The sequence below is a fragment of the Leguminivora glycinivorella genome, chromosome 6, assembly GCF_023078275.1.
Source record: "Leguminivora glycinivorella isolate SPB_JAAS2020 chromosome 6, LegGlyc_1.1, whole genome shotgun sequence".
NCBI lineage: Eukaryota > Metazoa > Arthropoda > Insecta > Lepidoptera > Tortricidae > Leguminivora > Leguminivora glycinivorella.
In genome coordinates, this window is record NC_062976.1 from 17,045,624 (window position 1) to 17,167,519 (window position 121,896).

Consider the following 121,896-nt stretch of genomic DNA (forward strand, 5'->3'; position numbering starts at 1 on the left):
ATGCCGAATTGAGCCCCTGCTTATTCTATTGTCATACTCGTAGTATTTTCACTACTAGTCTACCTCTGTTTTACAGCCTAAAGGAATGTCGGTATGCAATATACAGTAGTCCAAATTATTTACAGATAAAGTGTAGGCTAATAAATTCAGTCTACGACTGACTGAAATATCATAAAAAATTGCGTTTCCCTAAAAACACTAGGTATGGTAAAACCGTACTACACCTGTAAACCTGCCTTTAACAATACCTGCCTATAAACCTACTTAAATATACTTGACAATAAATCTAGACGACATTTTTTGTTTCTCTTTGCCCGTATGAATCGAGGGCCCGTAGCAATCGATCGCGCTCCGTGGCGAAGGATAGAAAAACGCTTTTTGTCTCTATCAGTTTTCCATATTAGTGCAACATTGACAGCTTTCTTCTCTAGACTAACTCAAAATAATAAAAATCTGTTCGGGTATCGGAGGTTTTCAGTGGCTGGTGTAAGCAAATCTTGTCACTAAAAAAAGGCGCGAAATTAAAATTTTGCTGAGCGTAAGCGATTGACAATATTAACATATCGGATGCACTACCATTGTCGTCACGCGTATGATATGGATAGGTAGGTAGATAGGTAGGTATGTAACAGTGGCGACTGGTGGAAATTTCTGCTAGGCAACACCAAAGCAAAAAGAAACCTACCTTAACATTAGGTACTTTACTAGTAATCAATTTTAGGCAAGCCGGTGGGAATCGGCTTGTATGGACCAGCCGCTGCTGGTATGTAATGTACATTACAATGCAATAAGGTGAAAAAGTGGATACCTACATCTCTTTGTAGTCGACTGTACATACAATTGTAAATAAGAAGCGCAATTTGAATTCCTAGGTTATACTCATACTGGCAAGTCCTGCAATCGTCAATAAAATAAGTTATAATGACAAGTTGACAACCCAGGGTGGCTAGCCAAATGGCACAATCGCTCACGAAACGAAGCGCTAGTAGATATCTATCTCTATCGCGCTTGCGTATTGGCGTGACAGAGCCAGCGGCGTATCGCTTTCGTTTGGCGTCGGAGAAATGCCATTCGGCTACGGGGCCTGGGTGCGTAGCCGAATGGCACAAACGCTCACGAAACGCTCACGAAACGAAACGCTAGTAGATATCTATCCCTATCGCTCTTGCGTATTGGCGCGACAGAGCCAGACTACGTTTCGTTTTCGTTTGGCGTCGGAGAAATGCCATTCGGCTACGGGGCCTGTACTGACACATTCGAGCCAAGTATTGACGCACGAAGGGCTACGCGCGCTCCGCGTCTCACGCATCGACGTGCATCCTAGCCTCTTGCGAATTTATAGCTCGCGCGTATTATTTACTAGCATTATACGCATAATTTGCGAAGCTGTCGCAAGGGCCGGCTATAATTTCACCATGGCAGCAGATCCATCAATACTCGCCTCGGGCCGCGGCCGCTTTCAATTTGTAGGCCGCCCATCCAGCAATTACCCGCCGGACGGAAGGCCGATCATCATCGATATACGCGCTTAATAATGCCTAATGACAGTTAATATAGACGGAAAATAAAAGTGTGATGATTACTTATTACCTGCCATGTAAATGGTAACGGTTCGACTTACCTAAATACCGGATATATTGCGACGTAAAAACTTGCTATGAGTGATGAGCTACGCTTTGCTAAAAGGGCCATAAAATTCACTGAAATTGCCCATTACATTTATAAATATGAAATGTAGTTTTTTCGTCGCAGCAAGTAAGTAGTCAACTTTTTTACGCTCAGATGAACCGGATAAATTGCAATAACCGTTTATTTATTTCTCATGTGCATATGTCATCATCATCATCAACATCATATCAGACCTTTATCGCCCACTGCTGAGCATAGGCCTCTCTTCTAGTACGCCACTTTTCCCGGTCCTGCATGGGTTAGTGCGTTTTCACATTATCCGATCCGATATCGGATGTCGGACCGATATCCCATACATTACAGGCGTCATCTTGGATTTTTTCCATTGAAATCCTTCCGACATCCGATATTGGATCGGATAATGTGAAAACGGACTTAGTCTCATCCAGTTGTGCATATGCAAACACTTAAAATTCTGCCAAAATCAATGTGTCTATTTTAGATTTAATCAAGCAATTAAGTTCATAAATTAAAATTTTCTCATGTAAGTAAGTGCGTGTTAGGTATTCACTTTGTTACAGATTTTAAGGGTTGTGGGGCTTTGTCTCATCAATGTTCGTATTGTTCGTTTATTTATGCCTAGGTACTTAAACTCAAAAATTAATTAAATATTTAGTTCCAAAGACTATGATTCTTTATAAGTTCATTCTCTTATAAACATTCGATTCCTAGTATTCCAACCGACTTCACTATTTCGGTAGGTACCTACATCTGCACGGGAAGCATGGTCGCGCGATAGACGATAAAATAGCAGGCCGGCCCTATCGCACTATTTGTAAGTGCGATAGGGACGGCCAGATGTTTTATCATTTATCGCGCGACCATGCTTCCCGTGCGGGACCTAGCCAAGATGTCAACCGCATCTACAATAAACTAATGGAAAATAGTACCGGGGTGACAAATCGTCACTACTTTTAAAAAAACTTGTATCTTCGTCTGTTACTGCGTTTTAACTTTGAGGAGAAGCGTGAGATACGAGATTTTTTCAAAGTAGTGACGAAATGTAATGTGAAGCCACGTAACTATTGCCATACCTAAGTACATTATTTAAGCTTTGTTTAACATTTTCTATCGATGATTTTCATCTTGGTTAGGCCCCATCAGGACCTATACGATCTGTTTAAAGCAAGAAAATGCATTCGGTCGAAATTCGTAGTAGATAATGAAGCTCCAGCTTCAACTAGTAGACTCGATCTACCTATAATACTAAACTGATTTTGAAGAACGACACCCACGGGAAGAAAGGGGGTGGTGAAATTCTTAACCCGTCACCACACAGGCAAATATGGGTTAAATTGTGGTGTAGGCGAGAGGCTGGCAACCTGTCACTGAAATGTCACAGTTTCGTTTTCTTTTAACCCCTTATTTGCCAAGATTGGCCCTGAAGCTTTAGTAGTTTCATGTGCTCTGCCTACCCCTTTATGGGATACAGGCGTGATTGTATGTATGTATGTATGATTTTGAAGAAATCAAACTATCTGTTCGGTATTAAAACCTGTTTGATTTCATTTATTATTTTTAAAACATGACATGAAAACGAATGTCACATTTCTGTAATACCGACACCGACTCAATTTTTGGTCCTTCGAACCGGAGTTGTGTTGTGTATGATGTACATACAAACTTTATAATAAGGAAGGCATACCTACACTATACCTACAAATAATATTCATATCTGGATTTGTTATTGCTGTTATTAGCACTGGGTTACGCATTATGAGTTATCTTATTCTAAACTAAGTAGTTTTCTCATTTTAAAACTTACTGTTTTAATTTGCGCTTATAAATCTTTTGTACTGTTTCATCGTCCAGCTTTCATCACCATGAGGTGATATGTACATTATGTACCTATTTACAGGTATTTGTTTGATAAATCCGTACAAAACAGTGTAGAAATCGAACCTTGTACAGTTTATTGAGCTTAACCCTTCGTTTGTATTTGATAAGGATCCTAACATAAGGCAATGGACTATAAAAATTTATATCAAAGCTAATTTTTTTATGACAATTTTTTGACACATCGGGGACCAATTATTTTTGTCGCTAAACTACAAATACTTTGCTTTAACACATATAAAGTTTACAAAAACCTTTCAATACTGAGACAAGCCAACCGACGTTGGCTGAAGGTCCATTATTATTTGCTATCTAAGTTTTCTTGTAGCTTTTTGATAAACTCGTTGAAGTAGTTGACAAATTTATTCTCACCATCCTCCTTTCGTTATCCCGGCATTTGCCACGGCTCATGGGAGCCTGGGGTCCGCTTTGACAACTAATCCCAAGATTTGGCACTAGTTTTTACGAAGCGACTGCCATCTGCCCTTCCAAGTCTTCCAACCCTAAGGGTAACTTAGGCCTTATTGGGATTAGTCCGGTTTCCTCACAATGTTTTCCTTCACCGAAAAGCGACTGGCAAATATCAAATGACATTTCGCACATAAGTTCTGAAAAACTCATTGGTACGAGTTGACAAATTTATTCTATAGTAGGTATAATGAGTAGAGTCTTATCTACTCTTGGCCGTATACTAAGCACGTCTACACAATGAAATAATAAAAAATAAAACAACAATGGAATTAGTTTCAGTTTATTAGCACATAGGGCCGAGCCCTGATATGTCGCTACCTTGCGCGCTCACATTCTCGGCACCTCTCTAGGTGTCGTTTATTATAAACAAAAATTGGTCTTAAGGTTAATTGTCTGTAAAATAACAACTACATATTTATTAGTGATCTGTGGACATAAAATAAGTATTGCTTAAAGCCCTCTTGTACAGAATTAGGGCCCATTTAGACGATACGAGAACTCGCATACGAGTTTTATTACATTGCGGTATTTGATGGCTGTGCAAAATTGTATGTTAACCTCAAAAGCCCGCAATGTAACTAAAATCGTATGCGAGTTCACACGCCGTCTAAATCAGGCCTTACGGTCGGTTGCACGAAACAGTCCAAACAGTACAGACTGTGTGTGCACCGTTCGCTAAAATTTATTGTATGGGAAGTTTCATATTTTACTGCAGTTTGATATATATTTAATATACCAGTCTGTTAAATATGGTTGGTGCAACTGGGCCATAACCCTTTCAGGCGAACAACGATCACATAAGCGTCATAGGTAGGTACACTTTAATTGACATAGCTTGCTAGAAAGTGATTAAAATTTATAAAGCAAATGTGATAATCACGAGTAAACAGATGATCATTTCTGTACCAACATTACCAACATAGTAGCTTGGTGATATGTATTTAAAGGTTCAATAGAGTAGATATTTTTGTACAGCATTAAGTACGTGTTAGATAATTTGACAGGGATATTACTGAGTGACATAATCATTAGGGACTGCATTTACTTAGTGAAATATAAGCATTATACGGTACGATCAACCAATTTGAATCCTAGGCCACTCTATTGTAGAACCCTGTGTTATTGACACCGTGCTTTATATGCCATAGAAGTCCATTTCACGTGTAATATGAAAAAGTCAGTTAGATGTACACAGAAACAGAGAATTCGGCACTTTAAAAGATAGATTTTCAAGTTTACATTGACAAGCATACGATAATTTAGATGCCTAGGCACTTAGTACTTTACATCAAACGTATAAGGCCTAACTACTGATGTGCCGACGGAAAGTTTCCAAAATTCTGAAATTTTCACATAAGAAAACTTCGGAAACTTTCCATACTTTGTATGGACAATTGTATGGATGGAAACTTTCCATTACATAAATTTAAATTCCCTTTATATTTCGTGAAAGTTTCGTGAATTTTTCAAGAAATTTAAGATGTTTTTGGAAAGTTTCCGCAACTTGCACATCACTAGGCCTAACTTTCATTCGCAAATATGTAAAACCATCCATAAAAGCATAGGAAATGCCCCTAAATGTCACATCGACACAAGCTTTACGATATCAGCTTGTGTTCATGGCAACATTGTATTTAATGTGTTTCGCAACACCGATTGTTATGCAGGTTTAGGTTTCCAAGTCTTATGATGCAAATATGTAGGGAAAACCTAGATATTGTTGTTACAAGATTAGTTAGGTAACAAATACTTAACCCATTATTATTAAGTTACTGAACTGATTAGCTAAAATGTGTTGTGTCCTTTTCTGACAAATACATTTTAAGTCAACATGACAGAAAAGGACACTTGACACTTGTTGAACTATTTCAATATTTTTTATTATGAATACGGGGCTGAATCTTTCGATACTCAACTGAAGAGTCAATCTCTGTTTTTGCCCAATAGATATTGACAATTGTTGTCACGTGACCATTGTTTTTGTAAAAGTTTATTTACAACATGTAAAAAATGAAATTCAAAATCAAACCACATTGATCACCTAGTTATCTACATACTACATTTAAAAAAAGTAAGTACATAATTCGTCTATAAGAGGCTTTAATGCAATTTTTACTAACAGGTAAGTAATTTGTGTTGCGTACAAAAAATATCCATTAAAATATTTATTTTTATTTTACACTTCATTTACCAGTCACGGTGAGGGTTTGGTTGTAATTTAGATTTACAATAAGTATCAATCAATGTGGATAATATATATAGCCTAAAAAATCGATGACCTCGTCCTTTTAAATAAACCTACAGAACATATAAAACCGCGATCACTTATTGGAGATTTGGTTAATAATCATTATGCCATAACGTCACTTCCCTTTATCTTGGACAGCGAGAGTTGCAAACAGACAAATATTCTCCGAAACCCCAATATGTGACCGCGGCTTAAAAAATAGTCTAGTGAGGTCTCCACATGCTTGGCCAAACACTAAACACTAACTTGCGAACAAGTAGGTGTTTGATTGTTTTGTTTGGTTTGCCTGTCGGCAGCACCGGTGTCGAGATTTTGCACAAATTAAACTGACACTTTCGGCAGGAAATGCCGTGTTTGTGTTCTATGGTGTTTGGCATGGGTTCGATGTTTGCGCCATAGTGGCCTACAAATTTGCAGTTTACCTGACGATATAGGCCTTTGAGTTACTCGCACAAATTAATAGTGCCGAATAATTGATAGGTCGATATCGCCCGGAGAACTTGTAATATCTGTGTTTATTCAATTGATTTGAAGATAATGTGTTCTCTAAATTACAACCGAATTGCTAAGTTTTGCAGTATTTAGGTATACAGACATACGGTTTGTAAGCACAGTTTGTACAGTCAACCAATTGGAACCCTAGGCCTGCAGTAAGAGATTTCTTACAATTTGATTTATTAACGTCACTGTGACATAGTTCTACAGTCTAGGCCACTGTACGTGATTCCAATTGGTTGACTGTACTTACTGTGATTACAAATCAATGACCATAAATAATATTGAATTACTCTAAAAAGGTGCTCGTACAATGTGAGCGACGCAATCACCACTAAAACGCTTCCATAACTTCTTACAATACAAACATCTAAGTGATCTCCATATGTACAGTGCTTACCCTACAAAAATAATTTAATCAATCGCTATACAATACATACATCTTCATAAGGTACAATACTAGTGGAATATAAATACCTACATATTTCTATATATTACATACGAATACACAATACGGTTATGTGGTGTAAGTGAATTATATTACTTTTGTAAATACATAGTAAGTGTAATATTGCAGTAACAAGTAACATTGTATTAAAATAGTTAATTATTCACGATTGATTGATCAACCGCAACTCAGTAAAATGAAATGTTCACAAAAATAAACATTCAAAATATTACTTTATTAGCTATACCTAGTATTTCTAACCCATATTAAATTAATACTTAGCCAGAAAATACACTAGTTTCAGCAGGTTAAAACTAAGTAAGTTTAGTTTTATACTTATAGCAATATGTATTACATAATATTGATATCTGCCAGTACAGTCAACAAGAAATTGAATACATCAGTAGGTGGCTATGTATACTATGCATAATTCACTTACACCAATATTTTAATGCCGGCTCCACAAGCATGTCAAACACTGCCCAAAAAATATAAACGTGTGGATAGATGTTCCCCAGTTTTGTGTTTGCTAGTGATCGCCGGTAGTGTTGGTGTCGGCCTTTTACACGGATCTTTGGTCTTGGGCTCTTGGTTTCTCAGGTGTTCGACAAACTGACACGTTCGACAAGCCTTGGGAATCGTGTTTGTGTTGGGTGGTGTTTTCAAATGTTTGTGTTTGTAACAAACACAAAGCTTGTGGAGCCAGCATAGAAAATTCATGTCAGTGGTAGTTTCAGGTTATTCACTTGTTGAAACATCCATGCGTTTTTTACTAATTCCATACAGTGAAGTTATCATATTATCATCAATCCCGCTGATTTCTAAATTATATGCTAAATTCTTATTGGAATGTTATAACTTCTTCATAATTTCCATAGATAATAATGAGGAGTCTAGTCGCTAGTTCTACAAATAGTTACTTTATTGTTTACAAAATTGCATTCAAATTATAAAGATCTTTGGTTCAAAGTTTTCGTGATGAGTTTATTTTTAGGTAAGCTCTCGAAGGCCACAGACCTAAATAAAGTCAGCCATAGAACGACCTAGAAGTATGAGTCTCTTTACTGACCCAATACCTATGTATACCTAGTCTGTGGAATTCGAGGGATTAGAAGAAATAACAAAACATAGATAAATCAAAAGACTATCCTCAAGTTAAATAATACGATAATCGGATACCTATCAGGTAACTAACGTTAAAATCTGATCTATATTAACAATACAAGTTAAATCTTTTCCGGTAGGAACCATGTAATTACTTTCTTAGCAATACTCTGACTGATAGTCAACTATAAATCACTATTAAGTAGGTAGGTACTACGTGTAGAGAAATGTTTATACAAGTCCTCACAGCACATTTTCGATAGTCTTTAGTCGCACATAGTCTTTTGGAATGTTTCAGGAACCCTTAACAATTATCCTGGCGACTATGGTGACGTACCACAGTACGACAGTGGTTAGTGGGTAAAGTCAGCACAATATTCACAGAGGATGTCTCGGAGAAGGCGCGTGGTCGGGCCTGACGGAGGGCGCGGCGTGCGCGGGGGGAGGGTAGGGGCAGTAGCGGAGCGGGGCGGGGGGCTTCTGCATCCACAGGTCGGGCGGCAGCGCCAGCGGTTGCGGCCACGCGCCGGGCCAGCCGCGCCCGCCCAGCGCCAGCAGCTGCAGGGCCGGCGGCGTGCGCGCCCACGCCGCGCGCTTCTCCGCCTCCTCGTCGGGCAGCGGGCCGCCCGCGCCGCCGCCGCCGCCCGCGTACAGCCGCAGCGGCGACCGCAGCAGCTGCTGCTCCATCAGCATCAGCTCCATCGGGTCTCTGGGGAAAAACAATTATAAAACATCAGATATTTGGTTACGCACACCCTGAGATGAGTCTTTGGTGTCTCTACAATGATCCCTGACCAGAAATCTGTCAAAATTCAAACATTACTAGGGGAATATTTTAAGACAGAGACGCATATATAGAAGTATGTTAATTTTCTAAGAATGATAAGAGGGAAGCCCTTACATCAGAAATAGCTTCCTCGATAGACCAAGTTCCAGCTTGCGGTTCGTATTCCGCGAACGCACGAGTTGCTTGATCGTTGGCTCTCAGCGGCCCGTGGTCGATAAAACCCACTTCGGGGAAATATTCGACGGGCCACGTGGCTGCCTTTAATATGCTCGTAGTAATAAAACTGCTCATTATAAATACTTCGCAAACAAAAGAACATGTTTTATTTATAGGTAACAATGCTTTTACTGCTTATTATTCTTTCACTTGCCAGATATTCATTTTCTTTTGTTGTTTTCACAGGCACTATGTCAAGTTTTTTTTAATATTAAACTAATGACACTTATTAAGATGATGATGGCTCGTAAGAAATCCTATTTGCAAGGTAAATGATATTTATTCCATTTTTATAATTTTATATCGCTAGAAATTGTTTCGTCGAAGCGATTTATGTGTTGCGGAGCGCGTTAACGAGGCGCGCAGAGCTCGTCAGCCCTTTATGGCGGCGAGAGCGCCCTTTATCGGTTCCCGGACTTGTGCCGCCGCACGCGTTCGCGCGAATTCGCTATTTTCGCCACTCACAGAACTATTCAACTAGCGCACCCATAAGCGTGCAATAATCCATCCTTCACGCCCGCTCAATGGAAATCGAACTCCGTAACTCCTTAAAGATGTACGACGGTATCGTGCGCGCGGTGTCGTGGAGTCATTAATAACAGGAGGTGTTGGGATGCTCTCGAGCGGCAAATGAGCGTGACGACACGCCGGGCTCGAGGTGAGACTCAAAATTGGCATGACATCATGAGATGCCGTGTCGAATTTAATCTATCACCGGTGCGCCGCAGCCTCAGGCGCCGGCCGGGAATTAAAACAGGTAGGTTGCCCACACACGCCAACAGAAATATAGATTTTTTACACGCCACCTAATTTCAAACATAAAAACTAATAGTTCCCTAATAGCACTGGTGTTACCGAAACCGTACATTAACTTTCACGTGGAGCTCCACCGTCCTAATCATTTCACACAGCGGTAACATGCGACATAAAATTTTGATTACAGCACAGAGTTAAGTGTGTAATTTACCAAAATACCGACTAAATTAACAGGTCATTTTGCTGTGCTTATATGGCAATTTGCTCTTGGTCCCGTTTCAATAACTTGAAAAAAATTGCTTAACAGTTAAATAATTTGTAACGGTGTGTTAAAATGTTGGCAGTATTTAAATCAACATTTACAAAGTTCATGAAAGCTGCGTAATGGACATCTCGGCCCGATTACGATCGTGGGCAACAAAAGTGTGATTAATTTTAAGGTGGAATAAATTGGTTAATTTTAACTAACACATAGGAATCACAGTCGTAATGTTTCGAAATTTACACGTTTCTGTGAGGTGATATGGAGAAAGGTCGTAAGTGTGCGGAGTTCCTAAAGCTGTCATGTCGGTGGTTATGTCGTTTCGGGTGCCGTGGGGGCGTTAATGGCGTATTTATTATGATCTCGGTATCAGCAGTAATAGCCAACACTCTCCGGCGGCAAATTACAGGGCGGCGCTCTTAGAGTCCGCCGCTAGGGACGGCCCAGGACTTTATCGATATCTCGTCTCGGACCTCTTATCGATGTATACCTACATTACGACCGCGAATACCAAATGACTATTACTATGAGAATCTTTTTGTATAATTTATAGTAATGTTACATACTTGCGAACTTGCGATTTTCTAAGTTTCCTAATAAACGGTTATGCACTATCTAAGTACCTAACAAAACACTTGACCCACCTACAACATAGTAAGAACGATACAAAAACATAAATATACTCTAAGTGCAAATTATGTTGCCGGTCTTGTCGATGTAATTAAGTTATTTTCTATAGACAGTGCTCTTTGTTATTAGAAGGCTACTTACTGCCCATATTAAGTGCAATGTGGGCGGATCGCCGAAGAAAATAACACAGGTGCTAGCCGCTACTTTGTTTGCAACTATTGCATAGATGCATTATTACTGGTTGGATTGCGCTTGCTGTCGGAGCTATTGTGGCTATAAATAATAATGCAAATACCATATAAATTTCAGTCGTAAATGAGTTCTATCTAACTCATTGTAATATGAAGGAATATGATACTTTGAATTTGTATGATCAAAGCTTACGCTTTGTCTAGAAAAATAAACAATTTTGCTAAAGCGACATGTAGGTAAGTAATTCGATTCGAGAACAGTTTGAGCCCTTTTATAATCCTTGACAGAATTTCAGCATGATAATCATAACGTATAATATTTCCCATAGCTTGACTAGGTTAGAAGCACATCATTAAAGAGAACGCCGACACCTACGTAAGTGAATCGCGCGCAATTAACGAAGAGCTGCGCCAGCGCATAAATATCGACTCGCTCGCTAAATATCGGCCCTGATTGAGCGAGGGGCGTGGCCTATTAATTAATGATCTCGGCCACCTCACGACATCCTCTTTTAAACCTCGTATCTCTCGCACCCAGCGTTCTGTAATTTGAACTTTATTTCTATTCTAAAAAAAGTTGATTTTTCGTTTGTATGAGATGCGAGGTTGCGAGAGTAATATTTAAAAATCCCACACGTTCTCATACAATGGCAATCCATCACACTTATTGTCTGACGATTTCGGACGTCAGCGAAGGAAGTCATTAAGGCTAGGCCAGTTGTTTTAAACATTTGTATTTGTCATTATAATTTGACTGCGGTAGATTTATTGCTGGGAAATGGCGCCTGTGAGCGATTTGCCGATATTCATTTCCATCGTAAGGCGTCAGACATGGGTAGTTATACTCATTAGCAACTTTGCACGGGAAGTGCACGGGAAAACATACCACTTTGTCGATTGCTATAAAGCCGCTTTGTCATTTTATTCATATAAAGATACAAGTAAATCTCGCCTTAATGGTAACCGACAAAGTTGAACGTTTTACTAAACTCGCATATCACCACCCACGCGATATATCCTGCCATAGTTATGTTCTCCCCTGGTAAGGAAATTAGCAGTATCGGTATCTCAAAAGAAAACAAACAATACAAAAAATACGGATAGAAAACTTTAATAACATGTTTTTATTCAAGCTTTACATTCGGGGCATAAAGCAAAATAATGTGCGGAAAGAGGAAGCATACATGAAGATTCATTTTATTGAATATTTGGTGATGATGATTAAACAGATACGTATTAATACTATAACACATATTATCAATGTCAAAAATTTAATTACAGTTTATCGAAAGACTATGAAAAACACAGCGTGTAAGTGCGTTTTCACATTATCCGATCCGATATCGGATGTCGGAAGGATTTCAATGGAAAAAATCCAAGATGGCGCCTGTAATGTATGGGATATCGGTCCGATATCCGATATCGGATCGGATAATGTGAAAACGCACTAAAACGGAAGCAACATCACACAATGCACGATACAAAAAACTCACGTAGACTTTCTAAAAAACGAGAAGAAAGCTAAATTAAGAGTAATCGTTGGCACGATATAATGAGTGCACAGTAGCGCTGGTCGAGCAAGTTCATCTGATACGTGGTTGTAATTATTCGGCTTTCAATCTGCCACTGATCATGTGAGAGCTTTTGTTTACCTCTTCAAAACGTCATGTGAATCGCTGCAGGCTAGCCTGTGTAATCTGACCTCTTATTTAATTTAATTGTTACAAACTTAAGGCTAAAATTTTGTAGGTTTAGAGCCCTGAAATGATTTATTAAATACTATGAATAGATAGGTTTCTATACAATGGAAGTCTGACCGTACTTCTGAAAAACATTTACTTGCATCTTGCTACTAACATCCAGTCTTCAAACTTAAGGCAGCTTATTAATCGTAGACTTCCTAAGCTCCTCAATAACACTGGTGCTTACTATTAGGTCGAAAAACACTACTTAGTCGCCTAAATGATCATAAATTTCATTTTCTTGTTCTTTGAGTTATCCCGGAATTTTGCCACTGGTTTAATTCTTGTAAAAAAAAGAAATTAAGCAAATATCGGGGGAGAGACCATGCTGTAATAGGTATACCTTCAACTATTATTTAAAGGCTATGTTCATTACTCTACAAAACATAATAAAGGTAAGGTATCTTAAGTGTGAAAGCGTGGGTACGGTAGCCGGAGCGAGCGTAATTGCGTGATAACATCTGGAATTAGCCGTCAATCACCGCCGCTCATCGCCGCGCTATCAATTAATACGAATCGGTAGTCGTGTCGAACGATAGATAATGATGCCGGGGCATAGACAAATGGCAGATTGCTTAAGCTCCATGGAGAACGCTATCTCTATCGCTCATCCGTTCTAGTGCGACAAAGAAACAGAAGTAGGTATTGCCAATAGCTTACGCTTAGTAAGCGTTTCGTAGCCAGCTTTCTCTATCGCTCTTCTGTAGCGGAGCGCCAAAGTTAGACTGCGTGTCGATGCAACGTTTGTCACTTTGGCTAGGCCGGTTGTGTCCCTTAAGCATGAAGACAGTCGCTCACGTTTCGTAGCGAACGATAAGATAATCTCCATCTGTCGCTCTTCCGCACTATGTAATACGACAATGAAACATAACTAAGATACGCCACAAAGCGAAAGCGTTTGGCCTCTTCTCTACGCAAGCTGGGTCCGTAAGATGGTCATTCGCTCACGCTCCGGGGCCAAATATACGAGTCTATCGCTCTTCCCTATTGGTGCGACAGAGACAGTTGCTTATTATTCGCCAAGCGTTAGCTATTTGGGACTTGTCTGCGGGCCCTAGTAATTGTAATGCTGACGCTATTGTACACTTGCAACCGCCATTAGTTCGAAGCGAACAATGTTCTCGAATATCTGTAGATGTAGATTGCCAAGGCGTGAGAATATACATTTCAGACAGCAAAGACATTGAAGAAAAAAGTAGGTATCTACAAGAGATTAAAATGTTTTTATTACATAACCCTTCTACTAAACAGAAGATATTGATTATTGTAACATTTCTTAGGCATAGTTTTATGTACCTACCTATAAGCTATAAGTATATAATCACATACATATAATCACGCCTGTATCCCATAAAGGTACCCCTTTAGGCAGATCACATGAACTACTCAAGTTTCAGTGCCACTCTTGGCAAAAAGGGATTGAAATAAATCTAAATTGTGACATTGCAGTGACAGGTTGCCAGCCTCTCGCCTACGCCACAATTTAACCCATATCCCACAGTCGATTTCTACGACACCCACAGGGAATAAAGGGGGTAGTAAGCTATAAGTAATAATTAGATAAGCTTTGACTTTTATTTCAAAGTCACAGAATGTGCATAAATTTAAGTTACTTTTCACGTAGGTAAGCATGATGTATACGAGGATCCGAGCGAAGGGATCGTCATAAAACGAGTAACTGTTATTATTTTGCAAATTGTTAGACATGATGATAAACAATTAACCATAAAATCTCCAGCTGACTAACATTACGGAAAATCATTTACCTTCACAGACAATACATAACGGAGTACTTAGCGAGGACATAACCGTTAAAAGTTTATGTTTTCCAAGACGAGAGAAAATTATACGTTCTTGCGTTTTACTTAAACGACCTTCTATGCTGTTTAAATGTGGAAAGATAATTATTTTTGCATAATTCAGCAGGCTGTTCGCAGGATAACCGGTGTTATGTTATTGCTATTCGCTTTCCCGATGGTATCAACACTATCAACCAGTCTATGCGCGCTCTTCGCTTACACACAATTTGATCCAAGTCCGAGTTGGTTTTTACACTGGATGTGTTGAGCGATCAGTTGTGTGTAGTCCATAATACACGTGGACCGGTTTGTGCACATCACACCGATGGGAGATAATAGAAATGCGCTTTAATTTGTCGTTTAGGGCATAATGAGCCGCGCGCCCTGTGATTACGCGCCGCCGAGTGCCGCGGGCCGCCGTTGACGTGAGCTCTACACGCCGCACGGGCCTACTATTGGATCTCACACTCAATTCGCAAGTCTGCACCTTTGCCTACATGTGAGGCTGAGTTATTTTCAATAGATTTTAATTTTCAATAGGTACTATAGCATTTTCTAGTCGCCTTCTCTGAAAACGAAGTAAATTTTTTGCAATATTTTTTCACTAGCTTCCAACTATTTGAATGTGGAGTGATCTATATCAATGGCAAATCTGTGGAAAACGCCGAAATGGAATTTAAAAAATATGAACTATAGATATTGAGAGTCTACGGTTTCAATCATCAATGGTTTCAATGAAATCAGTATACCTACCTTAATTATGTACCTAGACAAATGCCCAATTGTCGACTAGGGGACATAATAGGTATTGAACAAATCATAAGGAATTGAGCGATAGGAACAATTTCATAAATCGGCTTCCAGGCGCCAATTGATGCTTCCTTTTTCTGAGATATTAAGTACATATGTATAACATTTATAACACACAATAGAATGTAACAGATGTGATTCGTTGTAAGAGAAACGCGAAAATCAGAGTCGTATAAAAATGTCCCGTAGTAGTGGTCACCTCATGGGAACGCCCGTTCGCTGCCTCCCGGCAAATTCTCGCCTCGCCATCGCCAGTCTTCGACTTAATCACGAAAACTTCTCGAAACACGCTGTAAATGTGTCATTTTCGACCAAAACCTACAATTTTATCGCACGTTGGTTATTACTGGCATAAAATACACAATTAGGTAACGTACTGGTATTTTAACGTATCGATATGAAGCAGTAGTTTTGTCAGAAAACGTTACAAATATTGACTTTACAATGAGTAATTTAATGACAAATTGATACAATTTTCCAAAAGTAATGAGCATATAAAATTACCTTTATTTCACGGCTATGTTCACTTTCCCCATAATGTAAATAAAAATGAATGTCTGATTCCGTTACATTTACAGTTTACAGGATCGAGTAACTTTTTTAACACATCAATAACCTAACCACAAAATTATAATTTTGAAAAAACCCCCGATCGCAACATAGTGGACCGATTTTCATGAAACATGGCTACTACACTTCCGACTAATTCAGCTTTCAAACAAAAATCTCTAATCTAAATCGGTTCATCCGTTCGGAAGCTACAATGCCACAGACACACACAAACAGACATACAGACAGACACGTCAAACTTATAACACCCCGTCGTTTTTGCGTCGGGGGTTAAAAACTCTCACTATAAAAGCTCTGCAGTAGTATTTATGTCAGAAAATTTACAACTGTTCACATAACTATGAGTATAATGTAATGATAACTTTTTACAAATGTCAGTTCAGATTACTTTCTTGCGCGTTGCGCGGAACAGCAGGCCTAGTCGAAGTGACAATCTTTGCCGCTACGTGGCGATCGGCGCAGTCGGCTCTGTCTCACCACTAGAGAAGAGTGACAGGGAAAGCTAGATACGATTCACTTACAAAGCGTAAGCGATTGTGAAGCTGGCTAGGGAACTAGGTCTTTTTGTGTCGATAACCGCTCTCTAATAATCAGATTGAACAATGTAATCGATTCCCACGGTGTCGCTCCACTTTCTTAGTGTAACACTGGCTTGCTGACTTGCTGCTACTTTATTGGTAGTAAGCACGATTACATTAACTTAGATAACATAATCCATTACTGATGTTACTTTGCCCGTCTGTTTTTCTTCACTCTAATACCGTAGACTGACTCAATATTGTCATTTCGCGGACGCAGACGACGTCACGGGTCACGGACAAAAGGTAGGTAGTAGTAATATTTATAAAGTAGGTACAGGTATGCTTAACTTAAATTAAGCAGGCTTAAAATGTAGACTTAATTTATTTTGACTTAGTTACAGTTATCTTGGGGAACAGCATAAGACTCACGAAATTTCGACTGCAAAATACCTATGTACTTAAGTAGTAAAAAGTTATTTTAAAACCGGTTAGGTTAGGTCGATTACACCGTAGGCTACGTCAGGTACCTAAATGAGAAAATGACGCTTTTAAACAAATAATGTATTTAGCTGTGCTCATCACATTATTCAAACAACTAAGTAACAAACAACTTTCGATCTGTAGTGTCAGTTGTTTTTATTGTTGTTTAATTTGACATTCTTTTCCGCAGAAAAATAATCACCGTGTATTGAACGCTTATTCGTGACTGTGTTATAAGACAGTGATTTTCTCCCTGTAAGCTCTCAACCTAGCTTAGATTAAAAACAAAACCCAATAGATAGAGGTATAAGTAGATATCGATTATTTTGAAAGTCGATTAAGCAGATACGGCGTGTAACAACGCGCATCCCTAAATCGGCGCCGCGATCAGCATTCAACCGCGTATCAGTCGCAATCAGGCGAAGAACACGCAACTGAAAACCGATTGGTATTAACTTATACTAAAGTTTAGTGTTACTTAAGACCTTTCAGTTTTAAAGAGTAGTTTTTAATCTTTTATTCATGTTAAAGCCGCTCGCCGCGCAAATTGCAGGGCGGCCGACCTAATGCCTTTCAACTGTTGCTAATAACCTGCCAATTTATCAAAGTTGCCCTGAGCGCCGCAGCAGCATCGATTCGGTCCACTTTTGAGAACACGTGGGTCGGACACGGACACGTCCGTGTCATTAACAGTTTTGTACAAATTAATTCATGAAGAAATATTAATTACTGTCTAAAATGTAAAACAGTAGTAGGACACTTAATCAGATTTCGTGAGCCTTGAACCTTTAGCTAAGAGACATAGGTACGAATCAAAGACATATGTAACTCCGCATAGACGGATAAAGTCTAAAAAAAAAACGTACCTCAAAGCCCTAGAGAAAAAGGTACGGTGGCCTAGATGGCGTTACACCTTTGGGAAACGCTCGGCTAGATGGCGCTAATATTAATATTTGACATTTTAACACATATCAAGCTAACAATATGGGCCAAATTGTCAAAACTGAGGTTCAAAACTTTTAAGCTTGTGTCGAGAGATGGCAGTCTATGCACTGTGATTACACATTTTACTTTGACAGTAACTCTCTATAATACGAGCGATCCTCTTTCGTACGAATAAACGAGAGCGGCTGTCTGCGGCGGTTTCAAACGTCTACGGGTTGACCAAGGCACAGTGACATTGGCACTTGGTGTGGTATCGACAAAGAGAGTTAGGAACTCACCTATCAAAGTTCGTCCGAAGAGACCCCGAAACATTTAAGGGATTCGACTCAATCTTGAGCTCGATAATCTACGTTTCGACGTCGTTAAGACGTTTCAGAAAGGCAGAAAAGGGTAAAGACAAAGGGAGTCAGGAACTCACCTATCAAAGTCCGTAAGCCTCGAAGAATCCCTGAATCCTTTCGCAAAGGGATTAGAGTCTATCTTGAGCTTTGTTATCAACTGGTTCTGGTAGGCCGTGACGGCTGTGAACACGGTCTCAGGGAAGACGAAGGTGCGGTGCTGCTCGCGAGTCAGGTCCGTGATGGGGCCGCTGCCGTTGCGGACCTTCATGAGGTAAGTGTGGGACTGGTAGAATAACAACAGAGAAGAAACTCACCTATCAAAGTCTGTAAGCCTCGAAGAGTCCCTGAATCCTTTCGCAAAGGGATTAGAGTCTATCTTGAGCTTTGTTATCAACTGGTTCTGGTAGGCCGTGACGGCTGTGAACACGGTCTCAGGGAAGACGAAGGTGCGGTGCTGCTCGCGAGTCAGGTCCGTGATGGGGCCGCCGCCGTCGCGGACCTTCACGAGGTGGATGCGGGGCTGGTACCGGTGCATGGAGTTTAGGACGATCTGGGGAATGAGAAGGTTTTGTGAGTTATGTTAGAGAAATGGTTACCTTAATATTTGACTCGTGAAGCTTAATTGAATTGTTAATAATTCAGACACATTTAAAATCATTATATTTCAGAAATTTAGCTTGAGGACACCTAATTAATTTGGTTCACACCCTTAAATTATTTAATATTAAAATGAAAAATTTGACTTCATTATATCTGGAAAACTTAGCCTATCACCTTCACCATTTTTCAACGACTTTCATATTTATTTCATTTTCTAAATATAATCCATTGAGGTGATATTGCACCAAGAGAAATATGGAGGGTTAACCGACTCGGGTAACCCTAAAATAATCCATTTTGCATATGGAGGGTTAACCCTCCATTTGACATGTGACAGCCCACTAACCCTGAGTTAAGTGGTTGGTGCAAGTGGGCCTAAGAAGAAGAGCATAAAGCAGGAGACAAACTGGTAAGTATTAAAAGGACCATCGATTCCACACACTGAACAGGGCACAGGATCTCTTTGCAACCAATTTACTGACCATGATTGATACATGAAACTACATCATTTACAAATTTTACGTGACAACAGAGACATAAAGCATGCTTCCCTTTCCGAGTTAGGCCGAAATTATGCAAATCAGCCAATTCTCATGAGAGCAGCTGTTGCCCCACTCACGGGCACGATAATGCCGAGAATTGGCCACGTCATTATACTTAAGTAGCTTATCACAAAACGTTTAGACAGGCGTGTAGGATTTAGTGGTTCTGAGGAGTGCAAATGGACGTGTGTGGAAGTGACCATTTAAGGTCATTCCTGCAACACGAGGGTTTACTGGTGAAACCCGATAAGTTAAGCAAACTGGTTTTTGAAATTCGAACTATGTGCAATTTCCGCAATGTTGTTATTTCAAGGACAAATTATCTCGATTTATCGGGTTTCACCAGTAAACCCTCGATTACAGTCGTCATTTTTTTTTCATTTACTCGTAATAGTCGTAATAGATGCATATTTAAATAAGAACTTGAAATGTGTTTATCCCTTTTGAATAGATTACAGTAGAAATAAGTAGGTATATCAACTTGTAAAAATTTACAGAATACCTAGGCAATACTTAGGTATGTACAGGGACGGCTCACTCTGCGATCCTTTTGCCGCACTACGTGTACGTGCCGCCGGCCGCGAGTTCGCGGCCCATTCAGCGGCGACGACCTTTACGCGGCGCAATAGAATTCAATGTCGTCTGCACGCGTGCGGTCCGTTTGTTAATGTAGGTAAGAATTAAGACTAGCGGCGTTTTGTGAACATCAAAGGAGTGAGCCTTCTGTACTTGTACTATTATATATTCTGTGGTATCATGGTATGTATTTGATGTACTGTACTATCACCACTTATTAAATTTTAATATCAGTTAGATACAATACAGCTGGTAGTCGCTGGTAGCCTAGCGGTAAGTACCTGCGACTTTCGTTCCGAAGGTCGCGGGTTCGATCCCCGGCTCGCACCAATGAGTTTTTTGGAATTTATGTGCGAAATGTCATTTGATATTTGCCAGTCGCTTTTCGGTGAAGGAAAACATCGTAAGGAAACCGGACTAATTCCAATAAGGTCTAGTTTACCCTTCGGGTTGGAAGGTGAGATGGCAGTCGCTTTCGTAAAAACTAGTGTCTACGCCAAATCTTGGGATTAGTTGTCAAAGCCCCCAGGCTCCCATGAGCCGTGGCGAATGCCGGGATAACGCAAGGAGGATGATGATGACAATACAGCCATGCACAACATTTCCAAGAAGTCGTGTATGGTGTTATTTCTTATTTCACGATCGACGCTATAATTCGCTATTAATCGTTATCTCATCTTGAAGTATTAAAATGAATAAAGCATATTATTAATTAACTAATTGAAACTTGTAAAGCTATATGAATTAAAGGAGTTAATAACAGTTTATCTTGCCAACTGATATCTACCAACCTAGATAATCCGACTCAAATACGAAGCAGATACAATCAGAGCCGTTGTCCGACGTCCGACTCCTGCCTAATGCCCTGGGCCGGGCCCATTAATTACATCCACGCTATCAATTATAATAATAGTGTCGGTGATTTCTCATTACACTGTAGTAATTAATTGGCCTCGCCGAGATGTGACGCGCCGATAAGCTTACCGGCAAATTGTAACCTTCCTAAAGGACACAAACCCATATCGCTTTTTAAACTTATAAGCTCTTTTGTTAAAACAAGTGAATTGTTCTCTACTATGATGAGATAATTAACGTCCATAAGTTAATTAATTCGACTGTCTCGTTATGAAATTGTTTTAATGGCGGCAAAAGTGTCGATTCATGGCTTAGCCGCAGTGCTGATTGTTCCGATGTGAACGCTTGCCTAATACTAATTAAGATCTAGTTGCCTGGATATGATTTATTGCGAGTTTTACTGTTACAAGTATAAAAAGTAATAATTTTTTTGTAAATTTCACACCAGAGTAATTTTTAGACCTCTGTTATTTAACGGCATTTTGGCCTATCTAATATGTATCGTATCTAAGGAATTAGGTACATGCTTATTAGATAGTAAATCTTTATTCCTACCTAAACCATTAAATAATTAATTATTAGACAAATATTAGTACAGGTATAATTGATTAAATCTATTAAAAAATCAGCACCAAAATCAATCACCAATTCAGATAACAAAGTTCTTAAAATTCGGTATCATCAAAAGTGGCAACTTTGCCTTCTGCGGTAACTTTGCCAAATGTTATGCTTAGTAAAAATTGCAGACATTAAATAATGCCAAATATAAATAGTTCGTAGAAAACTAAATAAGTATGTGTATTATGAATACCTGCATATTTTTATATAAACGTATAACCTATTTTTGCCAGGTGAGACAGTTGTTACTTACATAATACCTATACTGAAACAAATAATTTTTAACCGACTTCAAAAAAGGAGGAGGTTCTCAATTCGACTGAATGTTTTTTATTTTTTTTATTTTTTTTTATTTTTTTGTATGTATGTTCCTCGATATCTCCGAGAATTGTGGACCGATTTTCAAAATTTTTTTTTTGATCGAACGGGTATAACCCCGAGATGGTCCCATTGGCACCAAGTCAGGGTCTGATGATGGGATCCTGGAGAAATCGAGGGAACTCTTCAAATGTTATAGGCACATGTAATGTTTTCAGTGTATTTTTCAAAGGTAAACCAGTATTTACGCCTGATGGTAATAATTTTATGTGGCTGAGCTGATGATGGAAGGTCAACTCCTCAATGGTTAGGAGTTAAAGGATAATTCTTTCACTAGTGTACATGTATTCGGACTGATACATATAATATCAATAGGAACCACTAAAAATCAACAAATAAATAAACTTTTTTAACAAAAAATAAAACCGCCTTCAAAAATAAGCGCGTTACAAAACACGGAGAAACTAAAAAGCAAAAAATAATAAACCTTTGAATTCAGATTTCTTATCGTATTGCAATAATCTAAACATCCAAATTATAAACAAATCAATTATTTTTGGAGTCGGTGCCAGCCTGCGTATGGTTGGGTGGGGCAAACAGGCAATAGCAAGGCGACGAACAGGTCTGGTACCGACTGCAAAAATAATTGATTTGTTTATAATTTGGATGTTTAGATTATTGCAATACGATAAGAAATCTGAATTCAAAGGTTTATTATTTTTTGCTTTTTAGTTTCTCCGTGTTTTGTAACGCGCTTATTTTTGAAGGCGGTTTTATTTTTTGTTAAAAAAGTTTATTTTATAACTTATTTATTTATTTTAACTTACTTGCACAAATTTACAAAACAAAGAGTACAAATGGCGGACTAACGCCTTGAAGTATTTTCTCGACACATAGAATTACTTTAGTTTACTACTTACACGGTTTAGTATACCTAAATAAACATGTATTGTGTTACAAAATGTGGAAAGACAATTTATACTAGATAATAAAACTGCAATATCGCATAATAATACATCATTCCATAGCTACAACAATCATAACATAATGTACAGCTACAAAAACTGTCTGCCGTTCGCATTTCGTGAAAGGTATCTTAGCTGTAGCGTCACGTACTCACGTACGATGTAGGCGACGACACGAATCGCTCTGAGGGGATGTGGTCGCACAACCCACCCGAGGCCCCTCGGCACGTCGGTACGCGATATTAATCTTTAATATTCGAGTGGTAAGGAAATGTATGGGTCGGTGAAAGGGCCAGATAGGTCTAATTGCGGTGGGGCGGTGGGAGGGCCGCAAGGAGGAGCGGATAATGGCGGCCGGTGGGGGCAACGCCGCCGTCGCCAGATGGTTGCGGCCCGCCGCGCTGCGCGAACGTATTTATAGTTCAACGTATGTTTTACAAACATTATGATAGGTATACTGTTTTTTTAGCGTTGACGTTGAAAACTACAACTAAGGCTTCTTTGAATGTCTTGTGAAATGAAAATAGTGACACAAGCAGAGTTTGATTTTAGATTGATGATGAGTTTAGATTAGTGTGATTGTAATATAACCACAAAATGAAAATTTTGAAAAAACCCTTGACCGCGACATTGTGGACCGATTTTCATAAAACATGGCTAAGAACACTCCCGACTAACTCAGCTTTCAAACAAAAAAAATAAATCGAAATCGGTTCATCCGTTCGGGAGCTACGATGCCACAGACAGACACACACACAGACAGACACGTCAAACTTATAACACCCCGTCGTTTTTGCGTCGGGGGTTAAAAATAGCTTTTAAAGAATTAAAAACGTTTGATTAATGAAAATATTGATTAACAATTTATTTTCAATTACCTAACTAAAAAAGTTAAGAGCAAAGACACGTCGATAGTACTGACAGGCAAACACAATGTAATCATGTCGCTACAAAAACACAACAATGAAAACACTCAAAAAACATTGATTTTCATCGGTATAAGTTAGTTATTTATTTATTTAAACTTTATTGCACAATATAAACAAGTACAAATGGCGGACTTAATGCCAGATGGCATTCTCTACCAGTCAACCATGGGCTAAACCGAAAAATTAAGTAGGTGCAGGGTCAGAGTATAGTTAGCGTGTAATGGAAAAGAATTTAAGGCTGCTTTCAAAAAAAACGTCAAAAGAATGTAAAATTGATAGTTTTAGTCGGTGAAATACTACACTTTCCGTTATCCAATAGATTTATTTAATTCAAGTTCCAGTTAGAGCATCTTATTATCTTGATTTTTATAAGACTGGATTTTTGAAAACTAACTTACTAAATTAATTATGAATTTTTCTCTAATGCGCGTTTAGAAAAACGCACGTATAGAGCTGAATCAGTCGATCTTATTTGTAAAATTTGGACAATTTTGAATATTAAAACGGGTAAATTTATAATTCGTATATCCTGTACCACAATCATTTCAGACAAGATTTTTATTTTAAGTTTTTGAAAAAGAGTAAACTAGCCTAAGGCGAATTCAATTTTTTTCAGTAATTACCTAAAATTAAGTGACAATTTCTTTGAAAATCTACATCACATCGAAGTAAGTTTTGTACTAAATTAATCTGCAACGTTTACTTAAATTGCTGTTATGCCTTAGTGATTATAAGCTGCTGTTGCTATTATTGATTTTTGCCAATTTTTTGAAAACGAGCCTTCACCGGTACAATTATTACCACTTTTGGACATTTTCTCATATTTTGTTGAACCAAGTAGAAAAAGTCCTATAATGTACATACATACATACATACATACAATCACGCCTGTATCCCATAAAGGGGTAGGCAGAACACATGAAACTACTAAAGCTTCAGTGCCACTCTTGGCAAATAAGGGGTTGAAAGAAAACGAAACTGTGACATTGCAGTGACAGGTTGCCAGCCTATAATGTGATATATATTTATAAACTACTCGCAAAGCCCTTTAATTTCATACCACACACGGTATGATCGAGCGCTCGGTTGCGATTTCACTATTTTTAACACGAAAGCCCTCTTAAGATACAAACAATATCCATATATGCTACATATAAATATATATATACAGACCTAATATTATACATAAATAGGTATATAAATATACAATACATAAATATAATATAAAATATACCCATTGTGAAAGATCATTGAGGGTGACTAATCGAACCTTGTCAAACAGATACTTAGGTACGCAGCATGCGCTTGAAGGCGAATTTGTTCCGAGCCTGCCTAATGGTGAGAGGAAGATCCGAATTGCCTGAAGGAGCCGGATTGCCTGGATGGTGAACGAATTTGACATGAAACCTGTACAATGTCGGGGGACAATAAGTTGAAGACTACGGGAGGTTCGGAGTTCCGTGCCCGAGCGCGGGGTAACAAATTTAAAATTGTTTCGAAGATAATTTGGGGCTGAAGGATCAAATAATATTGAAAATAAGGTACAGAGAATGCGCAAGGATCGACGTTCACGAATAGGAAGCCAGTTCAGTTTTGTTGTAGTAGTTATTGCCTAAGGCTTTGCAAACAATAGTTATTTCGTTACACTGTAACTTTTTATATTCAAATCGGTGCACAGTTAGCCGGGATCTATTTAATCTGAAATCTCGCACAAAATTAAAATCACCAGACGTATCTAAGACCTTTGCAGTCTGTAGTTGCATCATGCATTATAGTAAGTATAAGTCAATATTATTTTTACACGCATTTCTAGAAAAAAACAACAACGACGCTGATAAGAGCCGCATTTGCGCAAAACAAATGAATATAAACGGCAAAGTATTGATGCGCGAAATGTCAGCTGAAGCAGCATTCACAACGCTCAAGTGTTGCTTCAGACAAACCAGTATCAGAACGATCTCTGATAACGTCCAGTCTTTATGAATCCTAGTGCCAGGTAAAATGCGTGAATAAATAGGTAGGTTGTCAATGAGTTGATGGCCGGATTACGTCGGCTTGTCGCCTCGCGTCGGTCGACATATTGCCCCATTTGTACCTAACCGCGTCCCGCCTGACTCATTGACCAATCTTTTGGACATTCTATCCTAGGATTTCTAGGTGCCTACTTACACGCAGAAATAAATTATGTAAAAGTAAGTACCTACCTATTTCATTAGCCAAGAAATTGCAAATACGAAAAAACATATAAGTAGGTTCGATTCTGTCTTCAATCGCTGGAGGGCTTGGTCTCTTTTTTTATAAAGTAGGTATCAGTATCGGTCATTTATCCTCGGACTACATGAACATGAATAATAATAATAATAATATCAAGACCAGGAACTACCACATCAAATAATCGAAATAATATAATATGTACCTATACTTATTCAACACGTTTGCAAGATTGTGATCGGCATAAATGAAAATATAATACAATTCTTATACTAATTATTAATAATTAATGTTCATTAAACTAGTATCTAGTAGTTTAATGAACATTAATTTTATATTTAATCTGTCAGGCTCATGAGATCGGGCAAAGTTGCCACCAGTTTAAGTATGCCAAACTATACCGTTTTCATACAACACGTTTGACAAGGTCGTGATCCGTGCAATAAAATATTGCAGTGAGTGTGTTACATAAAAAATGGAATATGGCAGAATATTATGGAGCACAAAATGTGGAATGTATGGCTTTATTTATGCTAATAGCTTGCGAACATTCAATACCTACAGTATGTCAACAGATCGGGTGTGGGCGAGCGGCGGGTACAGTTTCGTCTGTCAAGTGTTAATATTAATTTTAATAACTGGTGTTTTGAAATGGATATAAAAAGAACCATTAATTTAGGCAGTGGCACAAATGACCGACGGACTATTTGTTATTATACCGAGACAAATATGTATTTCTATATTTTCTATCCGTGAAAATATTGATGTCAGCCTCTACCTACGTTAGGAATATGTTCTTGTTTAAATTTTATTTTTAAGCTTTTGCGACCGACTGTCCTCCCAGCACCGCCGAGGTTAAGTCAACAGAGAAGGTAAGCGATGAGAAATGATCTCTTAAAGTAGGGGATTTCGCTGCATTTGCATTAGTTTTCCAACTCTTACTTAGCGATATTAATTTATTATACAAGAAACATTACGACCCCACGTCGGCAAAGTCATTATCGCGGAGAGATTTCAAATTATGAAATCGATAATCTCACTTACAGAATTATTTAAAGTATCATTCATTATTTAAAGTGCATAAACAACAGTGTGACAAAATAAACCAAAATGAAACTGCAAAACAACACTCACTGCACCACTAGTAATTTATTGGCCACTATAAACAGTATAAACTACCTACATCAAAGCCCATGCAATACTTAAACACGTTAAAACCTTTATTATCACCGTAACCCAACCGTCTCAAATTCTCAATTGTAATATAACGTTCGTCATAATAACGGTGGCAGTAAAATACATCCAAATAAAATACTCGATCGTAAAGAGAGTGACATAGGATGAAATACTGGTAAATCGTCATTTAAGGCGGACGAGCGTCACCGCCCGTCGGGGAGACGCGTTAACGTCACCTCGGAATGAAAAAAGGAGAAGATTATTAAAAAAAAAGGAAGTTTGAAATGAGGAGAAAAACAAATAAGGCAACAAATTGAAGTGAGAGATGTGATGTCGCGGTGCGGTGTGCGCCCCCCGCGGCGGTCTCGCTTCCTAAAGCAGTTATGGGCTTGATTGATGCGCGATCGTGGTTGGCTGGTAGATACGCTAGATCGCGATCTGAATCGAGCTGGACAAGTGGACATTCCATGAATGCCTGTTTTTATAATGGGCGATGGATGGTTACATGTTATAGGGACATCCGTCTGATACTGAAACTAGATACATATACCTATCTCTTAATTAAAACGTATATTTAAACTTAAAGCAAAATACGTACGTACGCAGTAAGATTCCTATTTTCTCTACAACTTCTATAAACAAAAGGTACTAGTAGATATACCCACGCTCTTTAAATAGTATTTATAACAAAAATTGTAAATTGAAATACATATTATCATACACGAAAGACAAAACGACAAGGCCCACTGGTGGCCGAACCGGGAATCGAATCCGGGTCTTCAGCTTACGCGGCTAACGTCATTACCACTAGACCACCCGCCCGTCGTGGTACCCGACAAAATTTCTCTAGTGTATGTTATAACTTATATAATAGTAGTGTGACTAATTGAAATATAATAAATAAAAAAAACAACATTCGATCGTTCTTAGTTGTAAAAATTGTAAGTAAACATTATTTACAGAAAAAAAGTAAATAACATTCACAAAAAAGAAAACAACCCAGGATAGTCACCTTTGTTTTGTCGCAAGAACTGGCAACTTTGCCCAAGGTTGTCAATTTAATCTAAACAAAAGTGTAACCGTCGGTATGTGTAAAAAGCAAAGTTCATTAGCAATAATAGTGATTTTACGAAGTTAAGTAAATAATGAGACAAACGATTTAGTTGGGGTCCATAAAATGGCGAGTTTAGTGCTCCTGTCCTCTCCGGCCGCCACTTTAGGGTTGACACTGGTACTTGAAATAAAATAAGAAAATGTGTTTTAAGTAGGTACTGGTTGTCACATACAATGTACCTACTACAGAAATTTACACTAAAATATACCCATGCTAAAACTAAATTTCATAATAATTTTAACCCTATATTTATGTAGTAATACACTAAAACTACAGAATAGAAAATAAATTTACCTATTGAAAATACATACAAACATAAAAAAAAAACATTGGATGTTAAAATATGGCGTATAAACAAAAAAATCTTAAATTTAACTAACATCCACCTAAAAGGCACAAAAGACTATTTTAAAACTCGTTTTGCGCCCTTCCAATACAAAAGCCTAAATATACTCCCTTCTCTTCTGAATACTCCACAGGTGACAACCCTGCGCTTGGATCCACGGCGAATGACAACTGCCCGTAAATCTGAGCGGTGCCTTCAAACTCCAGCGCAGCTTTGAATCAATCATTATTATTATTTCGAACGCATTGTTTGAATTTTCACAATGTAAAAATGGTTCGACTTAATTTAAAACAGTATTTGTCCGTGACATGTATAAATTCCCTAGCCAGCCATAGTAGAAATTGGTTAATAAGAATGTCGAGAGTGTTACAAACAAAATTGATTTAAATAATTTTCTTGGTTGCGATGTGCTCGGGTTCGTTTCGTTACATTACGAGGCAGGCTGGGGGTTAAATGCCCAATTATAAGCAATAAAACCTAGTGAGCAAGGCGCACAAAGCCGCTCGCTTCCGTTGGCTCGCCGGGCTTATTCCAATCGTGTAGAGAACCCTGGTCTACAGCTACTGAATGTAACATTGTAAACCCAACACATGTGGACATATAAGTACTTAATTCTTGTGATGAAGGTAAGGTATACAATTGTGGTTAAAAGTTAAAGAGACCCTAAATTAGGGCTACTCATCAAATAGACATGGTATGTCCAGACAGTATGGTATGTTTAGAGTTGTTAAGGCATCATTTATTAATTACAACATTAATTAATAAATTACAATTTGTCAACGATTGGTAGACTAAAAAAATCGTCATACGAGTAGAATGACTCTTGCGTTAGCCACATCTTAAGTCTGACCTTGAAAGCCGCTGTGGAAACTGCATCTCTTACCGAGTTCGGCAGGCGATTGTAAATCGACGGGCCTATAATATAAACTGAACGCTCGGACTTGGCGAGTTTGTGCTGCTCGGCGACCAACCTATTGTGGAGTCTATTGCTGCGCAGGTTATAGTTTGAGTTAATGCCCCTGCGCTTGTACATATCTTGGTGCTCGTGTGTAAAAATGGAGACCTGGTAAATGAACAAACAAGGCAGGGGCAGGATCTTCAACTCCCGGAAAAGGTCACGCGCCGGGGCATCCTCCGCCTTACCCGACATCGCGCGGATGGCGCGCTTTTGCTGAGATAACACACGCCTCCAGTCAGAGGCGCGGCCCCACAGCTCCACGCCGTAAGTCAGGAGCGAGTGCACTGTCGCGAAATAACACTCGCGCACCGCACTTTTTCCGGCGGTCATTGTCAGTCGCCGTAGCGCGAAGCACGCACTGCCCAGCCTCTTGCACAGTTGGTCGATGTGCGCCTCCCAAGTTAGCGCGCTATCGAGGTGGAAGCCGAGAAGGCGCGCGCCGGTCACGTGCTGTATAGGGGCACCGCCAGCGCACACCTTCATTGTCGGGCTTTTATGGCCATTTAGCTTGAATGCCATGTAGCTGGTTTTTTCTTTGTAAAGAGCTAAGCCGTTGTTTTGGAACCATTGGTGTAACTGCTCCATAACACCATTTAGTGCCGCTTCCAATTCCCGTTCAACAGTAGTGCTGACGACTGCCGTGACGTCATCTGCGTACATGAATATATCAGCGCCTTTTATCGCCTTAGGCAAATCGTTCAGCAAAATGCTGAACAGGGTATTGGAGAGGCATGATCCTTGCGGGACACCCATTAAATTTTGTAGCTCTGTGGATACAACTTTCTCCCCGTCACCAACCACCACCTGCGCTCTGTCAGTCATGAATGAGAGTATTAGGTTGGTGGCTGGGCCCCGGATGCCGTAGTGGTCCAGCTTCTTGGCGACGAGTGCGTGGTCTGCCGTGTCGAACGCGCGGGACAGGTCGCAACAGATAACGGCTACATGGCGTCCCGCCTCGCGCGCGCCCAACACGCATCGCACCACCTCTCGCACTAGGTCTGTGGTGGACCTGCCATGACGGTAGGCATATTGGCTCTCCGACATTATATTCCTTGGCGCCCAGAAGCTTAGGAGTCTTTTGTTTAGTCCGACCTCGAAACATTTGCTAGGCACTGGGACCAAGGAGATGGGACGGTAAGATTGTATTGCGGACTTTTTGCCTTTCCCCTTGTATAGTGGACTTATTTTTACTTTCTTCAGGCTCTCGGGGTAAACTCCTGATCGCATACAACTATTAAAGAGTTCACACAGAACATAACTGATTGCGGGGCTCGCACGTTTCAGATTTATTGGTTAATAACGTATTTTATACTTATTTCACAATTTTATAGACACGATTTCATACTTATTTCTAGATATTTCTGGATATATATTGACTTAATTATTAAGTAGCTGTAATATTTATCATTACGTTGCAATCGACCTGCGCTGAGTAAGTGAAGGCTCTTATAGCACGTCTCTTTATTTCGATTGCCCTATTATGATTTATATAAATACTTAATTCATAACACTGTGTTTATTATACCTCAGTACATTATAACGGCATTTTACTGTATTTGAGTTAGCTCATCCGTGGATAAAACTCTTATTTACTACAACATAAACATGCAAGATAATTTATGGCAACATTGCCCAGTTAGGTTTTTTTTTATCAAAAATGAATAACCTGTGTACCTGTACCTGCAATTCGAAATTTGTATTTGTTACACATTTTAGCCAATTTTATTGCCATCAAAACACTAATAAACATGAAATATAGTACTGCAGTAGTAATTAAATAGCTATATTAATAACGAAACTGCTACAATAAATACCAATACAAGGACTAGTACTCCTTTTGCACTAAAAATTAATTGTACGATTGCTACCATTACCCTATACAATAATGAGTAGTAAATATATGTATAATATTTTTGAAATAATCAATACGCACTGTTATTGATTGAGTTATGATTATCTAGTCCACGACAATAATGATTCCAAATATGAAAGGGGAGATAGTGCCCTTCAATCAGAATAAACGATATAACCCTCGACGATACAACAAACATTACACTCCTGCGTTTTAGGTATCAATATATCGTTATAGTAATTATACTAATATATGAGTGTGTGGGACAGTGGACACTTGGAGGTGTACGGGCTTCCTACCTGAGGAGCTATTACCAACGCATAAGAGAGCAAAGTGTCCAGTAAACCACTGTAAAGGGTTCTATATGTAGAAAATTGAGATTTAAATATGCATAATAACGTTTACTTGTATTTTTGACCAAATTGACATGGAAAGAAATTGCAAAATTCATCCAACATAAGACGGTCATATATTAAAGTATAAAAATAAATAGGTAGCTTGGGTTACGGTTGGAAACCGTGCCCTTCAAATTGTAGATGTCACAATCTTTGCTGTTTCCAATTTGAATTGGATTCATTTTTCTTAATGGACTAAAATACAAAATAACAAAAGAACATATTTTGTTTAAAACTTTTTTGCATAGGAATATAATATGATCAAGGCAAAGTTGAACACCTTATGTCAACATTCCCATAGAATTTGGATGAAGATCATATTACACTGGCTACCCCGACAATTTAACTCGCCCGTGCCATCACTACCAATATGAATTAATAACCAGCAGGGGGTCACCTCGACGTATAACTTATTAATTTATATTACACTTACCCATAACATAACCACTGCCTCGAATCACCTGTCTACGATATTTGTTTTAATAACCACCTTATCTCTGACAGAAAACGTTAATTATTAAAAACATGAAACACTCAAAATGATTGTCTAAATATAAGATGATTAACGTTCATTAAGAGAACGGTGAGGGTTTTATTGAATTTTATTGGCTTGTAAACTTGAGTCATCAAAATCACTATGCTGTAATAAATTATACGCGAATTGTTAATGAAGTGTACTTTATATCTTGTAAGTATCTTAGGTGTAGGCATTAAAATACCACGCTTCATTCGGCTTAAATGAAAGTAACGGATCAAAAGAAGCCAGCAGCTGTGATGTAGAGACTACTATTAGTATTTAAAGATCTCACATTAAACTGGTTAAGCTCAGACGAGACGAGCGTCCCGTTCCGCATACTAAGCGATACAAATTACAGCAATGACATAGGTATGTCATCACCATTGCTTGCCGAGCTTTAGTAAATTGTTTAGATACTGAAGAACTAATATCAAAACCCTCTCCATAGTTGTAATGGACTAGTTAAGGTCCATTTCATTCTAATTTCAGACAAGTGACATAAGAGTCTTGAAAATATTTACAAATTGTTATGCTTTTAAATTTTGAAAAATCTGGTTTATGGGCCAACGAGGTTAAATGCGACTTGTTCTCCCTTTCAACCATGCCGATGAGAATGTAAGCCAGCAGCGACAACCTCGTTAATGGCATCGGCTTTTGGCTAACGACCGGCATAAAGTTACACCGTTCCTATTAAAAAATAAAACCCATGCCAACATTGCCAACGTTTTAGGACACGGCCAATAAAATACTGTAGCATTTGGTGATCGATGTGATTAATAATTTTCCCGGATTTAAAATTTGAAGGTGTAATATGTACTTATTTGTGTCACCAAGGTAAACACGCTCTTGTTAAAAGTTGAGTAAATTACAGAAGAAATTACAGCCATTTGTCGCTATAACCCACCACAGACGTTACCACTACGTTGATAAGTGTTTTATAATTGCATGAACTCGTAGTTACATTTACTTAACTCAAAGTAAATACTAGGATGGCAGAACATAACGATATAATATCCAGTGTGAAAAATGAAATAAGTGGTTGTGATTATGCGACGTGTGGCCCGCAGCGCTCATTCCGATTTTATCGTCCTCCTTACCATTAATTATCGTATAATATATGAGTTATGGAACCTATTTCTGGCTCAGCAACAACAGGAATATGGTAAAGGCGAATTCGTAATTCGTATTAATAAGAATTTAGGGAAAAACCATAAGTCCGTCAAACGTGGCAACTTTATCCTCTGTGGTAACTTTACTCGAAACTTTAACAGAAATAGCTTATTACATACATCTTTATAAATAGCCTATACTTTAAAAATATATTTATTTATTTCAATGTGTGGTACATTGGTCCTAGAATGTATAATCGTTTGCCCAATAATCTAAAATCAACGGAATTAACCTATAATATGTTTATAAATATGCTCAAGGAATATTTATTAAATAAAGCATTTTATTCAATAGACGAATTTATGAATCAAAATAATTGTATGTGAGTATTATCGAATTGTTATATAGTAATTAAATAAGATGGACATATGTAATTGTAATTTTTGTAAATATGATGGTATTGATTGTATTGACATGTAACTTTTGTTATGAATAAATGAATTGAATTGAATTTATATACACTTTCAACTGTGGCAACTTTACCTGTGGTAAATTTCAATGGTAAAGTTGCCACATAAAATAAGGATGCCATATTGGATGGTAAGTTAAATATAATGGGATTTGATCGATGGATGTTGCCAGAGATTTCTAATATTTGGTAGTTGGAACGTGTGAACTTCACCTACATTAGTCACATAGCTGCGGTACAATCGTGTCCGTCATCGCGGTGCTTTCGTGCCGCCAGTTCCGCATGCTATCCAGCTCACGAAATTATAAAGCTTTTAGCTAACCCTTCATTTGAACTGACCTTAGGAACAAAAAGCCTGGCTAAAACATGAAGCACGCTGTTTACTTTTACGTGACTGTTAGACACTGTCAATAATAACAGTCACGTGTCCAGGGGAGAATCATCTTGTAAATAAAAAAGCATGTCTAAGTAAAAAAAAAACATTCATATAATTATGTACTTGTAGTTTTCTAATGATATACGATTCCCTAATCTCAAAATAGGAGGATGTACAAATCAGAGAAGTTTTAAAACGTTTAGTTGATTAAGTAGGTAAACTCGCAATAGGTTTATTAACATAGGCTACTTCTCCGTGGCAAATTATACCTCGGAGAATAAGCTCTACTTCTGTTTATCGCATTTATTTCCTCATGACTACACTATTATTTTCCTCGTAGCATCATATGGTATAAAATTATGACATTTATTAACGGGCAGCATCATAGGCGAAGACAAGGATATTTGCTAACATTATGCATAATTTGACGTACTCTACAAGGTAGTCGTTGAATGGTCATAATCAAGCCGCAATAACTCTAGCACCTGGAGGCTCGTTACCTTCGTGTTACGGTCCCGCTATAAGCTCAAATAGGCCGGCATTAGCATCAGGGTTAAGAAATTACAAGGCTTATGAATGCGGCAGTTATTTTAGTATTATTCGAATACAGGCAGTTAAGTTGCGGGCCGATGATTAATTCGTCGGTTTCATGGAGTTTTTGTTCCACAATTAGTGCGGCCCGTGCGTGCGGTGACGAGTTGCGTGGCTGATACTACATTGTTACCAATATTAACGAGTGACCCACAAGAATTTCGTGTTTGATAAAATATTGCTAATTAGACTTTTTACGGTTCGGGACCGAAATTGTACGAGTCTGAGAATAAAAGAAATGGTATGATTTAATGTTGATAAGGATCTGGTTAAAAAAAACCCAGGTGCGAGTTGTGTTTTGAAGTAGGAAAGCCCAGTTTGGTAGTGGTCGTGGAGGACAAAGGGGTAACGAAACGGAACGTCAGAGGCGGGGCGCGGTGATGGATGGACGGTGCTCGTCGAAAAACAACACCTAATTGGCTTTCGGGCGACCGACCTAAAGAACAGGAAAGATTACGTTTATTACTATAGACCTGGCCGGTTTTTAGCACACCCCTATTTATTTTTGTTTTGAAATTACTTTGCTACATATAAACTTTAGTATGTCCTGACGACACTCCTGACATTATGACTTATCTATAAAATAAACGAAATACACTGCCTAATTAAATAGGCTAATTGCCTCTACAGTTGTCGGCAAAGTGTCATTCTCTAATTCTTAATTAACATATCGCCACTGTTCTGTGACATTCATTGGCAACATAATCAAGCCTAGCAAGTAGAGCAGCCAGTAAACGTCTATTACAAATTGGTACAACACCTATTCAGTTTGTTAAACTTCAATTCAAAAGTAGTCCTTATAATATTGAAATAGGATCTGTGTTAGGAATATTTCCATTTGTAACGGAGTATTCAAGAGTCCTTTCAAGAGTGGTTACGGTATTAGTGACATTTGCATCGCTGGAGCACCTGCTATGTTATTTTCAAAGCATTTATTCTCAACCGGTACCAAAAGTTTGTTATAACTTGGACTCTGACTGACTTCGTGTCAATGACAACTGTAAAATTTAGAGTTCGCGTCAGATCAATACTTGACTTTATCAAGCCTTGAATCGATCAACTGCTGATTTGACACGGCAAAAACGCATTAATTTTGAAAAATAATTAAATTGAGTTTTCCTATAGGGTTAGTTTTTGGTTTGGTTTTCCCCCTCACTGTGAGATACTAAATGTCAAATAACCGGACTATTCAGATAGTCATATATTTTCCTGAGCAGATCAATACAATTTATCCGTTTTCGCATGTTTTGATGTGAATAATCTAGTAATAATAGCTTTAGGTAAGAAGATTATATGTAAACTGCTACACTACATGGTAGGGTCTCTAAATAAAAACCTCTTTGTACCTATAAAATAATTTGAATAAAATGATAGGACAGTGTCCTAAGATTATGGATATACTGGTTGACTGTCGCTGCGTACGCGCAGCTTTCCGAAGCGGCGTCACAGCCGGCTGTCGCGCGACATGTGCGACTCATTTGGAGCACTCATTACACTCTCCGCACGCCCGAGGTGTCCCGACGTCGGCAATTTTACCCATAATTCTATAAATTGCCACCGCTTAAGGTGAAGGAAGTAGGCCGTGGGACATGATATTGAAGGACACTGTTTTGAAGACCTTTGTTGCGTTATTTTTGTTCGTGAAACATAAATGTATACTTATTTATAAATGTCGAGGCATGTATATTTAAAATTTCGGGGATAATTGTACACTGCTTTGACGATTTCGATGAAAATTGCTATGGGGTTATACATTGACCTAATTTTCCCGAGCTTAGAATATTTATTTTCACAAGTTACTTCCACTAGTTCTACTTAAGTAAAAGGAAGTAGGACGAGGAACATGATATTACAGGACAATGGTTTGGTTTGGGGCACTTTTTGCGTTATTTTTATTTATGAATAGAAATTTTCTACCTATTCATATTATTAAAGGGCACTGTTTTACTAATGTATGAATTATTTTTACTTAAACCTTCATTCGAGTTAAAGCTATTTCAGAGCCTAACATATAAATGTCACGATTTTAGTTACACCACTGGCATTTTAATTCGTTGTTCTAAAAATATAGTGGTTTCACGTAGGTGTAAAAAGCTTTATTTTTGCTAAATGTCACGCAATATAAAAATCATTTAAATGATTTTTGTACCTTAACTCTGAAATGTCCAGTATAAAATGAGCTGGAAGTGGATCAACAATTAAAGTCCGTAACCGTACTTAGGTAGACATCAATCATTTCTCTAGCTCGTTCATTAAATCTGATGAAATGTAAGTATCCTTTAATTTCAGTCTTATCGTTAAGGAAATCGCTTCATTGAATTCTGTGGCCAGTGTATAATTACATGTTGACGGATAATTTATAAACCTCGCAATGTGTATAAACGATTTAAAAACGAGAAATGTTTTAAGTAACATAACACTATATCTTCTCTTCACGTATCATAACACAAAAATGTACGAAGTTAAGCGAAGTGTGCTGAGCCGCGGTCCTAGGTTCGAATCCCGGTAAGGGCATTTATTTGTGTGATGAGCACAGATATTTGTTCCTGAGTCATGGATGTTTTCTATGTATATAAGTATGTATTTATCTATTTAAGTATGTATATCGTCGCCTAGCACCCATAGTACAAGCTTTGCTTAGTTTGGGGCTAAGTTGATCTGTGTAAGGTGTCCCCAATATTTATTTATTTATTTATTTAAATGGCATTTTGTAAAATGTGTTTTTTTTACAATTTCACCACACATTTGATATTTTTAGGTGTATTAAAAATAAAGACGTCTGAAAATAAGATGGAAACTTTATAAACGTCTTCATTAACTAAGTCCTCATAACTCATAACTTACCTATAACAAACATTAAAGAAAATGTTATCACACAAAATAATTACATAGGTAATTAGGTATTTATATTCAATATTTAACAAAGTTATCGTTATCCACACAAAAGACCCTTTATACACTTTGCATAGGTACTAGTCGACGTATAATTATGTAACTGTATTCTTATGTCATCTAGTTATTTCTTACTACTTACAATTAACTTGTCAATTAAAATGTTGTTCATACTGTGTCCCACGATAATCTTAATTAAAATGTCGTCACGAGAAAAACATAAGATAAATTGAGTATGCAACGAATTGTTTGTTATAAAATAAACCATACAATAGGATATTCACATTTGTGCATAACGCGGAACTTTGAGGTGAAAGATATTCTACCATATAAAAAGAAATCACCTGCCCTAATTTTAGGTAAGTACTAAATAAGAAAAAGGATTATTTTGGACTGGTAGAATATCTGCATAATATACGTTTTAAAGTATTAGAGCCCATTCACACAAAGCAACATTCTAAATATACCAGGGAACATCAAATTGGGGATCGCTCTCCGGAACCAGACCGCCGACCTATCGGTTACCGATACCGACCGAAACACATCGCGACAGTTATCTTACGAACTCGACTCATGGAGAAACTAATCGGTGACCATTGAGGTATATGTACTACGTACTAGAGGCGACGTTGCTAAGAGAATTTTTACACAACGCACTGCGGTCCACTGGACCGCAACGTTGTCAGTCCTTACCGGGTCCTTGCGGTGCAGTGACGTGCCGTGATGCATTTACTTTCCACGTGAATAATGCCTTCTTGTGTGCTTAAAAATTGTACTAATCACTCGAGGAAATCAAATAAAAGCCAAGGTGTGACATTTCATCGGTAAATTAAACAAAAAACTAGTCTATAATATTTTAAGATTGAATATTCTACAAACTCGCGAGCGGGCGCGACACTGCCGCCATTTTGGTGACGCAATCATAGACTATAAAAAGTCAACCGCGCAGATGTGCCATTTACACTGTTCCTACTATGTAATGTGTTTCACCTCTAATAGAGTTGCGAAATATAAATATTTCTATTTGGAAAATTAATAAGTACCTAACTACTTACTATTTCATTAATTATATATGTTACTAAAATATAAAAAAAAAAATTTTTTTAATATATATTAATAGTTTTTGAGTAAAATTGTATTTTTAGCACGCTTTTGCAGTTTTCTTCGGCCTGGTCAAGTTTTTTACCTTTTTGCCGACGAAAGATAAATTAAACTAAGTCCAAGTAGGTATCCATCAATGATGTCGAATTGTCGATGTAAGTCATAAACATACCTGTCCATTCTTGTCCATCTCGTTGTTGGTGAGCTTGACCTTCTCGAAGGAGACGACCTGCTTGCGCAGCTGGTCGCCGGAGAAGGGCGAGTCGGGGTGCGGGTAGAGGCGCGCGGGCGCGGGCGGGTCCGCCTTGCCCGCCACCAGCCACGAGGAGCGGTGGTAGGCGTAGCGGTAGCGCTTGCCGTCCACCGGCACCACGTCCAGCAGCACCGCGTACCGCGCCTCCGCGCGGCACCCCGCGAACGACACACGCACCGTCGGGAACATACGTCTGGAACAAACAATGGCAACATTCAACTACGTCCAATACAAAAACTCATTAATAGGTACTCATTACTTAGTGGTATACCGTGTGGTGACGGGTTAAGAATTTCACCACCCCCTTTCTTCCCGTGGGTGTCGTAGAAGGCGACTGTGGGATATGGGTTAAATTGTGGCGTAGGCGAGGCTGGCAACCTGTCACTGCAATGTCACAGTTTCGTTTTCTTTCAACTCCTTATTTGTCAAGAGTGGCACTGAGACTTGAGTAGTTTCATGTGCTCTGCCTACCCCTTCATGGGATACAGGCGTCATTGTATGTATGTATGTATTATTTACTGTTGGAACTGTTGGAAGCATGGTTTGGGTCATTTGTACAAAAGTAGAAAGGTGGTTGTTTTGCAAAATTCTGACAAGTACCTTCCATCTATAAACTGTCCCAATAATAAGGTTGGTAGGTATCCATCCTATGAGGACATTAATACTAAAGAAAAAACAAAACACTTTCATTTCGTGAAAGTCATATTAGTAATATACTTAAGTTAATTCAAGTTAATTTCTTTCAAAACAACAACCAAGCTTACTAACATAACTTCAAGGAATCCGTTATAAATTTACAAGACATAAGTAGATATACGTATAGGTACTTTGTAATATTTTATTATGGGGGTCTAAAATGCAACTGCAATTAAAATACAAGCCATAATCGTTTAATGGGACGGAATATTAACGTTATTGCGACAAATTATAACGGCATAAAACATAAAAATATCAACTATAAATTTGTGGGCTCCCAACAAAACGGCCCTCGCGCTAATGACCTCATAAGGACCGACCGAAAACCGAATTAGACATTAAGAATACAAAAAGCCCGAAAGTGCTTTACGAGACCAAAACACATGCTCGCAATAAAAAAAGATAATTAATGCATCTCCACAAAAACTGGCCAAGATCCGGGCACGGGCGGTGACTTATATAATTATAGGGTGAAACGCGAACTAGGAAATCAAACAAATATGATGTATTCGATTTTAATGCACCCTTAAATGGGCTGAAGCGCTTCCTGCCCGCGACTCGATAACATCGCGCCACTGCTTATTTACGAGGAGTTTCTTTAATTTTTTCATTAAATATTAAACGGCACATTTCTAAGGACCCGCGCCCAAACAAGCGGAGCTTGTCTCATTAGATAACCGTCAAACAATTTGTTCGACGATCGACCGGCCGCTCCCAACCAGACCCGCGCGCCACCGTTATTTTATGCGTATGACACATTTTTAAAGACTCATCAAACATGACTAACGAGTTAGGTATAATAATCGGAATGTATTTATTGAATTTCTTTAGTGTTAGCAATAAAACTCGGGAGTGAAAGAAAGAATTATTAGCATCCATAAAACACGGTCCGATGTCATCCCTCTTATAAGAAAGTATGATAATAATAAATAGGAGACCTATAAAATTCTCGGAGGCCGCGCGAGGCACGACGTCGATAAAGCAGGCGTATTGAGGTTGTCGCGAGTTAAGCACTAGTCATAAATAAATCGTATTAAGGTGTGTTTTGAATGGTTCCGTATCGAGTCGGGATCTCGGGTTCGACAATAAGTCCGTAAATGTCAACCTCGTTTATGAGTGTGTCGTTAAGAGAGTGTCGCACGCCACCCACGGCGCGCGTGTAATGAGACGCATCCATCATGGATAAGCATCGATCCACGCAGCTTCCATGCGACACCCACCAGCTCGATGCTTGTCAATCCTAGCACGTTAGATCACTCGACCTTGGTAAGATGGTCCCATGGGTGAGCAATTGAGCATTATACAGACATGGCGAGGTTGTGGTATCTATCAAGTCAACACTCTCATGGAGCATGCTGGAGGCCTACCTCTATAAAGATACTTAGTTGTTTCTCGTTGTTTCAACGGTTAGAAAGTTAAGGATATGAACTTGCCAACTATGACAATTTTGGTTGGGTAATTTCATAACAAGATGCGATTTTGTAATGCGAACACACACACACACACAAAACACAAAGTGGTCAAAGCTTTGGACGGCACGGAATAAGTATGGTGAAAACAAAAACTAAACAAAAACATGTGAACACTGATAATTATTTAAACCATTTCAATTGACGTCCTGAATGAGGTTACAGGCCCGGAAATGATCACGTACTTCCTTTATTCTAATTAAATATTTATCGGACAAGAAATCAATAAAATTACGACCCGCAAGTCTGTATTTAAATCAGCCGATGACGGAAAATTTTCAAAAGAATTACTTTAGCCATTAATTTCAATGAGCAATTAAAGTCAATGCTGGTGGAACAAAGGTAACAATTGCGATATTAAAGTGGCATTTCACGAGTAATAAAGCTGGCATGCCGTCGGTGGCGTATTTACATAATTCATTAATACACGTCGGTCCGCGATGCCCTCGGATAAGCTTAACAAATACCGAATATCTACAGTGGAGTCGATAGAACACGGGGCCTATACCACGAGCTTTGAAATTCATAAATACCTTACTCGATAGCGAAACCGTCACTGAGAATGACATTCATTGTACCAAAGACGCATCGGTGTAACTCCGTAGAAGACAAATGAAGTCTAAAAAATGTAAGTACCTAGTAACCATAGGATTGATTCTCGGTTTCCAAGCTCAAATGGAATTTGGCGGGACATATTGCTAGGCAGAGTGGTAGTGATAGCAGGCGGACCAAAATGTTGACCCAATGGTGGCCGCTTTCGGATGTAAGAAGCGCCTGGCATCCGTTGGCTTGTTGGGTGGACATTCGAAAAACTCGGGCACCTCTGAATGAGATTAGCCCAGGACCGGGATAAGTGGCGTACACGAAGGGAGGCCTATGCTCAGCAGTGGGCGATTAACGGCCGAAATGATGATGATTCTCGGTTATCTAGCGCTGATGGCATGGTTTTGGCAATTTAAACACATATCAAAATGAAGAATATGGGTAAATTTGTCAAAACTAAAGTTCAAATGTTTTAATCCTGTGTTTGCACGGTTACTAGAACCAAAAATTATGCATGCTGCATTTTGCATGACGTCAGAAACACATGGTAGAAGCAAAGAACACAGTTGCGCGAACTTTGAAATATTATTCACTGTTATTTTACGCGCGATAGCGAGTAGGGTGTGGACGAGTTCGGAGCATTAAGAACTTGCAAGTGATGAAATTCCACGCCGGAGACAATGTCACAATATGGTTTATTATAAATGATTAACGGTAGCCGAGACTAGAGACAAATATAAAGTACAGACATTCATGTAAAATTGCGTTATATTATGATCATATCGGCGATATAAGTGTTCAGCAAGAAAATAAAGAGACAAAGAAGACTATACTGCTGTACCTATTTAATAAGAGTAGACGTCAGTAACAAGACATACCTATACGCAACATTGTATACAATGTATACATACTAATTCTCATTTTTTTTAAATGTCTCTGCCGATCCGACCCGTTGAAAAGTCACAAGAAAAATGATCGTTGAAGTCTTTTATACGACCACATTGTCAATATTAACTTGCGGTTTTGAACGCATACACGCTCCCTTTGACTTTCTTACTTTACATATGAAAATAAATTGAAGTGTCCCCGCAAAGGCAAGGTCAGAACTATTTGTATTGCAATTATTTATTTAGTTTGTGGTAGACCGCAGTCCGCGACAGTAGTGCCAGAGGGCGGTAATTCAAGGGGAATGATTACTTGGACAACCGCTTCCGGTGCGAGGCGCGAAACATGTCTCGTCCTATGCACACGACATTATTAATTTATTACGTTCGTCAAAAATTTATAGACGCTTGTTTATTTTTCTAATGCTTCCTTATTAAGAAATAAATGTATTTCGAAACATCAAGAAAAAATATTCTCCTTTATGGTGCTTCCCATACCTAATTCATATTTGTGGCGCTCCCACTCACCACACCACTGAGTTATATAATAATTATAATAGCCCAGTGTGGGCACCATTCGATTTTGTTCGTTGGTATTCGTTTAATTGCCGACACTGATTATATTGAATATTTTAACACATATTAGTTTAGTAGGATTATTTGTCAAATTGTGAAAAGTAAAATTCTGAAAGTAAACTTTATGAGCAATATTGTATAGAGAAGTGACACGATGACAGTGGCAACAAAAGGCATTGAGACTACGAATGTTACTTTGACAATAATCGTCTAAGTTTTATATTTTCTTTAATAAAAAATGAAATATCGAAATTTATAGATTTTTATTCGTGTATTTACCATTTTTCATTGTAATACACACATACACATTCTCATAACATACACATTCTTGTACTCAATGTGCGCATAACGGACGCTCAGCATTTTTATAGATCGTAAAATCATGGCAATAAAAAGTATATAAACAGCTTGCGCATATAATTCCGTTTTATGGATTATTTCATTCTTGTTACACCTCATTTATCATAATAATAAATATCTAAGTACCTCCATGCATAAACAATATTCAAACACAATTGATTTCATTATACATTAAAAATAACCTTTAGAAATCATTCGAGTATATAATAGAACTAGAATTCGAATCAAATGTTTATTAGGTTTCATGAATATATGGTATAATTGAACTGTACTTATGTATATCAAAAGTAGTGTCGAGTTTTTGTAGACTGCTGATGAGTTCCCGGTTGTATTTCTATAGAGTTTGCAAGTTGCGGTCAAAACCCAGTTATAATGGACCCAGTTATATGGATGGAGTGTATCATGATTTCGAGATTTGCAACAACTCATATTACGAGTAGGTTATATAAGCCTGCTACCGCAAATCTAATGGAATGGCATATGTTTCGAATTTAATAACATAATAATAGCGGTAGACAACAATTTTATTTCACTCCAAATTCAATAGTATTGGCTAGGATGGGACACTGACAACACCTATTATCGAATGTGTGACTAAGACGAAATGACAATAAGGCATCCGGCAATGCGATTTCACTAGACATTGAATTAAGGATTTTGACATTTTAAAAGGAATTAAAAGCACTACCTTCCATAAACGCTACCACTCGGCACACGGAGATGGTCAAAAAAGCACTTGAATAAGCGAAGGTTATTTTTGGATGGAAATTTAGACAAAGATGGTTCCCGAAACCATAAGATAAACTGTTCGTATTTTAAGTTTGCATTTATGATGGTTATCTTGGACTTTCTCGCCCGTGCTCGCTGAGCGACCGAAATGACCTCAGCGTTGCGTGCGCGCCGCTACGACATCATTATGTATCGTAGTGTTAAAATATGCCGCGTTTTTGTTACAATTACTGTGCTCGACCAGACCCCGTTTAGCAAGCATATTAATTGGCTTCCGATAATTAATAAAAAACCAATTTGCGAGGACAAATTCAGGGAATAGAACACTGCTTAATATGGGTATTCAGCTTTCTAGAGGAAAAAAATGTTTTATGGCATTATCCATCATTCTTTAATTGCTAGCGTTTAGCATTAGCACGCATCGTGTCGACTCAGGCGTGGCCTTTGTACATAAATATAGCTCTATTGATCGATCATGCTTCTAGAGTCTAGACTATGCTATGAGTTTTTATTTCTGAAACTTAGAGGATGTCTTAATTCTATCATTTAATAGCTTTCTATAAGTATAAATACTTAGTATAAACTAAAACCGTACAAATTATTATCATTATATTTAAAACACGCACTGAAAGTACCCACTAATCGTATATCGATGGAGTGATTTTTCAATTTTTTTTATTTATGTTGTTCGTAGAGAAATAAGCCCCTTTGGAAAGATATCCCTTGTTGTGCAATACGAAGTCACGACTAAGTAAAAGGTGTTATAATATGGTTTTTATTTGCTTTAAAATAATTATATATAAAAAAATAAGATAATAAAAACTCATAAACCAGTAAAACTGTTGGCGGATACTTAGAACACCCACAAATCTGACACATCAACCGCAGCACAATAAAAATATACCCGTGACCGTTTGTGCCAAAATATTTAACACCTTAGAGCTGGCAAAAAACCGATTCGTCACGAGGGACTGACAGATGGACCACCTATACGAATTGGAATACACAACAATTTTATTTTACAAATGAATCAGCTCAGATTTTAATGCCACAAGTATATCAGTAGCCCAATCAAAAACAGCCTGAATTCGATTTTCGCACAGTCCATTTCGGTTACGGGTAAATCTGGTATGAGTATCAGTGGCGGAGCGTCGATACAACTCGATTCCCAACGGGTTCCCTAAAATTCTCTAGTATCTGTAGAAGTCCATACAAAACAGATGCCAAAAACCCCTCCGGCTTTACCAACGAAAATTTTCACGCGCCGCCACTGATGAGTATTGAGTAGATTTAGTATGATGCCCGTACACAAATAAAAGTAATTAATAACGTCCAATAAGTAGATCTTTAGATTTTATAGTTAACGCAGTAATAAAAGCATGCATAACCTGGATTTTACGACAGACAGATACTTAAGCCCAGTCATCCATTTTTAATTACTACATACAATTATCCGTGACCTTCTAATATTTATTCCTATTTAACTATTTATGGATAATTTTACAACGTTGTCTCTAAACCGGGCGCTATCATTATTTTATTGCCGTAGTTGCCGTTCACAACTAGGTACATAATTAGCATATTTATATGTTTAATGATAATGCTAAAGGTGTTAAGTTGTGAATTTCTACAGGCAATTCCAATATATATTAAGTGTCTTAGTGAAATAAGAATTAGTAATACGCTATTTTACGAAATGCATTTGTATAGCGTCAAGTTTCACGGACTCACTAATCTCACTATCTTGTGATTTATGTATCTTGAAATTGTTTATTTTTTCTAAAGGTACATTGTCGAAAAACATTAATTTGATGGACTGCTTTATTTTTATAAAACGAAAAGGAAAGGGGAATATGCGATTTAGTGTTACCTACGGATCTCTTATTTAATCCGCTACTGAAATGACGAGCTAGTCAGACAAAATGAAAAACGCGTCTATTATATTGTGAACCTAATATTTATGATAGATGTCAACATTTTATGATATTTGATTATCCAGGCTTGTGTTTTATATCAATCAACAAAAAAGGTAATTCGTTAATAAGATTGTTCATATAGTATTCGTCCGCGCAACCATGCGTCGCGTCGCGTCGCGTCGCGTCCTATCCGGCATTCGCACATTACTGTCGCGTGCGGCGCGTCAGCTGTCACTCACGCGTCGCGTTACGTCGGCACGCGGCTCATCCCGAACAAATATCCAGTTACAGTGTGAAGTAGATGAAACAATCTTCCACCGTGCAATTACTTAGCCGGTTGCAATTTTCGCAAAGTATAAATTGTTGTTTGAATGACAAGATTCTAACTGCAGAATTGAGTCGATCGTTTTATACACACGGCCTAAATTTTACCATCATTCTTACTACTCGATCTAGGCTCTATCTCGAGAGCCAAGGATACCTAAAGCTAAATTATACTATGTAAATGTATCTGTAAGGTTTCTTTATTTAAAACATTCAAAACGTACTAACCTAATTTATACGTCAATCTAGTACGGCTACGTAAACAAACCAGCAAAACTTCTCAAAACAGGACCCCGGCGCGTCCAAGCGTGAACCACGCGAACTGTCATCTGTCAAACCGCCATTTTAATTCCTTTGTAAATTATACAAATTGACACTTGACGTGTTTTGTCGTCTCCCGGGTAATCGTGCGAAATGGAACTCCTCGTTTTATTACTTTTGTCAAGTGGATGAGGGTCTCGTCTCGAGCTATCTGTCGCTCAATCTCGTTGTATATTTTCATTTTGTTGGCTACCGAGACGCTGGTAGTCTGATTTGTTGAGGTGTCGAGCGAGTTGATTTATTTTCAAGTTTATAAGTACGTATTAATTTAAATCGTAAATATACTGAGCCTTCATCAGCGAAATTTCAATTTTACGATGTCGTTATACATGAAAAATAATGGAGACATAAATATTATGAAAAGTGACGTTTAGTTAACGACCTCAACGCAATGTGCGTAAAGTAGCCGCGCCGCGGGGCGCCGCACGCGGGAAAACGCTTTGCTAATTAAAAATGTTCCTTCTTTGTTTTGGATTTGTGTTGTGTTACGTTGACTGCTGATTAATTTACACCAGTCAACGCTAAGTGCAGAGTGCTTTGCTATAAACCTTCATAACAATAATCCGTAGGTATTTACTATTTAATATTCAAAGCATGTGTGATATAGATACTTAGGTAAAAATGGTTCTCACATTGAATAGGTCAGATTGGCAGGTCAAAGCTAACCTACGGATTTATTTTACAAATGATGTCACATGGTTCAGAAATTGTCTGATGCAGTTTGATTCCAAACCTTGCGAACCATTTTAGGGACTGTCAATAATTTTTATGAACCCATTTTCGACTGGACTAGACGAAGGTGTTCCGAACCCATGCTGATTTACTTGTAACCTAACACATTTCTTGCTCATTAATACCTAATTTGTGTTAAGAAGGTTGAACTAATTCGCGTTACTTAATAATGGAATTAACAGTATAACTGACCTTTTCCACGCCTGAAATTGATCTAGTTCAAAGTCAATTAAAAAGGCCAACCAAGGCACTTATAGTAGTCATAGTCAATAAAATATTTTTTACAATAGGTAGGCTAAACTTAGCAAATAAAACCACTTATTTCACATGTATATAATCGTTATCACCTTACCTTTTAGTATAGTAAAGTTTAGCAAGTGACTAAGGGAAGGTAGTCGGAAATGATTTAAGGGCGCACATTAAAGTTTTACGACTCGGCTGGCGTTATTTTATTACAGCCCCCCAAATAAAACCGCTTATGCATCGAAAATGCACACTTTCGGAGATCGAAGATAAATCAAGCAAACACACCGCGAAGCAATTTTACCCCTTCCGTGGTAGCAAATTTGCAATTATATTAGTGCAATATAAGTTATTATTTTTTCATGGCAAGGGACGAAAGAGCACAAGTTAGTGAAGGGCTACTATGCCTAATAATGATTTAGTACTATGATTTCATTTAAGTATTTATATAACTATGATCTCGCACAAACTCTAGCATTATAGGTAACTAGTTTTTGCCCGCGGCTTCGCTCGCGTTAGAAAGAGACAAAAAGTAGCCTATGTCACTCTCCATCCCTTCAACTATCTCCACTTAAAAAATCACGTCAATTCGTCTCTCCGTTTTGCCGTGAAAGACGGACAAACAAACAGACACACACACTTTCCCGTTTATAATATTATTATGGATGTAGGTATATTGAATATTAGGGCGTTTTCTTATTATCCGATCCGATATCGGACATGATTTCAAAACAAACACTATGATACAGGGGAAAACATCTGTATTTTTGCCTGATGTGATGCAGCTGTTTCAAGTACCTACACTGAGAGAAATTTGCATTGTGAATTTAACAAGTTCGACTTGTTGCGGTTTATCCGTTTGAATCAGCCAAACGTATGTTTAAAACAATATGTGTCAGGTTGTTTTTATAAAATCGACTTGTTGATTCAAATATATTGCCGATTCAAATGACAAGTAGCTTGTTGTATGAACCAAAGAGCACGTAGGCGCTATTTTAACCAAAAAACTTGTTGAACGAACATGAAAACTGGTTGTATTTTCTCTCAGTGTACTAATATCGGAATAAACTGACTAGTATTTGAAATTTGAAATAGTATCGATATCGAATCGGACAATGTGCAAACGTTCAAGGCAACAAGCATCGTAAAATACTCGACATCCGACAATAAAGGCAAGTTACACATTGATTAATAATTGTTTCAGCTCTATTAAGTATGTTAGTATAATCATTGTCTTATCGGCGAACATCGTTTTTTTAATATTTCGCTTTCCTGTACAATTACACTGATCGCGTGTTCCTTTAGCCTGTAATTTCACTAAGAACAAAAATTGCACACAACTTTGTTGTGGAAAAACGCAATAAAAGCATAAGACCCATGAACATAGTTAGTTCCTATTGGTTTCTTGTTTTTCTGGCATTGGACGTCTGCCAGCAACGGACAGTATAATGTTATTAATGTTAATTAGTATCAAGTCGCAATTATAAAACGGTTAGCATTAACAAGCCGGCCAATGATTATCGCCGGAATCTGAGGATGACGAGTTTTATGACGCTTCCGGTGCGCCCGCGCCGTAAACTTAACTGCGGCTATTGTCAGAACGCATTCGCCCTCGTAAATCTACGGACTTATATTTGATGGTGTGACTTAATACGAACAATCTGATAAAAGCACTAAATGGTCAGCTGTATTATTCTGGCTACTAATTTTGATGAAGGCAGATTGGTGTTCTATCAATAAATTCTAAGGAAACTTGATAATTGCAATTAAGTATTTACATAATCAAACTGGACGTTAACAAGCCCAGTTTTTTGTATCCTCGTCAGGCCCACCATAGTTAGTTTGCTTATTTTGAATTTGAACCTTGTTCTATAAGTAAATTGGTGAAAATTTGTTTGTTTCAAAAAGCAATGTAAATAATGGAAAGTCTACTTTATTTGGGTCATGGAAGATTCAAATTACATTGAAACAACTATGTACATTGGACCTTACGAGGCTATAGCGTATGACGTCATTTCATCGTAAAATCGACGGCATTTTTATGATTATTATGTCATCCTGACCGATTTTGGCTAATCAGTTTATCCATACAATCTATGTAATACAACTCAAATTTAATTTCTACAGAGATTAGTCGTATCGAGAACGTTAGAGGGCCGCGGGTGTTGATGGGCGGGCGGCCGGATTATCACCCCGCCCGCCCAATTGTCGCCTGTCGACGTCACGCGAACGACTGATCGATAGCGACTTCTACCGCCATCTACATTTCGATAAATAGTTACCTATGTATACCTACGACCACAAGCCACAACTTTACGCTGTACATCTAGCTATTCTGTAGCCGCATAAGTGCATGGTCACTTTATGAACTAATCTCATTCAAAAAGTGTCCATGTACCTAAAAAGCGCAAAGGACTGATCGACGTCAAATCGATGCCAAAAGCTTAGAATTCCCATTTAGAATGTGTCCATGCACAATTGCACATGTAAAAGTGTTGAGACTTGAGATAAATGGTTAAAGTACCCATAAAAGTTAGTTCACAGATTCCCAGGAGACTCCTGAAAATAGACTCTAACCCATATATGCCCATAGGGTCGTTTTCGACCCACTGCTGAAAACACGCTACTTCGCATTAAAATAAGTAATAGAAGAATGAAAATCAAAAAATAGGGAAAAAAATACATGTGTCGGGCACATATGGGCTAAGAACCTATGTTGTCTAGTGACTGTGAGGTCTATAAATAATATACATACATATAATGACGCCTATATACCATAAAGGGGTAGGCAGAGCACATCAACTACCAAGTTTCAGTGCCACTAAACAACAGGTGTATAAAAAACGTGACTTTTAGAAAACATACTCGTATAATGTATGTAGATTATTTTAAAACGGTCATAACTCCGCTCTCCTCTGACAACAAAAAGTTTACGACCACGATAACAAGAACATTATCAAGCAACGCAAGTATTTGGTATTCATCTTTTATTTATCGCCATTTGATCGCACGTTGCTACACATTCGCTAACCAGAAAAAAGACAAAAAAGTACACATACAACAATGTGGGAAATTAATAAAATAATCTGTGTTTTTACTGTAAACTGCACTGAGAGAAAATACAACCAGTTTTAACAATTTACAACTCATATTACAAGTTCGAAAGAGAGTTCAACAAGTTTTTGTTATGTTTTTCATGTTCGTTCAACAAGTTTTTTGGTTAAAATAGCGCCTACGTGCTCTTTGGTTCAAACAACAAGCTACTTCTCATTTGAATCGGCAATATATTTAAATCAACAAGTCGATTTTATAAAAACAACCTGACACATGTTGTTTTAAACATACGTTTGGCTGATTCAAACGGATAAACCGCAACAAGTCGAACTTGTTAAATTCACAATGCAAATTTCTCTCAGTGTGTAGGGATTGCCGATAGAACGATACATCATGCACAGATATACAATTAAACCATTTCTCATGCTCATGTATTTGCGTGACACGTATGCATGCAGATATTCCTGTTCCGTGCATGAGTCCGAGTAGTTTCTACAGCAATTGTGACATCCTACAGGCAAGGGTACTTTATGCCAGTTGGCGCTTACGCTACTATTAGCTACGCTTAAACACTAATGCGTTGTGATGTGACGTAAGCGCCGATGGCAGTAGGATACCCTTTCTCATGGAAAGTCACAATGGCATATGAATGGTACCTTGGTGAAGCGACAGTGCGTGGCGGGCGGCCGAGACTCGGTGTCGCCGCTAGGGATAGGGCTTGTAGGTCAAGTCAAGTGGCACTATTAGGTAAATGTCAAGAGAACTACACATACTATTTATATTAAACGAGCACGCACTTGAAATAGTACATTTAGTACGAATAGTACATTTAGTGCGAAAAAGAGGAAATTCGTAACTCGTGTCGATTTAAAACGGTTTACTGACGATTCGCCAAAAAACGTTTCCCAAAGTTTCACATCCCAAACTATTATTCCCAAATTATCATTTCCCAAATAAACGTTTGGCAAAACAACTTATCGCAAATTGACATTTAGCAAAACTTTTTTTGGCAAGTATTTGTTTCCCAAAATATTTACTTGGTCAAATTTCATTTTACCAAATATTATTTAGTCAAAGGTATTGTTAGGCAAAATTTCCATTTCCCAATATATTGTAATTAAATGGCGCACTAGAAATTTGTTTGTTGATTTTATACTTTGTGTCCAAGATTTGTGTGAAATAATGTGTATGTCGTACTTTTTTTCCTCCTGCTGCAAATGTCAAGGATGACATTTTCACTTACATGTCCGGATACATTTTATTAAAAAGAAACCTTATGTTTTCAAGACCATTATGTTCTATTAATTTTTAATCACTTTAAAAAGCCATTTCCAGTTTGCTCACTGTCAACCTAACACGCTTCTCCTCGCTTCGCTCGTCGTCGCACCTAAACTGACCCTGTCGCACACGAGTTTTCTGTTACAATACTAATAAAATTATTACATTACATTTATGCCTTGTAATATTTATTGTCAAACGTGGTTTTGCATGGTGTAATTTGTAGAAACATTTTTTGACAAAAAAATAGTTGACAAAATAATTTTGTCCAGTAATTAATTTGACAAAAATAAAGTTGAGCAAACTTTTCTTGTCCAACTGAAGCCTTGGGAATAAAACTGAAATTATCATTTGACAATTTTAAGTTAAATTTGGCAAAAAAAATCTTCGGTAAATTAAATTAATCTCGTAGAAATGAAAATGCAAATGCCTAAATATTTTCGAAATTTGCGATGTGAAATCTTGACTAAACATGTTTTTGGGATATAAGTTTTGCCATTAAAAACGTTTGCGAAATAAAGTTTTGTCTAAATAAAATTTGACTAAGTATAGTTGTGCCAAATGATAATTTGGCCAAACAAATTCATTGCGAAACATACCTTTGCCAAACAATACTTTGGGAAATGAAACTATTGCGATATGATTATTGGGAAATGAAATTTGACGAAACGTTTTTTGGCGAAACGGCAGGACACCATTTAAAACACTCCCTTCGGTCGTGTTTTAATTTATCGCCACTCGTTTCGAACTTCCTCTTTTTCGCACTTGTATCGAACGACGTTTTTCAGTACAGATGGACCTCCCAAGTTTCGACCTGACATATAATGAACCACTTCTCGCACTAGTGCGTAAAAAAAGCACCATCTGTACTGAAATAGTACATTACGATACAAGTGCGTAAAAAAGGAAGTTCGAAACGAGTGGCGATAAATTAAAACACGACCGTAGGGAGTGTTTTAAATCGACACGAGTTACGAATTTCCTTTTCGCACGTGTATCGTACGACGTTTTTCAGTACAGATGAGCCTCCGAAGTTTCTACCTGGCATATAATGAACCACTTCTCGCACTAGTGCGTAAAAAAACGACCATCTGTACTGAAAATTATATTGTAGCACAACTAACTTGTAGAGAAAGGCGTGTTTTTACTTCAGAAGTCAACAATTCGCCACACAATTTTTGAAATTTTCCGCTTTATTTTTCTACTGAGAGCCCAGTGCCAGCGTGTTAGTCCGTTTTCACATTATCCGATCTAATATCGGATGTCGGAAAGATTTCAATGGAAAAAAATCCAAGATGGCGGCTGTAATGTATGGATATCGCTCCGACATCCAATATCGGATCGTATAATGCGAAAACGCACTTAGTCTGCTAGTAGCAATTACGAACACATACCTTAGATACACGAGACGAGACTAGTAGAGTTTCAGAATTTTAAATAAAAAAATACCCAGAAAATGCTTAGTGACTGATCCCAAAATTTGCGGTAATTTTCGATATCTGGCTAAAGGATCCTGTGTGCCAATCGCAATCTGTTAACCCATCGGCAAACTAGTCACCAAGGAACAATGATAAAATATTCCCGCGAACGCACAGGTAATCGCGCTGTCCGCAGCGATTATCGCGCGACTAACATCCGTCCGGCACGCCGTCGCACGTGATAGGTCTCCCTGGGCGTCTATAATTATCGCAATATCGCTGGATTACTGCATACTAATAAAACGTTATTCAGAACTAAACATTAGCACTTTATACCTGACGTTGATAATAGTTATTTGTTATACAAGGGGGCAAAGTTGTATTTTAACGCCGAGTGTGGAATTGAAAAACGAGCAAGTGAAAGGATTCTATAGTTGAACCACGAGCAAAGCGAGTGGTTCGAGAATAGAATCCTGAACTTGCGAGTTTTTTAACACACGAGAAGTAAAATACATTTTCATCACACCCGCACTTTAAATGTGCCATTGCGCGCAGGCGGAGCGTGAGTTATAGAAAAATCGTTCTCCCAAGGGAATAATGAAATTTCTTGTACCGTACTTAACTTTTTTACATCTATTTACATATTTTTTACATTGTGAGTGTGATGAAAAACATTGTGTGTAACTCGGGGAGTATGAATATTACTAACTCGAGTCTTTAAATCGCTCCGGCAAGCCGTCGCGATTTAACTTACTCTCGTTAGTAATATTCAACTTCCTCCCCTTGTTGCACAATGTACTATTGCACCCGAGTGTAACACAAAACTTTTCCCCTCACTACAGCGAGGAAACTACAACGCAAAAAATGCGTTTATCGCTGCTTCCAGGAGTTCCACAGGTGGTAAATCATCTTTATTACTAGATTCACCTACTTGTATCAATTTTAAAGCAGTTAATTTGACTTTATTCAAGGTCAAATTACTTTACCCACTAGTGGATAAAATGCGTTTTTACCCGCTGGTATTAAAGGACAAAACACGTGTTTCCGAGCTAGTGAGGGGAAAAACAAATTATAGCTCGCATCAAATATAAAAACAATAAAAATGCTTAAATAGGTCATGCGGATAATAGCTTTGAAATAAAGTAAACTAATATTTAGTAGACAACAGCCCTACGGCGCTAACGTATATGTTCCTGCGTGCCTCTGCCTAGCCAAGGTGGGAACCATTTGCATTAAATAGGATAAAGAAACTTTTTACATCTCTCTATCACTCTTCTATACATGCATATTTTTTTTTAGAATTTCCAAGACACATTCTTTTGGATAAAGACAAGACAACATTAGAGTTTTAAAACAAACCATAGACAGAAATGGGGAATAATATTCTGTCATTACGGTGTTCATTATAACTGGCAACATCTCGGAGGAGATTACCCGTCGTAATTAACTGTTTTACACGCTCCTAATGGCTTCATTTCGCTAATGACCGTCTCATCTCGTCCTTTTGGTATCTGCGAAGACCGCCCCTGACTTCATTTATTTTACTTTGATAAAAATTTAAATGGAGGAATAAATTTTATAAAAATGTCAGCCATCATTTCTCGGCGTTAGGGTGATATAAAATATTTGAAAATTACAGACATAAAACATAATATTATTCCTACATTGTGTAGCAGGGTACCGACAAATACTTTATCGTTATAAAAACTTTATTGCACAAATGAACAATAAAAAATACACATTGCGGATTTAACGCCTTAAAACATTCTCTACCAGTCAACCATTGGGCAAAACAGAGATAGTTTGGTGCAGCAATATTATAAAGTCACATCTTTTGAAAGTAGAAAAATTGCGTTTTTTTACCCATGCATAATTTTGCCTTATGACAGGCATATGTTGAAATGAAAGTTCTATATCAGCAATTTTTTACAGTAACACTTAATACAATTTAGTCCCACACTTTTCCCCTTAGTAACTTATGTGCTCATGTATTGTAAGTACTCGTATTGAGAAATATTTGCACCACCACATATTTCATTAATCCACATAATGAATTGCGATCCAATAAAGATTACATTTGTGTCGAACGGGCGGTAAAAAGCACGGGGCTGTCGGCGGGCCCGCAATTATCGCATCAGCGTAACATAATGGCGTAGGAGATATCGTGCACAATTATTACTGCATTAGCGCAGTCCGTTGCTACTCGGGTAGTGATGGGAAATTCCCAGGAATATTTCTGATTTGAGAATATATTGTTTGATTTTCAAATTATGCAAGTAATGCGTCTCAGTAATGCGTAATCAGAGTGAGGTACCTCTGTCGATAGTGTCGGAAATATCGTGCACAATTATTACTACATTATTAGCGCAGTCCGTTGCTACTATGGTAATGATGTGAACCCGGGATATTCCCAGGAACTATTTGAACTCATTACTTTTGAACTTCAAACTACAGGCAGGTGCATCTAAGACCCGAAAACTATCGTACGACGAAAGGTAAATGCAGGAATTGCCTCATGTCGAAGTTTTATTTTGCTGTGGAAATGAGCGACAGCCTTATATCTATGCCGAATTGTGTTGTGTCGAATGAAATGAACGAGAAATGTCAAAGGAAAATTTACCGAAATCCAAATAGATCCGGTAACGATGTATGTGCACGTGCATCGCATCACTAGCGGCTTAATACACAAAGTGCTCCTGTGCCTCAATACAGAATAGTAAGAGCATGTTCCGTGGAATCTCGAAGGCTTTGTCACAATGGAATAAGGTGGGAAATATGTAGCCAATCTACCGTTGACCGTATGAGTTCGATGCGCGACAGCAAGTGCGCTCGACAAATTGCTACTTGCGGCGGACGATCGCAGCACGTTAATCAACCTGTGACAACCCGAACACAACCGTGCTATTTGACGGAGCTCTTGCAATTACGGACCAATGGTTGCCCAGTACAGCAGAGTCAAGGGCTCGGTGAAACCAGTATGATTTGACTTCCATCCGCAAGTACTATTCTGAACGGACAGTAATGAATGATATACTGGTAATTGCGCTCAGAAGAATAGCGGTTGGATCTGCAAGCGAATGCCATGACACCGCATCTTTTTGTACCAATGTCCGTTTCACTTACGTTTATTGACATAGACGTACAATTTCTCTACAATATAATTTTGTTGCAATTGTTGCAAAATTACAGACACGTTATTTTTTAATGGGGAGAGTTTTTTATTAGTTATAATGTGATATTGTTGCGGGATTGGTATTAAACGTCGCATTCGCAGTGTTATTAAGGAGATTGGTATTAAACGTCGCATTCGCAGTATTCTTAGGATGCTTGCGTAACGAGTTCGCGCTTGGTGGGTTTTATTGCAGCAGTGACCTGAGCTGTTCGTCCACTCGCATTCCGAGTCCTACGAAGTGCCAGTTTAAGTGTGACTTCGACATTTGTAACACAACACATCCAGTTTGTGGCACATCCACCATCAAAAAGAGACCGATCGATGTGATGATAGTAAGTACAATAAAATTAAGTGCCGCCGAGCGTATTCGCGGTAAAAGATGGGAATAGATACATCTTTAGGAACAGCACTATGCGTGCATTGAAGATACCAAAACGCTGCAGCTATGAAACAGTCTGTGGTGTGGTTAATTGGTTATACTTTATACGAACGTTTTGCAAGCAGTTTTACATAAAAGATGTTTTAGTTTTACGACTGTATGTAAATTATTTCGATATTACTAGTCAATTGCAATATTTGCAATTAACAGGCTAATCATAGTTTTATGTTGTGTAAGGAAGTACGTACCTACTTTGTATTTTATGTGCGATAAATAACATCCTGACAAGGCAGTTCGTTTCCGTAGAAATCGAGATCGCGTGACCAGCTTTCTGGTGGTCACACAGACCTATATCAGTCATCAGTAAATAATTTACCTATGACCTAGATTTCGTTAGGATGTATCTGCGCGAACTTCAGGTAAGACACCACAAGAGTGTGATCACTTCAGTGGCCAACAGTAGTGTTAGAAGTTGGAGGGGAAGGGTCTTAAGGTCACGGCACCACGGAGTAATAAATAAGTCAATATTATAGCAACCGGATGGTGCTGCCAATACTAAAGCTACAATTATGACCAGCAACGCGTAATGTACGGCTATCGATTACACATACGGCACATCCGACTTAATGACATGAGGAGTAATATAAATGTATGACTCTATCGCGGAATGACACGGATGAAAGGCACGGAGTATAATTCATTGAACTTTTTTTACTTGGTAGTTTTTGTAGAACTTTTGTGAGTCTTGGGTAAAAGGACAATCGTTTGAACTAAATATTTCGATTATCGCGATAACAGTTAGTAATAAATTTCGAAAAACTACAATCCCTTCGGCGCCTTACTAGAACAAAAAAAACGCAAATTAGAATGTTTCTAAGATTATGTGTCTCTAGCGATACTAATAGTCTATCAATACATAATTGGAATCCTACAATTTATATTAAATCAATCATGTTGTAGGTATTACGAGCTCTCTTAATTGCCTCTGCAAATGGGCCAAATAGATTGTGAAACTGACATGTGATATAAATGATAAATGTGGTATTAATATCTTTAATGGTAGCTTATGCCCATAGGATTCCATTTACTCAGGTTTCACTGCAGATATACACGTAGCCGATGACGGTTGGGCATTATTCAGGGAGCATTAAGGCATGTTCCCACTTAGGCAGCATGCGCATATAAGAATCAAGATTGATATCAGCACTTAGCCGGAGTCTGCTGATGCAATTAGCGATGCGAAGACCTTTAGCCAAGAGTAGAATCATTGACGCTGTACAGTAACGTAGTTATATCTCTTTTTCTACTCGTCGACTGTAATCTGTCAATTAGGACACCACAGACTAAACTATAAGTGCTAACTTTTCAGTGTTGGATACTCTATGGCAGTTCTGACTCAACTATAATAATCTCATTATAGTTGACTTTAGTTAACTGTAATAATTTCGAAAATAGAACTTCATACAATTTCTATACTAATTTTTCTACTCCCGTGTTGTTATTCGTCATTTACCGTGTCGTGCATAGATCGTTAAAACCCTACATAAAAGATGCCCGCCCCCGCCCGGCGCCCCGCGCACCCACGCATACGATATAGCTCTTAAAGCATTGTGAGGATGCCTTTAAGAGGATACGGTAGCGAAAATGCTAAAATGGGAAGGAGCCCCCCTTTCAACTTGGGAATTTTAGTTAAATATACAAGTGTTATTAACTAGATTTATCGAAAAAAAATTGTCCATTAAGAACAACTCAGTCAAAAGATATTTCAAAAAAATCTTTAAAATCTAGGTTCCGCTCTCGACTCTTTCCTCCTTCAAAACTTAATGAATCGGAACGAAATTTGAGAATCTGAATAACAATGAAATAATCTATGTCGGACCGTTTAGCTTTTTTGGTTAATTGTTGTCAATCTTGAGTATCACACCTTTTTTTGCGACACAATGAAAACGGCCGTTTTTGGAATTTTTTGATTGGCTCTAGAATCTTTAAAAAGCAGAATATCAAAAAAATCAAAACGGTCCGACACAGATAAAAATAATAACAATCTGTGTTGAAAAAATCATTGCTCTATCTTCAAAAACCAGGGAGGAAATAGTCGAGAGCGTTTGTATGGAGAATTGACCCCTACCGTATCGTCTTAAGGGATATAGCGGGCCGCGGGGCGCCGACCGGGGGCGGGCGGCGGCGCGGGGGAGTGCGAGCGACAGGGTGAGTGCAGAAACATTGTAGAGGACAAGGTCAAAATACTTGTAGGAAACAGTGCGAATTTCACGAAAGTTATTCTAGAAAACTATTCAAAAGTAAGTGCATGGTCGTAGAAAAAGTATTGTATGCAACGGTGTTTAACTGAGTCAAAAAATACTTGTGGCGTCTTAATAACAATTTTCGGCTTCGCCTCAAATTGTTACCCACGCCACTCGTCTTTTTTGACCTCCTTTAAACGCCTGTTGCATAAAATACTATTGCGATACCTGGCAAATTTGTCGGCGTCTGAAACACATTTTTTTTTATCTGTCGCGTTATCGGCCAATCAGAGACGGTTATTACAAACAATTGGTTGCTAGGTAATTCTATGTTGATACAACGGTGAACGACGCTATTAACATTAATTTTAACTTGCATGAATGATGATATTTCCGTCCATTGATGATGAAGATGATGACTCGTTGAAAAAAGTATTGTATACAATAGTGATATAATTAAGCTTTTCACTCTCGTACCATACTATTAGGCCACTCAGCAAAGCTTCGTGGCCTAAACATGGTACTCGACTGAAAAGCTTTGTATTATATCACGATTGTATAAAATACTATTATCGCTCTTGCGTAATTGCGCGACCGCGCGACAGAGCCAGTAGCGTATCGTTCGCAACTGAGCGTCGACGATCGCCCTCTTGGCTACAGGCCCAGGTCTGTCTGTACATTGTACAATTTTTCACTAGTTTCAATTAACTTGTGAAAAATGGCGAGAGTTCACCACGCTACTTAATACCACAGCCTTAGGCGGCCGGCCGGCGGTGTCGTGTATTTTAATCGTGCATATGGAACTTTAATTCAAATGATTTATAAATTGCTGCAGAAAACGAGGTCTTGACAGACTGTCTTCATTTTACTTAATTGTGCTGTTGCGGTTTTACAAGTACTTTTAAACAATATGTATAAACAGAAGTTTATGTGTTTATGATGGGTACCTACTAATTAGAATTATTATATCCTTTATTTATTTCTTTTCTTAGATTAGGTTTTTTACAATATGAGTATAAAAGTAAAATAAAATAAAACACTTACAAAACAATATAAAACATATAAACACATTATAAAAAACCTAACCTAGGGTGCCGCCAGCAGCGGGGCAGGGCCCAAGCTGCCGGTGGTTAGGGCTGCAGAGAGAGGAACCGTCGGACTATCCGCGCTGTGTCCAAAATCACCGCCTTCTGCATCTGGCCCTTGATCCAACCACCGAGCGAGAGTCTCTTAAGATGTTGGTCGAGACTCTTCGCTATGAGACCGTTCGCTGAAACGACTATCGGGACAATGATCGTTGAATCAACATCCCACATGGTGGTTATCTCGTGAGCCAAGTCTAGGTACTTACTGGACTTGTCCTTCTCGGCTTTCACGAGATTCTCATCATGGGGGATGGTGATGTCAACGAGCACGGCCCGGCGTTGCGGTCGATCTATTATCACAATGTCAGGCTTATTGGCTACAATAGTCCTGTCAGTGATAATAGATCGATCCCAATAGAGCGTGGCACGGCCATTTTCAAGAACTGGCGCAGGTAAGTACTTGTAGTACGGTACTTCGCGGTCCACAAGGCCGTATTGAAGAGCAAGCTGCTGGTGAATGATCCGGGCTACGAGATTATGCCTGTGCAAGTACTCACCGTTAGCAAGATGAGAACAACCGGAAATGATATGCCTGAGTGATTCTCCGGGACGGCGGCATGCCCGACAAATGTCGACCGTGCCGTCCTTCAGGATATATTTCCGGTAGTTGTTCGTCATCATAACTTCGTCCGCAATTGCACAGGCAAAACCCTCAGTTTCTCCGAAGAGGTCCCCGAATCGTAACCAGTTCACCGATGCGAGCAGGTCTACATCGGGTCCCGTGAGGGCCTTGTAGAACCGCCCGTGTAGCTGCTTGCTCTCCCATACCGCCTTGCGGTCCGCAGTACTTAGTACCACAAGTTTGCGCCAGTTCTCTTTCGCCAAGGAGAGCGGCGTGAGGTTTCCGTCCACTGCCACCACATCACGATGCATCCCACTGTTAAGGAAGTAATTTCTGAGATTGTACACCTCACGGTTGTGGAGATTTTTGGCGTTTAGGAAGCCTCGACCTCCGCACTTCCGTGGGATGTACAATCTCATAACAGACGAGCGCGGGTGTAACATACGGTGTGTGGTAAGCAGTGACCGGACCCTCCGATCCAGGGCGTCCAGCTCGGTCTGTGTCCACCTTAGTATGCCAAAGGAGTATGTGAGTAGAGGCATTACCCAGGCGTTAAAGGCGCGCACTTTGTTGCCTCCTGACAAAAGACTGTTAAGGACTTTTGTCAGCCGACTGAAAAAGCGCTCCTTCACCGACCGTCTAATGCCAACATCCTCAATACCCAACGACTGTGACATACCAAGGTACTTATAGGTTTCTGATTCAGAGATAGATCTGAACGACATCGTCTCAGAAAGTTGTAAATTTTCTGAATTTACAACCTCCCCCGCTGTACATGCATAACCGCACACTTATCGACACCAAACTCCATTCTGATGGCGGTACTGAAAACTTCTGTGGTTTTCAGTAGCACCATCAGGTCTTGGGTGTTCGGTGCAAATAGTTTGAGATCGTCCATGTACAGAAGGTGAGAGATGACTTCACCCTCTCTCCGAAGCCGGCAACCTAGCCCAGAATCCTTCAGCAGGGTGCTGAGGGGATTCAGAGCTAGGCAGAACCATAAAGGACTCAGACTATCACCCTGGAATATACCTCGCTCAATCCTTATGAAGTCCTGCGGACCAGGGGGGGCATCCCTACCTCCTGGTTGACGAAGGACTGTGGTCCACTGCCTCATACATGCAGCCAGGAAGGATATTAGAGCTGTATCAAGTTTATACAGCTCCAATATCCGCCTCAGCCATGAGTGAGGCACCGAATCATAGGCCTTCTTATAGTCAATCCAAGCGGCCGAGATGGTCCCCTTGTTCCGCCGAACTTGTTGGCAAATGGTCATGTCTATGAGGAGGAGCTCTTTAGTACCACGGGACCCAACCCTACATCCATTTTGAGCGGTGGCCAAAATGTTGTTTGCGACAATATGCGCGTTCATTTTTGCTCTCAAAATGGATGTAAGGAGCTTGTAGAGTGTAGGCAAGCACGTAATGGGTCTGTAGTTTTTTGCTTCCGTGGTACTACCGGACTTATAGAGCAGGAAGGTAACACCAGTTGTTAGGGAAGGTGGGAGAGAACCAAGCTCAAGGGCTTGTTGGAATTGCGTTGCCAACCGCGAGTGCGAGCATTGAAACCACTTTAGCCAGAAGTTGTGCAAACCGTCCGGTCCAGGACTTTTCCAGTTCTGGGCCGTACGGATGGCACAACTTACGTCTTCGGGGCTGATGGTGATGGCCCCCATAGGCTCAATGTTCTCACATGCACGTTCGACAACGGTCATCCACTCGCCCTCCGTGTGCTCAACGGGCACCGACCAGATGCTACGCCAGAAATCAGACATGGCAGTGGCATCCGGCAGCCGCACGTCAGACACGCGGGGGTCGGCTTCCTCCCACCTTCGGTATACCTTCCTTTGGTCGCTTTGGAAAAGAAGATTCTGCTGGAATCGGTCCACTCGCTTTCTGTAGCGGCGAATACGGCTTGCCCATGCATAGACTTTCTGGCTGTGACATTGGCCAAATAGTCGCGGGGTCTGATGTCCGTCCCCGCGAACGCCTGGTTCACAAAGCGCATTACTCGGGGGCGATTGTTACCCCCCTGAAGCAGATCAGCTTCGCAATGAGAGTCCTAAACGAGCTGATACGACGCTCGATCCGTACTTGCCATGCAGGGACACCTGCGACGGTCCTAGGTGCACGGTCAGCGTCCGGAAACTTGACTCGAGCAACACAGCACGCCGCGATGGCCCCGCAGTACATGATCGAGTGTGTATCATCTAGATCTTTACTAGTCCGTATATATGGCTCTAGCAAAGCATTTAAGGCTCCTATTAGCGCTAGATTGCGTCTATTCATGGGCAGACGTGGTAATTGCGGCCTAGAGTTGTTTGTGGAGCGATACTGCGTAATCGCCTCTTCCAAAGACCTCCTCAGTTGCTCATTGGCAGGCTCACTCACGCTCTGACTCGCGAAGTCCCCGCCGTCGTTACCGGGATCAACCCGCGGCGCCTCCGGTGCCAGGTCGGGTTCGGGCACCGGGTCCGGCGACATGGCGGGCAAATCCCGCCCCGAGGCGGGGTCCGCGCGAGCAGTGAGAGCTTCCTGGCGAAGCCGATCAAGTGTGGCGTCATCCAGTCGCTTTGACCGCTGAATGACGCGCACCTGATCCGATAGACGCTGCTCCGATACGGTGATGGATGGCTCGAGTGCCTGGAACAGAGGTAGCATCTTGGAACGGTACGCGGATAGCCGGGTTCCCCCCTCTGTAGCCCCGTAATAGGCGCGCATGACGTTCTCGTTTATTTGTCGAGTCCACGTCATGCGACGCACTACACCACCGGCAGCGGGAGCCGTGGGCGGGGCAGGATGTCCCGCAGGCCCCAAGCGTGCCGGCAGCGGTGGCCGCCCTCGTCGCGCAGGTGGTCGTGGCGGCGGCGGCGGCGGCCCGCTCTCGTCGCTGGACCCGTCGGTGTCGGGCGCCGTGGCGAACTCGTCGCCCGACGACGATGCGGACGGGGAGCTGGACGAGGCGGGCGGGGATGGTGGGCGTGCGTTTCTTTGTGCCGCTCTGGTGCGTGACCTTGTTAACATTTTCACAATGCACTTATCGCCGTTTGACAGTTCATGCTGATATCCGTGTATTTAGTTAATTGTATCGTTGCATGTTTGTTATTGTACATGATTTAATATAGCGTCAGAAATACACAAAAACTGAACCACAAAAACCAAGAACGGCGATAAAAATACTATAAAAATAAATAAAATTGTGAAAATTTATCCAAAGACACGTCCGTCAGTGTCAGCGTTTTTTTTTTTTTTTTTAATTAGAATTATTCTTATTGGTTATGATTTTGTACGCTCTCATACATATGTAGATGAACCCTTTCCAATAATAAAATTATAATTCGCTTGCATAAATGCATAACAATATTAAGTATACTTACCTTCATACTTTAGAAACGTTGTATTATTCAATATATTTGCAAGTTTCTTTTAACATAGTTATCTAAGTAAAGATCTTAGCTGTTGATTGATAAACATGATAAGCAATATATTTTCCAACTGTCTCAGAATTAATATTGTATACCGATTGAATAAACAAGTTTTATTTGAACTTGCGATTTTATTGCAAATATTCTCTCAATGCTTTATGGCGGGTGACATGGCAATGATAAATCGTATATTTAAAACCTGTTCCGACTACTGTGCATCATGGTTGCCGTTTATTTTTGATTTACGATATTTTAATGTTAGGAACGTTGTAGTCACCTAAATTCATCTCATTTCTAATACAGCGATTTTGATATTACCTACATCAGCAGATTATGGTCTGACATTAGCAAAGACGCTGCATCCAATATTGTTTTTTAGACAATTCGATATGTGATCCAAAAGTAAGCCGCTAAAATATAGATATTATTTATAGTATATTACAACTTCCATTGGATGGATAATTTATATATCTCCTGACTGTCAAGTGGATTTGACTTAGTAGAATAACATTAAATATATCTCTAACATAATCAACAAACATCGAAAGAAACAATTGAAACGATGTCTGTACGTTCCGAAGCCTCGTCCGATGTGTCAGGGGCTTGCCCGATCAGAAACATAGCATGTAACTTCATAAATATATACACATGAGTCCTTTTAGAGTACAGTCGTGGTCGTTAGTGCGAGCCATTACGGATGATCGATGGCCTCGCCGCTCCGATATCCGACAAATTTCATTTAGACCACTAATGTCGTATTACCTTAACTGATATAGTGATTTATAGCGACAAATCTGACAATCTTGGTATATGTGACCATCTCTAGCGCCGATAATATAAGCAAAAAAGTGCAGAAGGCGCTTGGACTATCTCACTTTTCACACCCCGCAGAAGATTTGATATTCAACTCGCATGTATGCAACAATTGTGTACACGTACTGCCAACCAATTGGAACCCTAGGTCACTGTAAAACTATGTCATAGTAACTTTATCAATCAGATTGTAAGAAATCTCTTACTGCTTGTCATTTTGACATGGTTGTAGAGTGGCCTAAGGTTCCAATTGGTTGACTGTACCTAAAACATTTCATTGCAAAGTGGCGAGTATTTTATAGTCAACAACTAGCCTAGTGCTCCCAAAATTAGGAAAAGTTGCCAGAGATCCTTAAAAAAAAGAAAAAACCGGCCAAGTGCGAGTCGGACTCGCGCACCGAGGGTTCCGTACAAACCTGCATTTGATATGAATTTCAACTTGATAGCTCTACGCGTTCATGAGGAAAAAAGTAATAAGTTTATATTTATTAAAAAATATATATTTTGTAATGTAACTAAAAATTTAAGGTTTTCGGAATTTTTCCTTTATGTGTGCTATAAAACGTTGCTTCATGCCAAATTTCAAGATTCTAGGTCGACTGGAAGTACCCTTTAGGTTTTGATTCCCTTGCGAGTACTTGCGAGTTTCAAAATATGCAGCTTAAATTGCTGTTTCTTTTGATTGCGTTGACATAGAAGTTTGATTTTGTTACAGCTTAAAGGTATTATAGACCTGAGTATTTGGTATGAATTTCAATTTAATACCTCTACGCGTTTATGAGGAAATGGGTAGTAAGGTTAAAATTATTAAAAAAAAATATATTATGTGATGTAACTAAAAATTTATGGTTTTCGTAATTTTTCCTTTATCTATGCTATAAGACGTTGCTTCGTACCAAATTTCAAGATTCTGAGTTCACGGGAAGCACCCTGTAGGTTTTGATTCCCTTGCAAGTGTCGAAAATTTGCGGCATAAACGGCTGAATCTTTTGATTGCGTTGGCTTAGAAGTTTGATTTTTTCACAGCTTCAAGGGACAGTAGACCTGAGTAATTTCAGCTTCATACCTCCACGCGCTCCTGAGAAAAAGGGTCTTGACAGACGGACGGACGGACAGACGGACAACAAAGTGATCCTATAAGGGTTCCGTTTTTTCCTTTTGAGGTACGGAACCCTAAAAATCAGCAAAGAGCTGAAAATGGGCGTACAGAATAATTGACCTCTTTAATTGTTTTTCTAACGTTGAGCAAAGTTACAAACGCATAAGAACTCATCACTTCTCATCAGGTACAGTCAGCCAAGAAAGTGATTTATCAGTTTTCGACTCTATTTCAAACACATAAGGTCGAAAAGTGGTAAATGAGCGTTCCTTTTTTTTTCGCCGCTTTTATGAAATGTGATATTTTTGAAAAAAATTATGCTATTTCTACTCAGAATCACTAGCTTTTTCAATCGTAGTAGTTAAAAAATTGTCCCATACGATTTTTTCTTATTTTGTTACCATTTTCCGTGCATGTTGTGTGGGGTAACAAAAGAGGAAAGTAACAAAAATGTATGGAAATTCTGGGACACTTTTTGTCTCCCAGTGAGATTGAAAGTACTCGTGATTCTGAGTACAATTGACCTAAAATTCCCTAAAAAAAATCAAAATTTAAAAAAATGGCAAAAAAATAATAAATGCTCAAATCACTTTTTTGGCTGACTGTACTTTCTATGTTATACTTTACTACTACTATAAAAGTAAACTGACACTCCTCGGCAAGTATAAACCTTGCAAAACAGTTGTAAAGATGTTACCCTTTGGATTAGGTACCTACCACAGCGAAGCTACGTAACTTTGTCGTATGATTATGTCGTGGTTTGTATGGAGCGTGTAAAAGTTTTATGATTTCCGCGTCTACTAGCACGCAATGTTTAAGTTTGTATTGTTTTCTGTTAATAAGCTAGTTCACGTTTTATTTTAAGTACCTTTTTATGAAAACAAGTTTTCATTAAATGTAGCGTAGTTAAGTCGTATATATATACCTATATGTATAGTATAGTCCTTAAGATTTTTTACGCAAATGAAAACTGGCTTTGAATTACGAAAGGCCCTACCTACTCGTATGGACACAAATAATGTTTTACAGATCCTTTACCATTTTTTAAAATCCAATACTCGATAAACGGCGCGGAAAGTGTAACTATGTGTGTTTTGGTTTTAGTAGTAACCGTTTGGGCCGCTGTTAACTTTCTCCATACAATTATTAGTTTTTTACATATCGTAATATCGAGTAATGTATCCTACACGGTTACACACTCATGGTAGAGGTTCCAATGGTTCGGGAAAAGATGTGAAGTGTTTAATTGCTCACTTCGAGTTGCCACGATCGGCGAATCAACACCTGCGCTTCAAATTGCCGAGTAAACACTACACTCAAATTAACGAGGTTCCGATTTTATCCAATAGAATCTAGACCGTTTTAACATAAAGAGGTGTTCAAAACTAGTAGCTGTAATATCCACAAATGATTATTACGCTCAGTCAAAAATAAGGCAGAAACAATATTTTCACAGCTACGACGAAGCCATCTTTTCAGGAAATAATTTCGAAAAGGTCACCACCTATCCTAAGACTACTATGAGCCACGTAGGCTCGTGTCCAGTAAATCATATTCAATAAAGCCAAATGAAACGAAAACGATATCATAATAAATAAAGATATGTTCCTACATAATGGGATATCATATAAACCTTTGGTATAACGCAAGGTCATTTATAATAATAGGATACCTTCTCGGGGATAACTGTGAATGCAGCGCGTGCCAGAACGTTTTAGTGTAAATATTATTCACGTAGACTGTTCAGGTAGGGGTAGTTATATACGGGGGGGTGGTAAATGCAGTCGGTCGGGGCGCTAACGTGCGCGGGGGTGGGGACCGACCGGCGGGCGGAGGGGGGACAGACGTCGTCGAGAAACGGAGGCTGCGCTGGATCGATGAAGCGCGGACACGCCTCGCGCACTTCGCTACAATAACATTCGTTCTACTGTTTTTGTTGAGCGTTCACCGTTTAGGGCTAATGGAATCTGGTACTAAAGTAGAATGAATACTGGTGCTTTAGCGTCGTTTGTTTTTGTAGATAAGAATCGCAGATATTCAATTGTTTTCTTTAATATGTAGGTAGCACTTCATTATACCAATACGCCTATTTCTTCACATTTCAATGTAGGACTGACGTTGTATTAAAATGAAATCAGCTAGCATTATTTTACAGGCAAAAAGCTGCATTTTCAGAATTATAAATTCATCCCGTGGGTTAAGAATTTCAGAACTCCTTTTCTTCCCGAGGGTGTTGTAGAAGTCGACTGTGGGATACGGGGTAAAATTGTGAGGTAGTAGGCGAGAGGCTGGCAACCTGTCACTGCAATGTCACAATTTGGATTTCTTTAAACCTCTTTTTGAAAAGAATGGCACTGAAACTTAGTAGTTCACGTGCTCTGCCTACCCCTTTATGGGATACAGGCGTGATTATATGTATGTATAAATTCATATTTGGCTTCTTTGTAGGTACTTAAAATGCTTTAAAGTCAATCTTTTGTATCACATACCTACCGTAAGCTCTATTACGAGAAACATGTTCAATTTTATACATCAAAGAATCAATCAACGCTTCCATCTCGCGACACGAGAGCCCCAGAGAAAAAGGACATAAGTCTTCACAGCGAGAACTGACATAAGTCGTTTTTGTATAGAAGAAGGGATATCGTCTCGTTTAAGCAGATGAGCTGTCAGGGTATGTTCCAAAAGCGACGAGCGTGTTAAACGACTGTATTGTGGCTGTCACTGGCGGTGGTCGGTCTCTTTGCCTTGATCGTATCGGATAGGTATGTCGTAGGTTGATGGGGGATTGGAGATGATAGGAAACGATTGAAATTACGTTACAATTGTAAGTTAGAATTCATTATTTCAAATATCTGGACTACCTACCTACTTATTTGGTCACGCTTTTTCAATAGATTTGCAATTTTAACAAAGTAGAAGAATTACACATGCTTACTATCAATAAAGATATCCTGACTATCAAAATGAAATTTTGAATTAAGAGTTCCATCATCGCCCACATAAATAAATACCTATGCATACATATCAGTAATTATATAACATACTTAAATATGAAAGTCTTGAAAATAAAATTCTACTCGTATAAAGAAGAATTAACAGCCGCAAAAGCTATAAAAAGACAACCGGCGATTTAAAATATCTTGCCGCTACATCAAGTCTTGTCAAAACGGTTAGCTAAGCGCGAGATTAGGCGACGACTACAAAACGAGCGACACTTTGAGACCGGGTCTCGTCTCCACGACATTCCGACTGCAACTATACATTCTAAAGTTATCCAAATAAAGTCTGTTTTGGTAGAATAAGTTTCATGATTAAGTTTTGTAAGCGTCGATCCAATTGAATTCCAGAGGACATAGATCCGTCACCGATAACGCACTTTGCGTTCGGTGACAACTCACTTATCCGCTTGTAATCCGGTGGATTGGAAATATCTCTATTAATTGCCAAAGTCCGAGGCGCGGCAACTTCAATCTCCCTTCAATTAACAAAGCCAAATATGAACAACTGTATAAATTCTTTACTATAGGACAGCTGGGTCGTAATTTACTATAATAAAATAATAACCACGAACAGTTAAGCAGTTATAATGAGATATCAGTCGTACGTTACATAGGCGTAAACAATTGCCGGAGGGCCAAATATGAACATCTAATGTATATTTATGTGAGTCCTATGTGCATGAGGTTCCAGTTCGGTGGGCAACGAGGGCTGCGAGGGAGCGTGCTCGTGTATGTCAGTTAAATGTGTAAATTACGGATCGAGCGCTTATTCCGGCGTTGCGGCGCAGATAAGAACCACTCGCCGTAGGCTCGAGTGTTTATTCTACATTAGACATGCCTCCAGCTTGTAGGGACGGGGGACGAATGACCTCGGGGCACGCAATATTGAGACATTAAAACTTATCAAATCCGGAATAGACTTCATTAGGCCTGCGCTAATTATTAAGCGGTGCGGGATTACCAAGTCGGGGTCTGTCATTTACTTCTGTGAGACATGACAAGAGGAGCGGCTTATATTGCCTCTCCCTTAACTACACGCAGTAATTTATATAGTAGTTCACATGATTAGATTAAGCGCTCAAAGATACCAACTTTTAAAAAATGCGGCACACGAGAGGTTGACCTACCCAAAACGTACAAAAATTAATCGGCAGGTAGTTGTTTCAACAAACAACCCCAACTGACTTATGTAAATAAAAATGATAAATCCATCATTCATAGTCACAAATCGATCAACCGACCTCAAGCTGATTAACTATCCGAACAAGGCTAAACAAAAAACGATGTTAGCAAACCAAATCGTATCCGTTTATTGGAGTGCTATTAGCTACTAAACAGCAGGATTACCGGGCTGATAATGTCATGACGTGTTCTAAATTCGATGGTTTGACGAGACAGGCTGCACCTGTAGATATGGCGATCTAATTCGTGTGAGCTCCGAATATTAATGAGGGCTTTTCTGATCGCTTGAAGAAAGTTCGCGTCAAGTGCACCAGTTTAAATTTTACCTATAAGTTATGCTTCCTTGGAGGCTCAGTTTAGACTGGTCATCATTAAAAACAAAATTAAAAAACAACGGGAATAAAGGACTGCGCGGGCGCGGGTCGGGTAACCTGACGCTCCACCTGTCCGGTTCCGATATGAAATAATTTTTATTTACGAAGCCCTCCGGAGATTATGAATATATCGCCGGCTATCGTGCAACATCGGACCGCATATTATGTTACCGCGCGTAACCTATGACAATCCATAATTTACGCAGCGCCCAGAAAATATTTCCTCTTGACACCTTCTCCAGTAGCTTTGACAGAAATACGTGGGTTTTGTGTTACACGGATTTTTAAACAATTTCGTTGAAACACTTTTTCAAATTGACAAGTTGTAGCGCTTGTAACGGTAGCTTTTATAGGGATGGTTGAAAGCGCAATTCCTAATCCTTTCATTTAAATTCTATCATGATAACTTTTTGCTTGTTCACGCTAAATAGTAGGCAATTTTTACAACTAGGGTTGGTTCGTGGTCATGTCGATGTCGGCCTGACATAAAGGGCACACATCCAGATGTGTAATCCACATACCACCGAGCAAATACCTGCATTAACTAATGACTAACCATAAATAAACCTGTCTGTTTCCTTGTAAAATAAATTTACCAGATCGTACGTTCATTGATCGTTTACAAATACTCGGAATATTTTGTGTCAAGATTCACGTTTATTAAGAATCAGAGCTTTAAAAAGACTTTAACTCGATCGTGTCGTATGGAATGTTCTTTTATATTTAGAGCGGTTGTTTCTATTTTGTAGTAGTTTTGTTGCAGCTCGGTCTGGGATCTGCGCGAGCGGTTTCTGCCGGTGGAAGGATCATCAATCATGGCGCCCGCGCCTCGGGCGGCGCCCCGTGACGAATGCCAACGCAAACACCTTTGTGGCCCTACACTACACACGCTTACCTAAACTAAACAGTTTACAACCGAGGAGAAACAACGTGGATACAACAAATAAGCGAATACCCAAGCATTTTTAACAGGTTACGTAGATTAATTGCCAATATTCATACATATTTCACCAAAATGTTCTTCATGAAATGAATGTCCTGACACTCAGACATCGGAGACAGTGTAATTTGAATCTTTTATCGTTTCGGTCGTTAAAGTTTAATCTAAGTTCACAGTATTTAGCAACAAAGTATGGCAGCAAGTGTACGTATCTGTCCTCGGCAGCTTATTGAGGCAATCCTTTGTGGAGTAGGTTGACAAGGCTATTGTGGCATAATTAATAGCTCGGCACCTCGTTCCCAGAAGTCCCGGGAGCCACCCGCCGCGATCGACTATCGGGTGGAAACTAAAACGTTGTAAATGGCTGCTCGCCTTTATCTGCCGTTCGTAGCCACACACGGTGACGCGGAAAAAACTTGCACTTTATACAAAAGTTTTATTTGTGTTTTTGAAACTTTAAGCTGGCGACAGTAAGGTGTAGAGTTTATTGCTCGGTTTACGGATTTCAATAAGTAATGATGCTATTTTGTGAATACGACTGTTTATGTTGACTGTAAAAGCTTAGTAAAGTTGTCCATACAGGAAAATGATATTAAAGTTTCCAAATTCATTCATTGTCAATATTAAACACTTGCACTACGAAAGAGGTCTTTGAGGTTTGTTTGGCTTAGCTTGCTTCTTTATTGCAATTTACCAAGTTCCTGTAAGTAAGTCATACGGGGCATATCGCGAGGTCACTTTACAGCTCACAGAGGCACTAGTTTGTGAATTCGCCGCACACCAAATTGAGTAATTTATATTTGTATAATACATTTAGGCACAGGATAGATGTCACTGAGAACCTATTGGCACTTGGTAGGTACAGGGTACGTAGTCGAATGTCACAAACAAAACGCTCGTAGATATCTATCTCCATCGCTCTTGCGTATTGACGCGACAGAACCAGACTACCCTTCGCGGCGTTTCGTTTTCGTTTCGCGTCGCAGAAATGCCATTCGGCTACGGCATCTGATAATAGGCGAGAAGGGCCTTTTCGCAGCGCTATAAGTAAGATATCTCCAATTACACCAAGTGACGAATTTACCTCAAGCGATCTATTATACGACACAGCGCGACTAAGTAAGAACTCGCGCGCGAGAGCGTTTACTAAACGGTCAGGTGACCTGATATTTCTGTCTATGATACCACACACAATCAATGTACAGCTAGTGCTAAAGGTTAGATGACACATGAGAACCTACTGGCACTCGGCTGTAGGTATTGATAAGGGGATTGAATCGGCCACGGCACCTCGGGGACGCATGTGCAATTAATTGCCTTATCGCAGGGCTATTGATTCGGTAAGGCGATCCGTTTTAATTACCAGCATCGCTCGTTTGCGCTGATTGGTTCCCATTAAGCTTCAGTTTTCGTTAGGCCAGTCAATATGCGATGATTTTAGTTATTTAAAATTTACTTTTTCTGAGAGGTTTAGATGTAGACCCCGCTAAGCTTATCGCGAGCTTAGCGAGATAAAAAAAACATCGTCAAGTCATTATCAACGCGAACTCAAAATGGCTTTAATTGCAATTAGACTATAAAGGCACAAGGCACTAAGTCCTTGAACATGTCCCAAAAAAGAAACGACAGAAAATAATATTTAAAAGTATGCATTTTAGTGTCTGTTATTGGTTTATTGAACACTGCATAGATATTTTTTATTGATAATGGCAAGATCATCACTGGTCACTATGTGGGACGTGGAACAAGCTGTGTAGACTATAAATTCACTACAAATTTTCATATTTGAGCACACTGATAAAAATACAAATTCAGAACGGAGATTTCATCAACAGTTCAAGACCTATTTGACTGGAGTATTAGCTAATAACAAAGATTTTGAAATCAAGGCAAAATTGAGATTGCAACGAGCAATACGTTACCGGAAACACTTGAAAATCAATTACACGTATTCAATACCGCAATTTTAAAGAATTATCATTTTAATTACCATTTCATAAACCAGTAAATTGTTGAAGAGATACGACCGAGCGTAGTAACAAAGGTAACATAGAGGCTATGATGGCGTCCGACCAATCAAAGGACTATAAAAAGTTACGTCTAACAGACAAAGCTGACAATAAAACTGATGGTCTGGGCTTTGTTACACAATAACTAACTAACCAAAGACTGGTGAATAAGAGAACTACCTCTTGCAGTACAAAGTGATATATGCACTTATTCTAATATACTCTGTACTTTGTAGTGTGTGTCTATAACTTAAGGATCATATCATATATCAATAATAAAACATATACATTCGAATTCGACTAACAAGTGGTTTCCCTCAACGCTCCTCCTTTTACATGGGAATAAGTACTAAATTTTTTTAAATATTTGTATTTGGCAAGCGCAGCGCGCTGCCAGTGCAGCACAAGGCCGCACTGGCAGGATCGCCCTGTAAGGAGGAGCGTTGAGGGAAACGACTTTTTAGTCGAATGTATGCTTTATTACTGATATATGATCCTTAACCTACGGAATATATAGAGAGATTACGTGAAAGTGTAACATACAGTGCAAACTACAACTTTTAGGATATTTAAGATAGATATTTAAAAAAATATAAACAAATAATTTGACAATTTTCTCGGTCGTTACAACATTTGTTGGTTCACCAACCAAATACAGAAACCAAGCGAGTCTGTCACTGTCTTTTAACTTTCTTATTTGGTTGTGCAGTTTTCATTTACCTATTACCCTCAACAGGCATAAGCAGTCTTTTAAGAGTAGATTTTGTTAACATTTATTTTTTAAATACCTATACTTTCATCAATAAATAAGAAAGCCTCAGATCTGTCACATGCTAGCTGATCTCGGCTCCCCCTCGGCCGACATACATGTGATCTGATCTGAGACATTTCTTACTTAACTGGCCTAGGCCTAGGTATGTAATCTACTATAATGTGTACTATAAGGTATGTAATAAATATACTCCTTTGCAAGACAGCCAGCATTTAACATTTACTCGTCTCTGTCCAACATTTGCGTTATGTAAGTGCGAAACGTACGTAGAATACCGCCGCGCCGTATAATTTTGTATCGTAAAAAGGGTAACAAATATAAAAGTTGGCCGCATATGTCGCGCTATTACGGCTAATTGACAGTCGTGTTTACTACAGCATTTGTCACTTCCCCTCCACTAATAACAGACTACGGGGACTACGAACCTTTTCAAATAAACAAATAACTGCCATGTGCGCAAAGTAACAAATAAGGCTATTGAAAGGTTCGAAATTATAAGAGACAGGAGACAGTTCTTTAAGCTAGGAACATACTACGCGGACGTCCGTCGTTAATCGACCGCGGACGGGGATCTGGACAATGAATATACACTTAACCGTGCAAACTATCGGTCGACGGACGTGGACGTGGCCTTGAGCGCAAGGACGTCCGATCGAAATCTGGCTCGCTGGATGTTTTGTGACCGTGCACACTGATCGGTCGCGGTCGCGGTCGATTTACGACGGACGTCCGCGTAGTATGTTCCTAGCTTTAGCCTTACCACAACTTTGACGCTTACATTATTTCCTAACGTTTTCGTATCTAACCAAAGAATATATAATAGTACAAGTACAGAATGCTCACTCCTTTGATGTGCTTAAAATGCCCCCCCTAAATTCTTCCCTACATTAATAAGCTCAGCAGCACGGGTATTGGATGCTCAATTGGCGGTACCATTGTAAACAATATCAGCTATGCGGATGATATGGTGCTGCTGTGCCCGGCGATCAACGCTCTTGTCAAGCTGTTGAAGATCTGTGAGGAGTATGCGGTGGCCCATGGCCTGATGTACAACACCAAGAAGAGCGAATACATGATTTTTGGCGCAGGAAAAAATGAGTACGTGTCGGTTCCTGTGGTGAAATTGTGTAATGTTCCTCTAAATAAAGTGTCAAGGTTCAAGTACCTCGGGCACTGGGTCACCGAGGACCTCCAAGATGATGCTGATATGGAAAGGGAACGCAGGGCATTGTCAGTAAGGTGCAATATGCTGTCACGTAGGTCCGCGCGGTGTGAAGGGGATGTTAAAAAGACCCTTTTTAGGGCTTTTTGCCAGTCCTTTTACACTTGCAGCCTATGGACAAAATACACAAAAATGACCCTCAATGCCCTGCGTGTCCAATACAATAATGGTTTCCGCATGTTGATGGGACTGCCACGGTACTGTAGTGCCTCAGTAATGTTTGCGGAGGCTGCAGTAGATTCTTTCGGGGCTATAATCCGCAAGCGTACTGCGTCTCTCATGCACCGGGTACGTGATAGTCCCAACAGCCTGCTTCAGCTCATCTCTGGATATCCTGCCGGTACATTCTGGAGACACTGGAATTCCTTGCATATGGGTTCTAGAGGCGTGGTGTATAATTTAATGTAAATATCGGAATATATTGAATAATTTTAATTTTTATGTTTTTTGATTTTTATTTAATGTTTTGAATTTAATTTTGATTTTATATTTAATGTTTTTAATTTTTATTTTTATTGACGATTTTTAATGTTTAAATTCTGTTGCTTGTATTCTTTTACTATGGGTTTTACCTGAAATAATTTTTTTGAATTGAATTGAATTGAATAAACGGACCCCGCACGCGAGCAGCCGACATTGAATTCTATTGCGCCGCGCGAAGGTGAATAGGCCGCGAACTCGCGGCTCGTGGCCGCCGACATGTAGGTACTTGTAGCAGTTGTAGCGCGGCGATAGAATCGCGGATTGAGCCGCCCCCGATCTAACTTACCGCGGTGATCGCTTACCATCAGGCGACCCGTCTGCTCGTTTGCCTCCTATCCCATAAAAAAAAAACTTACATCCTTTATATGTAACTCGCTCGCATGAATTGGTATGTCGGTACGGTACAATATGAGAGATGCACAGATAGCAAGTTACGCACACGCAAGTGAATGTAATAGTGCCAGAATTGTGTAAAACTCGTGGTAAAGTTAAAAACTGGTCCATTTAAATACAGCGTTGAAAGCTTAGTAAATTACTAAACTGTGATTTCTCTCAAAGGAAGTATTATGTGCGTTACTTTGAATGCACGGAATGCTAAGGCAATAAAAATGTGAAAACTTTAACACCTTTCTAATAGCGGACAAGCGCTACTCGTTTACAACACTACCACAGTATAATAAAGAGTATAGACGGAGAGCTGGCAGGATTTTGGAGTAGGTCCTTGAGGCAACCTGGAAAGGTGCTCAGATGCTTCTCTGATCATAGCCAACATCAGGTCTGCAAGTCTGGCAGCTGGGGAGCGGGGCTTTATCGAGCTATGAATTTTTAAAGATTTAATTTTTTGAGGCCCAAAAAAGGTGTTTGAGGCAACCTGGAATTATTAAAAAGTGAAAATAGAGTTCCTCAGAAGTCGCATAGTATTTATGCCAGATCATTTGGCCGGGTCCTTCACCGTGCCAGAACGGTACAAAGTGGTAAAAAAAAAATTCCAAAAAAGGTTCTTGAGGCAGTCTGTCATTTTTACCAGTGAAAGATGAGGGTCTAAATAGCCATGGAAAAATAATGCCATGACATGAGGTGGGGTCCGTACCCTGCCATTCGATCTTGAAAGTCATTTTTTTAGTTTTTCGTAAATAATTCGTAAACGGTGGCCCACAGCAAAAAAATATGTTAAACAGAAAATATCTACATAAAATTTCCTACAAGAAAGGTTATGTACGTTTTTTCGATAGGATCAATCTATAAACGGATAATTTAGTAAGAAAGTTTTTTTTAATCGATTACATGCTCCGTTTTTCGTCAATACCTCGTAAACGGTGGCCCACAGCAAAAAATTATGTTAAACAGAAAATATCTACATAAAATTTCCTATAAGAAAGGTTATATAACTTTTTTCGATAGGATCAATATATAAAATGATCTTTTAAACATAAAGTTTTCGGATAATTTAGTAAGAAAGTTTTTTTTAATCGATTACATGCTCCGTTTTTCGTCAATACCTCGTAAACGGTGGCCCACAGCAAAAAATTATGTTAAACAGAAAATATCTACATAAAATTTCCTATAAGAAAGGTTATATAACTTTTTTCGATAGGATCAATTTTTTAGTTGGAAAGTATTTTTAAATAAATATTTGAGCCGTTTTTTGTTGATAACTCAAAAACGGTGGCTCACAGGCAAAAATAATGTTAGACAGAATTAATCTACATAATATGTTCTACAAGAAAGGTTCTATAAGATTTTTCACTAGGATCAATATTTTAGTTGGAAAGTATTTTTGAATAGATTTCATGGGCCGTTTTTTGTTAATAACTCGAAATCGGTGGCTTACAGCCAAAACTAATGTTTCACAGAATTAATCTTCATAATATTTCCTACAAGAAAGATTCTATAATATTTTTCGCTAGGATCAATATTTTAGTTGGAAAGTATTTTTCCAACTTCCCGGACCGCCGGCGAGTCGATCAGGGACGCTCCGGGCCTTAGGCCCTACGCGGAGCTCGGCCTTCGGCCTTCGCTCGGCTCCGAAGCTCCACCGTCGGTTACGCTTGTTTAAGACACTTTTGTAAGGAAATTGTATGGGAGCACTTTATGCCCGCAGTGAAATTACTTGGATTTGGCCCGGGTGGGAGCCTAAAGGTGAGCTCCGTTCCTGCGGCCCTCCGCGGGGTCGGCCTTCGGCCTCCCACCCTGAAGCTCGCCCTTCGGGCTCGCGAAAATACTAGAAAAATTTATTTTGCCATAACGGCGGCCATCTTGGATTTTCGATAAAAAAATTTTGACATTTGTATTCTAGGGGCCCATACCTCTCCGCATGCAAAATTTCAGCGCGCTCGGACCAACTTGAAAAAAAAAGTCGGCCATTTTGAATTTTTTTGATGCAACTTTTTTCTACTCGGGCTCCTGTATGACATTTGATCGAGCACCCCCCGGCTATCTCTTACGGTTTAAAAGTTGCCATACAAAAAAAGTGGAAATTTTTTTCACATTTGTAGCATTTTTCAAAAAAATTTTATATCATTTTATTCTAGACCCTAGAGAGATTCTATGACCAAAATCTGAGCACTCTAGGATAAACTTGAAAAATCGACAAAAAAAAGTCGGCCATTTTGAAAAAAAAATGGCGGCTTCAAAAACTACCCAGGGTCTTCTATGACATTTGGTCGAGCACCCCCCCCCCCCCCCCCCCCCCAATATCTCCCCCCGTTTAGCCAGGCCGTCCAACATTCTTTGATCCAAGAGTCGCAGACCAGATTCCATATTTTTCCCACATGTCTCCCCGCTCCCTCTATACAAAGACACTTCGACCGTCGAAATCGGTTTAGCCGTTATCCAGATATAGGGAGAGGTTAGAAATCAGTGGGGTTGCAGCTATATATAAGACCGTATGCCTGTTTGCCACCCACGGGATCAAGATTTGTTAAGTCGCAGTATACAGCATTTCTCGGAACTATCTAGCTACTTACGAAAGCAAGGAGCGCCGGACGATCGAACGCAAGTCCGTTGTCTACGAGCGCTCGGCGCAGACTGAGCGGGCCCGTATTAACAGTGTATTTTATTCGAATTTTAGGTGCTTTAAAAAAATGTCTGTCGACAGAAAGGTATCCTATATGTATAATTTTTTTCTTATATGTCAACAAGAAGTTCTAGTTTAGGATAATATTATTTAAGAGTTACAATAAATGCAGGAATCGCAGGAAAAATACATAATGTAAACCTCTTTTTATCGAAAAAATGGGGAAGATACGGAAGGTTATTTATCCACCATTTCAAATAAATCTTAAAATGTCAAACTATGATTACCTCGTACAGCACGGGGAGCATGGTCGCGCGATAGACGATAAAATAGCAGGCCGTCCATCGCACTATTTGTAAGTGCGATATCCGGACGGCCTGATATTTTTTCGTCTATCGCGCGACCATGCTTCCCGTGCTGGATATAACAAATAGGATTGTGATTTGTGATCATTTATTACCCCAAATAACATATTTAACAGCACAATCACGATTCTAAACGAGTGATCCCACTACGAAATTTGAAAACGTCTACCGAAAAAACTGATTTGTTTTAAGTATAAAAAAACATATTTTAAAATATTATATTATGATTAACTAGCTTAAGATATGTTCTTTTAGAAACATTATCAGTTTTTTAATAATCACTTAAGTATAGTTTCATTATAGTTTTGAATGAAAAATGTTACATTTTGCAAAAAACGCTCTTCTTTAGGAATAAGGCCTCTTAACCTTGGTTGATTCCGTTTCGCGCTACTTAGATAGAGGGATGCAGGTGGACGTGCTGTACTTTTATTTCAAAAAAGCCTTTGATCGCGTAGATAACGACGTACTCTTAAGCAAATTATACAGAATTGGTTTCTCGCTTAAACTGCTATGCCTTTTTGATAGTTATCTACGTGATAGACGGCAATATGTGCAGCACGGATGCTTTGTGTCGAGTGCCTACCCCACCCGTTCCGGGGTCAGTCAGGGCTCTATTCTGGGTCCTCTGCTCTTTGGTGTTATGGTCAATGATCTTGCCTTGGTGCCTAAGCATGCGCAATAGGGTGGAGCGCGGTTGTATGGAGAAAAATAAAAATTTAGAAATTCATAACGGAATAGGTATCAAAAGTTGCGGAAAAATTTGCAGATTATATTTCTGGCATCAAATTTAAAATAAGGTACTACTTTTGGCCCTCTACCAGCCGTAAAAGCAAAAAAAAATAAGGTAAAATTAAGAAATAAATTAAATATGTCTGACGTAAATTTTTATTTTTTATTATTAATTAATATTATAAAAGAAGCTGTAATTAAGTGAATTTAACGAAATAATGTTTAAATTTATTAAAAAGTAGAAAATAATGATACTTCAAAATTTAATTTTTAACTCAATAATCACGTTATCATGCGAAATACGATAAACGAAGTAACACGTGCAGTACCTATATTTTTTGGGTTGTATTTTATATGAAAGGACATCTTTAGAAATAAATGTAAAGTTTTGGGTTTTTGCATTTTTCTTGATTTTTCCTATTTTTACATGATGACCAAAAGTGACATTTTAGGCGTTATTAGGCAATTTAGGCATACTTTGAAGCGATATAACTAAATTTTTTGGTAAGACTGATATACTTTTTAATATGCTATGAGTTTATTTCGATTGATAGCTTTTCTGTCACATGCTAAGAATATTTTTTTAAGCACGAGATACATGTAAATAGGAATTTTTGGAAAATTTCAATTTTGCTATAAATTTAGGTCTCAGAAAAAAAATGTTTTAAAGTACAAAAAAAATAATTAAAATCATTTCAGATACCAAAGGCTATGTTTAATATATAAATTTAATAAAAATATGTAAAAATAAAAAAAATAATTTTACAAAAAAATATTAATATTTTTTTTATTAAATCAATGGTAGAGGGCCAAAAGTATATAGCTAGAAATTTTTAATTATTTTTTTCGTAATCTTCATAAAATTAGGCATTCTTTGGTTGGTATTCAATTGCATATTTCCAAAATTTTTAAATTCGCTCCACCCTAATGCGCAATGCCTACTCTATGCTGACGACCTGAAACTAATTTACAGGGTCCAGGAAGATTCTGACTTACAATCTTTACAAAGTGATATTGATCGGGTTTATGAATTGAGTCTTGTAAACAAACTTCTGAAACTTCAGTTCAATGTTGACAACTGTGCGGTTATGTTTTAGATTCCCACCTTAACTTTCATGAGCACATGACAATGCTTGCTGCAGACTGTTACCGCAGGCTTGGGTTTGTTGTCCGCAACGCCAAAGAATTTGACAATCCCAGGGACATAAAGCTTCTTTATACTGCCCTGGTGAGAAGTAAGCTTGAGACAGCCTCAGCCGTTTGGAATCTCCATGAAGCGCCCTACATCCTGCTGCTCGAAAAGGTCCAAAAAACATTTTTGCGTTTCTTTTATAAAAAAATGTACGGATATTACCGATTCTTGTACCCAACAAAATTCCTTTTGGGGACGTTGGGTTTCTTCTCGTTAGAAGTTAGGCGTAATGTCGTGCTGATGTCTGTTGCATGTGGTATTTTGAAGGGGGAGTCAGATTGCCCGGTTTTAGTATCCCAGCTGGTCCGTCTATTTGTTCTCTCTGTGACGAAATATGCTTTTCGTGAATGTAGGCACCCCTACTGGCGGTGCCGGCCGCTCGAACCGTGTTTTGCCGCAAGTAACCGCTAGTTCGTGCACTGCAAATAGTGAATGAGTTTTTAGACGTGGCACCTAATGTTGATATTCTTGCGAGCAGATGGGCGTTTATACGCGTTTATATCGCATTATACTCTAATTTGCTTCTGACATACGCATTATACAATAGTAGGGCAATTTTCACGTCACTGAATTGTGCGGCTGTTCTCATGATAAAATCTAACGTCTTGTTAGCCTTCTTGCAAATGCTTATGATGTGATCGTGCATGTTGAGCTTAGTATCCAACCCAATACCAAGATCTTGGATGGCGGAAACGTGCTCCAGCGGAACGCCAGAAAGATGGTAGCTCGCTGTGATCGGGTTTTTTGACCTAGTAAATGTGATGGCTTTACATTTCTTAGCGTTAAGCTCCAGCTTGTTCTTAGCGCTCCACCGTGACACTGTATCCACCATCTGCTGGAGAAAGTCGCAGTCCAAGGAACTATCTATTGGCAACATTAACTTGAGATCGTCAGCAAAGAGGAGAAAATGCGCCCCAACAATACTACTGCAAAGGTCGTTTACCATAATAAGAAACTGTGTCGGACCCAAGTTGCTCCCCTGGCTAACTCCCGAACGCGTATAATATTCTCTAGACCGGAAGTTCGACATTTGCACGTATTGGCTACGATCTTTCAAGTAATTAGCAAAAAACGACAAGAGCTTTGGGGTGAAACCGAGTGCTGCAAATTTCTGCAGTAGTACGTCATTGTCGACCAAGTCAAATGCCTTTTTGAAATCGAAGTATATCGCATCTACTTGGTGGTGCGAGTCCATCTTTTCCAACATGTAATCAAAAAAACAGATATGGTTCGTGGCAGTAGACCGGGCTATACGAGCGTCATGTTTTGATTTTGCTGTTTATTTAATATTTAATTTTGTGTTACTTGTTGTAATGTTTATTTAAAATTCACGGTGCTTTAGTTTTGTATACTGTCATACTGTGTAATTTTCTTTGTGTAAATAAATAAATAAATCTATTTAAATATTATTGATCCTAGCGAAAAAACGTACAAAACTTTTATTATAGCAAATTTTATGTTTGTTATTCCCGTTGAAGATTGATTTAGCTGTGGACCACCGTTTTCGAGTTATTTGCAAAAAACGGCTCGTGTAATCTATTTAAAATACTGTCCTACTAAAATGTTGATCCTAACGAAAAATCTTACATAACGTTTCTTGTAGCAAATATTATATAGATTATTTCTGTTTAATATTATTACTGGTAATGGGGCACCGTTTTTGATGTTATTAACAAAAAGCGGCCCATGTAATCTATTTCAAAATATGTACTTTCCAACTAAAATATTGATCCTAGCGAAAAAACGTATAGAACCTTTCTTAAAGGAAATTTTATGTAGATTTTATTCTCGTGAACATTTTATTTAGCTGTGAGCCACCGTTTACGAGGTATTTACAAAAAACGGCTAATGAAATCTATTTAAAAATATTTTCCAACTAAAATATTGATCCTAGCGAAAAATCTTATAGAACCTTTCTTGTAGGAAATATTATGACGATTAATTCTGTATATCGTTATTTTTTGCTGTGAGCCACCGTTTTTGAGTTATCAACAAAAAGCGGCCCATTTTAAAATACTTTCCAACTAAAATATTGATTCTAGCGAAAAAACGTATACTTAGAACCTTTCTTGTAGGAAATCTTATGTAGATTTTTTCTCGTGAACATTTTATTTAGCTGTAGGCCACCTTTTACGAGGTATTTACAAAAAACGGCCCATGAAATCTATTTAAAAATACTTCCCAACTAAAATATTGATCCTAGCGAAAAATATTATAGAACCTTTCTTGTAGGAAATATTATGAAGATTAATTCTGTGTAACATTAGTTTTGGCTGTGAGCCACCGATTTCGAGTTATTAACAAAAAACGGCCCATGAAATTTATTTAAAAATAATTTCCAACTAAAATATTGATTCTAGCGAAAAATGTTATAGAACCCTTCTTGTATGAAATATTATGTAGATTAATTTTGTGTAACATTAGTTTTGGCTGTGAGCCACCGATTTCGAGTTATTAACAAAAAACGGCCCATGTAATCTATTTAAAAATACTTTCCAACTAAAATATTGATTCTAGCGAAAAATGTTATAGAACGTTTCTTGTGGGAAATATTATGTAGATTAATTCTGTATAACATTATTTTTGGCTGTGGGCCACCGATTTCGAGTTATTAACAAAAAACTGCCCATGAAATGTATTTAAAAATACTTTTCAACTAAAATATTGATTCTAGCGAAAAAACGTATAGAACCTTTCTTGTAGGAAATATTATGTATATTAATTCTGTCTAACATTATTTTTGGCTGTGAGCCACCGTTTTTGAGTTATCAACAAAAAACGGCCCAAATATCTATTTAAAAATATTTTCCAACTAAAAAATTGATCCTAGCGAAAAAAGTTATATAACCTTTCTTATAGGAAATTTTATGTAGATATTTTCTGTTTAACATAATTTTTTGCTGTGGGCCACCGTTTACGAGGTATTGACGAAAAACGGAGCATGTAATCGATTAAAAAAAACTTTCTTACTAAATTATCCGTTTATATATTGATCCTATCGAAAAAACGTACATAACCTTTCTTGTAGGAAATTTTATGTAGATATTTTCTGTTTAACATATTTTTTTGCTGTGGGCCACCGTTTACGAGTTATTTACGAAAAACTACAAAATTGACTTTCAAGATCTAATGGCAGGGTACGGACCCCACCTCATGTCATGGCATTATTTTTCCATGGCTATTTAGACCCTCATCTTTCACTGGTAAAAATGACAGACTGCCTCAAGAACCTTTTTTGGAATTTTTTTTTTACCACTTTGTACCGTTCTGGCACGGTGAAGGACCCGGCCAAATGATCTGGCATAAATACTATGCGACTTCTGAGGAACTCTATTTTCACTTTTTAATAATTCCAGGTTGCCTCAAACACCTTTTTTGGGCCTCAAAAAATTAAATCTTTAAAAATTCATAGCTCGATAAAGCCCCGCTCCCCAGCTGCCAGACTTGCAGACCTGATGTTGGCTATGATCAGAGAAGCATCTGAGCACCTTTCCAGGTTGCCTCAAGGACCTACTCCAAAATCCTGCCAGCTCTTGGACCAGTACTAGCATAAAGTATGGTCACTCCCGCTCCCCGCTGAAATTATCGCCCACCCCCTCTCGGTTACCTCATATAGTTACCGCCTGTCAAAAACGCGAACAGTCGACCTGTCATATCTCACTCATACAAGCATAGTACGCGTTCACCTACACGAGCTTAGACTGTCTGTGTAAGGAACGCGCCTCTTTCATATATTTGATCGCCAGTGTCCGAGGTGTGACACTACTTATCGAAACAGCGCACAGTTGCAATCAAAATGTCCGCCATACAGGAACTACACTTCGCCAGAAGTTATACCATATTTGTAAGCACTTTGTTCGCACAGATATATCAGATAGGAAATGTTTTTCACGATACGATGCCATAATAAAGATACAGGCGCGTGTCGGCCCGCCGACTCGTAAACAAAGTTATCAATAATCACGATTCCGTTAATCGCCCGGGGTACTCGTTCCCGACACTCATAATAAAGATATAATATGCTCTCCCGAGGGTGACGAATCGCTCGTCCGATTAACTCTTAAACGACAAATAGAGGAACCTCCCGCGCCCTCCCGCTTGGGGGAAAACTAAGCCACGACTTCCGCTAATTATTCGGGGAGCTAGCGCCGTCCCCCTCGCTCCACACATCTCCGCAAAAACTCTCCGAAAACCAAAAATTTCCCTTCTCCCGACGGGCGGTCATATTTCTTCCCTCTCGCTCCCATTAAACACGCCGTAAACGCTTTCCTTTTTTCACGCCCTCGCTCTAATAGAAAGGCAAATTACGAAGTTACAGGCGCGGACGGGTGGCGATGTACGAAACCGCGGACGTGCGTCCCGCTCGCTCGCGTTGGGAAACATATTCGTGTGCCGCTCAGGAAATAGGGGTCGACTACGTGAACTTTCACGTCATATGCTTGTACCTACCGCCGACTCGGTGTATTACTGAAAATGCGAAGCCTTGGGTGTAATATTCTGGACGTCTTCACGAAGAGTTTTGGCTCGAAATGCATTTCAGTTTCCTTTTAGAGAGAAACGTGACGAACATGACTTCACTCTTTGTTCATACATATATAAGTTGCGCTTTTGGTACCTATCTACAATAAAATCATAGAAATGTAGTCAAATTGTAACGAAGTAATAAAAGGGGACTTCGTTTCGTATTCTTATCAGATACAGACATGACAGTGATATCTCCATTCCAACCACGAGTCTAGTCGTGTATTTTCCCCATAACTTGTCAACCGCGAGTGAGTTATAAAGGCAGCAATAAAACAATATCAATAAACCTGACGAGCGGGTTGCGTGACGTCACCAATAACATTGTAATCGTAACCCTATGGAAACACATTCATATTTTAGACTAATGACTTCTTTAACGGCTGCGAACCTTGTGCATTTTCTAGGTCATATTATAGGCGATAATCAGCTTAATATGTTGGATAATGTGTTGATTCTCTTCATCCTTTAGGCTGACTGCCAGCTGCCAGAAGTGCCAACTGAGACTTGGGTAGGTATTTGCATTTTGAATTTATGGTGGCCTAAACAAATTGCAGTGTTTTTGTTTAAAAAGTAGTTGGAGAATACTCGTAATCCATCCTTTGTTGAACTACCTAGATGTCCTAACTCCAAGGAGCATCGCTAAAATGACACAACGACACTATAAACAGAAACCGGGAAAAATCATCATTAAGTTTATTAAGTCACAGAGCATCAGCCTTCGTTTGACATTTGTTGATGTCGGTAAGTTTGTCATCTTGGCTAAACCTCCAAAGGCTTTCAGCGTTCTAGCATCACCGACTGATCGGAATAAGCATGAATGTCTCAAAGTGCCACCTGGGACACAAATCTGCGTTTTCGTTTGCAGCTGTTTTTTTTCCTAATCCGTAACCTCACAGACATAGCGTGGCACAAATTGCCTCAAAGTCGGCAAGCCTCAAGTCCCATGATTCGGTAATGAACAGTTGAACACGTGGCGACAGATTGGCTCGTTGCTACGAATGGCCGTCATTTTCGAGTTATCGACTTAGCGCCGCGGAAATGGAAAATAATGTCTTCATCAGTGGGCGGCGCCCGGTGACGAATATAATTTGGTCGCATTAGACGTCATTTGTACGAAAACTTTACTTTCGTGACGATCATTATTTACGTTCCCTAGTCTAGCGTACCCGACTCTATAGTAAACATTTTTCTTCGAAGTCCTGCTACCCCTTATTACTCTTGTAAAATTTATCTTGAATCGATGTATTCAGGATACATTTTCAATCTGCTGATTCGAAATTTAAGACAGGTACCTACTTCAAAAGTGGCTCTAGATACGTTTAGGATCTGACATCCTGTCCTATCAGTATCAAAATGTCGATTTTTCGAATATACGTAAAACGAGGCAGACAATAAGATAGTACGAGCATGTATTAGGTATTTATATAAGGCAAGGTAATAAAAAGAAGATCAAGTCTAAAGTGTTAAGTAACATGCAATGCCTACTATGAAAAACCATTACAGACAACTCAATTAGTGATGCTCTAATTATAGGTACTTTTATGTTACTGATCAAGTATTAAAAATACCTATTTAATTTGTATTGCATTTTAATTCCGATGATCGCAATAAAATAGCGGAAGTTCTTTAAATTCTCGAAGTGCATCTGTCTATTTCACACAGCGGCTAACCCTTACTTCCGCGACAAACAGAGTAACGATTACGTTTTTGTTACTCTGCCCACCCGGAATCGACATAAAAATAATTTATTCGGGCGAGGGGCGGCTGTGAAACTTCAGCTACGTGAAAAAAGTGACACCACATGACGAAGCTTAATGCGGTTTTTATCCTTTAATTTCGTATAAGGTGTGAAAGGGAGAGAGAGTTTTTTACTTCGCCTGAAGCGGTGATTATTGCGATTAAAAAAGTTAACGGCGCAACTGTCGTGTGGTATTGCTTCCGTGTGTCGCGTTGTGTGGGCGCTAACGAACAGAACTAATTAGTAGCTCGGCAGATGACAAGGCGGCGTGTTCAGGTACGTCAATAAAAACTAATGAAAATAGTGACTACTGTTCGCTGGCATTACTAGAGAGAGTTGCTGTCTATACATGTGTTTTTTTAAGTTCACCTTTACTCAGCTTCGCTCCTATAATAACAGGCCACACGGAGTTTTTTTTTTCTAGAAGTCTCTATAGGCCGCTGGGTATCCAGTTTTGGTGTTGCGGTTTGATGAGCCAGGTTTCTGGCACAAAGTCGTCCAAATGGGTACGTGTGCTATTTTTAAATATATTAGGCTTTCAAGTTTCGCCATTATCTCTAGGAAGTCTCTACACCCACAGGCCGCTAACAACAATATGCCAAATACTCGTAGCTCCGTGTTTTGTTTCGAAACGTAGACTTTATTTTATAGGTATCCCCCCTTCGTCAGCGTACCTCATATAGCGACAAAAAAGACCACACGTAGAATTTTTCTAGAAGCTTCTATAGGCGGCTAACAAGAGTGTCCAGTTTCGGGGCAGGTCGCGAGGTGACGAGCCGGGTCGCGCGCGGCACAATGCCTCGTTTGCGGCACAAAGCCGCCCCCTCGGCGCCCACTTCATTACGCGCACATTGTGCCACACACCGTGTACTTATTCCCATCACATGAGTAAAACGTTATAGCTAACCAGTATTATGATATTGAGATACTGTGCGTAATCGGGGAACGCTTATATTGGTTCGACTATAGCTCGCTTGAGCCGCTTGTGCGCTTACATGTCCTTTCCGTACTTGGAAGGCAATCGGAATCATACGAGTACCTAGTACCTACGCATGGCCAGGAGGAGGCCTACCGCGAACTATTAGTAATTCAAAAAACGTCTCCTCAGTACATTTTGTATAGGAAGGACGTAAGACGCGCCGCCAAGCGGCGAGGCGCGCGCCACGCCACCTGGGGCGCGTCTTACGTCCTTCCTATACAAAATGTACTGAGGAGACGTTTTTTGAATTACACTCAGGTGGCGTGGCGCGGACGTCCATTGCGCGCCCCGAGACACGCGACGCATAAGTGGGAACGCTGCCTTACAAATTTACAAGTGCGATATGCAACACGTCGAACGTCGTGGTTTGCAGTAGGTTATCTATTCTCATGGACCACAAGCACATATTAAAAATGAGTTAGTATACTATACGTAAGATGAAAGGACCAATGTAACTATATCTTCGCGATCGATATCAAGAGCTGCGTGTGAGATCATCCATATACTGGTCAACCTGTGACTGATAGAGTTATGAGAATGAATAACTTGGATGTATGTTCAGTTGTACTCTCACCTACCGCCGCCAAAGTATGCACAAAACAACCAAGCCGGCACCTTTGTCAGATATTGAACAGACTCTCACAACACAATTAATAATTTAATTAACGAAGTTTCAATGATACTTTTAATTACAGTAAGTACTTCACTAATTTCACAATTACTTTTAATTGCAAGGCCAACCACCAAGGCGGACCGATCAGCATTAATAACTTAAGTAGGTTCTATTTAATTTAATTATTTAATTCAGACATCAAATGGTCCAAGAAATGTGTTAGTTAAGTCGCTTATTATCTATGTTCTAGCAACAAAATCGAATAAGTAATATTTAATAATTAAAAGTGACTTCGTCCTCTGACTCATTGCCCATATCAGCGGACAAACTAGCTTATTTGCTATCATGTTTAGAATGCTGTTGCTACTGCCGCGCACTCTGTCAAGCAGTGAGGTTTTCTTGCGCCACAAAGCTTCGAAGCCATCTGTGCGCGCCTCTGCAAACATGGTCGACGCGCTGCAGAAACGCGGCAGTCATCCAACATCCTACGCATTATTGTATTGAATGCGCAGGGCATTGTAAGCCCGCTGAGTATATCTAACCCACAGACTTGACGTGTACAGTACAGTGATGTACAGTAAGCCGTGAAGAGAGTAATTTTGACCTCATCTGTACACAGCAAATCTGCGGGCTAGCATGTTCGCCCTGACTGACAACGCCCTGCGCTCCCTCTCCATGTGTACGTCATCCTTTAGGTCGTCGGTTAGCAAATGTCCCAGATATTTAAACTGTGTCACTCTTTCGAGTGGAACACCTTTGAGGGCTATATTATTTTATACTCAAATACAATAAATTACGAGGAATTGCATGGGGATTAATTAAACATAAATATTTCACATTGAATGACAAATTAATGAAAAAGAAATCCATTCACGCCGAGGTTAGCTATAATGATGTTAATGTTAGGTTGTCCTTAATCCAGTTTAGTCGAATCAAGCCTTATTAAGCTATGGAACAGAAAAAGATATCTAAAAGCGTAATTTTATGAATAACTACATCCATTGATCATAAGAAAGCTCCCGGCATACGTCGATTATTAGGCGAATTAAAGCAATCAATCACAATGATAGTCGTAATGTGCTTGGTATGAAATCACAGGCTATTTAAACATCGAATCGGCTAATAATGGTAGGCAGATAATATCTCATTGGGTGCGATTGGGCACAATGGGCGTAGGATAGGGTTGCCATACATGTCGGTATATAGGGACATGTCTTCGTTTGAAGCATGGTGTGTCGGCGATCCCGTGAAAAAGTAATTGTCGAAGTCGGTCAGTAGTAAGTATAGTGTACCATACCTACATACTTACAGCCTCGCAAATAACCTAACCACAAAATTAAAATTTTGAAAAACCCCCGACCGCGACATAGTGGAGTGGACCGATTTTCATGAAACGTGGCTAAGAATTAAGACGATACGGTAGGGGTCAAATCTCCATACAAACGCTCTCGACTATTTCCTCCCTGGTTTTTGAAGATAGAGCAATGATTTTTTCAACACTGATTGTTATTATTTTTATCTGTGTCGGACCGTTTTGATTTTTTTGATATTCTGCTTTTTAAAGATTCTAGAGCCAATCAAAAATTGGCAAAAACGGCCTTTTTCATTGTGGCGCAAAAAAAGGTGTGATACTCAAGATTGGTAACAATTAACCAAAAAAAGCTAAACGGTCCGACATAGATTATTTCATTGTTATTCAGATTCTCAAATTTCGTTCCTATTGATTAAGTTTTGAAGGAGGAAAGAGTCGAGAGCTGAACCTCGATTTTAAAGATTTTTTTGAAATATCTTTTGACTGAGTTGTTCTTAATGGACAATTTTTTTTCGATAAATCTAGTTAATAACACTTGTATATTTTACTAAAATTCCCAAGTTGAAAGGGGGGCTCCTTTCCATTTTTGCATTTTCGCTACCGTATCCTCTTAAGAATGGCTAAAGACTTAACACTCCCGACTGACTTAGCTTTCAAAGAAAAAACCTAAATCTAAATCGATTCATCCGTTCGGGAGCTACAATGCCACAGACAGACACACACAGAGACAGAGAGACAGACAGACAGACAGACACGTCAAACTCCGCTTTCCATCAGGCGGACCGTATACCTGTTTGCCACCGTCGTGGTATAAAAAAAACGTATAACACCCCGTCGTTTTTGCGTCGGGGCCCGGGGGTTAAAAAGAGTAGAAATTAAGCAATGGCAACATCGTCGTGTGGTCCATTTCAAACCAATGTATGTGAAAAATGAGACGGCACTACGATGATGCCACTTTTTAATTCTACAATTTTTTGCCAGGCTGGATATCTTGTTAAAAAAAGCCTGAAATCCTGAATGTCTATCAAATTGCGTTTTGTTATTATAGTAAGTTAGAAATATATTATATCTAGATGCTTGCGTTTGTCCTAATATCTTACTTCGCCCCACCCCCCTCCACTTACTAAAAACTGTACCGGACAATGTCATACACTTATGGCAACCCTAGCGTACGAGTAGGAACGGCGCCCGCGCAACGCAGGCAGCACAATGGAGCTAATTGTGCGTCGACAGCCGCCAGATACCGCCATTGTTGGTGTAAGAACTGGCCTTTCATGTTACTGTTGTTTATAATTTCTGATCAAATGTAACATTTATAATATGTATTATATGATCGTCAATGGAAACCTAAAGGAACCAAGCTTCTAATCCACCTCTTAGGATAGACAGAGCCCAAATGGCCAAATAAATATTATGTTAGAGATTCCACAAATATTTGATCGTTTTTCGGTTTGCGATATTCGGCCACCTTGCAGTTTTGAACATTTTTTTTAATGCAAATGCCACACATGCCTTAATATGCATTGAATGCACATGCCACACGAGCAAAATGTTTGCTGGTTGTCATATTACCTACATTATAGAAAATTTATAATCATCAAACATAAACAGACGACCGGTTTGGAGTAGTTGGTAGTGACCGTGCCTGCTAAGCCACGGTCCCGGGTTCGAATCCCGGTAAGGGCATTTATTTGTGTGATGAGCACAAGTATTTGTTCCTGAGTTATGGATGTTTTCTATGTATATAAGTAGGTATGTATTTATCTATATAAGTATGTATATCGTCGCCTAGCACCCATAGTACAAGCTTTGCTTAGTTTGGAGCTAGGTTGATCTGTGTAAGGGTATCCCCCAATATTTATTTATAAAAAATATAACAGGAGATGTATGTCATGTGGCGTCAAGCTTGAATAAATAGAAAATAAAAATCAAATTTCCAATCCAACAAACATTGAGAAGTACCTCAACAATGGGAGTCAGCACAATCAAAGTTTATGGTCTTGAGTCTTGACCAAAACACCATGAATCTCCCAAATGTGGCATCAACGAGGCGTGAGATGGATGATGATTACTCTCTATGAGATTCCCGAAATCACCCGTTGGCCATGATTACGTAATCAATCTCAGTCGCCCGTCAGCCTTTCAACGCCGCATCTTCGTATTCAATAGCCTTTTTACCATTGACTTATATATCACTTCCTAAGAACGTGGCATGAGAGCATCATAAATAGCTCCAGCATAGCAGTCTCAGTAACATCTCGGTGCAAAAATGCGAGCCAAGCGTGCAGTCAATGAAACTCTTCAAGCAATCGCGTTGTAACGTTCCACCAAAAAGCGTAGAACAAGAATGTAAAATCGAAATTATACGAACGAATGTATCCTTACTTTTTAAATCTTTGCTTTTTACACCTTTTTGCGTAATTATTTAAACTCGCTTATTATGTTTAGGCGTTAATGGCTCTTAAATGAACACCCTCTCTTGATGCATCTCCTTTATTCGACCTCATTTTGAATAATCGGCATTAAGGTCTGTGGTTATATTTAAATTGCATTCCTTGTGAAGCCTGGGAACATTTACTAATTGCATATTCACAAGTCAGCATTTCATTAATAACCACAACCACTATCTCAATGAACTATTTAATACTCATAAAAAAATTACCAATAGCATAGACAATCATAAAGTATGTCACTTTGATCGTCAAAACGTAGCTTTTACCTTACCTAATAACCAAAACATAAAAAAACATTGAAATCTTGCTCCACTTGACACCACACAGTTAAACAATGACTGCAAGTAGCGCAAATGACAATCAAATAATATGATGAATAAGCGTAAACATTGTGATGAAAATTTTATAGCCTGGATCAAAAAGACCCTTGAACATTTGTCGGTTACGTCACTATAAATAAAGCTTCAATACAAATACTACGATATTCGCAGTAACCGCCAATCGGCCTAAGTGATATTTTCATACGCAAAGGCCCTTTTGATAAGCTTGCGCAAGCGACGGTAGCTGACAGCTCGACGTGCGTAGGCGCACTGCATTTCGTACTTCATTTTCTCTCATTGACGCTAATGGAACCAGGAGCTGCTTGATATTTAGTCATGGATAAATTGCGAATTATATTTTTATAAATTGAATGGGATTGTACATGTATTCATTTTAACTTCATTCATTTTTTTTAATGTGCTTGCTGGGAATTTAGAGTGAAGACTATCATATCCGCAAAATAACTAACTATCTCTGTTTTGCCCAATGGTTGACTGGTAGAGAATCCTTAAGGCGTTAAGTCCGCCATTTGTACTTTTTATTGATAATTTGTGCAATAAAGTTTAAATAAATAAATAAAATCATGGAAAAAGGAGAAAATATGCCTGGTCCCTTAAGGGGGCCAGGTCTTATTGGTTCTTACGAACAAACAAATGTCATGAGAGTCGGTGTTAGTCCGTATTATCAGGCGCTGAATACATATATGTATTATTGGCAGATCAGAAGGAAATGCCTCTTTAAACCGAACCGGGGTCAATCTCCTTTATTAAGTTTTCTTTTCTTCTCAATGTGCCTCACCCACTGTCTGACACATTGACTAGCTAGACTATTATATACCTAACTAATGATTCTAACGAACTTCACGTATTTCACGTATTTATTGTTTATTATAACGATGTTAATGAAACAGATACATAAATGCTTTCCATTACAATCAACAAAAAGAAAGATACATGAAGAGTAGTAAAATGAACACCTGACAATTAAATTTCTTGAATAAACCTGACAACAATCAAACGCGTGGGCATTAGACTATACGCTATGTTCCGTCGAGGAACAGAGATTTTTAGTTTTAATTTCTTTTCTTGATATAGTTAAATAGTTATTTCATTTTTCATACATACAAGGCAACACAATTTTGAAAGAATACTTGTTTCCATGTATATGTAGCACAGTTTTTTGGAGCTGGCAATTACAGAAGTCCCAAAGCGACTTTCCGGTGCCCCACCACGCCACCTGGCGGATATAAAAAAAAACTCTCTCTTCGACCGTGCGAGCGCCATGATCTGCGCTCCCGTTATTACGAATTAAAACTAGTTATCGGTGCACCGGCGCGACACAAACGTGAAAATTGACATTTTAAGTGATATTCCGACCAGTGACCTAAGCTTCCGTTTATATGTGACAATCGTTTTAGTGTGAGGATTTTCCCAAAGTGTTTCCACGTGGCCCCACAAGCGCCTCTGGACAAATGTAAGTAGCCTCACCAATTAAACGCCGCTACATATAGTTTTTTGATCCGTTCGATCCGGATTTTTCTTTCTCACGTTGTGTTGCCCGTGTATTTTGCGGTATTACGTACCCATCATTCCAATTACATACGTTTGTAGTTCAATTTTTCATTGTAATTTCCGCCATCTTTGCTCACGGCAAAATGGTACCGAATCCTACAGACGGTGTCGAAACCGACACATCGTGTATGACACAAGATTTATTCGAGCGAGATCTAATTCTCGACGAATTAAAACGAACATTACAGTTCGCAGCAACGAATATAGAACAATTTCGTTCAAGAACTTCCGATTTAACAGCGCACCAGCGAAAGTTTACCAAAATTCAAACTAAGATCGAAAAGGCATTAATTAAGTCTAATAGCTTCAACAAAGAAGCCAACATTAAGATTCGAAATGATTTCAACGATTTATATTACGCGATAGTTACGCATTTAAATAACCTAAAGGAGGTAGATGTAGAAAAGCGGCGAGCGAGCCGCATTCCTGTGCCTAGCCAACACGACACGTTTATGAACGACCGTCGAAACTTGCCTAAATTGTCGCTTCCTGAATTTCACGGTGAACCTACGGGCTGGCCCGCCTTTTTCGACTTATTTCAATCGTTGGTCCACAACAACAATGCCTACACTGACGCGGAAAAGTTTAGGTATTTACTACTTTCGGTTAAAAACGAACCATTTAATTTAATTAAATCAATTCCCATAACGGAAAGTAATTATTCAATTGCGATCGATGTTCTAAAATCCCGTTATGACAACAAACGCATTATTGCGTCACAACATCTAGATAAATTATTCGATATCGATTCTTGTTCCGCGCGCTCATCAGTTGTTGCTATGCGAAATTTGCTTAATGTTTACCACGAAAATATTAAAGCACTTGAAGTTTTGGAGTTTCCGGTTAAAGAATGGGACTTCGTTCTGTTAAATTTATTATTACGTAAAATTCCCGTTAATACGCGAAAAGAATATGAACGTTCTTTAACCAACCCAAGTGAAATACCTAAAGTCCAAACCTTAATAACATTCTTAGAGCGCGAACTTACGGCGGAACAGATGATTACAGTTTCCCATATACAGTCCACAAAAAATAATTCCTTAAGTACAACAAATAAAAATAATTTAATTTCAAATCAAATTACACCTAAACGGGTTTTAATTACGAATACGTCAGACCAAACTCGACCGTATGTCGATACGAATAAGGTTCGATCTTGCGTGAAGTGCAAAGGCTCGCATGCCCTTCACAAATGTTTGGAGTTTTTAAATTTGTCTACTAAAGATAGATTCACATTTGTTCAAACAAATAACATTTGTTATAATTGTTTATGTTCCGGACATGACTTACGTAATTGTAAATCAAGTTTTAAGTGTCGTAAGTGCAATAAGAAGCACCACACCTTAATTCATTTAGATTCGGACCTTACGCGTACGCGACCCTTCCCGGCGAACAATGAAGCCGCGGAACTAGTTGCCGTCTCGCTCGCTCTAACGGAGCAGTCGCAGCCCGGCGCGGGCGCTGTCCCGAGCCCATCAGCTGTTCACGGCGTGAATCAAAATAATCTAGGTTTAGGTATTGAGCCTCATACGGTGTTACTGTCAACTGCGTTGGTTGACCTTTATTACGAAGGTAATAAAATTGCTACAATTCGTTGTATGTTAGACGGGGGCTCACAAGCAGCTCTTATTACTGAATCGTGTATGCAACGATTAAATTTACCGCGACGAAATGTCAGCGAGCCGTTGGTAGGTGTCGGTGATTTACCGCTCAACCCTAGGGGTACCTTCGTGTGCTCAATTTCGCCCAAGGGCAAACAAAGTCCAAGTATTCCTTTGGAGGCTACTATTTTGTCAAAATTAACCCGTCAAATGCCTAGTGTACCACTAGCACCGTACGGGGAATGGCCTCATTTGCAAGGGCTCGCTCTAGCCGACCCTGAATTTCATAAACCTCAGCCGGTTGACATGATACTTGGCGAGGACATTTTCATGGATGTCATTCGCGAGGGTATAGTCAGGGGTAAACCTGGCACACCCACCGCAATCAATAGTGTATTTGGTTATTTACTAGGGGGTAAAGTCAACTTTACTTCTAACATTTCGACTCCACGCCATACTTGTTTTACGTCGTTCGACAACGACAATCTCGAGAAGTTTTGGGAGCTGGAGTCAGTTCGAGAGATGCGGAGTTACACTCCCGAAGAAAAGCTATGCGAATCCTTTTTCCAAAAGACGCATACGCGCGAAGAGACAGGGCGATACATAGTTGCTCTGCCATTCAAGCCCGATGCACCGCCCCTCGGCGAGTCTCGGCAAATTGCTCTAGCACGTTTCCACAAACTGGAATACCGTCTAGAACGAAACCCCCAGCTGAAGGCGGAGTATCACGCGTGCCTCCAGGAGTATGTGGATCTTAACCACATGGAGCTCGCGGACGATAACCCCCCCGCTGGCGCGAGTTATTACATCCCGCACCACTCGGTGTCGAAGATTTCCGACACTACCCGAACTCGTGTTGTCTATGATGCTGGTTGTCGCACAACGAGTGGCTACGCGCTCAATGATGCGTTGCTAAAAGGGCCTAAGTTACACTTAGACATAGTAGATGTACTTCTAAAATTTCGAGTACATAAAGTTGCATTTTGTTCTGATATTAAACAAATGTATCGGAATATTCTTGTACGTGAGAGTGATAGGGACTTTCAGCGCATCCTGTGGCGCAAGTCGCCAGAGGAACCTCTGCGCGATTATAGGCTGCGTACCGTTACTTTTGGTATCAGTAGTTCCCCTTATCTCGCCTTGCGCACAATTAAACAGCTCGCGCATGACGAAGCCGAGCGTTTCCCGCTCGCCTCGCCAGTCCTCCTAAATGACGTGTTCGTCGACGATGTGGTGACCGGCGCAGATACCTTAGCCGAAGCCCTCAATCTGCAGCAGGAGCTGATAGGTATTTGTGCCACGGCCGGGTTCGAATTGCGAAAGTGGCAAAGTAACTCGCCAGCCATTCTCGCTGCCACGCGACCGACAGAGTTTCATGGTGAGCGGCGCGAAAATGTTCATTTTGCCGAAATGGAAAATGACAAAGGGGTCAAGGTCCTTGGACTTCAATGGAATCCAAGATCTGACGCATTTAGTTTCAAAGTTCAAAGTTCTTCGCAGGCCTGTACAAAGCGGGCGATTCTTTCCGAAATTGCAAAAATTTACGACCCCCTCGGGTTATTATCTCCGGTGACATTGTTTGCCAAACATTTAATTCAATTGCTATGGTTAGCCAAAATTTCCTGGGACTCAGAACCCCCTATCGATATTATTAACTCATGGACGAGTTTTATTAACGAGCTACCGCTCCTATCGCAAATTTCTTTTCCTCGTCATATTTTCAATACTGACGACTTCGATTCAATCGAAATTCACGGATTTGCCGACGCAAGCAAAATTGCATACGCAGCATGTGTTTATATACGTCTGACGGACAACACCGGGCGAGTTCAAACCTATTTAGTCATGGCTAAAAGTCGCGTTGCACCTCTTCGGGTATGCCTTACTATACCTAGAATGGAATTGATGGGTTGTGTAATCCTATCAAAATTAATTGAAAGAGTTATGCATCTTTACGGTGGTCACATTCACCCCGATCAAGTGTACGCATGGTCTGACAGTTCCGTCGTGCTCGCGTGGCTTCAGTCACCCCGCACGAATGGAAAACGTTTGTCTCGAACCGCACTAGTGAGATTTTGTCCCGTGTCCCGGCGCGCTGTTGGCGTCACGTCCCGTCAGCTGATAACAGCGCTGACCCGGCGTCTCGCGGTCTGCTCCCCGCCGCGCTCGTACAAAATGACTTGTGGTTCCATGGTCCTACATGGCTCCAACAAAGTCGCAACTCCTGGCCTATACCAAAACCGGTGGTAAACACGAACGAGGAAAAACGCAATACACATGACTCGGCAAGTCTTAGTTATGCATGTGTGTCCACATTGCCTCCTTCCCCGGACGACGACACTCTTATAACGCGATTTTCGTCGCTAGGTAAATTAGTTCGCGTCACGGCAGTCATATTTCGTTTCTACAATAAATGCAGGAAACATAAACAAACATTCCCAAAGTACGTCACCGTACCAGAGTACAATTTTGCATTAAATCGACTAATATTGATTACACAACAAAAAGTGTTCGAAGACGACATTAAGAGGATTTCGTCAAATAAACTTCCGTCAATTCGTTTGCGGCGTCTCACGCCCATTATAGATAGGGATGGTTTGTTACGCGTCGGCGGACGTATTCACAAATCACTTTTACCTTTTGAATCAAAACATCAATTGATTTTACCTAAAAGACATCCTCTTACAAATCTTATTATTGACGATGCGCATATAAAGGAACTACATGCCGGTTCGCAGTGCGTGCAAAACTCGCTCTTACAGCGATACTGGATTATCTCTGGTCGTGATATTGTTCGCCTCCGCGTACATCGTTGTATCAAATGCTTCCGCGCTCGACCGACTCGCTGCCAGCCGCGCATGGGAATGTTACCCTCGGTTCGGCTACGCCCCGCGCGTGTGTTTAGTAAAACGTCTTGTGACTTTTGTGGGCCATTCTACGTACGCGCTAATAAGGTTCGTAATGCAAAAATAATAAAATGTTACGTTGCAGTTTTCGTATGTATGAGCGTTAAAGCTGTACATCTTGAGTTAGTTTCCGAACTTTCCACGGAAGGTTTTTTAGCCGCGTTGCGACGTTTCACGTCCCGTCGAGGATATTGTACGGATATATATACCGATTGCGGACGTAACTTTGTTGGTTGTAATAATTACCTTCAAGAGTTATATACTTTTTTACGTAATGATTCGGTCATGAGTGCCCTTAATCAACAAACTTTAAAACAAGGATTAACTTGGCATTTTCAACCACCTTATGCTAGTCATTTCGGTGGATTATTTGAAGCGGCTGTTAAGAGTTTCAAAGCTCATTTACATCGCGTAATAGGTACACAAACGCAAACATATGATTGTATGCACACTTTGACGTGTCAAATCGAAGCTGTATTAAACAGTCGTCCGCTCTGCGTTCTAAGTTCGGACTCCGCGGATCCTTTACCTCTTACGCCGGCCCATTTCTTAATCGGTGAGCCCTTAACGGCCCTACCGGACGTTTCTCTGATAGACGAGAACCCTAATCGTCTTACACGTTGGCGCTGGATACAGCAAGCTGTCCAGCATTTCTGGCGTCGATGGAGTCGTGAATATCTCCATCAACTGCAACAAAGTACAAAGTGGCTTCAAGACCGCGGTCCCGCCGTTCGTGAAGGTACTGTTGTTGTGGTATGCGACGACCACCTGCCGCCGCTGCAGTGGAAACTCGCGCGCGTTCATGCTGTCCATCCGGGCAGCGATCAAGTTATTCGCGTCGTAACATTGAAAAGCGGGAACACGTTGTTCAAACGACCTGTTGTGAAGGTCTGTCCCTTACCTTTAGAATAAACTTATACAATCGTTACGACTCTTAATGTTAAGTTAAATATAAGTTTCATAAAATATTTTGGTATACTTTCGTATGGTTTCTTTTTTTATTTTCTTTTAAAAGTCACTCCGTGTCTTTTAAGGTGAGCGGCATGTTCCGTCGAGGAACAGAGATTTTTAGTTTTAATTTCTTTTCTTGATATAGTTAAATAGTTATTTCATTTTTCATACATACAAGGCAACACAATTTTGAAAGAATACTTGTTTCCATGTATATGTAGCACAGTTTTTTGGAGCTGGCAATTACAGAAGTCCCAAAGCGACTTTCCGGTGCCCCACCACGCCACCTGGCGGATATAAAAAAAAAACTCTCTCTTCGACCGTGCGAGCGCCATGATCTGCGCTCCCGTTATTACGAATTAAAACTAGTTATCGGTGCACCGGCGCGACACAAACGTGAAAATTGACATTTTAAGTGATATTCCGACCAGTGACCTAAGCTTCCGTTTATATGTGACAATCGTTTTAGTGTGAGGATTTTCCCAAAGTGTTTCCACGTGGCCCCACAAGCGCCTCTGGACAAATGTAAGTAGCCTCACCAATTAAACGCCGCTACACGCTATAAAATGAATTTTATTGCAAAATAATAATGCCAATAAGCAGTCATTAATTTTAGTGTAAAAAAATATCTCTAGTAGTCTAAGAGTTGATGGTTGAAAGAGGAATAGTTAAAGTAGTGTGTCATATATTAAGGCTAAGTTGTTCGAGTTCATATCGTCGAACCTAATAATTATAATTAGAAATAAACATTGACTATAAAATGGGTTCTAACTTTGCCATTGTATAACTTAACGTATTTTTCTGATGCTAAAACATTACCTACTTCATCAAGAGTTCATTTCTAACATTTTTTTATGAGATAGAAGGTAAACGAACAGACAGATCCCCTGGTGGTAAGCAATCACCGCCGCCCATGGCCACTTGAAACACCAGAAAATATCTTATGATGATATTACCAATGTCTTTTTATCACCCATTGAACCATTAAAAAGCCAAATTAGAATTATATATACTTATTTTTTAACCCACTGATAAAAGATTACTTGACATGGTCAATTATTAAACAAATAAGCCACTTTTAAAAACCTGGCCTTAAAAATACACGGCATTCGTTGGCCAATTAAGAGTACATAATTGCGTTTTATTGCACTGTAGCGGCTGATCGAATTTGCACTTTTAATTCTACAATGACGCAACCCGGAGTTATAACATCCTATCGTTGACATAGTCATCCTAAACTTTATTAAAACGAGTTTAAGTTTACCAATGGTAGATATTATGCTACTGTAAGTATGGGTACTTAGTACATTTTATTTTTAAGAGAGTTTTATCGAGTGGCGCATCGCAGCCGTTACTGAGCGTGCGCGGGCGCAACACGAAAGGTCTCAACACCTCGACGTATCTCACGTACACAAAAAGAAACATACAGGCAAATTATGTAATTAATAGATACTAATGATTGATGAGCGCAAAAAATACGGATGCTCGGTAAGTAGCGCGGAAAAAGCGATGAAATCGATTTCCTTTAGTTGTCCAAGCTGTTTTTCATATTTTGTTTCTTCGTCGGAATTACGGGAAATAGTCGTAGTGTATTGGCTGTATCGTCTCGGCCGCTGTAATATCAACTTCATACAAATTGGTCGCGCGGATCGCTCGGTCCGCGTGACAGTAAAACCAGCCTAAGCAAGTAAGCATTTACGGATTGTAGGTAGGTATACAGTCGGCATGAATGAGATAGGTCATGCCGGGCGATTTGTATAGAATACGCCTGTCGCAAGGTCTGCGCAACCCACACAAAGCACCAGTAATTGTAAAGATAATGCATGCACACACCTAATCCACACACACTTGTAGCTGGACGCTCCTATTGCGCAATACACGCGCATCATTTCAATGGTTGTGTACATGCGAACGATAAGCGAGCGCGATCGCGGACGCACACAACGATAAATAGCGGGAACGCCTCGCCTCGTTTCCGAGAAAAATGTCTCACTGAGTGAATCGTTTTGTACACCGTTCATTGCGGCGCAAAACACTACACTGTTTACAATATGTTCCTTGTGTAGCCGCAACGTTAACGTTTTAAAGCACAAGCAAACGTAAGGTTACATGGTACAACTCGGAGTATTACGTTGAATTCGTGTTTTATGTGAAATAAAAGGAAATAAATAGTATTTACCTATGAAATGTTATCCTATCGGCTTGGAAATTATTCAGGTCACTGCGATGTTTGCAAGTTATTATTGCACACTTCGGCATTTTGGATAAAACTCGTTTTTCGTCGGTGAACAGCGCGCGTGTACACTCGATGACAGCGGACGGCGAACTGGCGGCGGTGTAGGCCCAATGGGCCTACATCTGCGACCAGGCCGCGCGCGGCTTGTCCTCTCTAGAGGCATGAATAGTAGCGGATGAAACAACGCACCAAAAGTATCTGACATATTAAATAATTTTTCAACTTACAGATTTATCTGTACAGTTTGCTGTCAGAAATGTCAAAGTTCAATTATTGTTCTATGTGTAGACACACACCTCTTTTTGTTTAGAGTTTACAGAATGATACTTCTGATGCGTTTTTTGATTCGCTACATTTGATGCTGACTGTACCAGTGTAGTAATTGAATTTGCCAAAACACGTTGACGTTGTTTGGAACGTAATTCAAATTACTGTAAGCGGGCTATAATGGTATCCACACTTTGATTGTTGCGAGTCCATAGATTTTCTACTAACACGCAATCACACACTATAGGCGCACTAATCGAAGTTTAATGAAACCGTGTAGGTATATTATTGAATAACTACATTGTCATAGGTCAAATTCACATCGCCATCGCCGCGTGCGTTTTGAACCCGATTACAGTCTAAAGGCTACGCCACACTGGCGTCACCCGTCTTCCCGAGCGTCGACGTCTAGTCAACTCTTTAGCCTCCGCTCGACGCAACAGCCACCAACGCCACTTGACTGACGCTGTCTTCTCGATGTCAATGCGATTTATTTTGCGGTAAGTAAGTCGGTTACCCACCGTTTTTATTGTAAGAATTCTAAATATTCTAATTTATCATACACTTCAAGGTACACACGCGATAGTCATATAATTTATTTAATATTTTATATAAATGGAAAGTTCTCTTCTCTATGTCGGATTCCATTTAAAAGTGTTTTCTATTGTTATGCAATACCTAAACAATATTTTCCATTGCAACTTCTTGTTTGTTTGATACCGAACCACTAAATCAGACGAAATGAGTTTTGTGACCCGGTTAAGGACTTAAGAATCTTAAGATAATGGGTATGTAATTATGTCGCCAGAAGCTAATGAATTGATAAAGAACTAACACTAATACATAAATTCAAGTGCTAAAATAATCTTATAATATACGGCAGCGTTTTATTGTTTAGCTAACGCGGGCACGGGCACCTGTTGGAGAACGCCCTAGCGGCAAAAACATGCATTATAACCGCTCGTAATCGACAGTAATCATTGACTGCAATAACTGTCAAAACGGCACTAAATATTGTTTGTTAAATGCCATAAGTTTTGTATTTTTTTTAAACGGTCAACACCTTTGATGCACAAAGGAGTGGACTAATCAAAAGGTGGTCGGGTCAGGTGCCGTTCCGTGCTCGGAGAAGCTTAATGTGGCCTTCGATGTTCAAATAACAGAGGAGGTATCAATAAGTAATGGTAAATGTCTCGTTATTACAGGAGGTTTTAATATGGGACGTTCAGAGCTTATGCGCGTGTTATGTAATTGAATTCTCAATTAATCGAATAAATGAAGATTAAAACTTGGCATGTCTGCGCGAGTGGATCTAATGTTATGGATCCGGAATAACGGTACCTACTAAATTGAAAAAAAAAATTCTTCCATCCATCCATCCATCCATCCATACAATCACGCCTGTATCCCATAAAGGGGTAGGCAGAGCACATGAACTACTCAAGTTTCAGTGCCACTCTTGGCAAAAAGGGGTTGAAAGAAAACGAAAATTGTGACATTGCAGTGACAGGTTGCCAGCCTCTCGCCTACAAAAAAATTCTTCACGTACCTAAAGTACGACTAAGCTTAATGTGGCCTTCGATGTTCAAATAACAGAGGAGGTATCAATAAGTAATGGTAAATGTCTCGTTATTACAGGAGGTTTTAATATGGGACGTTCAAAGCTTATGCGCGTGTTATGTAATTGAAATAATTTATATTTATCTATATCGAGCTTTTACGTGCTATTCAATTAATGGAATAAATGAAGATTAAAACGGCATGACTGCGCGAGTGGATCTAATGTTATGGATCCGGAATAACGGTACTAAATTGAAAAAAAAAATCTTCACGTAAAGTACGACTAAGCTAACCCTATATGTAATGTGCAATGTAAAAGTATGGCATGGGCATGGCCTGGCATTGTCAGCAGTACTTAATATCAAATTTCTTTGAAAATATGAAGTTTTCATTGACACTCCCTTTTTTAGGGTTCCGTAGTCAACTAGGAACCCTTATAGTTTCGCCATGTCTGTCTGTCCGTCCGTCCGTCCGTCCGTCCGTCCGTCCGTCCGTCCGTCCGTCCGTCCGTCCGTCCGTCCGTCCGTCCGTCCGTCCGTCCGTCCGCGGATAATCTCAGTAACTGTTAGCACTAGAAAGCTGAAATTTGGTACCAATATGTATATCAATCACGCCAACAAAGTGCAAAAATAAAAAATGGAAAAAAATGTTTTATTAGGGTACTCCCCCTACATGTAAAGTGGGGGCTGAAATTTTTTTTCATTCCAACCCTAACGTGTGATATATTGTTGGATAGGTATTTAAAAATTAATAAGGGTTTGCTAAGATCGTTTTTCGATATTATTTATATTTTCGGAAATAATCGCTCCTAAAGGAAAAAAAAGTGCGTCCCCCCCCCCTAACTTTTGAACCATATGTTTAAAAAATATGAAAAAAATCACAAAAGTAGAACTTTATAAAGACTTTCTAGGAAAATTGTTTTGAACTTGATAGGTTGAGTAGTTTTTGAGAAAAATACGGGAAACTACGGAACCCTACACTGAGCGTGGCCCGACACGCTCTTGGCCGGTTTTTGTTTATTCTAGTCACAGTCAACTTAGACGGGCTTTAATATTTATGCCTAAAACGGTAGACTATAGGAATAACATAGACAGCGCTAAAATAAAATAAGGACGAATGAGACATTGTCCTTTCCCAATCAGCACGAGGTATTATTCCCAAGTCACTCGACCACAACTTGAAATATAGCTATAAGGTTGTTAACATATAAACGCTTCGGGACGTAAAATGAGCACGTTATGGCTTAACATTCAAATATTTTGGACAAACTCATTGTCCCAAAAGGTGGAGCATAAATCGTCCGCCAGTTAGTTTCCTGTAACAAAGTCCACGGCAGTAAAGTGGCCGCTTGTAAATCAAAACGACAAATGGAAAAAATCTAAAATAAAGAAATCGGGACAGGCATTTCTCGCCCGCTAGTGCCGCGGCACGCCGGCCGATAATATCGATATGTCATCTCAAACGGAGTATTATCGACCGGTAGCGCAAAAACTTCAAATCTATAATATTAGGTATATTTGACAGGTATTTAATGTCATATTTCATGGTCTCTTGTGCATACAGTAGTAGTTCTAATATAGAACTTAAAAAGTACCTAATATGCTTAAATTTTTCAATACATATTCGATATTTTCTGTTATTACAGTAAACAAGTTGGCTGATATAAAGTCACAAATCCTAAATATTATTTAAAAACTTCTCCATACCGAAGTCCAAAACTTATTTTGACAATATAAACAGGGGCAGAAGACAAAATAATTCGCCAGCGAAATTAATAGACAATACATTGTAGAGCAATTTAAAAACACGCTCCGCCACCCTCCCTCGTGAAATTTGTCCCTGATATCCCATTTTGATTAGACTGCTGATTTATCTCTTGTTCAGCCAGAGTGTGAAGATTACACGGTTTTGATACTTTATTTTATCCTGACCAAATACTTTACGTGTCGCTACAAACATTTACTTAAAAATGAATGGCTTAATTATGCAAATCAGGCATTCCGATGCATTTAATTTAGAGAAACAACCGATAACCGTTTCAATTTCTGTAGACACACATAATTTACGGTAGCCCCGTTAGTTTAAGCTACTTTTTACATGCATTTTTTTCATTCTGAATGTGGTCATTAATCAGAAATTCGAATATCAGACTAACATTAACAGATGAACACTAACAAATCATACTTGCTACTTTCCGTACCTGCTGTTTGTTTTATTAAGCTAAAAATTACGAATTTGGCAAACAGCCAAAAAGCGTGGCATAAGCGGAAAAAGAATAATTTATTTAATAAATTAAGTGCTTGATAAATGTGCTTAAACTCTGATAAAAATGATAACTTGACCAACATATATATAGTATATACCTCGATAGGTACTAATAGATTATCTTTTTGGCATCCGCATCCCTAAAACATGTAATTAGTACTAAATGTGCATAAGTATCAGTATCAAGATGTGACAGTACCATTACATGTATTGTAGGGTGCAACCCCTATTCTCTGGAGATTGAATCCGGCGAGTACCGGCTAGTGATTTAGACTAACTGCACTTGTTGCCCCCAGTGTGACACGGGGCTAATAGGGGCTTATATCCGTTGCGTACACTTGCTACTCTAATCGCTTTTGTTCTAGTATGCGGTGCCCTTTATTGGGCCCTTGTTTACTGTCAAGTTTTTTTTTGTTTCATGTGGAAAAGTGCATGTATCTTGTATTTTCTGCTTTAGATTATATTGATAAAGAATATTTTCTTTTTTGTTTTGTATTTTTAAATTGTATTTTTTCATACATGCAAAAAGTTTATCACTGACATTGTAGTATTTTTTTCCTGAAAAACTTTTATTGACCTATTTGCGATGACAATGTCTTTATAGAACGCTTCCTCGCACTTGATAAATGTATCAACAGTATCATATAAAATTGCTATAAACAAATTGTTACAGTAAAGCTAAATATATAATGCAGCGACGATAAATATCGACGTTTAAAACTAAAGCGCGCGAAACGTAGTTATTTGCGTCAGAAAATATCCGGAGCACGAGCGAATTTAGATACGTTTAAAAGTCAGTAGAAATTACAATATTGCATGAGTCTCCAGGGAGAGGGCCAGCTAGTATAGTCTGCTATTCCCGGCTACTAACCAGTATGTAAAAGCTAAATGTCCATAAAGCTGGTACAGATTGCGAGCTACAGTTGTACCGGTCGGTGCAACACGCAGCGCGCTCAGTAAAGAATGGCAGCATAGGGCCCCGTTCGAACCCCCGACCGTACACAATGTCAATTTTCCGCTCACCGCCGCCGACTACGCAATTATTTAGATAAACCTCTCGGCGTGACTATAAAAACATCTTCCCCTCCCCCCACAGTTTGTTGTCTTTGGGGCTTTGGGAATTTATAGCCCGGCATTACGCCGCCGGTTAGGAAAAAATGTACTTTTAATTTATCTCGTTAAAGGGTTGAAGGACGGCCGGTTCGCGAAGTAATTATTCCGGAATTGGCCACTTTGCCTGATGAATTCATTCCGATGAACCCTTTGTTCGGGGGCGATTTTGGAGTGAATTAATTTATTTTTAACTCTGATCTTAGCGAAGTGAAAGATTGCATTAGCTTGATGGGGAAATTAATTCTTGCAAATTGCCAGGATCTTCTTTTGTTGTTGTAACAATTTATCTAGTTTCAGATTTTTGTTACAAAATTAGATTACTGATTAGACTCCTATTATTACAAAGAGCAATGAAACGGAAAACGTCTCTTCAGTCGTTTTTCAATTTCTAAAGCCTGCAAATAAATAATAGCTCCTACTACGGTTTTCCCTAAAAACTGCAATAATCGTTTTCATCACACCCGCACTTTAAATGTGCTATTGCACGCAGGCGGAGAGTGAGTTATAGAAAAATCGTTCTTCCAAGGGAATAATGAAATTTCTTGTACCGTACTTAATTTTTTTACATCTATTAACTTATTTTTTTACATTGCGAGTGTGATGAAAAACATTGTGTGTAACTCGGGGAGTATGAATATTACTAACTCGAGTCTTTAAATCGCTCCGGCAAGCCGTCGCGATTTAACTTACCTACTCTCGTTAGTAATATTCAACTTCCTCCCCTTGTTGCACAATGTTTTATTAAAACACCATATTCTGTAATGTTTTTATTTGGTTCACCGCATATCGCATTTTCGTTAAGAAATAGCTGAGTTTCTGCCAAGAAATACTAATACTAGTATACTAGTTTAAAATAAAAGCTTTCAAAAAGCTTCCTTATTAGAGAAGTTCCACATTACGAGAATACAATTGCTGCGCTGAACTTGCGTCACTTGCGTCGAGCAGCAGCCATTGAATTACTTGACGACGCTTGCTTGGAAGACACAAAAAAATATAGATTGGAGGTGTGTCGCAAGTTGTGACTCGCAACTATTTTCTTAGGCATATAGAAAACTTGGCTTACCTCCCAGTTTTGGTGATGATCATCTCAGTGCCCAGGTCATGGAACTTGTCCCATAGCTCCTTGGTCTCGAGCTGGCAGTCTACCGTCAGCAGCTCTTCGCAATTGCAGGAGGTGGCCGGTGGCAGCGGCCGCGCTGGGGATGGCGTATCGCGCTCCCCTAGCTCTGGGGAGTAAAGAAGTCACATTTAAGTATTCTTGGATCATCCTATACTGTTAGAACAAGATATGACTTGGCTGCATTCATTTCAAGGGTTATTTAAACATCATAGTTTCATAATATGAAACATATTATGTAAATGGGTTAAATTGTGGCGTAGGCTTTCACTGCAATGTCACAATTTCGTTTTTTTTTTTAACCTCATAATTGCCAAGATTGGCACTATAACTTGAGTAGACATTAAACTACGCTCTGCCGACCACTTTCTGGGATACAGGCGTGATTGTATGTAATGTATGTATGTTTGTTTCACATCCGATTAATATTGGTCTAACTGTAGCGTCTAAAGAACGTCGGCGGCGTCTAGATAGCGATAGAAAATGGCGTCACCTCGCTGCCGCTATTCCGCCAATGTTGCGTCGAGCGTCGAGCAATAACCATACAGTTGGACTCGACCCCGACGCTAGGAAGACAGTAGTGCTAGTGTGAGGTGGCTCTTAAACATATGTTCGCTATTTTTATAGTAGATAAGTTTTTCTTCGGTTTTGAAAATCATATATTGTTTATAATTGAATATGGCAGATTATATTTTACCCGTTTATAGATTAACAAGGCTCATCACCCAAGGTGTAACTTTAATTAAGTAAATAGTGATTATAGTTTTCCAAACAATATCCATACTAATATTATAAATGGGAAAGTGTGTGTGTGTCTGTTTGTTTGTCCGTCTTTCATGGCAAAACGGAGCGACGAATAGAAGTGATTTTTTAGGGGCAGATAGTTGAAGGGATGAGTGACATAGGCTACTTTTTGTCTCTTTCTAACGCGAGCGAAGCCGCGGGCAAAAGCGGGTCATATTAGTATGGATGACGATTAACAGAAATAAAATTGCAAATAACTGCATGCAATACGCAATATGCTATAAAATAAAAATAAAAAAAAAATATTGTATGATTATGTTATTACGAATGAGTTTATAAAGTTTATGGTATTCATCATAATCATCATCATAAACTTAAGAGTTTAATCTCTTGTCGGTGGAGTATTTTCCAGCTTTTTCTATCCTGTGCCAGCTCTTTGACTCTTAGTCCGTTTTCACACTATCCGATCCGATATCGGATGTCGGAAGGACTTCAATACAAACAATCCAAGATGGCGCCTGTAATGTATGGGATATCGGTCCGACATCCGATATCGGATCGGATAATGTGAAAACGCACTTATGGTATTAAGTAGTTTTTATTTCCAGACATTTATATATTATGTACCTTTATACTATATTAAATTGTTTACGCGTTATTTTAAACAGTCATACCTGAACACCTGAGAAAATGTCGTAAAGGATGGGTCAAATTTATAGTCAAGCCAAGCTAACTGTGTAACGATTTTGATATGCCAGCAGACTGTAAGCGCACTTGCCCGCTGGGCGCACTTCGCCACTTTATTGTTATGTGTAAAATCGTAGAATATAGTAGACCATACACATTTCACGACTCTTCTCTTCACATATATACCTACTCTGACTATAACTGAAAGTATTTAACATACAGAAACTTACACCTTCTTCTACAAATCAGCTTCTTTTTAAGAACTGTCAAGACGAATTTCAACGTCTTGCTAATATGGAATTAATATGAAATTGAATTGAGGGACGGCACGGTCAACTCAGTTATTTTATATATTTCTAGCTAAAATAGAAATTGGATTTAAAAATAACTTCTATCCGTGTTTTTCTTATATTTATCTGATGCTTTATTTCGTGCATGGTATAAAATATTTTATTTTAAGTACAGCCAAGTTCCCTATTAAAATCATTCGGTAGTTACGACGTCATGCAATATAACCGACACCAGCGATATCTACGTATCTACACGCACTCAATCGCACATTATTGTGAGAACCAAATTGTATGAGAAAGCTTGTTTACTATGCTAACAGTAGCTCTAATCACAACTTCAATTTACTTTTTGCTTCACAATGAAAGAATAAAAAGGTAATGCCTTTCAAAAGACTTATCTCTACTAAGTTTAGAAATCATGAAACAGATTGAGGCAAAGATATATTTTAATATAACTATTAACATACAGATGAAATTAATTTAGTATAATGAAAATTATGATGGATATCTCGACGCGTAGACCTACATAAAAAGCGGCACCTGGCGTATAAATTGTAATTTTCGATGTTATGAGCGGTTTTCAAGGAGTTTAATTTTCTTAATAACCGCAAAATTTTGTGTAAGAGGACCATTAAACGTCTATAATGTCGAGACTTTTGCAACATTGTATGAAATTTACAACATGAAATAAGCCGCATCATTATAAATTGGCAGTCATGTTAGTTATATGAACTGTATTTTTCTGAACATTCTCAGTTAAGCAATCATATCAATTATGTTTAGGTACTACACGTTCCCTCAATCAAACCACACATACTGAATGTGGGGCACAGCACAACCTGCCTCAGTGACACCAAAGTCCAATAAGGTATTAGGTAACACAATTAACATTTCAGTTAGTAACAATGGAAACGTCAGATAATGCGTGTCATGACTAATTATGCTCTATGTCGAATTCTCCGTCCTCTGAGTGATCGACAGCTTTCCATGGTCTTCTCTCATCTATCTCACAGCACTGCTAACGTAGAAGCTCATGGTCAATCAGTCAGTTCCTACTTGAGAACTTGAAGAGTTTTCCTCTACATCATTAAGCTGTTCCACGTGTGACTGACAGCTATTGGTTAGTAGTATCCTTTATTCGATTAATTTAGCTAACCCCACAGCTGAATCCTCATTAGATACCTGAGGAAGGTGCAGGTAATGGCGCCGCGTGGTCGGAGCCCTCCTCCCCGTCAGAACTCTGTTCCACGTCTACCTCCACGTCGTCTTTGAGCGCGGGTGACCGACAGCTGTCTCACAGCACAGCTGGCGCCTCATCAGTTACCTGAGGAAAGTGCAGGCGATGGCGCCGCGTGGTCGGAGCCCTCCTCCCCGTCAGAACACTGCTCCACGTCCTCTTCGAGCGCGGGTGGCCGGCAGCTGTCTCACAGCACAGCTGGCGCCTCATCAGTTACCTGAGGAAGGTGCAGGTGATGGCGCCGCGTGGTCGGAGCCCTCCTCCCCGTCAGAACACTGCTCCACGTCCACCTCCACGTCCTCTTCGAGCGCGGGTGACCGACAACTGGATGCCGGCGAGCTGAGTGACGCGGGAGAACTCTGCCGCGACACTGAACCTACAGAAAAAAGAATTGTGAGTACAACATATCAAATGTTCGTTTTCGGATGGTAGGCAATTAGCAACCATAGACGTTTGCAACACAGAGTTGGAATACTTGTGAGAAGGATAATTGGGTGCTCACACTTAATTACCGTATAAAGGCTTTCGGTAGTTTCGGGAGAATCGTCACTCTTCATCAACATAATTAAGAATTAAAATGGCTTATGATAGTAATGATAGGTAGTCATGATTTAAGAAAACATTGGAGGGATCCTCCGCTCCCTCCCGCATTTTCTGAAACTAAATCGAGCCCAAGCTATTGCTTGGTAAAGTTCAATTACCTACATAAAAAAAATAAACAAGACAACAGATGACAAAAACAAGTTCGTAAAGATGAAAGCATTTACATCACAGTATTCACGGTGATGGTGATACGTAAATAAAACGGACATACGCTTGAGCTTGTAATACACGTAAGACAATTAAAAAGGATGTTAAAAAAATACATTACAACTTACAATACTTCACTTATTCTAACAAAGCACTGACATCTAGTAATAAAGAAACAAATATTACATACATTAAACAATACCTACAGGAAGGTGCACGTACTAAACACACGTGTCATATATATGTGTCCACTTGTCCAATGGATACGAATGCACATCATATGGCGCCATATTGAATAATGTAAAACATGGAAAACATTTAATTTAGTATGTTTTTAAACACTTTTTACTACCAGAACAAAACAGACAATACCGAATACAAAATAAACAATAAGCTAGTACAAAGGCGAACTTATCCTTAGAGATGATCAGTGATCTCTTAAAAATACTTACCTACACAGGTTCAAATAGGACTAATAACATGTAAACATGAACTACGAAATTCAAACTGGAGGTCGTTATTTCAGTGGAAAAAAATAACAGCTGTAACTATAAGATTATTAGAAATTCTTACTCAATTTTGAAGATATTCAAAGTCTTCGTTTCGAACTCGTAGTTCTTTCGAAGTCAAAAGTTCAGAGCCAAAGTTCACACGAAGCATATTTCAATTAAGATCTTAACTCGAACCGATAGAGTCGAACCTTTAACCAGCATAGTTGACTGGAGAAATATTTTTATTTTTAAGGAACTCACAATGTTGATGCCTGTCATCTGTTTTGTCAGCATTCCTAAGAGAACAATGACATGAGTTCAAAACATTTGTAGACTCGTTGGAACAGTCCCAAGGGATAAATATGTTTCTTTCGAGCAAAATCGAGCGGAAAAACATAGTTAGCATATTTTTTGCCCACAGACAGTGAGAGGAGGCAACGGTAAATGACTGGTGCATGTCGACACACCGGCAAAAAGGGCAAAAACATGAAAGTGTAGCGATAAGACCCGTTTATTAATAATACGGGAAATCGCATAGCAGCTATTAAGTGCCGGTGAGTAAGGCTGCCAGAGCTCAACAAGGGTGCGGTGTGCTGATGACGGGAGGACTTACGGAACTAACTCGTTCCGTCTATTGTCCTTTAAGTCGTCGGCAACCCGAACCCTCCTTAGAACTTGTACACTTCTTTTTTCTGTGTACTTAACACAGCAAAAGGGGTACAATTAATGTTTCTAATGGGGTGGCAACGCGCATGTTACACTGTTTGAGTTGCAGGCGTCCATAGGTTACGGTGACCGCTTTACATCAGGCGGGCCGTATGCTTGTTTGCCACCGACGTAGCATAAAAAAAACCATAATGTCCATAATCTTACCGAAGACGGCAAGACTGCACCGGACCAATGTCGTACAAGGCGCATAAAAAAATATGACGCGAATAACTTACGCCTATGAAGTACCGAGACCCTTTTCTTTAAAAAGCCTCACACAACGTGAAGGAATTTACTTTTTAACTCATATCGAGGTATCATAATATAGGTGCTTAACCATAAAATCCACATCAACACGTTAATTCATATCCAATCAATTAAATAGTGAATAGAGGAACACTTTAGTTTGAAAGGTGGCTTTTTTTTAGTACGATAATAAAGCTTAGAAGCCTTATGCTTAATAGACAAACATACAAACATGCATACTATTAAAACAAACGCATTAGGCCTAGTAATGTAGAAATTGCAGAACATTCCCAAGAAGCGGAAACATTCTTGAGAATGTTCGCAGAACATTCCCGCAACATGCAATTTATTATTTAAACAAGAGAAGATATTTGAAATAATGTTTAAATGGGCATACTATAAAACTATATGTTACTATAGGTATAATATTGTCTATTACAGTTAGCTATTTTGTTGATAAGTGATAGTTACCTAAATTCTCATTATAAGTTGCTTAAATTCTCACTATACTTCAGGGAACATTTCGACTTTCAGACTTCACAGTTTTAGTCCTGACTTTTTTTAAATTAGGTACCGAACTATTATTTCTTGATGCCTGTTTTGGTCATGCCAATATAATATATGTATATACAAAAAAAAAAAAAAAAAAAAGGCATACGAAGCCAGCGCACTACCACGGGACTACGTCTTGACTTGCTGAGTTCGACGAAATTATGGTATAAACTACGAAGTTACTAAGTATTCTGATAAATTCTCGTTCTCGAGAACATTCTCAGAAGTTACCGAAAATTCTCATGGGGAATGTTCTGCAACTTTGGAAACTTCTCGACCGTGCATTGCTAATTAGGCCATCAGCGCGTTATCTAAGTGAAAATTCAAAGGCTACAGTCAGTCCTACGTAGTTCTGGCATAAAAGGACGCAATAAAAACACGTTTCCGAAAACAATCAAACAGAAACATGTAAGAAACAGTGTATTATGGCTATTTATTGTATTAAAGTAATTTGTGTGTCGCAAGTCGCCGGTGTTCGTTCCACGCAATTAATCGGAAATAACGAACGCAACACGACCTGGGCGCGTTCCTGATGCTTGTACTCTTAGCGCTGAGTTGAGCCCTTTATAGACAGACCAGACCCCACGTAAAGCCTGTGTGTGTAGCCGAATGTCCAAATTATGCTTCACGATTCGCTCATGAATCTCACGATTCGTACACGAGTCGCTCACAATTCGTGAGCGTTTCGTGAAGCGTTTGTGCATTCGGCTACGCACACTGACCAGAAATATATATGATTATGCGATTGTAATGAGACTGTGCGGGCTGTGAAGTGGAGATGGGCTGGGCACATTGCCAAGATGGACCATAGTCGCTGGGCGAGACGAACTATGGTGTGGAAGCCCGCTAACACCCGCGGTCGCGGCAAGCCCCCCCTTAGATGGAGAGACGACATTTGCCAACTAGCCAGCGATAACTGGATGCGGATGGCAATGGACCGACAAGCGTGGAGGAATGGAGAGGAGGCCTATGTCCGAAGACGGGCGCTTTAGAGGCTGCTATAGATAGATAGATAGATAGAATGAGACTGTACAAACTGTTTCATTTGTTTTTTAACATGAGGCTCATCAGGGCTTCTACCATGATTTTATGACGTTTTTAGAAGACGTTTAAGAGTTCAGTTCAAATTTTAGTTCACATGGCGTCTATCGATATTGGGACAATGATATCGTAAACATTACAAAAAATGTCCAGCGGTTACTTACATACGTACATTTTCAGAACCAAAACCGGCCAAGAGCGTGTCGGGCTACGCTCAGTGTAGGGTTCCGTAGTTTCCCGTATTTTTTTCAAAAACTGTTCAACATATAAAGTTGAAAATAATTTTCCTAGAAAGTCTTTATAAAGTTCTATTTTTGTAATTTTTTTTTCATATTTTTTGAAGTTTGAAGTTATGAGTTTAAGAGGGGGACGCAATTTTTTTAACTTTTGGAGCGATTATTTCCGAAAATATTAATGATATCAAAAATGACTTTCGTACACCCCTATTCAATTTTCAATATATACCTATCCAACAATATATCACACGTTAGGGTTAAAATAAAAATAAAAACATTCCCCGCTTTACGTGTAGGGGGGTACCCTAATAAGACATTTTTTCCACTTTTTATTTTTGCACTTTAAATATCGGCGTGGTTTATATACATGTTGGCACCAAATTTCAGCTTTCTAGTGCTAACGGTCACTGAGATTGTCCGCGGACAGACATGGCGAAACTATAAGGGTTCCTAGTTGACTACAGAACCCTAAAAATTACATTATTATTTTCGACGACTTTTAAGGTATACGTATTGTGGTATAAGTATGACGTGTATTCATGTACTTATAATGTAAGTAGACTGTCGATGGTGGCTCGCATGACATTTACTAAGCAACAATATGGAGCAAAAAAGTTTGGACACCCCTGCGCTATATGAACACTTGAAAACTGCTGACGATATTTATTTACATTTGATATATCTTAACATTGTTAACTGTGCTAATTTTCTTCGATGTTCTAGTTTTCGTCCACTTGACGTAATAGCAAATATTTTTTATATTTACCTACTCTGGAAACTGTTTATTTCTTGTGAAATATACTTTTTAGGTAGATAAGTTGTTTATACATACAATAGGGATTTCAAGTAGTCCAGTGCAGAAAATAGGTTGAGTTACAGTCACGGAATGTATGTACCACTATGTACCTAATATATGTAGGTATTAAAATCGTCAAGTGGATGAAAACCAAATCTGAACAGACACTAGCACAATTTATTTTCATAGTAATTTTGTAATGTTTATTATAAAAAGAACTCGGTTAAAGATTGAGATATTATATTTACATAAAAAGTATATTTAGATAATGGTAGGTATTTTTTATATTCATTCAAGTGGACGAAAACTAGAGTATGAAATGGAAACTTACGCATTGACCCTACTTTCCACAGATAATTTCGGTCGGGTCGAGGTCAAAGTAAATCAGTTTCCATGAGTCTCAGACTCGCCTAAGCTGTGTGACTCACAGGCTGCGCCGGCGCAGAGCCTCCAATTAGCATCCAAACCCTTGTACTTCCCTCTGAACTTTTATAGCTTTCTTAGGAACCACCACTAATACTCATATAATAATAGGAGTAACAACACTCTTTTGTATGTTTTTATTTAATTTGCGATGTATATTTGAGTCAAATTTAAAAAGCAAGATATCTAATTCGTTTACCATTATTTGATTAAAAGCTGAAACTACACAATTTACACAAGTACGTAGGGTCATTGTAGGTAATAATCTTTATCCTTGCAGGTAAGTATACCAATATATGTACCTATAAAAAAATATGCGTAATTTATTTTTATGTACCTATATACATACCCACCTACGTACTTAATATTTATATTAAAATTTATAATTATGTTTAAAGTAGTTCAATAAATGCGATCAAGAAGGTTTAATATCTATTCAAATATTTCAAATATCGTAAATTGACGATAATTAACACTGAACTGAAACACAAGCACAATAACCGTGTAAAATTTTGGTCTAACTCCTATTTATTTGTGCACCATAACTGTCTGAAATATTGGAAATCTTGTTTTCTAAACAATATACATATATACATATTCTAATACATACTTAATATATTTTGCAAATTAATTACTTACCTGTTACTTACGTTACATAAACAACAATCAAGTGGACGACAACTAAAGCATGGACGGAAACTTGAACAATGACTGTATGTAGGTATGTTCGTAGAGTAGAGGAGTCTGAGTAAAAGTAGCTTAGGAATCATTTTGGTTGACATGACATACAAGATAGGTAAACTAAGGACAGTACAGTTCAATGACACGTATGTCACATAAGTCACATTTGTTTCCACCTCACTAAATTAGGTAGCTTAGCACTAGTTATTAGGGTTAATTATTAGCGATTAAAATAAATAACCCCATGTAATGTTTCTTTCATAATTATACTTTTTTTCTGTTTAAGGCATACATTGCATTTTTTATAACTACTTTAGCATCTCCTATTGAAAATTCACCATATTGTACGGTATTAGTCATTAATTTGTGCAAAAGTATTAGTAAAATATGCTACTTATCTAAAACGAACATACGTCGCTTACTCTATATTTACCTACTTACCTACATGGTCATACAAAAAATCATAAACGTGATATACTCTAGGTGTGCAATTTTCTTTGTACTTAAGTGAAATCCTTAATATGCATATATCAATAACGTCCGGTTGTTATGTTTTTTTGATAATATTCCGATTATTGGGGATTTATTATAATTATTATAATAGTTGCATATTAACGGTAATGTACATATTTATTTATTTAATCTTTATTGCACAAAAGAAAATCTTGCAGTACAAAAAGGCGGACTTAATGCTTTAGAGAATTCTCTGCCAGTCAACCTCAAAGCTAAGCAGATATGTATGCGTTTGGGATATAATCAATAGAGTTCTACCTAGTTCTACAATACAAGATTTGGACCTTATTTATTATAATATAATTATCCTTGATACATGTATTCATTAATAACTAGTATTTATAGAAACTCGCTTAGATGTGAGTGAGGCACTAGCACTGTCTTATATTCATTAAGCTAGTTTTTGTCCACTTACTTTAGTTTTCGTCTACTCTGCACACAGAATTGCAAATCATAGCTATAAAATATGTAATATGCTAATTTTCAAATAGGTATCTAATATTTTTAGACTAGTACTTTTAAATATTAGTTGTTGAAATACAGTGTCGGCCAATAATATAGATAGGCGCAAAATAGTATGTAGGGCGTAGGCTACCTAAAATAAATTGCAAATTTTCACTGCCGACCTGGGTAGTGGGCACTGGGCAGTGTGATTGTACTATTTTCCTGCTTCTGATTGAATTTTTTTTTGCTTTAGCTTTAGAAATTTTTCTTCAATATTTAATTTGCTACTTGCGAAATATCAATTTCATGTAAACATATTATATTGTTTGGGCAACAACGATTGCAATAAGTCCACGTATGTACAGCTTGGTAGGTTAATATTAATATTTTATCAAGTGGACGAAAACTAGAGTTGAATGGAAACGCACACAATGACCCTGCGAAGTAATTCATTACAAAATTAAGCTATCTTTTTCTTAAGCTAGGATAGCAGTGGATATAAAACTTAATTAGACGCCTAATACCTATTACTAATATCTTAATAATATAATCTAATTCCTTCTACTTTTGCCGGCGGCACCGGCGGCGGTAGCGCGAGCGGCGCTGCGCTTATTTTGCACTTGGTAAATTTTGTAAACCTATCTGATGTTACGTGTCTAACTGTCTATGTGACATAACCTGGTTAAACAAATGTTTATGTTTATTTTACATGAGGTAAGAAGTCTTTTAGGTATAATTTGAATTTACCAGTTCGCGTCGGCGAAACGGCGACGGGGCTGCGCGGTTCGCCGCGGGCCATGATGGCCGCGATGCTGAAGTCCGTGGCCCGGGCCTTGCTCTCCTCCGCCACCATCCTGGCCCGCGACCAGCCCTCCGTCTCCACATCCATCAACACTCAATGCCAACCGTCATTGCACTCAACTGTCTCCGTTTTAAAATCATTGTCCACTCAAAAGTCCAATAAGATTCCGATTACAAAATCACGTATCCAACATTTTCGCTTTTAATCCGAAAGGAATAACGTCCGCTACGCACGGTTTTTTAAATATGGAACACACATTTTTTCGCGAATGTTTTTAAAAGAAGCGGAGCGGTGCCGTTACGAGCGGGTAGCGTGGCGACGAGCGCGAACTGAGCCGCGCGGCGCGGAGCGGGCGGGGCGCGCAGGCGGGGCCTTCCCCCGGCGAATACACGCGCTACCCGCTGTCGCCTTTCCCCCCCACCTACCTGCCTCTCCTTCGCACACGATAAAAAAATAATACTTGTATGGAACCATTATTATTCAAATTTTAAAATTAATGTAACGCTGTTGAACTGCATGTTAATTGAGATTTCGTTAAAACTTTTTCATATTAACTAAATCGTAATCTTGAGCAATTTTGTTATTGAACTTTTTATAATTATTATTCTTAATCAGTTTAATTAAGAATGCCTTTTAATTACCCACGTGTCAAACAATACAAAATATACCTAATGAGGATTGCAACATTTGCAACGATGGCTTGGAAAATGTTGAAAGAAAATTTGATATTACTCGCTCGGTTGAAGTAAAAACGCGCGCGCAAGGCAATGAGTGCGCCGCCCATAAAACAGATGACTACGTGAGAACGAGAGAGGTAGAGCGCTGTTTGCAGCATAGATGCGAGTGCGAGCGGGACGGGCTAAGTCATGAGTGCACCGTACCGCAAGCAAAGTGCAGCGCGAGGGTTGAAGTGTAATGGCGGGAAATTCCGAACATTTTTTATTAGAAATCCGGAGAATGGCACAAGAAAACGTGATAAAAATTCGTAAAACCACGCGATTCGTTTGTAATTTGCGAAATTTGTAATCGGCAAGTTATACAGTGATTTCCTAAAAAAAAATAGTGCAACTGGAAGTCTCATTATGAACATTAAGTTTTATTAAGAGTAAATATTTTCCAATAATTTAAGGGTCATTGTGCTAGTCTCCGTCCATGCTTTAGTATTCGTCCACTTGACAGAGTAGAGCAGTAGGTAGGTAACTAATATTTTTATTTATACTTAAGTCATTATTGTCATTAAGTAGGTATCATTTATACCTACTTAAGTATAATTGTTTTTAGACAATAACGATAGCAATAAGTAGGTAGACAACTATACATATAAAAAAATCTGGACACGTTCTTTATTTTTTTGTTCATTTGTTTAAATGCCTATAGGTTTATGTACCTACCTATACCTACTTGATTTATTTTGAACTAGCTTTTTCCCGCGGCTTCGCTCGCGTTAAATTCGAAAATCGCGGAATGCTCCATGCAAACTTCCACCCCCCATTTCAAGCAAATGGGGGGTTAGAAAGAGACAAATAGTATCCTATGTCACTTTCCATTCCTTCAACTATCTCCACTTAAAAAATCACGTCAATTCGTCGCTCCGTTTTGCCGTGAAACACGGACAAACAAACAGACACACACACTTTCCCATTTATAATATACATAGTATGGATTTGACAATGTGATGTGCTTACCCTTTACTTGAAAGTTTTACGGTTTTATAGTTACTTTTTGCATTTTTCCCGTGATGGTTACTCTTATAGAGTGACGTATAATTCTAAAGCACCGAAAGTTCATTGTAGAGGCGTAAAAAGATCATGGTAGAGTAGAAACTCCGTTTCTAATAATAATCTAATACATACATTTATTATGCGCTCAAATGTCATGAGATTGATCTCACCTGTACATAAATATAGGTTCGTACACAACTTCCTCATTATAACACTTTCGTATAACATCCGGCTAT

General features: G+C 39.0%; 1 protein-coding gene across 1 annotated transcript; it reads right to left on the reverse strand.

The window, feature by feature from the left end:
• Positions 1–7,032: 7,032 nt before the first annotated feature.
• On the reverse strand, positions 7,033–120,249 carry LOC125227364 (T-box transcription factor TBX20-like). Its single transcript, XM_048131664.1, has 6 exons — positions 119,885–120,249; positions 112,474–112,632; positions 109,245–109,407; positions 39,025–39,298; positions 18,656–18,891; positions 7,033–9,000 (listed from the first exon to the last, which is right to left on the reverse strand). The coding sequence occupies exons 1-6, from the start codon at positions 120,024–120,026 to the stop codon at positions 8,670–8,672; spliced, it is 1,305 nt and encodes a 434-aa protein (XP_047987621.1). The 5' UTR covers positions 120,027–120,249; the 3' UTR covers positions 7,033–8,669.
• Positions 120,250–121,896: the final 1,647 nt, after the last annotated feature.

Coding starts and splice junctions, on each gene's coding strand:
- LOC125227364 (XM_048131664.1), bottom strand. CDS start 120,026: ATGGATGTGGAGACGGAGGGCTGGTCGCGGGCCAGGATGGTGGCGGAG. Junction 39,299..109,244: donor ATCATCACCAAAACTGGGAG/GTAAGCCAAGTT, acceptor TGTTTGTTCCAG/ACGTATGTTCCCGACGGTGC. Junction 18,892..39,024: donor AGATGGACAAGAATGGACAG/GTATGTTTATGA, acceptor CTCATTCCCCAG/ATCGTCCTAAACTCCATGCA.